This window comes from Carassius gibelio, chromosome A7 (assembly GCF_023724105.1).
Source record: "Carassius gibelio isolate Cgi1373 ecotype wild population from Czech Republic chromosome A7, carGib1.2-hapl.c, whole genome shotgun sequence".
Taxonomy (NCBI): domain Eukaryota; kingdom Metazoa; phylum Chordata; class Actinopteri; order Cypriniformes; family Cyprinidae; genus Carassius; species Carassius gibelio.
The window spans coordinates 18,457,525-18,601,703 of NC_068377.1; the positions used below are offsets into that span (position 1 = coordinate 18,457,525).

The following is a 144,179-nucleotide window of genomic DNA, read 5'->3' on the forward strand; positions in this document are numbered from 1 at the left end:
ACGGTCAGTCTGTCCTCAGGCTATCATCCCCAGAGCAATGGTCAGTCTGAGCGAGCCAATCAGTACCTTGAGAGAATGATGCGACGTCTGGTTGCCAAAAATCCATCCTCGTGGAGCCAACAGCTTTCTATGGTGGAGTATGCCCGCAATTCGTTGCCAGTGTCATCCACGGGCCTCTCGCCATTTAAGTGTAGTTTAGGTTACCAGCCACCAATTTTTCAAAGTCTGGAATCCGAAGTAGCGGTCCCCTCCGCTCACGCATTCATCCAGAGGTGACGCCGTACTTGGACTAGAGCCCATGAGACTCTACTCCAAGCAGGGGGGCGCATGAAGGCCAAGGCCGATCGCCACCGGTCAAAGCCTCCCGTTTACGTTGTGGGTCAAAAAAGTATGGCTTTCTACTAAGAATATTCCTCTCCACTCTGTGTCCAACAAGTTAGCTCCCAAATTCATTGGCCCATTTCCTGTCACCAAAATTATTAGTCCGGTGGCATTCTGACTCAAACTTCTTCCGGCGTACAGGAGAATTCACCCCGCCTTCCATGTGTCTAAAATCAAGCCCGTGTTTTATTCTCACATTAATCCGCATGCCCCGGGGTACTGTCACAGTTCATGAATCGGCTGTCTCACACTGAGGTGTCTGTGTGAGTGTAATTGTGTGGGTGTGGTTACTCGTTGTGTTGATTAGTGTCACCAGCTGTCATTGATTTCACCTCCCTTTTATATGTCAGTAATTTCCCTCTCATGTTGTCAGATTGTTGTGGTTGTTCCCTGGTGTGCGTCCTGTTCTCGTGTCTCGTCAAGCCCAGTTCTCTGTTTGGATTTCGTCAGTTCCTCGTGTCGTCAGGATGTTCCACGGTTCCTGGGTTTCTCTTCACTCTCTTCACCGCACCACCACCGGATCGCCATCTCCTCTCACCACCACCTGATTGTTTGCCCCCGGCCTGGGTCTTTACTCTGACTCTCATTTATTAAACTTGTTAACTTGCACCTTGCATCCTCTCGTTATTTCATCACAGATATGTGATCCTTCTGATGAAATTATAGATATAGATATATACAGGTGCATCTCATTAATTAGAATGTAGTGGAAAAGTTCATTTATTTCACTAATTCATCTCAAATTGTGAAACTCGTGTATTAAATAAATTCAGTGCACACAGACTATATATAGAATATAGTCTTTATTTATATATAGACTATATATATTTATATTCTTCAGGGTTCTTTAGTAAATAGAAAGGTCATCAGAACAACTTTTGAAATTGAAATATTTTGTAACAGTATAAAAGCCTTCTACTGTCACTATTGTTCAACTCCATGTATCCTTGCTGAAGAGTATTACAGATATTATTTCAGAAGGCAGATATTTTCACATGTCCTAGCCAGTTTACTGCTTCCCACAATGCAATACTCTCAAAGCTTTTAAAATATAAAGACCATAGGAAGAAAACAGTGGCTTGTAGTTCAAATGACAGTTTGGCTAATTTGATGCAAAATGTCTATGGGTATGTTAAAGGCAGAGAAGAGTCTAACATGAAGAGTCCACTGAGAGTAGACCGATGAGAAGAGAAAACATTTCTGATATCCAAAGTATGACTGCCGTGTGGACTGGCTCGCTTCTCCCTTACTGCAGATGTGCCTAACAACAGATCTCTAAATTTGGAAGAAGCTAAACAGACAAATAGATTTGTCTTATCTGCTCCCATCCAATCAAGTGCCATAGCTTTCACTTGTTGCCAAGGAAAGATTGAATTTATCCACTCGTGGCATATGAGAACACAAAGATTTCTGTGGTCTGAATGTAAATACTTATCTGCCATCCAAAGTTGTAGCAATGGTCCTCAGCACATCTCTTGACGTCTGATGCTGTTCATTTGCATAGATCTTAAGCACTTATGTTACACAATCAATGATTCTGGCTGGAAAATCTTCAGAGGACCCACAAAACATATCTGTAGCAGCCAACCAGTTGGCTTAGGACTAGATGGCTCCACATCACACAGACTGGAGGCTGCTAAACAAGAGCCCCCTGAATCACAGGCCATCAAACTCTCCCTTTCCTCAGCTTCTATATTCGCTCCTGGCATCAGATTATGTATAATCCATCTCTTTTAGAATGAAAGCAAAATGGCTATAATAACAGTGGCTAAAGCAGCGATGTGTTCAAGGATCACATCTGTGTTGCTCTTGGGTGGAAAATAAGCTTTTATGTTTGGACAGACTTCTTCAGCAGATTATTCTTGACATAAGCTCAGTGAATTAATTATTTTTCTGCTTTCACGGCTTGATCACTGCCTAGTTGAGAGCACATTTAGTTTTTCACTATTTCTTCAAGTGTGTCATCTGTGTATTCAGCATAGCGTTATACAACATGCTAGACGTGCATAGGTAACAGAACAGTGTAATGTAACAGTGCATATAAACACACGTGTGCTTCAGACTGCTGTTCAATGACTGTAAGGAGCACAATTATAGTTTATCGAGTTATATTGCATTTTTGCCCAGTGAGAATATTTACAACACTTATTCAATGGAGTCATAAACATTAGGACATTAAGGGAAAGTTAGGTATTCATTCATTCATGTATGTCAAATGTTTATATTATAAGTTGCGTACTACTCTTTTTTTTCTGTCCTCATATGTTTTAAACACTTTTTTTTTTTGCATTTGAATTCATTTGACAGCATACATCTTTAAAATTATCACTTTTGTCAACTGCTGCTGTATTTTATTTATTTATTTATTTATTTATTTATTTATTTTTATTTTTTAGTTTGTTGTATCTTAATTTAGTTTATTTCATTAATGTTTTAATACGTTCTCAAAACCGCTTATCTAATGTACGGTCAAACAGGGCGGGCACATGTAACCTGATGTAACGGTTCATTTTTTTTTCCTTTTTGCTTCTCCCAACCACCTTTATCTTAATGTTTTTTGCTTGCCATCATGAGTTGAAACTCTCCTTCAAGTAGGGTTGCCAGGTTTTCACAACAAAACCCACCCAATTACTCCTCAAAACTAGCCCAATCATGTTTCGAAGGTGTCCCCCATTACAAAATTGCCTAAAAAATACATGCTTATTTCCCTCTGGAAAATCTTATTCCTGGCACTAAATTTCACTTTATTGTGCTCGCTTCAACCCGCAGACATGAAAAACAACCTGCGGCAAAAGTTTTAAAGTAGCCCTATTTTGAAAGAAAACCACAGACTTGGCAACACTGCCTTCACATCAGTTTTAGTTTCTTATTAGCAAAAATAGATTGCATTAGTGTCCCCTTTTGGCTATCAATAGTTTTAATAATTAATCTGACACTTTTTCTTTGATGATAAACCAGCTGGCCGACAGCCGTTGGATGGATTTCTCCAGAATGTCCAGAAGTCCAGTCAGCCCCTGGTAGGGTGGATGGATGATTGATTAATTTTAGCTTAGTTTATTTATCTTCTGTATTTCTTCCTTGTCTAGAGGATATGGTCCATCTTGATGAAAATAATAATGAGCAAGCATGGCTGGATGGTCTACTGTATATGAATCTATATAGCTTAGTCATTGATAAGCATCGTGGCTCTGCATGAGCATCTCTTTGCTTGTTGACCCTTCACCCTTTACTCATCAGTCCCAGTAATGGGGAGACATTAAATGTATCCTCTCTATCAACAAGTTTTATGTTTGTGTGTAAGCACCATCTTCTTAAACACAACCATTTGTCATTCAACCTACCCAAAAAAGAAAGATAACGGGCGGCAGTGCAGTTTATGTGCTCCTTGTCCCTGCTTGCTCTTGAAAGAGGAAGATTAATTTTCCTTGCTACCCAGCTTTCAATGCAAGGATTCTAAACGAGGTGATAAATATCATGAGTAATCATACTCTGAGGAATAGAAACATCACATCCAATCCTGTAGTGGTGATTGACTGGTGGACGTAGATTCCACAGCAATTGTGTGAGATAGTATGTTCCTGCCCAACTTGCCTGTCTGAGTGGAAATGTTATGATGAATTCAGGAAAAGTAAAACATCAATACATAAAGCAAATGTTTAATGCTAGTTTCATGTGAGATGGAATTCTAAACATTTAAATAAAACATTTAAATTAAAACTAAGAAATAAAAGCAATGTTACTATATACTGTATGGTGGGGTTCCAATGAAGCATCTATTCAGAACAGAGATGAGCTTTAACTTTTCAGTGGAAAGCTGGCATTGCTCCGAACATAAGTATCTACTGAGTATGTGTTCAGTCTGAGCATGGTTTTCAGTCAGCAAGGCTGCTCGAGAGGTTTCTGAAAGTTCAGAAAAGAGAGCTTTGACAAACCTTTGACTAGAACTACCTTGAGTGCTTGAATAATCACTTCTGGATGAGAAATGTAAAGACAAGGTTGCTTTCATAAACCATAACCTGGAGTGTGTGTGGGCAAATGGGTGGCATCTCCAGCTGCAATCTGAAACAGCAATTTACAGTGAAATGTTTCAAATCATCAAAAACAATTGGAGCTTCCTAGAATCTCATTTGCAAAGGCATTGAATGCTGATATGACAATAGCAAAAAAAAAAAAAAAAACTTTATATAACAACAGGAGAGCAGTGGGTAAAAGAAAAGCTAAAAAGAAGCTTGATCTCTATGTGAACTATGTGGATGTGTACCATAATCTCACTAACAATAATAAATAATATATTATAGTACTACTGAAAGATTGTATAGTCCACCTCAATCTCATACACAAACCTTCAAACCTTTCTAGCTAACATAAAACCTTTCCTTTCCTCCCACACTCAGTAAAAGACTGAGGTTTTCCTTCACTTTACCTCCCTGTTTTCCTGGAGCGGTGCCCCTTCACAAAACTGTTGGGAAAACATAGTACGAGTGGTGTGTCAAGCAGAATAATCATGTAGTCTTCTGGGATTCCTGCACTTTGTTGTTTTATATGTTCCAAAAAAACTCTTTCAAGTTGAGGGAGCAATTCATCATTGTCTTCTGCGATGGAGGAGAGCCACCCTTCTCCGACAATCACACAGGGGACCGAGGGCTTCAGCTTGACAGAATCAGATCTGACTTTTTCAAGTCTCTTTCTGGATGTGCCTGACTGTCACTGTTTATTTTGCTCAAATTGATTACGAGCTGGAACAGTTTTTCCACAAGTATGCTCTGCCTCTCAGTTGCATGATAGCCCCATGTGAGTGGCAAGAGACTCTGACTCTTACTGGCACTGGGATGTTTGCTGGATCTTACTCTAAATACTCTTGAGACTAAGGGCTGTCACGATTATGAAATTTGGTGGACGATCAATGGTCTAAAAACAGTCACGGTTGTTGCAATTAATTTAGCGATTATGCAGATTATCACAATTAATTGTCAAGATTATATATATATTTTCTTTTTTTTTCTTTTTTTATAACTACAGAATATCAATACTGTAGGTGTTTCTCAATGTCAAGGAAGGATCCTCAGAAGCCAGTATTTCGAGGATGCTACATCATCGACATCCGTCGAAGGACTGTTCCAATGTCGAGGATCCTCGGAATTTCAACCAAGGACTGAGTCCTATGTTCGAAGAATATCCCATACACAGGAAAGGATGCATATGTGTATCCTTCACGGTCTCAAATCACCCACAATCCTATGCGCGCAGGTTTGCTATCTAAGGTAATTTCAAAAAAAAAAAAAATGTCGAACATTAACGTAGTCGGAGCGTTAACGTTTTTTATTTACGTTACCAAACATTTGTTATAACTGTAGTCAATATAAGTAAAGTTTGACGTTTAAATGCCAGTACAAATTACTACCGTATTGATATTGTAAATTATACAAATACAAATGGTTAACTGAACCGGACCTGTCATTTAACAATTGGTTGCATCAACGGCATTTATTTCATAAATAACTAGTTAAGTTGTCCAAAGTAATTTAATGACACCATTCACAGCGTTATTCAAACGGACCTTTTCACTGACGTAAGGACGCAATTACTTCCACTTGCTAGCCTGTTCCATTTACGTGTTCTCCGTATGCTAAAGAGGACTCTCACCTAGCCTCTGAAGGAAATGACTCGGAAGGATCAGTCCTACCAAGGAAGTATCCTTGACATTGAGAAACACCTTGTGTTTGTGGAACTAAAGGTCACTCTTTTTAAACCCTTTGTTAAACAAGATCCACTAAATACTCACTTCCTCATTACAGAGAAATTCTACATTTGAATAAAAATGTATAAGCTATGAAATCAAACTAGCTGACTGTATAATTTAGCAGCAAAACAATATCTATTAAGAAAAAATGCACATTTTACACTTTAAACATGTTTATTCTGTTAACAATTTGTATTCTTACAAAATACATTCATGACTATGAGATAGAAATCATAAAATAAATAAAAGCTTCTAAAAATATTTCTGTGTGGAAAACTTTTAGAATAGATACAGATGGTTCACGGTTGGTCTGGGAACACCATTGGGAACGCCCCGTCACGTGATGTGAATTTAGCCCGTGGGGGAAAACATTGCCTTGGCGCCAATTGAAATAAATGGGACAATCACGCCGAAGAGTTGCTGTGTCGTTTTCTGTACCTCCAATAAACTAACAAATTATGAATTTAACAAATGAATCGCGGAATCCAGTCAAAAATAGAACTTGCTGTATAAAGCAGAACGTCACTGGATTTGGCTATTTTTGAATGAATACATCTATATTAGGGCTGTAAAATGAATCAAATATCGATATGGACTACGTGTCTCTGGGAATGAGTGCTCAATATGTGCATTTTGCCATTCAGATACACACGATGCTCGCAGTGTTTTCCCCCACGCCGACACCTCCCTCGCCACGCCCCCAGCCATGACTAGATGCCGACTGTATCTATGTGAAACACTTCAAACAGAGTGGTGCAAAGCTCTTATGCACATTTAGGGTGCAGAATGGCACACTTGAAGCAACATGGAGTCGCAGCGCATAGGCACATCTAGGGTGCAGAATGATGTGCTTGAAGCAACATAAGTCGCAGCCCGCTACACTCCACACTCCACATACAAATAAAGATAAGAGAAATTAGAGAGATATGAACTCTAGCAAAATGTAATTTTATGCAAATCCCCAGACCTTTACCTACACATCAGTTAGTATAATTGGAATATATCATTATTGACATTACTTGCTGTTTGGATGCTGAGCGGAGAATAGCTGACAACTGCAGCTGGATGTAAATATAATTATGTTTCTCACATTAAGATATGTAATAGCTTCAGATGATAGGGCTATACACTACAGTGAATGAAAAACTGGTGCTCTTCTTTTTGTTTTGGTGTATGACTCTTGTGTGGTGTAAAAAGCACAATAATCGGTAAAATCAAATAATCGCAATTAGACAGTTATCGAGACTGGCGTGCCTGAGACAGTTGTGACCCTGGACCACAAAACCATGCAGTCTCTGGGGTATGTTTGTAGCAATAGCCAAAAATACACTAAATGGGGCAAAATTACAGATTTTTTTTTTTTTTTTTTTTTTTGCACCATCAGTTGCCAGATTTTCAAATGGTTTTATCTTGGCCAAATATTGTCAGATCCTAATAAACAATACATCATCGGATAGCTTTATTTATTCAGCTTTCAGAAAATCTAAAAATCTAAATTTTGAAAAATCGACACTTAACCCTTAAATGCATACCCCTGCTTATTTTTTTTTATTATTATTATTATTATTATTATTATTATTATTATTATTATTTATTTATTTATTTTTTCTTAAGTTAACGTCAGGTTTCGTTTTAGTCCTCAATCTATTAATTATAAACAATACAAGAAAAAAAGTAAAATATCAAAGAATACCTGTTATCAGTGTTGTTGTTTTAAAAATGTGTAAAGGGTCTCATTAATTAGAATGTAGTGGAAAAGTTAATTTATTTCATTAATTCAACTTTGAACAAAAAAAATGTGAAAGTGTGTATTAAATAAATTCAGAACACACAAACTGAAGTCGTTTTAATCTTTGGTTCTTTTAACAATAATTTTGGCTCAAAAACCCACCGATTCAATCTTAACAAATTAGAATATGGTGACATGCCAATCAGCTAATCAACTCAAAACACCTGCGAAGGTTTCCCGAGCCTTCAAAATGGTCTCTCAGTTTGGTTCACTAGGCTACAGAATCATGGGGAAGACTGCTGATCTGACAGATGTCCAGAAGAAATTTACACCCTTCACAAGGATCCTTCAAACATCCATTGCCAAAGAAGCAGGCTGCTCACAGAGTGCTGTATCCAAGCATGTTAACAGAAAGTTGAGTGGAAGGAAAAATTGTGGAAGAAAAAGATGCACACCCAACTGAGAGAACATTGCCTTATGAGGATTGTCAAGCAAAATTGATTCAAGAAATTGAGTGAACTTCACAAGGAATGGACTGAGGCAGGGGTCAAGGCATACAGACGTGTCAAGGTATTTGGCTACAGTTGTCATATTCCTCTTGTTAAGCCACTCCTGAACCACAGACAACATCAGAGGCGTCTTACCTGGGGTAAGGAGAAGAAGAACAGTGGTCCAAAGTCCTCTTTTCAGATGAGAGCGAGTTTGTATTTCATTTTAGAAACCAAGGTCCTAGAGTCTGGAAGGAAGGGTGGAGAAGCTCATAGCTCAAGTTGCTTGAAGTCCAGTGTTAAGATTCCACAGTCTGTGATGATTTTGGGTGCAATGTCTGCTGTTGTTGGTTCATTGTGTTTTATGAAAACCAAAATCACTGCACCCGTTTACCAAGAAATTGTGAAGCACTTTATGCTTCCTTCTGCTGACCAGCTTTTTGAAGGTGCTGACTTCAATTTCCAGCAGGATTTGGCACCTGCCCACACAGCCAAAAGCACCAAATGTTTGTTAAATGACCATGGTGTTAGTGTGCTTGACTGGCCAGCAAACTCACCAGACCTGAACCCCATAGAGAATCTATGGGGTGTTGTCTAAATGAAAATGAGAAACAAGAGACCAAAAAATGCCAATGAGCTGAAGGCCATAGTCAAAGAAAGCTGGGCTTCCATAACACCTCAGCAGTACCACAAACTGATCACCTGCATGCCACACTGAATTGATGCAGAAATTAAAGCAAAAGGAGCCCCTAACAAGTATTGAATACATGTACAGTAAATGAACATACTTTCCATACTTTCCTTTTTTTCTTTATGAAGCATTTCACTTTTCCTTATGAAGTATTTTAATTTGTTGAGATAGTGAATTGGTGGGTTTTTGTTAAATGTAAGCCAAAATTATCAAAATTAAAAGAACCAAATACTTAAACTATTTCATTTTGTGTGCATTGAATTTAATACAAGAGTTTCGCAGTTTGAGTTGAATTACTGAAATAAATGAACTTTTCCTCGACATCCTAATTTGAGATGCACCTGTATATAGATCAGGTGCATCTCAGATCCCATAGCCTGTGTGTTTCTAGATCCAAGAGCTGAAAATCAAAAGTGATTTAAAAAAAAAAAAAAACACTGACGAATGGACAGAATGAAGCTGTGAAAGAACTCCCAGTGGATGCGACGGGCTGGTGCCTGGTAGTGGGAGAGATGTTTCTTTTAACAACAAATGAAAAATATGAAACAAGGAAACTGTGAGATATTTGGTGACAGGTCGCAAAAAGCTTCCTGTTTTTTCTTGAAGGATGGGACCAGAAGCTCTCCATCCGAACTGCTAGCCTGCAGTCTCAGATGAGAGGGTACCACTCTCAGGCCCTTTCCACTCTGTTGCCTGCGAAAACTGAGAAAATGTTCTGGGTGGAGCTGTGAAATACACTGTCCATCACCACATCCTCCTACCACAGGCCATAGGCTGCTCTGAGACACCTGACAGTACCGAGCAGTGACACAGAGGTGCGGTCATGTGGTCCAAAATGACCTTCAGTCAGAATTCCACACAGGCATTCCAACTGCTTGATATTTTAAAGAAGAGTGTTTCTTAGAAAAGGAGTTATAGTTATTTTTCATTCGCCTTATTAGCAGCATGTTTACACAAATGCCCCATTAAGGGTGACTGTTGCTCTGAGCCTTGTTATGCACTTACTGTACGAGCTTCTGTAATGCCATCAGAGGATTCAGCCTAACATTTAGAGAACAGAGGAAGTCATGCAACAAAATCGACTAACACAGTCCCATCCTCTTAAATTTATTATGTCTGAATCACCACATATTCCCTCTTTACGTAGATAATGGTACATGATGAAATGTTTCCCTTTAACTCTGGCTGCATTCATATAGCCTGCATGGAAGAAATATCCATGAATTATGAATGCACTCATACATGCATAAGTATGCACACAAGTTTATGCCTCTTTCTAGCCTGTAATTGCTTTGAATTCACAAGATAAAATAAAAATTTGACTTTGTTTTTTTTTTTTTTTTTTTAAGCAAATCTCCCATCTCAAAAATGTTACTTTTTATTACGGTTTCGGTCAGAAAGGGAGATGCTGTGGAGGGCATTGTTGCAATGGCAGTGGAGGGTCACATGGTGAAATCTCAGACATTGAAATATATACTTTAAATTTAAATTAGTAAGGAAGGAAGATTTAAATGAATGAATGCACATTTAAACAAACAATCACACCTGATATAATGCACATTTGAAGGATTGGGTGAACTTTAAATAAGTGAGCTAACATGTTTGAACAATCACATTTAAAATGAAAAAAAAAAAAAAAAAAAAAAAAACATTTGACATGACTCATACCACACATTTGAAAGAACAAAGGAATGCACATTTGAAATAACACCTATCTGAACAAACAAATAAACACATAAGCACGCTTGAAATAACACATTTTAACAAACGGCAAACAAACATACTGCATGCATGCATAAGAAAAACAAACAAATGCACTTTTAAAATAACAAACATTTGATTGAACAAACAAAACATTTGAAACAACAAACACATTTGAATGAATAAACATTTGAAACAAACAAACAACGATTTGAATGTACAAATATTTGAATGAACAACCATACTTAAAATAAACAAACACATTTGTTCTGTTTTGGAAACTTTTAAATATTTGAGTTATACTTTGGCTTTCTATTGCCTCAACTCACCCAAACCAGCTGAAGGTAAAGGATGGGCCGTCCAGTTTTTCTCCTCTGTTCTTACCTTGGTGCCATTAAGAGCAGACAGTGAGTATGAGCGAGTGGTTGGGACCGAGTAAGCTCTCCCCTGCAGCTGCACACTCAGCGTGCTACTATACCATCTTTGGCTTCAGATGCAATTGAATAATTTAAGGCAATTAATGCTGGCAGGGGTTAGGGCCAGTGGCGTCCATCTTTTTCTGAATCTGTTGCTGTGTGCGTCACAGGGAAATCTTTGTTGCATCTGCTCTTGCAGCTGGCAGTGAGTGAGAGGACACTAACTATATCACATCACACTGGCAGGAAGCCCACAGTCCACAGTGTCAGCCCCACTGCCGGCAGGTCTCCAGTTTGTACCCATTGAGTTTAGCCCTTTTGGCTAATATATAGCTATCTGGCTGCTTTATATGTCTCTGATTTATGCTTCAGCCATGACAACTGTTTTTAAAACCAAAGAGGTCTACTTGGGGTCAACAGAACTGCAGTGGATTCCTAAAGCATCATGATCACCCATCTTATATTTATTTCTAATCTTCTTCATTAAATTGTGTCTTTTGAGCCAGTGTTATGGAGACATAAAATCCATCATGTTTATAGTGCTAAGTTCCATCTGTTGACACATCATCTTTTTTCATTCCATAGATGGCAGACTGCTGTTACTTGAGGTATCGGCAGTCTCATTTCTCTGGTTGCCTCACGTTGAGATCAAATGAGGATGAGTTTCAACTCAGGGAGTAAAGAAAAAAAAAGAGTGTGAAATTAATCGACGTTTGATGTACAGACCGACAGACTGGCGGATATTTAACAACCCCCATTTTACATCTGGTCCCCCTCTCAATTTCACTTGAGTTTAGAATGATGGCAGCCCTGAAAGGTCAAACCTTACCAGATTGTAAAACAACACTAATCATCCTGGCCAGCCCATTTCCCACACTGACATCCCCTAATTTGTTACCAGCCGTCCAGTGTTTCATCAACACTGTTGTCTCTGCTGCTAAAGAGAAGGACACTCTTTATGTAAAATTAATATGGTCTGTCTTGTAAATGTCCTTTGGATGTGACACTTTAGCTTGCCACCTGATACCAATCTGTAAGACTAGTGTCCTCCTGTCTAAAACAGGGCTCTGCTGTCTGTTCTTGAGTACAGATGAGACATGCCCACTTCTTAACCCCCAATTCCTCTCATAAATGGCAGACCAAGCCCATGTTTACGGGAACTTCATCTTCTTTGAGAGACAGCCGGCTTCGACTTGTGAATGTTGTGAATAATGGCATTATGACATTGATAAATAAGAAAAGGATATTAAACTTGCTGCACGAGTTCTGGACAGAGAACAGGAAAACAGACAAGGTGTGTTTACTGTGCATTGATACTAGAAGGGCTGCTTTCCCAGACACAGATTAAACCTAATAGAGAGCTAAATGGGACATTTGATGGAGAATCCACATCGACAATATCATTTTCTCAGGGACAGAGTTTAATCTGTCCCCATTAAGAGCGGAAAAAAAGATCTATTGACCGTGACAGAGGTAGCAAAATCAACAGCAGAATACCTTTAGGAAATAATACTATACTAAATAATGACATAGTGCTTTTGTCATGATGAAAATATTCCTTCTTACTACCACTTGCGACTCAATTCAATTTCCTCAATGGTATCTGCAATGACCCATCCTCCGATTCAATTTCCTCAAATAGTAAGTAGCCTTCTGTCCGGGCCTAGCTAACAAGATCCATATGATGTCGAGCTCAAGGCAGAGATAAAACACTGTAGAGAGGAGAGAGTTGAGATTATTATAGAAAATCCGCCCATTTAACAAGGCATTCATGAAAAGGAGAAAAATTCAAGATAATTAGACTTTGATTAAGACCAGGCTGAGGGAGGACAATAGATAATGAGGCTTCGCCAATGAGCGCTACATGAGTGTCCTCACTGAAGCATCTCCAAGAATGTGGTACTCACAATCAGATGAGCTTCTTTTGGCAAAACCTCTAGGCAATGTCCAGCATTCCCATTCAAACCAATCAGACATGCTCCCTCTCTGACCCAGATGGCTGGAATTATCATAGTGTATAGATGCTGTCTGCAGACTTTCAACAGAACAAGGCCATGATTCATTCATAGTCTTGTGTGTTGACTGGAAGTTACATCAGCACATTTGGATTACAAACAGTCCGGTGTTTTTGATGTACTATTCTAGAATAATATCAGCACATATATTACTACTTTCCACATGTGGACCAAATAAAACAATAATAATGCAATATATCTAATAAAGATATTTATATACTCTTTAATAACCCTGATGTTCAGTAAGCCACACCAATTGGAAAGTGAATGTGAACTATGTACTAGTGTATAAATATAAGTAAATTCAAAAGTCCTATTCTAATATACTTGCAGCACATTTACAGGTTAACTACATTAAGAATGAAATATTAAATAAATAAACACATTTTACCATGTATATTCAGTCTGAGCACTGACATTTCAAAAGAGGCTTCCTTTAAAGTTTAAAATTTGCCTAGTTTGTGGACACTGAGTGTCTGAGTGATAAATCCAGGTTTTTCTTTTTCTTTTTTCTCCTTACTCTGATCTCCTGCATCCTTTAATCCAGTGTCCTGCCTCCAAGCCAGTGACAGTGATGAAAATGAACAGGACTTCTAATCAAGCAGCTCCGCATTTTATATAGTGTGTGTGTTAAAATGCAATTTTGTAATTCATTATTGATATCATAATACAGCAGTGTGCATAAATAAACGGAGAAATTTTATATTTAGCAGAATATGAATTTTGATATGGCAGAATAAGTAAGAGATTGCACTGGACAAATCTGTGCACTGGAAGGTCAAATGTTGCAACTTCTCCATAGCTGGTATGAGTGTGGGTTATGAACAAAATCTTTATTAGATATATTGCATTATTAGTGTTATTTTGTTATTCTTACTGTAGGTAAATGTTGACCGAAGGGCGTTTGTGTTTTAAATAGTTTGACTGACTCGCTTGTGTTTTGGGCTGCAGTGTTTGCATATTAGTAAATATAGAGTGATGTAATAATATTCCCTAATTTGTAAATGTAAACATACTCTCTCTCTCTCTCTCTCTCTCTCTCTCTCTCTCTCTCTCTCTCTCTCTCTCTCTCTCTCTATCTATCTATCTTTATATATATATATATATATACAGTCAGGTCCATAAATATTGGGACATCGACACAATTCTAATTTTTTTGGCTCTATACACCACCACAATGGATTTGAAATGAAACGATCAAGATGTGCTTTAACTGCAGACTTTCAGCTTTAATTTGAGGGTATTTACATCCAGATCAGGTGAACAGTGTAGGAATTACAACAGTTTGTATATGTACATCCCACTTTTTAAGGGACCAAAAGTAATGGGACAGATTAACAATCATAAATCAAACTTTCATTTTTTAATACTTGGTTGCAAATCCTTTGCAGTCAATTACAGCCTGAAGTCTGGAGATGAATTAGACATCAGCGTACGCTGGGTTTCATCCCTGGTGATGCTCTGCCAGGCCTCTACTGCAACTGTCTTCAGTTCCTGCTTGTTCTTGGGGCATTTTCCCTTCAGTTTTGTCTTCAGCAAGTGAAATGCATGCTCAATCGGATTTAGGTCAGGTGATTGACTTGGCCATTGCATAACATTCCACTTCTTTCCCTTAAAAATCTCTTTGGTTGCTTTCGCAGTATGCTTCGGGTCATTGTCCATCTGCACTGTGAAGCGCTGACCAATGATTTCTGAAGCATTTGGCTGAATATGAGCAGATAATATTGCCCGAAACACTTCAGAATTCATCCTAATGCTTTTGTCAGCAGCCACATCATCAATAAATACAAGATAACCAGTTCCATTGGCAGCCATACATGCCCACGCCATGACACTACCACCACCATGCTTCACTGATGAGGTGGTATGCTTTGGATCATGAGCAGTTCCTTTCCTTCTCCATGCTCTCCTCTTTCCATCACTCTGGTACAAGTTGATCTTTGTCTCATCTGTCCATAGGATGTTGTTCCAGAACTGTGAAGGCTTATTTAGATGTTGTTTGGCAAACTCTAATCTGGCCTTCCTGTTTTAGAGACTCACCAATGGTTTACATCTTGTGGTGAACCCTCTGTATTCACTCTGGTGAAGTCTTCTCTTGATTGTTGACTTTGACACACACATACACCTACCTCTTGGAGAGTGTTCTTGATCTGGCCAACTGTTGTGAAGGGTTTCTTCACCAGGGAAAGAATTATTCGACCATCCACCACAGTTGTTTTCCATGGTCTTCCGGGTAGTTTGGTGTTTGGAAAGCAACCAAAGAGATTTTTAAGGGAAAGAAGTGGAATGTTATGCAATGGCCAAGTCAATCACCTGACCTAAATCCGATTGAGCATGCATTTCACTTGCTGAAGACAAAACTGAAGGGAAAATGCCCCAAGAACAAGCAGGAACTGAAGACAGTTGCAGTAGAGGCCTGGCAGAGCATCACCAGGGATGAAACCCAGCGTACGCTGATGTCTAATTCATCTCCAGACTTCAGGCTGTAATTGACTGCAAAGGATTTGCAACCAAGTATTAAAAAATGAAAGTTTGATTTATGATTGTTAATCTGTCCCATTACTTTTGGTCCCTTAAAAAGTGGGATGTACATATACAAACTGTTGTAATTCCTACACCGTTCACCTGATTTGGATGTAAATACCATCTAATTAAAGCTGAAAGTCTGCAGTTAAAGCACATCTTGTTCGTTTCATTTCAAATCCATTGTGGTGGTGTATAGAGCCAAGAAGATTAGAATTGTGTCGATGTCCCAATATTTATGGACCTGACTGTATATATATATATATATATATATATATATATATATATATATATATATATATATATATATATATATATATATATATACATATATATATATATATAAAGAGAGTATATTATATATACTTTAAACATTTGAGACATTGCCACAGTTCTTCTGGATTGAGTCTGTCTCAGTTTGTTCTGTTTCTTCATGTTATTTCAGGCAGACTGGATTATGGTGAGATCAGATCTCTGTGTGGTGCACTGGCTGCTGTCAGACTCCTTGTGCAAACAAAACCTCACTGGATTATTACATTTAATGGCAAAAATAATGTTTGGTAATGTAAACTGATATTTACTACTGACACAGTACAGCAAAACATATAAATAACTGACTTAATATATATTTTATATATATTTTTATATATATTTTTATATTTGCACATTATATTATATACAATGTGTTGAAAACATCTTTTAAGCTTTTTTTATTATTATTATTATTATTGTTGTTTATTCAAGTATCAGTCACCTGACATTTTCAAGAGGGTCTGGCTGCAGACTTGCACTTGCACTCTCAGACTTGCACTCACAGACACTTGCACTTCCGCTAGTGACATCACTTGCAGTCTTTATTTTTTATTTTGTTTAATATTTTATTATTTTTTGTTTGAATTTCCCAACATTTTATAACAGTAGCAAGGTGGCGAAGACAAGAAAAAATTAACTAAATGACAATGTCACTTGCAATCGCCACTTGCACTCTCTGCTACCTGCGACACTTGCGATCGACACAAATCGTGCTTGTTGCCAATGGAGACAAGATGCTATGGTGGTGATTAAACGATTAAACATAATTTAGTACTATAACATACAGGGTCCTGCAAGAAAAAGACAACACTGGCAAATCCGTGGCCAGAACACCAGAATATGAACACTTGCGCAAAGTCTCTCGCTAAGCGTTTTCCTCCTGTAGAAAAACAAACACTTAACATGGCTTAATGTATTAAGATGCTATTAAAATATCTAATTTAATATACAGTTCATTATTTTTATTAATATGCTTATTGGATTTTCCTCACATACCGCAAAATGTGGCATAACGGACTAAGATGATAAAGGCCGAACTCAATATGCTTCTCTGCATTATTAAAATACATAACTAATATGTACAGGCAAGCATGTGAGCCCAGAATAAACGCAACATGCAAAGTTTCACGTTAAGCATTTTTCCATATAGAATAAACTGTCTACAACTCGTTTATATCACTGTTTTTGTCCATTAAGCTACATTATGTTTTTTACTTATAATGATTTTCTATAGGACGAAAACATTTAATATACAATTTAACGCACTGCGTTCTGTACTCGTCTGCTTGCCTGTACGGAGTTGATCCTTTTAAAATCACTTAATGCATTTCATAATGCACGTTCATATTTGCTGATCTGTATATACGTTGAGTCAACAACAAGACGTATAGGCTAAACCTACATAATTGTCTTTATCATCTTAGTCTGTTATTAGGCCACATTAATCGTTGTGCTGTATGGGAGGTTAAAGTTTGCGCATTGTGTTCATAGTCATCTATTATCAATAAATAAAACAAAGGAAAAAAAAATAAAGACTGCAAGTGACGTCGCTAGCGGAAGCACAAGTGTCTGAGAGTGCAAGTCTGAGAATGCAAGTCTAGGAGTGCAAGTGCAAGTCTGCAGGCAGACCCTTCTCGACATTTTTCCATCAATCTTCAATTAAGTGATTGCTTTGTAAGTTGCAAATATTCACTGACAACCAAGAAATGGTTGTTTGTGCTCATGAGGGTAAAGATCAAATGTTAATTTATCTTAGCCATGTGTATTTCAAGTCAGCTGGTGTTATATCCAGACCGAATTAAACGCAGAGGCCACAAATAAGGTCTTGAGATCTTGACAGACTGAACTCATTTGTGTCCCTGAAAGTAATTAAATGATCCAATTATTTTGTTCTGGTTCCCTTTGAGAATACAGGCAAAAAATGTAGTCAGGCTGCCCAAAGCATTTGTGTCAAATATAGTATGTGGTCATTTCAGTCAAGTACAGTGCCCGTATAATACAACATGTACTTTTTAATGGCATCTAAAAGTCCAGATCTTTAGATTTTGTGTTATTTGCTACATTGTACCCTTGACTCCTATAATTTGGGGAGATGACCAGTTTAAGGTTTCTTATAAGAAGATCCATTAGACTAAAACCACATTCCAGACAAAAAAATAAAAATAAAAAACACATGAAAAAAAAAAAAAAAACATGGACATCTGTGGCCAATCTGGACCCAGACCTTTAACCTCGGTTGCCATTGACAAAATTAAAGCTGGTAACTTGGTTACTTAAATGGATCAGTTTCCATCTTACTTATGTGTCTCATATAGATGTTACATAGTAATTAACTAACAGTTTTGCTTGTGGCTTTTTTTTTTTACATAACAGAAATTGTAACAGAAACAGATAACCAAAACAGCAATGTCTTGTTGGATATCTCATAATAATTGTCTAGATTAATCTGTTTTGAGATGTTAACCTTATAAACAAAGATTACTGTATGTGTTTATCACAAAGACATAAAGACTCTTATAAGTCATTACATTTCACAGACTTACGTGTAAAATATACTTGCATTACATAGTGTTTTACTTTGATCCACTGTTACAAATCCAAATCACTATGGTGGATTTCCAATATGATTCGAGTCATCTTGCTGTGCTGCTGTGAGGCATTTATGTGAGGCATCTGGTTCAGATTCACCCTTATACGTTTTCCTCTGAGACACTCGCTGTATGTTTATTGGATAGTTTCACTCTGCTGCGGAAACTGAGAACATGACACAAGTGTTGACAAATGTTGCAAATATGCTGAAGGGGCATAAAACACAACTGAGAAAAAAAAAAAAAGATAGAACAAGGCTGGAAAGCTTAAAAGTCAGTTTTGTTTTCCCCCATTTCATGGAGGCATAGCATTTAAATATTGATATATACCATATATACACACAACACTCACCAGCCATTTTATCAGATACACCTGGTCAATTGCTTGGTAACACAAATAGCTAATCAGCCAATCACATGGCAGCAAATCAATGCATTTAGACATTTAGATGTGGTGAAGACGACTTGAAGTTCAAACTGAGCACGAGGATGGGGAAGAAAATGGATTTAAGTGACTTTTAACATGGAAAGGTTGTTGGTGCCAGACGGGCTGGTCTGAGTATTTTTAAAACTGCTGATCTACTGGGATTTTCACCCACAACCATTTCTAGGGTTTTACAGAGAATGGTCTGAAAAAGAGAAAATATCCAGTGAGTGGCAATAACTGTAGGATAAAGGCATCATGAACAGTAGATTAACACCAGTATAGTTTGCATAGCAGCCCTGTATATATATATATATATATATATATATATATATATATATATATATATATATATATATATATATATATATATATATACATACATACATACATACATACATACATACATATATATATATATATATATATATATATATATATATATATATATATATATATATATATATATATACTGACTTTTTGTATATACATGTATGTTGTTTTGCAGATTATTTGCATGTGTGTGTGTGTGTGTGTATATATCATAATAAATAACCATAGAGATTTTTTAAACATATGTAATTATACTGTGGAAATAACTTCATTTTACAGAGAAAATTTACATTTGTGAAAATTATAAATTAGATTTCATGTAGCATATTACAAAATCTCTCTTGATATAGGGCAATTTATATCACATTTCTAGTCCAATTAATATTCTTCACTCTGAAAATTTTATCCACAATTTTCACGTTAAAAAAATAAATACATCACATTATCTCAATCATGTTTATACACTAAAAAAAATCAGATTGGGTTTTATGCATCTGTGGCAAGCATCCGGAAAGGTGTTTTGACAGTTCAGAGCCACCGTACAAGTGAACCCCAAAATTCGGAATGGTGATTGTCATGTTTTTCCACTTCGTCTGGCAGCACAAAGCACTGTATATAGATCCTTGCACATTGAGCTCACAGAAAGTGGTGGTCCTCTTTTTAATATGTGGTTCTAGTATTGCTAGCAAAGCATCAAACTGAGCCACTGACACCCTGAAGTAAACTTTGAATTGCCTGTGATAATCCCACGGGGGGAGCTCTCCGATTTCTCTATATTTTAGAATTGGATGGACCCAATATTTCCTTTCTTTTGCTTTTTTTTTTTTTTTTTTTTTTTTTTTGAGAAGCAAGAGGACAACAAAAACATCCTCAATGCTTGAAGACTCCATTTATTAGGCCTACTGTTCTGCAATTTTTATTTTATTCTTTGCAAAGGATTGGAGTCTTTGCGGCTCTAAGGTTTCACATTTTTCAAATGGTGACACATTTTTATGATTTTGAATACCAAAAAACTCATACAATAGTTTTGTACTCTGTGTGCAGAGACCTTTAATGTTAAGTTTTGGGTGAGCTACCGCTTGAAGTAAATGGAGGGAAATTGTATGCTCATGTCACATGTATTACACATAAACCTCATCTGTCCACATATTTGATCTACAAACATTTTAAATAAAATTGAGAGGAAGCAAGGATGACATGCAGCTCTACAATCTGGGGTTGTCGTGTTCTCCCTTTCCTGCAAATAACATTCCAATTTTTATCCAAGCTGTCTAGTGATTAGCCACGGTGGTCCAGCTTTGTCACTAAGGAAATGCCCCATGCACTTCTTGGCATTGCAAATGAGCATTAGAGCACGCCAGCTGGCCCTGGATGCCTCGATCCTCTTCAGTCTGAAACAGGGATTACTGAATGCTGAAACCTGGAAGAACAAAAAAAACAATATTAATAAAAAAAAAATAAAGAAAATAAAGAATCATTCAGAAGCTTTTTGTGTTTAAATATGAATTAAATGGTAATAGTCCTTGATACGTAGCCTGCATTTTGGTTGTTTAATTGTCAGTTAATTGATATTTACCTACTTACAGGACCTTTAGCAATAGTTGTCACCGTGTTACAGACAATCTAATTGTAGCAGCACTAACCGACACATGAATTTCAGAGGATAACCTCGTCTTTGGCCCAGCACTGGGTCATGTCTCTGAACAGACTGATGGATGAGTTGGACTGAAGGGGCAACAGTTTGTGACAGTGTGGGCTCGATTGAGTGTCCCCTACTGGGTGAGGGGAAACTTAAGTGAAAAAAAAACAAGGCAAATGAGTGACAGGTATGGCCCAGACACCGTCTGAGGTTACTCTGGGATGGTGTTTGACAGGAAGTGCAAATCTCATCCACCTTGTTTAAGACAGTGTCAACTGTTAACTCCCTCAGCTCAGACTTTGAGAAAAGCGTGACATTGTTAAAAAAAACTGGAGACATGATAAAGCAAAACAGCAAAATTCCTGATGTATGAGATATATCTCATCACTCTTTTATAATAAAATCCTTATCCTACGACATAAAAGACAATGACTGTAACTGAGAAAAAAAAAACATATATAATAAATAAAAAAAGATAGTTACTATTTTAAGGAAAAGTATGTTGCTTATAGTGCATCGATATCCATGGTAACCATGAAAACAAGCATATGGCAGTGCATTTTACTGTTTCTGAAAGGCCCTTGAGCCTCAATGTGGCTGATTATGACTTAAAACCCAAGCAGTGTGAAAGCCAAAATAAATTAAAGGAATGAAATGGTATGGACAATATGTAAATATACATGAGGGGAGATGGATAGAGTGAGAAAGAAAGAAAGAGAGAGAGAAGGTGGGCGTGTAATAGATCAATGCTACTCAACCAATTCTCTGTGTGTCTCTTTTGGGTTTAACACTATACAGCTCTAAAATAACTTAATGTACAGGAAAAAAAAGAAAAAAAAAGAGAAGAAATCCCTAGTATTAACCATTGCACTTCCCAGTGTTTTGACAGAGTAAAGCTAAGACCAGCAACATTATACAGTGAGGACATTAGCTCAGATTTGATGGGTCTAGGAACTAGTTTGTGTTAAAGACAGAACAGAACATGATGTCTGGACAAGCTAAGATTAAAACTGAAGTGAATCTTCTCCAGTAATTTAGACTTCTTACAAGATAAATAATTAATAAATAAATCCATAAATTTGTGGATAATTCTAATAATAAATAAGGGGGAAAGTGCTATACTATAGTTGGTAGAGTTGAAAAAGAGAGCCCTCAATTTATGATGGACAGTGTCGGATAAACTACTTTTTTACTAAATTCTTGCTTGGGGCCTAGACCTAGTTTTCATCACAGTATGACCAACATCACCTAGAGCTTACAGGAACTAGTTTATACCTTATGTCATTTCAGGGCTATGCTCACGAGACTGAATTATAACAACCAAATTGCTGGAAACAATAAAAGAATACTATCCGGGGGCTATAAGTCAGAGCATGTGTGTGTGCTGGTCTGTGATAAACTTTCTAAATAATAAAATCAATACCAATGCCAATGCAATGCCAATAAATAACAATAGTAGCAGACCAACATTTCTCTCAATTATATATATATATATATATATATATATATATATATATATATATATAATTATTGTGAAAAAAGGTTGGTCTGCTACTATTTTTATTTATATAATCCTAAAGCACAGATCTAAAAGAATATAATAAGGCTTAGTTATCGCAATAGTGATCACTAATTTTAGGAAAATATAAAATATTAAAATGCATTCTAATTACTCTGAACTAACATTATATTTGTGTTGCCTAGTCAATCCCTTTGTTGGCACATGTTATCATTCTGCTTGTATACCCTCAGAAGTGGTCTCGGGATATCATTCTTCTTGTGATCAGATTAGTGGGTGACACATGGCCGTGGGGCTGGGGAGACTCCATGGCATCCAGTAGACAAACTCCACTGGGTTCAATCCTATTTACTGGATATCACCATAGCAGCAGGAGCCCTCCGTATGGTGGCAAAGATTCCCATTTGAGCCGAGCAGCCTGTTTCCTTTCCATTAGCTGCTGCAGCACAGCCCCATTCAATTATATCCGCTATACCTGCCAATGTCCTGCACTCATTGCCAACTGTCTAAAGCAGACCACAATTTTACCTATTTAAACTTAAGGACTCTAATAAGCAAATAGAGGCTAGTACTTAGCTTGAGTGGCAAAGTGAAAATAGATTAAAAGAATTAATTAATTAGTTAAATTCTGTCATCATTTACTTACCCCCATGTCTTTCCAACCTGTAAATTAAGTAATTTCAAAGGCTGTATGAGTGTTTTTTGAAGATAAAGTCAATAGGCTCCAAAAAACATTGGATTGGACCCCAGTGATTTTCAATAGATGCACTGCTTTATTCTGCAGAGGTTTGAAATTATATGAGGATGATTAAATGATAACAGAATGTTCATTTCTGGCTGAGCTATCCTTTTAATAAAAAAAATAAATAAAAAATTATATATATATATATATATATATATAATACTTCTTTTTTTTCTCTCAAAGTAAGACTGCGTTCACAGCATTTTGTAATTCATGTAGATACGAGATTTCAGCTTGTAAAAAAGAATTTACATCCTCGTATAACTCAAAATTACAACTTGTGAAATGGGAGATTTCTGAGAGCTACGACTTGTTCCACATAATCGCTGTACCACCTGAACACTGTTTAGACGCTGATATTGTTGCCATAGAAAAGCATAATTCCAAGTCAATAGATGGTAACAGCTCCGAGAACGTCACGTGTTGTCATCTTGAAATTACGGTTATTGTGAAATGGCGTGAACTTGACCGGGCCTGGTGCCAGAGACCCACAGACATCCCTGTGCACACCCCAATCCCCCCAACACCCTTCAGACCGAGGGGGACTGTCAGACTTGAGTTTAGTGTTTACTTCTACATCTGTCTACTGTTGCTTCTAATTGCTTTTATATGGAAAAGCGACCCAAGGGGTTTCTATAGAAGTTATTTGTGTTCTTACAAATAATTATCTGTTGCTTTAATGACACCTCTGAAATCTTTCTTTATTAACATATATTCCTAAAAATATATATTCCTGCCATCAACTGTTATCATAAAGATGGTAAAAAAAAAAAAAAAAAAAAAAAAAGATCATAATTTGCAGTAATTTCTATTTAGAATGACAAGGTTCATGATGACATTATGGCATATTTTTGTGTTACTCTTCTTATGAAGTCTTTTCTGATTTTCTGTAGAATCACACTCAATTTATGGACCACGAGTGAGAAAAGAGTGAGTAAAACTTCAGACTATACAAAGCAAGATTAAGAGGAAGAACGAGAAAAGCTTGACTGTTTGTTTGCTTGTTTACAGTCTGATGTGACATGACCTGATAAAGAGCAAAGACCCCATGTTTCCAGAATCACCTAAACTAGAAAGGCGGCTCCCCGCTCGCAACCATATCTGTGGAAAATCTCATGAAGAAAATAAAGCAAACTCGCTCTGATGAGCACCTCCGACTGATAAGGTGTCAGATGTACCACTCCATTACTGTGACTGAGGTTGTTCTGTTTTTCTTTCATTTGAACTCCCACCACAATAGAGTGAGTAATCAGCCTCTCTCCTTGCTCTGTGCGGAGACCCCCACCAGGTCTCTGATCCACCAACAGATATCAGTGTCTCGTAATGGATTAAAATAGGGTTAGACAAAATGGATATTATATCAAAGAGTGCATGTGTCTGGCTGCTCCTTCTGTTTCTGCAGCGAATGCATGATCAAAACAACAGAGACGGAGTAATAATAGTTCTGAAGTGTGTCGGAATCCAAGCCGTGGTGGAATGTGTCTGATTTTATTTACCCAACTGTGCTCCAGTAAGCCCGTGCAGTTGATATTGGCAGTCATTTGTTTGTGCAAATGAATGATAAAAACAATAAAAGACATGTTCATCTTTGGCTTTTTAGCATATTAAATGGTGGCTTTAGTCTAACAGGCCTTTTAATGTGTTACTTCAATACAACGCTGCCACTGTTGTAAAATCTCTGGTGGAAAGTTAATAAGACACACTGTATAAACCATGCCATGGAATCCTCCCGAGGAGCCTCGACAGGCTCTCCTCAGATGTAAAATTGTAAGTTGACAATCACAATTGTGATACGGAAAGGCAAAGCAAGACGTGTTGCTTACGAGATGGCTAATTTGTGCCTCCAAGGAACCTGATTAAAAACTGACATGGATCTGATTGCTCTGCCATCCTGAGGTGTTACTGCCAACGTTGTCGCTTTTTTTCTTCTTTTTGCTTTTTTCTATTCCATCCACACCTCCGCCCTCCTCCACTGATTCTCTCTCACACACTTCTTTAAACCAGCCTTGGCTAAAGCGACCATGTGAGTGAGCAGTGAATCCATTACCCGAGCGACAGCTCAATTCAATTATTAGACAGGCTAATAATCTGACTGAATTGATTGTTCACTATATCCCTAGCCAAACGCAACGACAAGAATAGAGCATATGCTGAATGTTACCAGGAACTGCTCTTAATGAACACAAAACAACGCTTCCTCAATCTACGATTGTGGGACCTGATGTCATAAAATGCCTAAGGAATTTTTTTTTTTTTTCCTTATTTTTTTTTTGCAAACAATCAGTATCGTCTTCCTTTATTACATTGGTGTTGCACAAACAACACCGAACAGAGAGAAGAAAAATATTTTCATCTCATTAAACTCTCTATCTAAATGGAGTGTTTTGCATTCATAGATTTCAAATGGGATTCTGACCAGCGGTTTTATTTTTTAGCATGATCCCAGAAAAATAAACTTTGCTGCCTCAACAAATGGAAAAGAAGTGGGTCAAACTGCAGTTTCAGTAGAATACCAATTTCCATCAACAAAGCACAATGGTAAGGGTAGACATACCAATTAGCAGAGCAGTAATGGACACCATAATTATAGACCTAACCTACAATTAAGCTCTGACATGATGACCGGAGTAATGGTCTTCCGACAAAATTACATATTTTTCAGAATTAGTTTATGTGAGCGTTGTGCTGTTCTCAGCTGTGAATTTATGTGCACAATAGCTACTGTATTTCATCTTAAAAAGTATAAAAAGATAAAGTCAACTTTGGGGGATAGCGGGGAGTTTTGTAACACAGCAGTAACTCACCTATACCTTTAAAATATAGGTAAATGCTTTGAGTACGTATTGCTTAAATAAAATTGTTACAGCATACTGAAAAAAAAGTAGTATTAAATGGTAACAGGTGTTAAAAGCACACACACACACACACACACACACACACACACACACACACACACAAACTAAATAAACTATAGACTGAAGACGTGTGAGATTAAAATAGTAATTGTGGATAAGCAAACTATCTTTATTTGTTTTATTAACTTGACATCTCAAAGAGAATTGTGAAACTATTTACCATTTTGATTTTATTTTCATTTTATTGAGACGCGCGGGTATTTCATTCCCCAGTGTGGGTTCAGCTTTCATTCGCCTGTTTTGATTGGAGGAGGATTTTAGAGGCCGGTTTAACAGTTGCGTTGGTCGCTCGCTTCAGATGGGACCGCGCGACAGGACAGATGAGAAACTGCTTCCATCTGGAAACGCAGGGAGAGAAGGAGGGTTGACTCGACACAGTCACCAGCGGTAGACACACACACATCCTGCTTGCGTTACATCGCACCGGTCATCATCATCATTCCGACTGCTGGAGCAGCAGAGCGAACGCGCGCGCAGAGCAGCTGCACCTGACTGATCGTGGACATAGCTCCGTTTTACTTCACCAGTCTCCATTTAACAGTTGCCCTCGGTACTTACTTGAAGAAGGAAGAAGAAGAAGAAAAAAAGTAAATCGAGCGGGTCTTTATGTTTTGCTTCAATCCAGGGAGAGGACTTTGGCACGGAGGACACTGCGTCTGGAGTGCTAACACACAGACTGCTCTTGTTGGATGTTGATTGTTGATCAGAGAGAAGAAGTGGCAGCGTTTAGCCGCTGCTGGGACCATCACTGGACAACTAGTGTCGTCTTTGAAAGTGTTCGAAGGTAGGAAGTGAGGCTGTTTACTACTGAAATGCGCATCATATCAACGCTGGACTGTCTTCTGAGGAATGGAGAGGACAGGTTCTCACCAAAGGTTTTCTCCAAGCCTCAGCAGACAGCTCTCTTGCAGTGACTGCACATCTATTGTAAACCATGCACACTTAGTCTGTAAATGTGAGAAGATGCCATTCAAAGGGGCGATTTGCTTTCGTGGACAGGTTTTTTTTTTTTTTTTTTGTTGCACCATGGAGCTATTGCTCATGGCTCAGTGAGTAGCTCAACTTTTACATTTTGAGTTTCTCTTCATGATCGTGCATTGCGTTCCACTGAGCCTGAGGAGGAGAGGGGAAAAAGGTCACGAAGTGGAGTTAAAAAAATAAAAATCTATCTATCTATCTATCTATCTATCTATCTATCTATCTATCTATAGGCCTCGAGTGTATAAAGTATGCCTACAGAAATGCGCTGCAGTTTTATTGTTAATGGTTATAGCACGTTATTATTACCTTATCAGATTATATGACTTATTTGTTTGTAACTTGTCGATCATCTAGTGTGTTGGGTTCAACTTTCCATGCTGCTTTATTATAGCATATGCATAATAAGGATTCCATTTAGTGCATAGTGCAGGAATGGTGTACTCTGTTCGTGTATTTATTAATTTATTCAACGAGAGGTTAATTATTTTTTTTTTTTATTAATATTATAATTGCTAATTTGATAGAAGTAATTGGGTTTCACCCCATCACGAGTTTCTGGTTTGTAGAAGGGAATGCGAGCCTCTGTCGCTGGAGTCAATCCACAAACGCTTCAGCATTCACGGCGGGGAATGAAGGAGTCGTGCGGGTGGTGAGAGAGCACAACCCCGGGCAGAAAAACAGGGATATGCCCCCCACTGCGAGAATCACACCATGACTCATTACACACATCTTTTATGAACAATATCAGCTCTGTATTTCCTCGGTAGGACGCGTACAAGTAGTCGAGAGAGTGAGTGAATCAGTGAAGCGAATTCGTGTGTTTGGTTCGGACTGTTAGTGTTAAGAAGAGGCCGTGAAGCTCGGATTTTACATTTGTAAAGTAGGATTTTTTATTTATTTGTTTGCTTGTTTGAAAATGACATTTTGGTCATAGTTACACTGTCTAGAATTTGTCTATTTTGACTTTTTTTTTTTTTTTTTTTTTTTTTTTTTTTTTTTAGAAATGTGTTGTTAGATTCAGTGCAATAGTTGAGGTGTCTGTTACTTTACGGCAGTTTTATCTCAGACATAGGCCTAAAAAGAGATATGAATAAATACTTAAATAAAATGCCTCATCAATCCAATAATGCATTCAAAATAAAATAAAATAAAGAAAAGAGGAAAAAAAAACACATTTGAAATGGAGCATCATAGAGATAAATATGTTAGTATTATTATTATTCTTAATAATAAGAAGAAGAATCATAATATTCATAGAACACCATGTACACTCACAAGTATTCAATAGAGGGTGCTGTTGTTCTTTTTAGTCATGGCCCAGTTTGCTTACCACAGTTTTGTCTCAGAGGACCACTCAAAAAGATTGAGCGCCACCGTCTGTGTTGCTCATGCTCCCCAGGGATGCAGAATTCAATATAGCAGAGGCTCTGGCTAATGCTGTGGCATTTTGTCAGGATTAACATCTTTCTAGTCAGTGGCTTCTGTTACCTTTGGTGTCACATTACCACCTTGGAGTTGTGTGCAGAAAAAAAAATAAATAAATAAAAAAAATATAAAATGAAGCCCCGGTATCTTGCCCTTGCATTGTGTTGGGTGCTGCGCTGCTCCGGTCCACATCACTGCGAGTCGATAGAGGAAGAGACTCGGTCATTTTCAACAAATAGAGGCATTTGTCATGGTGACTGGTAAAGCCTTTTTTTATATCAAGCCACATCCAAACAAGACAGGGAGATCTCTGTGCTGAGTTTACTTTTCAGTTAAAGTAATGAATACATCAACAGATTTTCAGAACTCTTTTCAGTCCATATTCCGCCAGGGAGCATTTCATTTGAGGTTTCATTAAAGCAAGTCTTTTGAAAGGCAAAGACGAAGTTACGGTCAGACATACAGTGCTTTTGCACATCATTTGGCTTTGCTGAAAAAAGTAAATTAATCCCCAGGCCTAGGTAAATGCAGTCATGTTGATGCATGAAGAAAGTCTGATTCTGATTCTGCCGGCAGCCTCCTCGACGGTATGGTCTCATTGTGGTGGTTTCTACTCAGGTGCAGAATAACGATGATTATAGCGGCACTTGGACAGGGCCAAGTTGTTTGTGCCAACTGTCTCCATTGCAGGAGTCTCAGTGACCTTGGAACACATGAATACGTTATCTGACTGGTAGCATTGTGCTATATGAGAACCATACACTTTCTAGTGTATAAAGCACTTTCCTGGTGATTGATTAATTGCTTCATTTGATCTGATGCTCAGCTTATACAATGGCCTGGATCTGTAAGTGTGCTTTTTTTATATAAAGAGTCATGAAGAGAGTCTACAATTACCACTCTGCAATAGGAGAATAATTTGGATGCATACATTTTTTTTTTAATTATTAATATTTCTTTTTAATTCTACTCAAATAATTATTAATAGAGTGTTTGACACAGTGGAGAATTATAGCTTCATTTATACAAAGCAGCCTTCATGCTGAACGTGGTTGTACTAATCACTGCGTGGGTGCATGGAATACATCCATTCACCCTTATGAAGAGCAATTAGCAAAGCAGAAAATCATACATCCTTTTATATGCTAACTTTTAGAGCAGGGGCTGATATTCTTTTCTTCCTTATATTCTTTCAATGGCTTACTTTACAAGGCGGTGCAATGACAAACATTACTCATCACTTAGGATCTCAGGGCTAATGCTGAACGGAGATGTTGAGATTGTGGAAAGGATGCCTAATGAAAAAAACACTTGAGGAGACCTTAGTGATACAGAGGTATATGAGGATGGCTTTATATGAACTGAGTATGATGATCAGCCGCAATGTGCCAGTTGCAGTTTGGTGTTTGTTGTTTTATGAGATTTGGTGTGATATGTGATCTCACATTGAAATGTTGGCAATCTGAAGCCTGCTGTTCTGAAAATGCAGTGGATTATGAATGAAAACACAGGAATGCATTGTGAATTTGCTGCCAACAGTATGGCATGCTGGTTTTATTCTTCACCGTTAATACTCTTCATTTACTCTGGATAGCTTGGAGTGTGACAGGCCAAGTAGATTTTGTCAAAGCAGTTTGGATATATATATATATATATATATATATATATATATATATATATATATATATATATATATATATATATATATATATATATATATATATATATAATTGTATTTTTTTTTTTTTTTGATGTCAAGACCCCTCTTTGATCTAACACTATATCATCATACTGTGTTTTTCTTTCTTTTTTTAACCTTTGGCTTTGAAGACTATGATGCAACTCCCCCCTTCTTTCACTGTTGTATCATATATTCCTTTATGCATAACTGTACATAGATAATTTAACACCACATATTTTAAAATTACTGACGTGTACTGGTGTTCTGCTGCTTGCTTTTATGTTACTCAGCAAAATGTCATGCTTTTGTAAAAATAAAATGTTATTATTTATATATATATATATATATATATATATATATATATATATATATATATATATATATATATATATATATATATATATATATTATTTTTTTTTTTATTTTTTTTTTGTAGCATTATCGAGCACAGATTTTATTTTATTTATATTTATGGTATTACCTCAAATAAATGGCATCTGGGAATATAAGCTAGTACATTAAATATTGGAATTATCTGTGAGGTTCGAATGTGTATTTTGTTATTTCTTTCATTTTAGATATTTTTCTGAACTTATTTAGTCTTATCCTTGCTATACAACTAGAATTTATGCAATAAAAATTCTGTTGACTAGCATTTAAACTTACTAATTTCGATGTATTGTTCTATAGGCCCAGTCATTAGTCATTTTTTTATTTATTTTTATTTTATTTTTTATTTTATCCAGAATACCAAATCTCGCCGTGTTCTCACAGAGCTGACCTTTAGAAAGAAAGCACTGGTCATAAGTGATGTGTCGTAGGTGTATAGCCAGTAATAGGCCTGATTCTACTCTCAGACTTGCTTGGCCGCAAAATAGCAGATAGCATTATCCTGAACCCATTTCCACACAGCACAATTAGACATGAGATGCATAACCTTTTCTTCAATAATGTATCCTACGACAGAAGTGCCACCCCTCCTTTCCCTCTCAGTTTAGTACCACTGATAAAACAGACGTGCTGGGTTAGAAACAGGAAGCACAGGAATAGTTTATCCCCCACATACCTTCCTGACACATTAGGACAACAACATGTGGTTGTGTGAATATGGTTTTCTATGCATTGGTTCATGCCGTTCCATGAATTCCTGTAAGTAAACAAGTAGCTTATTTGTGAGTCCCGATTCCAGCCATCTGGGTTAGTGTTGCTGAGGGTTTTCACAGGTTTGCAACTCTTCCTTTGGAGTTAGAAAGGGGTGGGAGGATGAACAGATCTGCAATGACACGCTCCATTACTCCTTCTTTGCATCTGCAATAAAACTAATTGTTGGGTTTCCCCTGTTTAAGCCTAGCGTAGTCACAGTGCAAAATAACACTAATATTCAAGACACCGAAGACAATGAGCATGGGCTGCGTTCCTCGTAGACCAATCAGAAAGAGCACCCCAGCACAAATGGATCACAAATACCCCCTCCCGTTCCCTCGGAAAGTGAACTAACATCTTTTAATTTACAGATCACCCATAGCCCGCAATCAGAGTGTTAAGTGCTCCGGGTTTATTATCTGGTGTCATATGGTGATGCATTTGCATAATACGCTAATACTTAATCCAACTCTCTTCCTTTTATCCTTCACTGTGCTATTGGCAATGTACAATTTGGGGCAATTAAACTCTTCCCTGAGATGCATCCTCATTGTTCTCTCGTCTAATTAAGTCTTAGAACGTAATGAAACAATAGGCAAGAACACACCTTGACTCACAACCTGATCGTTGTAATTTCGCTCGAAGTGTATTGGAGGGTTGTCTCTAAATTTGTGCCTTTAAATATTTATTTGCTGCTTCACCAGCCCAGAAATTACTAGAACAAAAGGAGAAAGACAGAGAATGCCAGTAATGATGACAGTGGCTAATGCTTGGTATTTGTCTCGATGCTAGTTGTCTCTTACTGTTTGCAAGAGCTACGCCATCATGCGGGTTTTTATAGAAACATTCAAGTAGCCTTTTGTTTCCTACTTAATAGCAATGAATATTGCTGCAGATTGTTGATATGCAGAAAAAAAGAAAAGAAAAGAAAACAGTGAAAGGGAAATCTCTTAAAATTAGCTCACTTTAAAACATGAGGCATGAAATTGGATTTTAAGTTTGCTGTAGAGAGAGAGAGAGAGAGAGAGAGAGAGAGGAAAAGTACATTGCTGTTCTCACAGTTCAATGCATCTCTCATTGCTTGCTGTCCTTTTACTCTGTTGTATTTCCTCAGAGCTGCTTCCTCACCTGTTCTCAATATTTAATGTGGTGGAGGGTCTTTTGGGCTTGTAATGAAGTGGAGGTCAAGAGCTTCCTCCAGCTTCTTTTCTCCAAACTGGCCCTGTAAATGTCAGACGCCTATGAGAAAAGAGTCTGAACTTCCCCCCATCTATCTCAGTCAGTCATCTCTTATTTCTCTTCATCACTGCCCACTCTTTTGCTCCCTCTATTTCTGTTTCAACCTTCGCCAGAATTCATCTCATAACCCTGGCCTCTACTCAGCCATAACCTGAGCTTTTTCCATGTTATAGCTATTACCAGCTCATCAGCCTTCTTTTCTGTCACTCATCTCCCCTTTACTACCATTTTTATTTTTCCCAGAGAAAGGCAGGCAGAGAAAATCCACCGCAACAAAGTGAATTTGACTTGTGTTGTGTCTGGTTATGGATGGCCGCACAGGATGTTTCTTTTCAACAGAGTTTTGTTGTTGTTGTTGTTGTGTTTGGCCCTCGGAGGATACGGTCATTTCTTTTGGCAGAGATGGAGGAAGACGTAACTCATCACCTCCCACACACTGATTCTGACCATTTTGGTGGCCTTGATAAAATATTCATCCCTTTTAATCCCTAAGCTGACAAAATGGTGTGTGAAGAATCAGGCAGTGTTCCATTCCACTGACCATCTGATGGGCAGCCTTCTCTAAAGACCTGGCCACAATGCTAGCGTTTGGCTGGTGCACTTAGAGAAACAAGAGGTCCAAATCTAGCAGCACTGGGGCTTTGTCAGCACTGAATAACAAGCAGGCCAATTACAACTCAGTTACCAAAAGAACAGGGGAAATGGTTGCGAGTAACAGCAACTCCCAGACGGTGAGAGGAAACTAGGTTTATGGAACAGATGACGTGGATGTAAAATAATTTGTTGAATAACCTGGTGGGCCAATATTTCAGGCAAGGGATATTGATAAAAGCTTCCAATTTTTGTTGTTATACATAACAAGTAGAATAAAGCTTGCTCTACCATGAATTAAACAAGTACGACAATGATAACCTTCTGTAGCCCTTGGCATTCATAGCCACGTGTCCGCAGTCTCCAAGGTCTCATATTAACTTTTGGATGGAAATCCGTCTCAATGAATTATGATTAAAAAATAATCCCAGGGGTTTGTAATCAGTAATTTTGTTTACTTTAGCCAATCGCAGGGCCTCAGATCCAGGTTGTGATATGGCCCCTTTCTCTGCCAGGTTCTGAGGATTTGAAAAGATATGTAAATGATATTATTTTCTCTATTATGCCTCTTAGTTTCTCGGGGAATTATAATAGGACAAGATGCATGATTGATTACATGTATTTAGCTAAATTTAACTATCTGAAGAGCTCATTTCCTCAGAGGGAAATTGCAACTAAATCAATAAGGATGAATCCTATTTTTTAATAAAAGAAAGGAAAGAAAGAAAGAAAGAAAGAAAGAAAGAAAGAAGGAAAGAAAGAAAGAAAGAAAGAAAGAAAGAAATGTGTTTGAACTCAGTTGGATTGGAACATCTGGTGTTCTATAATGTATAAATTCTTTTGACTTGATATGTTAATTGAATTTTTAGGTGAAAAAGCACTCAAAAGAGTAGCGGGACAATTCTCGGATTCTGGCTTTCCTTCCTATTGACATTTTAAAGAGAGGTGCATTCAGTCAGTCCATCTCTCCAAACGGTTTTTGTGTCATTTTCATTTTTAACCCTGAGATTAACAAAAATAGCATGGAACGAGTGAATAATTTGTTTAGTTCTGATTCGAGTGGCTGGGTTAATTGGAAGCGGTTTGGTCACAAAGGCATACATTTGCAAATGAGGCTGATAAACCTTTGGTTAGACAAGGAGGGTTTTGTTTGACACAGGAATTCTGTTGTTGGCTGTTTTGGTTGTCAAGTACTCTGGGAAGGCAGGATGTGTACTGGTCCTACAATGGGCCTTTCAGCTAAGCATCTCAGATGCACGGCGATGCTGTCCCGCCTCTTTTCACAGTGACCTAATCTCTTTATCAGGCAGCCACAATGGAGGATTCAGTGTTCAGGCTTGCCGACAAAAGCTTAGAGACCAGAAGGAAGACACTTCTAACTGACCACCGTATAACCTCAACCAGTGTTTTGAGTTTACACAAGTGGTCAAGGGTTATAGCAATTAAAAAAAAAAAAATCATAATAATAAAAAAAATACGTAATGTTAATAAATCAGTTTTAGGGTAAGGATTTGTTCTTTTTCTGTGCAGAGTCACTTTTTGTATCACTTTATATGCAAATCTTCAGTTTAAAAAAAAAAAAAAAAGAAAAAAAGAAAAAAAAAATCTTTTTTAATCATTTTTAAAAATTACTTTTTTTCTACATGACACCATGGGCCTGTTCTTCGTACGTCGCTTATTACATCCGAGATCAAATGACAAATCCAAGATGATATCATCGTGCTAATCATGATCCGGCTAATTGGGTTCTTCGAACACACCTGTTGTGTATGATTAGTATCGCTGGATTGAGTTATCTGAGATAATTGCGCGTTCATGTGTTGGTTTAAAAGGGGATATGTATCGATACTCGAAACCATGATCAGCAGTGCAGCGATTGGCTGGTGGCAATACGGCAATGTAATGACGTCATATAATTTAAAACGACACCTGACGAAAAACTTGACAAATTTCTGGACTTTTATAAGGAAACAGCCAAGCAAACAAAACTACATAAATGTTATCATAGATACATGAAACAGATAATAGATACATGTTTTTTTTTAATTAGAATTTTTTTCATGATTCCCAATTATTTAGATTCGCAATTTAGAATAGTTGTGCAGTCTTTACATTTTTATTTCAATGTAGAAATTTTCTATTTATTTCATTCTATATTTGGACAGATTTGTTACGTGACAGCATTAATGCAAGTTTCTTAAGGGTCAATATCATGTTATCTGCATCTCCATCAAGCCACTCTTATAATAGCAGTCATCACTCAAAATAATGCACTCTTTGTCCCGCGTCCCGCAAGTCATAAGCAGTGTCCCGCATTTTAATTTTGTCTTCATTTTATTTCATCGTCCTTTAAATTACAATTCTACAATATATATTTTTTTTAATAAGAAAACACTGTTCATGCGCAGCGAAGCCGTTATTATTGGTTCTAGCGGCTTGCCAGAGCTGGAAAATAAACACTGAGACAAAAAAAAAAAAAAAAGCATCCTGGTGAAAGTGAACTACAGCTACGCCTGACAGGAGTTCTACAGACACATAATGAATGAGAAGGCCCTACTCGAAGCTGCCAGATCAGACAAAAAAAAAAATATATAAATTCAAGATGCACTGAATCCGCTAAGAACACATTTAATCTTTCTAGTCTTTCCTAATGGAATTTATGTGCTTATTTGGAAATGTGCATTGTAGCGATTGGATTATTATTTTCACTTAATTATTTGGATTGAATAGACACGTGCTGTTAAAATATTTTTTTTACTGAAATTACTATTAAATATTATTAGTGACGTTCAGAGCGCCGGTCAGCACCATCATTAACATTTTTATAAACCCTTTTAGCAATTTAAAACATGTTTACACCACTGCAAAAATATATCTAATAAAAAAATCTATATTTATTCACCAAGTACAATAATAGTAATTTCTCTCCCTCGTGTCCCGCATTGTCCCGCAAAATCAGGTCTGCTGACCTGCAACAGAGCAATAGCCCGGTGGTCACCCTAATAGCATGTGTGTAAGACTCTAATACAATTATGAAGTATTAATTTTATGACATAAATATTTCAGTGAGTAAAACTGGCTGTATTTATAGTAGGCTGTTATCGACTACACAGCATTTTTATATTATTTTTAATTATTATTTTTTTTTATTATTATATATATTTATAATTATATATTATTATATATATTATTTTAAATTCTTGTCCCTGGATCAATGTGATACTCTTGTAATAAAGTAGCGGTGGTGGTAGACATATTTTGAGTATCAGTTCTGGTTGAAGAGAAGCGATCTAATCCTGTTTACATGAAATAAGCCTGCTCCCGAGCAGGTTTAAGCTAACGGACCTGTTGCTATGACAGCAGCTCCGGGATGAGCTTCGAAGAACCAAACGATCCAAGATCACGCCAAATCGTCAACAATCAAATCCAGCTAACTGAGTTAGCGACGTACGAAGAACGGCCCCCATGTATATATATGCTCAATAAACGAAACATAATCTAAGTTTGGATAAACATAAAGAAACTTTAAAGGTCCCGTTTTACATGCTTTTTTGAATCTTTGATTGTGTTTACAATGTGCAGTATAACATGTGTTCATGTTTCGCGTGTAAAAAAACACAGTATTTTTCACACAATTCACTTATCTGTATACCGCTGTTTTCACTGTCACAAAAACGGGCTGATGACTTCTTTGTTCTATGAAGCCTCTCCTTCAGAAATACGTAACGGGTTCTGATTGGGCCAGCGGTACCTGTGTTTTGATTCGACAGCAGCTGAGAGCAGGCTGCCCTCCTGGTAACGTGATTGGGCTAGAACGCATGTGCTGAAGATGTATTTATAATCACAGGAGCGTTTTTACAGACGAGATGCGCATGAAAACCGCATTCGTCTTTTTGCACAGCCCTAACATCTAGTTAACAAAGCTAAACAGTGTTGTCCTTTGTGTAATAAGTTACAGAAACTGTTAAATGCACCAACTTAAATAATAAAATACACTTACCGGTTGTGATCCATAAACAACGCCTTCTCCAGACAAAGAGGGAACTGCTCCATCTTTCAAGAATAATCTTTGTGCGAATCCGGCATTAAACTGATTGAGAAAGTTGTCCTCAGCAAGTCCTCAGCAAAATGAGCTGCACATAGTTTTACATGTGCATAATGTTCGGGAACCGAGTTAAACATAAATTGTAACCATTAATCTCAAAGTACAGCATTCCTGGGAAGCCCAAACAAAGATGATTGACTGACAAGATAAAAAAAAAAAAAAACAGCGTTTCAACGACAAAAACAAACAGCTCTTCCTTCTTCTCCGTCCGAGCGCAACAAGGCCACGCCCCCCTGTTTGTGAATTCATGTGGGCGGTGGTTAGTCAAAAAAACTGTTTTAGTGACGTCATTACTACAGGAACTAGAGGGCTGTCGTCCAAACGGGTCGCTTTTTGTAGGCAAATTCTGTTAAATCAAATATCTCGCTTGGCATTGAACTTTGAGCTTTAGAATTTTACAGATATTATTTATACTCTAACAACAACATTACACACTAACTAAAGTTTAAAACATGGAATCACGAAGAAGGGGACCTTTAATGAACATGAATTCTTAATATGCAAGAAAATGCATCCGTAAATCTGCAGACAGTTTCCAACGTTTTCGAATTCTTCAAATGTACAATATTAAATGAATTAAATATATTATACATTTTAAATTAAAGAGAAAAATTAAAAAAAAAAAAAAATTACAAAATGCAGCAGAAAAGGAGTTTTTTTTTTTTTTTTTTTTTTTGTCTAGCGGTCTATTTTTGTTTAGTGCTTGTCAATGAGGGTTTGCATCAGTAAACCCATTCAAACTCCTGGATCCAACACCCTCAGGAATCTGCCGGCGTTGCAGTGTTACCACTGTAGCACAGACGTTGTCATTCCATTTGTGGGGCTGTTTGTCTTTGATGCAACTGCTTTTCCATTGCTTATATCCTCTCTGAATCATTCTTCACACTCTCATTAAGAAGGTATTTTAGGTTTGGCTGGATCACTGTAATGCCAAATTGCACTTAATTTCACACCCCTGTAAATCCTGTTGTGTCAGGAAGGCTCGTTTTAGTCCTCTTTCTGTTACGGACAAGCTCAGTAGTAAATAGTTTGGGGCATCAAGGACTCATCCAGTCTGAGGTTTTAATAGTTATAATTTAATACAGGGGTGTCCACATCCTGTTGACCCCTGTTTGCTGGGCTTTGTAGTTTACAGTAAGGCAGAAATTATGTCCAGCTGCTTGACACTGTAGGTGGCCCGTGGGTGGACATTCATTTAAGAAAAGCAGCCGCTTCCCTTTCTAATTAGGCTGTTAAACATTAGCACTACAACTGTTGGAGGAGAAGGCTGTAATGGCCTTTCTTTGAGAACGGCAAAGGGCTGTTCACTGCTTGTCACTTCCACAAGGACACAGGGCTCGTGAAGGCCAGCAAGGCGTTCATTAACATGACAGTTATCCTGGCGTCGTAAAAACCGAACCGGCTTGTAATGGAGAAGCCCGCACCCTACTGAGAAACCGGGACAGTGCAGTGTATGGGTGGCCCTAAACTGAAGACCACCATCCATACAAATCAGTCCACCACTCCCACAAAGAGCAAACAAGCCATACTTCCATCAACTGTCATGTAAAACACTCTCTTTCATTTTATGCCAGACAGACCTGTTCACATCCACACAGTCCCTTTCTTCTTTTGCCAATTGCCCATTCACCTTCTGTGTGCACCTTTTACCCCACAACAAACCATCTTTTCTTTGATGCCCAGTCGTGTGATTGTTGACCTGACAGCTGTCTGCGTTTAAAATGGCTCTCCTTGGAAACAGTCGAGAATGTTTGTATGCACTGACTGTGCTGCCTAGAGAATATACAACCATCGCTTGACGTTATGTCACTTGTTACATACCATACAAATACGTATAAAAGTACTTTATTTCTTCATTCTCCTTCTCAAATCTGAGCTTTGAGCAGAACAGTTACTGCTGAAATTTAAGAGCTAGAGGTTTTGCTTTGCTTTCAGTGACAGACTCTTCTGTGTTTTATATGCGGACAGTTCAGGATGAGCCAGTGTGCATTGTTTTTTTTTTGTTTTTTTCAGAAGTGTCTTAACGCAGAGTAGAGGCATGCGGGGGATTTCAAAAGCACTGCTCCGAGCCGCATTTGAAGCAAAGGAAATGTGAGATTTTGAGTGGCATGGAAGCTGACAATTCTATAACTTCTTAACTTGGAGGTGTTTCTCTGCTTCTGATGGTTATTTGGGGCACAGCATATTGTCACTTGAAGCAGTAACTCTTTGTTGCAGACGTGGTTTGTTTCCATTGGCCTGACTTTGAGGTCATGTCAAGCATTATTTGTGTGGCGTTTGAAATAATGCGTGTGGTTTCAAAGCAACTTCAGAGAATGTGTTAAGAACTGGTTTTAGGATCAGTCAGAGATGATCAGAATTAAATGTGTAAATGATGAACACAGTTCAAAAGATTTTGTGATCCGATCCATTCTGAGACGTATGGACCACATCCCATTTGGAGTGTAAACACTAATCTTTCCTGGGGCGACCCGCATGGTTAACCGCTAAAATTAGGTTTTTAAATGCTGCTGTGTTTTTAATTTATTTCAATCTTATTTTAATACATTTTAAGGGTAGCTTTTATTTGAGATTAATCTATTATTAATATTATTATATAGTAAATCTCTAAAAGTTAGAATCAGCTATTAATTTTATTCTAGTTTATTTTATTTTTTAAAGATTTTAATACTTTAAAGACATTTATGAAATTATAACATTTATTTTACAAATATATATATATATTTCTATTCATGAAAGAATAATAACAAAAAAATGTTTGGTAACACTTTTTTTTGATAGTCCACTTTAGACATTCTACTAGCAGTATGTACCTTTGCAACTTCATGTCAACTAGCAGTTAGTAGAGTATTAGTAGACTGTCTGCTTAATATCTTCTAACACTTCCTTTTCAACTTATTGTCAACTTATACTAACCCTTAACCTACCCCTAACACTAACCCTAAACCTACCCTAACAGTCTACTCTGAGAGTTAGAAGACATTTAGTTGCACATTTCTGAGATTTAGTTGATATGTAGTTGACATGTAGTTACAAAGTTAGTTACAGTCAGTAGAATGTCTAAAGTTGACTATCGAAATAAAGTGTAACCAAATGTTTCACTGTTTTCACAAAAATATAAAGCTGAACAACACTTCAACATTGATTTAAAAATTCATCACAGCATATTAGAATGATTAATAACCATGTGACACTGATGAGTTATGGCTTCTGAAAATTCAGCTTTGCCATCATAGAAATAAATTACATTGTAAAATATATTCAAGCTATTATTTCACAATAACATATATTACAATATTAATGTTCTTTTTTTTTATCAAATAATTGAAGCCTTGGTGATTTCAAAAACATTAAAACATCTAAGACATAAAACATAATATCTTTATATATATATATATATATATATATATATATATATATATATATATATATATACATAAAACATAATATCTTTATATATATATATATATATATATATATATATATATATATATATTAGGGCCGGGACTTTAACGTGTTAATTGAGATTAATTAATTAAAAAAAAAATAACGCGTTAATTAAGATTAATTATTTACAGAAAAAAAATTGCCACATTTTTAATAACTTATTTTTGCACCACGGAACGTTTCTCACTGGATGAGTTTTGGTGGACCGATTATACTGAAGCACCAACTAGCGTTTGCATATCACGCAGCACATCGAGCCTGAAGTATCACCTCAACGCAAAACATATAGCAGCTAGCGTGGACTTTACACTTTATGTTGAACTATGTATTATTTTGTTGGTGCAACAGTTTATGTTAAACTCTTTATTGTTTTGGCCAAGGTTATTGAGAGTTGCACTTAGTATGTTATGGCCTCTGAAGCAACAGAGAGATGTTTTCTAATAGTCATGGTTTCCAATGTTCTGAATGTAATTGACAGTATTGTGTATTACTTAAAAAAAAAAACACTTTACAGAAGGTTCCAGCACCTATAAGCTTCCTGAATTTCTGAAATGTACTATTTCTAAATTGTTTCTAAATATGCTATTGCTACACTTAATGGCAAAAATTGCAATGGTCTGCTAGACTTGGCTGAACAAAAATAAACAATATTTTGTTGCTTAAGCTTATGTATTCAGTCATTATTCAATGGTATACTATAAATCCATATATATATATATATATATATATATATATATATATATATATATATATATATATATATATATATATATATATATATTATTATATATATATATTATTATATATATATATTATTAAGTGGACAATTTGAAGTTTATATGGTTTTACCAATCTATACAAAATATACTGGTTTTACTTTTTCTTGTTTATTTATTTTTTCTTCCGTGTGCATTGTGCATAGTGCCAACCTCTTTCCTCTGAGCACCTCTGTAAGGAATTTGTGAATGCAGGTGGTGAAGAAGGCAGGCAGATGCTATCATTTATCACAACCCTTCTGTATGCAAGCAAAGCAAATCCTGAGGCTAAGAACAGAGAGAGGGCCGGAAAAAGAGAGCAATTTCCATGCCTGTTGATGCCACGCTGACAGATATAGTCGCCTCTGAGATTAAATCAGATTCACAATGAACACATCTGATACTAACACAAAGCTCGGCGAGAGCTTCGTTATTAACATTGTCATTCATTCCGGCATCCAGTTACTCCACCTCCCGTCCAGCCTGAACAGAAAACATTATTGCTTGGACGGAGGGTGCCCGGTGGGTCATTATGGGTCAGTGCAGGTGTTCCTGGAAATCCTGTTGGGTAGCTATTCACGCTGAGGTGGTTAGACCCACTCGGACCATTTTCCCCTCGGTCTCTGTCGTCAGTATGCAGCGAACACCGTCGTTCAGTCCCTCCGTCGGAGGAGGCTTTTCAATTACTGAGCGAGGCTGCGGGGGAAAGGCACTTGACAAAAGCCATGACATAAACCATTTATAGTGCGGCTCCATCATGGCCCCAATGCCAAACCGGGCTGGACGGTTCATTTAAAAGAGAAATTAATCACACATGGTTTCAGGCACACAATAACAGATTATGACTGGCTAGTGGCACCTGACTGAGTCCAGGGATACAATTTTAAAAAGACACTTAAATCTGTGGAGAACTGCATGGGGTCTGTGCACCTCTTGAAAGACAATTGTGGGCCTATGATTTTAGCTTCTTTCAGAACTGCTGGTGAACACAGTCTTTGTATTAAAATGAGGTAGAGAAGAGAGTAATACTGCATAAATGTGTATTTTTCACCTCCTTTCAAAACACCGACAAGTAACTTTTTCCACTGGGTTACAAAAAACATAAAAAAAAAAAAAAAAAAAAAAACATATTATTCAGCATATTTTATTATGCCTACAGCTTTACAGATGAAAGAGCTGAGGTAATACTCAGACAAGCTCTGTCCCCTGTTGCGTGTGATGTTGAACAGATTCACTAGAATTACACTTCTATTTTTCAGTTCATTTTGAAGTATTGAAATCACTGGTCAAATAAATGATTTATTTTAACTACTACTTTCAAATGTTGTTTTATCACTATTTTTAAATCTACTATACAGTATATATTAGTTTATTCGTCTGCATTCATTTTAGTATATTTTTTGTGTAAAATTAAGTTTCAATTTTAATGCTATTACCCTTAATAAAATCGTAAGACATAATATACACTATTGTTCACAAGTTAGATTTTAGTACATTTCTTGATAGAAAATAATATATATATTTTTTTTTATTTCAGCAGTGATGCACTAAATATTTTTAATGTTAAACAAATATTTTATTTCTAATAAATGCTGATCTTTTCTGTTCATTAATGAATCCAGTTTCCTTTTTTCAACACAATACAAATAAGAAATGGTTTGTGGACAGTGTATCCTCTTAAAATCTTAAATGTTTTCAGCTATAGTTTGTTAATAAATTAAAGTTTTTTGTTTTTTTTTTCGTAATAAAAGGGTATCTACTTTAAATTACAACTTTGCAATCTACAATTTCAAAGGTGCTTCTCCAATAGTGTCTTATATTTAAAGTTACACACAATCAGTGTAATATATTCCCTCATTATCACTTCTTACTCTAATATGGAAGATTACTGTCTCTACAGCTATAGTTTGCGAGTCAAGGCTCACTTTTTATTAAACCACTGGAATAATTCATTTTCATGAATTATTCCATATTGTAGTCTGTTAAATAATTGGGCAAATGATTGTGAAAAGTACGAGACGTGGGAAAAGATTGTCAGGGAAAGCCACTGGAAGACCGAAATGAAAATGAGAGAAGCAGTGAGAGAAAGACAGATGGAGGGATTCTGGGCAAAATGACCAGGAAGCCGTTGAATCCAGCATACCACATCTAATCAAGCATGATGGAGATTGTGAGCATAAAAAACAGAAACCTTTATAATGGTGAAAATGACAGATTTAGCCATTAGCCACAGTATGGAGCACACATTGGGAGTTACATCTGCCTATCCCCCGTGAGTGAGGGGTGTGAGCGGGGATTGAGAGCCACTGCCTTGATGAATGAGGCTCAACTGCTGCCGATTAACGGAGCGTCCATGAGTGGCTGAGATACAGATGCCAGGCCGTCCTCTAAAAATCTCCCTCTCAGCAGCTCGGCCCGCATCCTTTCTTTATAGTGATTCTTTACTCTTTTGTTGCCTTTTAAAGCTGCGTTTATTGATAATTCAAGCTTGTTGATTCCATACTCTTTATTTATCACCGCACTCACTGAAGGCTGTGGAGGGATCCCGTCCTCTTCAGGACATCTGAGTGGATGAATCAGACCCACATTAGGCATTCCAGGATGCGTTTAGCATTCAAGAACACAGGCCAGAGCCTCTTTTAATTTGGCGGGCGATAGTGGGTGTATGTCAGCGGTCCTATACCTCACCTCTGGCTACTGCGCCCCGAGGTAATGGCTGTTTAAAAGGGGGCGGCGATTATAATATAAAGTATATATTACGTCACTTGGTATTCATTGGAGGCTGTCACAACGCATGCAGCTCAGGGCCTACTCTCTATCAAGATAACCATTCAGCTGCTCACAGCTTTTGAGCGCTGGAAGAAATAGAGCAAAATAAATAAATAACTCCTTAAATAAATAAAAAAGTGCATTCTATAGGTCACTTTCCAATGACAACAGCAAAGGAACGAAGAAAAATAGTATGTTCTTATAATAAGGAAAGGGGTGATGCCTTATCTCTATGAGATTATGTTTCTTTTATTTAGCTCCCGGCACCCATAATGCACCATAAGCATGAAAGTCAAAGTGCTAATTAATCACAAGGTTTATTCCGACTGCTAAATTGTGATCCCAAAATGTGCCAGACTACTGTACCTTCAGGCTTATCTCATTTCTAATGCTCATTTTGGCTTAAAGACAGACTTTTTTGAAGCGTCCTTTACTTATCTCTCAGCCTATCTAAATGTTGGTTTATCTCCCATGTATGACTAGGCTCGTTGCATGGCCGTCTTTTCTATTAATGGTGATTTTATCAGAATGCACCTCGGCAATGCAAACAGGGCATCAGTGTTGTGCAGGCACAAAGCCCCATTTAATAGCAATTTACAGTTTTCACAGCTTGTTCTTCAGCTCTCTTCATTTCTAAAGATTTCTGTAAATAGATTACTACAATCAAATATGCTGCTGCACAAATCCTATTAGAAAGCAATAGAGTGGAGAAAATCATTTGCAGTTTGATGTGAAGAACTATAGACAAATAATAAAAACCTAACGATTTACAAAATTAGGGTCAGATAGGTGGAACTGCAATAATTCGATGAGCATACCAGGAGAATCATTGTTTTGTTTTTTTGTGTGTTTTTTTTTTTAATCAGATATACACAATAACAAATCTGACACTGCAGAGGCTAAATGCATGTTGAAAGCATATTGAATTCCCCTCAATTGTGGGTTTTCACACAGGTAATATGATGCACTAGGAGCCTCTTCTTCAAAATAAATGGCAGTCAAGGAGGGAAAGTGGAGTGATTTAATTTGGCCTGAACTCAGGTGTCCGCCAGCAGTGGAGGGTCAGTGACCTTTTTCAGGGGAAATAAAGGACAGTCATTCTGAGGTACATCTCATAAACTGTGAAATACATATTCAAGAGCTTATCCATAAACATCACCCTTGAGAGAGAAGTGGTGTCAGGAATATCAGCGTTCCATTGACCCATGCTTTCCTTAAGCTTCTGCGGCCCTCCACTTTTACATATATTACCAATGCAATCACAGGTTTTAGTTTTTATTTTTTTGACCGCTTGTTGTTGAAGTCACACACACTGACACACACAGACATATAAATCCCGATTCATATGTTTGTGCCAGACATGCTTCTGTAATCTCTTCCTCACCGAGAGGAAAATGCCGGGTGCTTTTGATGCTGGTTGTGATGATGCTTCGAGTTGGAAGCATCAGGGACAAAGTCATTACTTGGACTGCACCCTCACTTGAAGTTCCTCTTTGGAAGGAAACAAATGGCCTGGAAAAGAAATGAAAAAAAAAAAAAAAACTGAATAGAAGACTAGCTGTGAAAAGAGGATAGCCATTTATCAGCCACTCATTTCATGCCACTCTTGTCTCCCATACATGAAGCAGAAAAGCACAGTTGCTAGAATGCAGCTTGACTTTGAAAATGCCTTCTTAGCAACAGTTCAATGAATATGTATAGTTCGAGGTGAATAGAGGCAGGTCACACAGTTAGACAAGGTGACCTCGCTGTCTGACGCTTTTTCTCTCTGCTATTGAAACTCTGATGTTTTCATCTCCCGAGATTTTAATAAAACAATGTCCTTTGATTGCTAAATGCATTGTGTCCATTGTCCCAACAGAAAAGCAGAGGAAAGCTAATTTTCTTTCTTCTATCTCTCTCTCTCTCTCACACACGTTCACCTTCGGCCTGTCAGAAGCACTGGCCGTGTTCACGTCTAAGAAGCTTTTGACTGTTGTTCGCGTCTGTAGAAGATTGGTGGCAGTTATTGGTTTTTTCGTGGTGTTTGAGGATGCTTATTTATGCAGTTTGTTCCCCCGTCTGGTTTGAAGTGCTGGAAATCAGGCCCAGATGGTGTTGTTTAGGATACTAAAACTATAGATGAGTGTTCTGTCTGTTGACAAATCCTTTAAAGTGGCTTTGGTTGTATTTTGACTTGTATATGCTCTTTCTCTGCCGTACAATATGTCCACTTGTTGGTGATGTGGTCCCAGGGACATTTTCTGGTCATTGCTGTTTTTCAAACGGTTGCAATTGGACAGCGATAATAAATTAGAAAAACAAGTATGTAATATTCACAAAGATATAGAATTCAAAGGGAGAAGGGGGAGGGGGAGTGACATTAGGCTCATCTCGGATGTATTCACCATTTCCCTCATGATTCCTGGAAACACACAGCTTTGAAAAGGAGTAATTTAGTTTTGTCTAACATTTCACAGTAGTGTCTGACAGGATGCTCCGTCACGTGTGGCAAAGACACAGCTGTGACCTGCATATTTACCCTGTAAATAAGTCTAATTTGTCCACCCGTGCTCCATGTTTGCCCAAACCCAATTTCATCCTTTGCCCTGATTCGCTGATGTTGGAATGTACCACACAAGATGTATTACATAAAAGATGCAGCACATTCATGTAAAACAAAACAGAGCCATCAAATGCACTCACGCCGTCTTTGCATAGTTAAAGAGATACCTCTATTTGAAATGTGTATGTGGCAAGTCTTCATGTTTATGTAAAGTAGCACTGGAGCATTTTCTTTTTTAAGCAGACGGCTGATCGGAGGTCCTACTCACTGTAATTATGAGGATAACTTGCTCTGCCAGGCTTCACGACTAGACTGTTAATTACCCTTCTCATGCCTTAAGATTTGCATTCTTGCAGCTGGGGAACAGCGAAACTCAATGGGCTGTGATTGGATATATGTGCTGGCAGATTTCTTTCTATTTGCATTTGCAAGTCTAGACAAACGTCTGTATCAAAGCTTTAGAGATCTGAGTCCAGATTTGACTCTTTTCTTTTTATTTTATTTTATTGAGTTTAGCATTGACTAATAAAAACAACATTTCCTTTCAGCTCTACATGTGGTCACATGGAGAGATTTAAAAACACAAAAATAAATTTGTGGTCTAGTCTGGGGTTTTTTAATGTTTGGAATCACAAGTGGGTGAAAGTGTATCCAGGAAATATTGAACAATGTATTAAAAGAATGTGCTTTCAGAAAAGACTGGTCAGAAATCACAAAGAGATCAATTTCACATATTTAATTAAATTGACAGCTGTAATATTCTGTACAATTTACAACATCACAAAGTATTTTTCCGCCATACTATTTGACAAATATTTAAAATATTATTATTTTATTGCATAAATGGCTATTTGTACACATCCATATATGGCTGCTTTTATATTTCAAGAAGGGGGTCCCTCGCAAAAGGATCATAAATGAGGTGTTTGTGGCATCTGGGGGAAATTTTTCGGTTCATATTCTGGTACCAGTTCCGGTTCCACCTAACGGTTCCGGTTCCGGTTCCAATGAAATGAAATGAAATGAAATGAAATTAAATTAAATTAAATTAAATTAAATTAAATTAAATTAAATTTATGCATTTAGCAGACGCTTTTATCCAAAGCGACTTACAGTGCATTCAGGCCATCAATTTTTACATATCATGTGTTCCCGGGGAATCGAACCCTCAACCTTGCACTTGTTTGCTTGCTAGCGCAGTGCTTTACCAGTTGAGCTACAGGAACACTAAAATGAACTATAACATTAAACATTGATAACATTAAAATGAACTATTAAAAAATAGTGGCAAGGAAAACTGCACAATACTCAAGTACTCAATGCTCAATACTGTTAATACAATACTATAACTTACTGTCAACCTAATTTAAAGGTTGGCAATGTCGAAATTCAACATACTGTATATCACAGTATACGAATATTCATAGTTTGGGTATTGTTAGAAATTTTCCGGTTCTGGTTCTATTTAAATTTACTGTTATTATGTTTTATACTTATAACCATGTATAAACACTCTCCATAAAGCCCCAATTTTACAAATAATAATGCAGTCAGGAGATGGTGTGATGCAAAGACTGGTTTCCACATTTCAAACACTTAAAATGTATGAAACTTCCACTTTGTGTATCACTCTTGAAATGACCTGTACAATAAATAATCTATCCCTCATACTTACATACAATAGCAGTCTTTCATTTCTGTTATTTGGTTTGTGAAATCCGTTATGGGAAACGACGAATCTTCAGAACACCGTGTCGCACCAGAACAGTTTTCAGAACAGAAACTTGCTCACAGATCCGGTTCTGAATAAGATTCATGGCAGCTTTCATTGGCCAAGGCCTGCCCATGAGGCCGTTTGGCCGACATGTCAATCAACCAATCACAGTTTGTTTCGTTCATAGTCACATTTTGAGGCTTGGAAATCTCGCCACAATAACGGACCGGTGTGTAAAACTCTTGGACATATTTCAAAGATTCTATGCCACAAACATTAAGTATTTGACATACTTTTGAAAATCCAGTGTTTAGTTGATCCTGATAAGCACTCGCTGTCACCTTTGTAAACACTAGGCTTTCTTCTTTCGTGAGGGGTGTTTGGCGCCATGGTATCTTTGATTCCAGGCGGAACGTTAAAGACCACAACACACACATCTCGTGGAAATCCTGTAGAATTCAACCAATCCAATGATGACTTCAACAATCTTGAAGTTTTTCCACTTTATTGTGTGCCATATGCATCAGACGTTCAGCCAACGGTCCGTGGGCGTGACGTCTGAAGCTGAGATTAAGTCTACAACCAATTAGTTGAACGGTTTTCTTTTTCTTTAATTAATTTGTTGACAGTCTTCTTGTAAAAGTGTAAGCCTTTAAATGCATCCCCTTACCACTTCAGCCGTACACATTCAGGAATCATGCCAATTAAAAAAAAAAAAAAAACACATTCTGCTGCGCTCCATCTAGCTGTTTTTGAACACATCTTATGTAAAATAAATGCATCCATTTGGGGTCAAGTGAACATGAAACCAGCCTAATTATTTAGTCGATTAGTCGTTTATTCATCAGGCAACCCACCAACAAGTCAATTTGGAAAATAAGTAGTTTTGCACATCCCTTGAATATAATTTTTTCAGATTGTCTGCTTATAGTATAGTTAGGCCAGTCATATTTCTTAACAGTTACTGATATGTTTGTTAATTCAAGCTCCCATGAGCCCTTCCTCCAATCCTCCCTGCTGAGAGACCGTTTCTCATACTCTCTCATTACTGTACAGAATCATTGATATTCAGAGAGTTCAAAGAAGTGACTGTGAGTCTGCCTTCTAGTTCCCGAAGTTGATTAGATGCTAGTGCGGCACTAAATGAAATTCAATATGTCACCAGGAGTCATTTGTGGCCCATAGCATACAGCATTTAATAGTTTAACCTTTCTTCAACCACTGTTCTAGTGTGTGGAGATGTGTAAGGATGAAGGCTATAGTGAGTTTCTCTCAATGCTTTGTCATAAAAAGCACTTAGTGTGTGATGTATTTGTCAGAAAGGTTGTCCAGAACAAACTCAGCTGTAATATGTAGTAGCACCTGAATGTACAGCTCTATGAGAGAGTATTATTAATATTTATGAATGAAAACATGCCTGTGATTATGACATTGCTTCTGACATGTTTTGTGACTCTTTCAAAGTAAAATGTCCAATGAGTGGCACTAACAGAGAGTTGTCATAACATTGGATTGTTCAAGTAACATAGCATAAAACAAGTCTTTATTAATCAGTGATCTGCGTCTGCAATCATAGAATTGGTGTTTTACCGTTACTGGTGTTCATTTCAGCTGGAAACAGGAGTGAATTGCATGAATAAGTAACAAGTGAAAAGGAAACCTTAAACAAGAGATCTAGTAATATGATCCTAAATTGCACATATTTAGCAACCTGGCCCACACCACAATGTTTCCCTTAGTTCTGTTAGGCTCAGCACTTACGTATATATGACTTTCTCTTTTATAGGCTTGAAGGCAAACCTGTCCATTTAACTATAGTAAATGATTTTTCTGCATGAGGTGCCAGGATAGAATTATATATATATATATATATATATATATATAAAATAAAAAAAAAATCACAGCATGACCTTTGTGAATCAAACAGCCACTGTGGAACCTTCACCAAAAAAAAAAAAAAAAATTCGCAAAAAGGATTCACACACATGCAGACTGTGGAATTCATGGGAGAACTGCTGCCATTATGTGACTGACATTTTCCTTGAGGCTCTCTCACTCTCAAATTGTTGAGTTCTTTTCATAGACTGGATTTTTATAACTGCCATTTTGAGACATCGAAGATGACTAATCTAACTTGAGAATAAGCAAGGAAGAATTCCTTGTTTTGGCTGCTTTGAGGAATGCTTTTGTACATGATATTGCATTTGGTGTCTTATTGTTTGCTGATATGAAAGCTAGGATATGAATTTCAAATGGTCCATAAAAAAAATGTTATGCATAACAATGTATTGTTAGACATTTGATGTCAACGTGTAATAAATTTTGATTCAGTTTCCCCCATGAATCTTGAAGAGTGTGGTTGTTGATGGAATTATTTTGACTGAATGATGTGTGATGCATGTAAATGTCAGGTGGTTAAAGAATGTACATCCTCAAACCGGCATTCTGAAAATGACTCCTGTGGGTAAACATGCGTTCCCCACCCATTATTTTCTTTCATCAAGATGTGACAGTTCTCATCACACTTGAGATATGCGCTCACACAAAGCAGCTTGCATTAATGAGCACTGACTTCTAGTTGTTTTAGCAACCTTGCATTTTTATGAAACACTTTTTGCTAGAGCATGAACTAGAAATAATACATGGTGTGATTTTGATCTTGGCTTGTAGCCTGGCTTTGCCATATGTCATGACTGTCAGGAGCCACTAATCCTGTCCCGTCTACAACACGAGAAAAAAAGGAAAGAGCAGAAATACCAAATTTAAGCAAATGTCCTGGAAATGTAATGCTAATGTCAACATTTGCAGCAGTTAGCCCCTCTCTGAGCCTTAACCCCTGCCCCCTGCACCAATGTAGGCTAAATCAGTATGCTGGTAACATTTATGGATGAACGCATCTCTTCCTGTGCATATCACAATGATTCTGTTGTCTTTAACCATCGACTAAAGGATCAGGCATTAGCTTGACATACATGCTAGGCATCGAAACAAAACTCTTAGCCTTCTGGGTTTTAAACAGATTTAATTCTAGCCATGTAGATTGAACGACTAGATTTTTCGTCTTGTTGCCATAGTAGAAGACAGACTTTCTCCCAACTAGTTTGCAGTTTTTTGCTATAAACAGATAAGCAGCCTCCCATCCATCCAATTTGTTCACTCTAGAAGGTTCCTCCTGGATTCTCGATGTGCCACGGATGCTTTTCAGACCCACTGGAATTATTGATTGTTAGAAAGAGTTTTGATTAACCGAGATACAAAAATGACAAATCAATAGTAGTGCTTCAGTTCAAAGCAGTTGCTGATATTTGTACCAATTTGATCAAATTTGTACAATCAAATTTAAAATATACCAGTTAGTCTACAAAAAAACTGATGCTCTGGCAGAATATAGGCTATTATGGAAACTTCAGAATTTTCTTCCAAATATTTAAAAAAGTGGTTCAAGTATTGTACTTAAAAAAATAAAATAAAATAAGATAATGAAAAATAGGGCAGTTTCTGAATAACAATAGCCACACACACACACAAAATAAAAAAATAAACCTGAATATACTACATGTACTCAATAAATAAACAATAAAAATACAATAAATACAAAGCCCATATAAATAAATAAAGTAGATAAACTCCTGTGTCGTGGGATTATAGTGATTCATAAATCCCAGAGGAGTCAAATTTAGAAACACAAAACAAATGCAAACCCCAGAGGATTAACAATCTCATTTTCCAACTGGAATAAAGAGTGGATTGTCTTGCTTCCTTTGATACTTGCTAAATTACTCAATTTATTTCTTTATTATTTTTTTTATTATTATATTTTTTTTTTGCTGTACAGTCAGTGTGATGGTGTGCACTGGGGCCTTGGAGTTCTAGTCAGATTCAACCAGGCAGACTTTTGTGCTGCTCTTGAAATGGTGGATTGAAAGTCTCATGAGCCTTATACACGTGTGTCTGGATGTGTGTGTAAAGGTCATTATGTAAAGGTGAAATAGCACTGGGTAAGATTTACAGGTAGTAATGCTCAATTCAGTGAAGGATTGGTTGGGAAAGATACTCCTCAACAGAAGAGACCTGATGATAAGGCGATGTCCTCTGCCTTGCAGCGATTTGAAGATTATTCTGCTACAAAAGATGTGTGTCATGAATTATGGTGGATTTGATATTGTTAGGACTGCTTATGGTATTGAAGAATAGTGATAATCTCATTCAACAGTCTTTCAAAGCTTTTAAATTACACCAGAGTAGTTTATTTGTAACTGCAGTCCCTTTATTGAAATTCCCATAGAATAATTATGTGGAGTTGAAGGAGATCTGACCTTTTGGTGCTTCACAAACAGTGGCTGACAGACACACAGTGGAGAGGAGATTGGGGGAGGGGTGTTACATTAACTTTCATTGAACCAAACTGTCACTTTGTTGACATATAGTGTTGCTTTATTCATAAAATTGCATACTGCTGAAACAGCTAGATACATTTTTGTGCTACTTACCATTAAGGCCTGGAGCAGAGATCAAGGTCCCATAATGCAACACTCCTATGAACTGATTTCTATGGAATTTCTGTTAAAATATACAGTCATACAGATGTTGCTTACAGTTTTACAAAATATTTTTTCTAGCTCCTATAATAATTTTAAAGATGAAACATTAAATAATAATAATAATAATAATAATAATAACAACAAAGGTTTTATGATGTTTCTGTATTTAATAATTATAAAATAATTTATCTGTTAATTATATATAATAATTAACAGAGCCACAGTTTAAAGATCAAATTAATCTTAAGACTTCTAAATAATTGAGTGAGAAAAGGTCTATTAGTCAATACTAAAGTGTTTCTTTTCTTTACTGTGTTTCTTATTTTTTTATTTTTTTTATTTTTTTTAGAAACAACTAAATTAGTTTTACTTTAAAGTTCAACATTTTTAGTGTACGTTGTTAGTGTATAGCTGAGTTCAATGTGTAAATAACTTTTTCCAAAATAAATAAAGAAATTACCTAGATCTTTACGGTATACATTTTTAACACTGATGAGATTTTAAAGATTTTTGTAGATTACTCAAAAGTGTCTTTAACTGAAGAGTAACCCACATATAGACACATACAGATTTGAATTGTCTTGACATTGGTGATGGGTCATTTCCTTAATAGTGGCCCTGACAGACAAGATTTTTCTAAAGTGATTTAGGAATATGACTCTTTTACTTGAAGCTGTGCAGTTTCAGGTGTATGAGGATGATGTTATTTAATTATATATATATATATATATATATATATATATATATATATATATATATATATATATATATATATATATATATATATATATATATATATATATATATATATAGACAGAGAGAAAGAGAGAGAGAGAGAGAGAGAGAGAGAGAGAGAGAGTTTCATTTTCAACAAAGAAAGGTCCTAAGAAGATTGATAACAAGTGTGATTGTGTTCCCCTGACTACATTTTCCTTTGTTTACTCCCTGCTGATCTACAGGTCCGAGGTTCTGTGTTATTATATCACTGCCTTTTCCCATTTTGGATCATTTACACCTAATCTGTGGCTTGAGGCCGTCTCAAATGGGTCCTGCTGGTAGGTAGTTGTCACCAGATGTTTTAAGGAAGACAGAGTATCTTTGTTGAGTCAGCGGTGCATGGCAGGGGTGGACTGGTTCGGAGGATTGAGGACAGGCATCTCCTTGTTTTAACCACCTCTCAAGGTCTCTAAGCCGTAGTAAAAGGGGAGCTTCAGAGTCGAATTGCTTGTGTGGAGAGACAGATGCATTCTCTCTAATGCCTTTATAAAATGGTCCAAAAGCAGCTTAATACATATATATATATATATATATTGTGTTTTTTTTTTCGAGGTCAAAAATTCAGACTCTGCTCCCGCTATTATAGTTTTGTTTGTTAGTTGGTTTGCTTTCTTTTTCCTGGTATTAGGACTTTAAAATGTTTGCTTGGTCTAGAAACAGGCTGTGAAAATGCCATCAGTTTTGTTTTTTTGCAGTCCCTGCCCTCCACAATACCCCTCTCTGTGGAGGGATTAGGAATATAGGTTCAATGTCACAGTCTTCTGTTCAAATGAGTCTATGTCTTCATCATTGATAAGAGGAAATTGGACGCAGTGAAGTGCTCTCTGACAATGCTTTATGTTCCCTGCTTTTGATTTCCCTTTGCTCATGTTGTTTGTCCTCAACCCTCCCTTCCCCTTCGCTTCGTCTTGCTCATCACCTTGACATCTTCTGTGTTTGTTTAACAACCATAGAGACAGTTTCTGTTCTGCTGCCCGCACCCCAGAATGAGATCTGTTCAGTAGCTATGAAATTGTGAGTTTAACATATTGCTTTGTATTTTTGCTATTTTTGATAGCCTCAATCCTCCTTCAAAGTCATTCTGGCTGAGAAAACAGTCTACAATTGTGTGTGTGTGTGTGTGTGTGTGTGTGTGTGTGTGTGTGCGTGTGTGTGTGTGTGTGTGTGTGTGCGTGTGCGTGTATACACACATACAAAATATATTGTGGGATTGGATCATTTTTAACCCAGCCTTACACTATTATATAGTTTTTGACTTAATGTGACAGACATGCCTCCATTTCATTCTCAGTTGTGAGCCGTTCTGTGCCAGAGCAGCTGGGTAATCATTTTCAGTTTCTCTTCTTTTCAGTTGAGCAGACTATTGAAATGGCTCTGAGTTTTAATTTCTCTGTTTACCAATTCACTGAATTAACCTCTCCTCAGAGGAGATGCTTGGCGAAAAGGTATTAAAAATCGGGTGATGTTTATCAATGCACCATTTGCTTTTCAATCATCTTTGAAAAAGTCAAACAATAAAGCTGTCAGTCAAGTCGCTTTGGCAAGGAAGCAGCTTGCAGATGTTAGCAGTAAAGAGAGTGTTTTTGATAAAATAAACAACCTACATGGAAATTCAGAAGAGGGAATATTATTGAAATATGCCTGGTGATTTTAAATATCAGAGGTTGCGTTATCCAATAAGTTGTCTGGGCTCCTGGACGTGAAATGGCTCCCTATAAACACCCAAGTTAGCCGCAGTAGCATAATAGTCTCATTTCTCACCGTCTCCAGTGTCTCCCTACATAGCATTGATGGGATCCATGACTTTTTTGCCTGCTGTCCCACCAAACCTCAGGAATCCCGAGTGTTTTATTTTCCCTTTGCCTCAAATCAATTCCAGACACCGCAGTTCCCTGCTCCCTGGATCCTCCGGGACGGGGCTTCTGAAAACCCTGACTAGTCCTCTATTTTCCAGGAAATGAAAAGGTTTGGGAATGAGAGGCTTTGGCAGCGCCCCACCATTCACCTCAAAGCTGCTTAAAGAAAAATATGCAAGCACGTCTTCACGCTGACAGAGATATTCTGGGCCTTGTGCGTGAGACAAAAGAGAAGACACGGGGCCTTTATTAGTCTTGTACATTTTAATAATGGATTTAGTGTCTTGTGGGTGATTGAAGCTCTGAGTGGATGCAGCTGTCGTTAGTCAGTGTTTTTATAACCTAGTCATTAGTATTCTTGGGTATACAGTGAAGCTATGAAGTGCTTACTGGAATTGCATAATAACTGAAGACATAATTAGGATGTTATTGATGTGTAAAGAGGGGAAAAGAAGAAAGGAACAATTATCTTAAATTATTAGAAACCATGTTAAATTACTTTGAAGAAGTCAACTGAGAGGCTATAGAACTCCGGAATCATCATTCATGGCTGACTATTTTAAAGTCAGTCATGCTTACGTTTTTCCATAGACCCCAATGACTCCATTTAATACTGTCATGTACGTCTCCTTGAACTGATTATCTGTGAGCTTTTGTTTTCGTTCTCAATTTCCTTAATAATTGCCCAAGTATTATTCTTGTATTGCTTTCAGTTTCAATGCCATCGTCTTAAATATGTGCAGGGCTTGAAATGAATGATATTTCAGCACATTTAAACATCTATTCATGAAAATCAACACAGCTTTAATTGCTGTATTCAATTTTGTTATTATTTAATTTTATTTAGGGCTGTTTTTGGGGGGGGGCATGGCAAGAAAAGCACAGACTGGGTGGGATGATTTACTGATTGTTATTAATACATCCATATTTGTGCTTGCATGAATAGACAGAAGGATGATTTGTTGGCGGAGATGAATAATGAGAAGAAATATCATTACCAGGCATGTGCAAAAGCTGATTCTAGTGGTTAATAATTATGGCTAAAGCTGTAATGAGTTTTGATAGTTTGGTTGAGTGGCTCAAACACACGCCACACCAAATGTAGGCCCACCTGCGTATCTGTACACATCAGTGACTCTTACACTCTAATGAATGTTAGAAGTAGAAGCCGAATACATTCTTAGAGTTTGTTATCAGGACATTCTGCTGTTTCACTTGTCTGACGGAAGTTGATGTTCCATTGGAAACAAATACGCCTCGTAGAGTGGATAATCAAGGTATGCAGGGAATACAAGCACACACTGTTGCCTTTAGGCGTCTAACCTTCATGTTGTTCTAGGTAATATAAGAAGAGTGCTGAGCCTTGTTTGCCCTAGTAAGGTGATACTCACTTCTCTTTTCCAAGGGCACGTGCTGGAGAACAGACAGTGGCGGAGCCTTGGGCTCTTCTGAAATAACATCTTGAGAAAGTGTTAGGGTGTTCATCTCCGTAGTTCGACTTACAAGACTCCACCAGAGAGATCCAAGCAGCTCACTGGTTGTTAATAGCTCTGATTTTCCACTAACATGCAGCGGTGACAGCAACAGAAGCATCAAGCATCAACATCTCAAACAGCGGCAAAAACAAAGGCTTTCCCTCACATCCATAACTAAGAACCCTGGCCACAACTGTTCGCATATTCATAATCCAGACCTCTCAGAGGAAGTGCGGGAGGCAGGGAAGGAGAAAGAGGCATGAGCATTAGTCACCTTTTTAGAATACAAATCAGCTCTTTAGCCATGCACTGCAGCGAGCCAGGCTGAGGGATTTTTGTTTGCGAAACACCTCCACCGATTAGTCTCTGTAATTGAACGACAATTAAGAGTCAGGTTTCGCCCTGTGAGCACAACCGCTGACCAGGGGAAGTACTGCTGGGTAATGAGAAACCAAAAAGCTCTTTTATCCATGACAGCGTCAGGAAAGGCTTTGATGGCGGAACTTTGAAGTGAATAGATACGCATCTCAATTCCCAGGTCCATCACGAGCACGTGTAGTGTTTAAAGGTTATGACTTCCTGTTACATCGCCGCGTTGTAAAAGCCTTCTCGTTTTCATGCCTCAAACAGCAATTAGTCATTTGAAAGCAATTCTTTTTATTTCTGACTTTTGGCCATGGAATTATGGTAGAAAGTACAAAAGGTTTTAGCCTTCATCACACTTTTGTTTAGGGTGAGTCCACCACTGTTATGTGAATGTTTTAATGACACTCAGATCCTTAAAATTGCACGTTGACAGAGCTAAACACTTGAACAGCTTGGCTTATACTAGCACTCTCTATGATGTAGTGGCATTCAGATCGTTGGGTCTTGAGAGTTGGTCTTTAAGTGCCTAAGGAGAATGTGAAGATGAAGGAGCCGAATGAGAGGGGAGCAACCTTCACAGAAGTTCAAAAGTCTCAGTGGCTTTGAAAATACAGAGCTAGAGGGAAACTCACACTGTCTGGGTGAAACAAGTCTACTTAACGATGAAATGTGTAATTGTTTCTGTGTTTCTACAAAATTGTATCCACTCCCAGCTAAATGTCAAGAGGCAACTACAAAGACACAGCACATTAGCAAGTGTTGCTGGCAGAATAGTCCATTGTCTATTAGGGTCGGCCGATGTCTACACATTTATCATCGGACGTTGTCTACAGTGAAACATCTGTGTCTACAATCGGATGAGAGTGGCGTGGCACAACAAAATACTATAGAACCACTGATCTATAATAGAGATTCATTATATATAGATCAGTCAATAGAACTCAGTATAATCAGTGATGGTGTCTACACAAAAATTTCGAATGATTTTCAATGGTCACTTTGTTGCGTCTTTAGTCTTTAGCTGATGTGGCGTGGAACAACACGGAATCGCATCCGGTGTAGACACAGTGTAAAGCCTGTGTTATACTTTCTGCATGAGCAATCCGGACACGTACACGGACAGCGCGGACATGGACTACTTGTATTTATACTACCGAAAGCGTACGCTGATGGTACGCACCGCAGCAAACATGTGAACAAACAATTGCCCAGAATTATTGCACAACTGGCAGTCTTTATATTGTTTTATTGACAGATTGTACAGGTTTGAGTATCAACAGGCTTCTTCACGCAGCCTGCGCATGTGCAATGGTGCTTTTGAAGCCTATGAAAAATAGGAGGCATACAGTCATCTGCTCAGAGCCTCCACACACTCTGTGATGATGATTTTTACATCACGCCTACCATAGTGGAGCCTAGTGAACTAATGTAACACAGCCTTACGGAGAGATGACTGAGAGTGATGGCGAATGATTTGCAGTTCCTCAGACAAACATATAATCTTGTAAAATGTGTACTGCCGCTCCACAGTATAAATAGATTGCGTGCGATCGGGAATATCGAAAGTCATAATGAAACTAAACAGTGATCGTTGAGGGGGGGGTCTTGATTCCAGTGTGATGTGATGTCTATCAGCCATCGGTGATGGATGATGGCATTATCTATCAGCCCAACCCTATTGTCTATATAGTCAATATAATGATGTATGAAGTAAAGCTGACACAGAAGTAACTTCAAGCAGCTTTCTGTTGGTAAATGTGGCAAATTTATGTGACCAACTACAAATCTGTGTAAGGGAAACTTTTGCCGTCATTCAGAATTCTCAATTGCATGGATTCCCATTGAAATGACTGTGTTTTGCCTGCAAATATTCTCCAGGTGCACCTGAAGTCAGACATTTGTACATTGAGCAGTGGTATGAGACTAGGGCAGGACAATCTGTATATCCTTTCATTATTTCCTTATAGTACTGTTAGTGGTGCTATAACCTTTAAGCATTCTTGGTTTTTCGATCAAACCTATAATGTACTAATATGAATGCTGTGATTAATTACATTCAGTGGAGCATATTCTGCAAAGGCTTTATTTTGATGGTGCCCCATTGGACATTATTCTGATTAAGTAACTTTGCAAGTACATGGCAGCATATTCTACTCTCCATAACCCATAACCCTCCATAACCCTAACCATGATGTAAGTTACTCATAGAGCACCTACAAATGTGAACTATCGAAATAAAAAGTAACTACTTATGTGCTGTTGATATGCATTCCCTCAATATACACCAGGGTAGAAGGCACCCAAGTTTCTTCTACACATCTGTAAAAGCTTCAAAGCCAGCAACCAAACCAGCAGGCAGTACTTGAGATTTCTTTTAAACTCTTGAAAATATAGAAAGGGAGAATATTGAGATTATTTGAATGTACAGTCTAACATGGTTTAAAATACCACCCTTAACAGACCATCAAAAACCAGTGACAGAAACTGGAGTTGGATAGCAAATCAAAAGGCACTGCTGGATATGAAACACCATGTAAGTGTATACTTCAAAAAAAATAAATAAATAAATAAATAAACGGTGTAGAGGCTAAATGAGTGTGAGAGTGAGTATTCTGTTAGGTTTACGAAAAAAAAAATGGCAGCTGTGCTTGACAGAAAATCACTGTAAAAAAACAAAAAACAAAATGGTGACATTGTTTCATGTATTACAGGATGGCATAATGGTGCCTGTATTTTTAACAGCTTACAATTCAAAGAATAATGCTAATATATAGTCCACTTGAACTACCAAATTGGCTTTACCTTAAATGTACCAATAACCACCATAATAATATGGGTAGTATAACAAAAACCCACATGCTGAATCAGAGTAATCATGAGTGGCCAAGAAGAAACAATTATTTATATAAAATGCGATGAGTGGCAGAGTCATTTCTGGGAATGACTATTTACAGTTTTGCATTGTTACAGCAACATTTCTATTTATGTCTGTTTTCAAGCAGCTAATTTGCAGTAGTAAACAGAATTGGGTGAACTCTTCTTCCATTAAGCCTAAATGAATGCATCATGTATTGTTACAATTGAGAGGGTGAATTTAAATATGTATCCTTTATTACAAAAATTACAAAAATCTAACTTTTCATTGGAAAATAAGAATTTAAAATGCGAGATAAATTGTATGATTTTTTTTTTTTTTTTTTTTCATACACATTGGTTCACAATTAATCATTCATCAATACTTTTTGGAGCCTCCTTTTGCCAAGAGAACAGCTCAGAGACTTAATTTATAATGCCTGATAAGTTTGGAGAAAACCTGACAAGAGATCAGAGACAATTCTTTCATCCAGGATCACTCCAGACTCTTCAGATTCACAGTTCCATGTTAATGCTTCTCCTCTTCAGTTCTCCACACTCATTTGCTATATAGGTTCAGCTCTGTGTTGGTATTAAATTGAATCCATGATGTCATGTATCTAAATAAGATATCCAGGATCTCCGGCAGAAAAATAGGCCCACAACATTGTACACATGGGATACCTTTTTATCCATGTATGCACAAAACCCATCTTGAGTGTTTGCTGCTTTAAAAATCTGACCATAGAAGCCAGTCGTATCTGACAACTGAATATGCTGGATGCTGTTTTAGGATGAGTTAAGACGGGGTTCTTGAAACCCATGTGCTGATGCAGGGGCTGTTTGATTTTTTTTTTTTTTAGGCTTTCTGACCCCAAAAAGACTCTATTAATCTCTGCTGTTCTCCAGCTGTGATCCTTGGAGAGTCTTTGGCCACTCAAACTCTCCTTCTCACCATGCATTAGAATGATAGACACACTTCATATCCAGACATATTTGTTTAATCTTTAGTTGACTGGAACCTCTTAAATTATTGCCCTGATGGTGGAAATGGGGATTTTTAATGCTTTAGCTCTTTCCTAACGGCCACTTTCTAAATTCATGAAGTTCAAAAAAATATATTCTATTAATTTTACTATATAATACATATGTAACTCCCCTTTCCATAATTATTTATTTTTTTATCAAAGGTCATGTCCCATGAATATATTTTGTAAATTTCCTAACATACATGTTTAATTTTTGATTAGTGATATTGCTAAGAACTTACTTTAGACAACTTTAAAGGATTTATAGTTTTAAATGTGATTATTTTGTGTATTTGGTGTAACAGAATATGTTGACATGCTTTAATGTTCAAAAAACACATTATTTTTCAAATAGCGCAGTCTTCTCTGATTGGCCATCTGACCCAATGCATTGTGATTGGCCGAATGATGCAAAAGCCACTTTAGTGTAATATCTAATGTATACATGTGCACATACTGAAGATACAAATACAATTTTAGAGAGTCATGTGAAAGCAACAAGTGTAGTTGCTGAAGATCCAAGCATCCAGTAGCATATATCACATATACATGGATATGAATCATCTTTATGGATTTACAACACTTTTACCCTGGTTTGCTTTTGCCTAATCCCACAACAGAGAATGTTACTGAGAGTAAAAAAAGAAAAAAAAAAAAAAAAAAGAAAGAAAGATAGAGGGTGGAAATGAGTGAAAAATGAAGTAGAGCTGACCACACCATTTTCACATTAGTTTGCTCTCAAGCCACCTTTCATTAGATACCAAGCTTGTGGATGGAGATCCAGAGATTCAGAGTGTGCTTGCAGCTGAATTGCTGTAATTTTCTTCTTTTGTTTAGCGATAGCTACTAAAATTCAGAAACCAACAGGGTAAGTGGCTGTTAACTGAAAATACTGTGCACAGAACAGAATAAATGTCTTTCACTCAGGTCTCAGTCTTCCACAGAAATAGCTTCACTTCTGATTTCAAGTGTCATTCCATAACCCTTCTTCTCCTTCGCTCTCCATTTCCTTTTCTCCTTTTCCTTCCGCTGTGGGAAAATATGATAGGAAATTAGATTCTTCTCAGACTTCTGAATGCTTGCAATGGGCCATGACAGAGCTTCTGGATCTGGTTTGACATGTCTCCTAAGGATTCAGAAATCTATTCATCCACCCATTCATCCGTTTATTTGTTTTATATCTTTATACTAGTTCAGCCAGAGGATCACTTCCAGTGCCTTTCAGATTTTTGCAGTTTCTTCATTTCATCCCAAGGCTCTTGCAGTGGCAACTGAATCTGTAACTCTGATTAAGGTCTTGGCATTTTATAGTCCAGAATTCAATATTTAGTTTAAGGCATGTGTAATATATTCCACTGAATATATCCCACTAAACTAGTAATTATAGGCTTTAAGGAAGGGTGATCATTTGTGGTTCCAAAACATTGAGGCGTTTTCTTCTCTTGTCCTCCATTAGGCGTAACAGTACACGCTAGCAGTTTCTTTGTTGAAGAGACAAACAAATGCAGCTGCTCTTAAAATACATTATTTGCCTTTTATTTCCTCCCTCAAATATGTTTTAAGATGCTAGAGCTTGAGTCGTTTCAGCAGAGACACACTTTGACGTCCTGCCGATTAAAGGTCATGATAAATAACGATATCCCTTTTACAGATGTTCCAGACATTGCAGGGTTGGTGAATCATTTACCATCTCTGAGTGACTCTACAACTGGTTTGTTATACAAATGTTTCAGTAAAAACAAGAATAGCTCTGGGGTTAGAACATTTACTGTAATTTCTCAATGTTTTTATAAATCATCAAGTGGTTTGGTTTTTGAGACAAAGAGCATGTACCCCTAATGACTACAAAAACACTGAGTACTATTCTGAGAAGAATGGTGTGGGTTGCATGACGGGGTCTTCAACCTTTTTTTTTTTTTAGATCCCTTGGTGGAGAGAGGGAAAATGGCCAATAACAGCACGCATATATTGCCATATCAATTTATTTTCATACTCTGTTATGCTTACTGTACATTGCAAAGCCATTGAAATCATATCTGTCAAATGTACAGTCATATTCTTGTAATTTTCTAAATGTTAATGAGTGAAAGACAATGAATGTTTAGCATAACATGGACCTCTTAATTTCAATTTCACTGAATAGCATGCTTTTGGGTATGCATATATTAATTTTGTTTTTACAAAAAGCTTGTTTGAGATCTAACAGTAATGTGCAGACTCCATTCAGTGCCACCACAGACCCCAACGAGGTCACACATCTCCTGATAGTTTGAAACATGATAGTTTTACCTGAAATTAAGAGACAGAATACTTTTACTGAAAGGTGAGACACAATTATCAAGTGTTTCTGAATACAGTATTCAGTTCTGTACATCTCAACTTCAAACAAGGATATTTTTTGTACTTTTTTTATTTATTTAAGAAATTTATATTTTAAAGGACATATTAAACTGATCACAAGTAATAATAAACTAAATTCAGCTGTGCCATCATGGGAATAAATTAAATACTACTACTACACTACAACTAATAAAAATGATTAAAAAAAAAAAGTTATTTTAATTTGCAAAGTTATTTTACAATATTAGATTTTTTTTTATCAAATAAATGCAGCCTTTGTGAGAATAAGATACTTATGTAATAAATAAGTATAATAATAATAAAATATATATTGTTCAGTGTAAATGCTCTGGATTCCTAGTGCTTGTAAGAAGCACTCTTGAGAGGAAGAGTTTAGATGCTTTACAACCATAGAATTGTTTTGAGAACTGATCAGTATCGGCCGATACTGATACCGATACAGATCCAATACAAACTTTTTTTTTGTCAATATAGAATTTCTATACCTGTGTGTTGATCTGATTATCACTCCTTTATGTGTAAAACACAATCTACTATTCTATTATATTCAATCTGCTATATTACAATTTCATTTGAAAGAAAAATTAAAAAATGAAAAACAAATATATATTCATAATCTATGACATGAATAATATTATAAACTAGGTTAGTGGATAATTCAGCAGCAAAAGCTATGGGAGCACAGTCATTTTATAAAATCAAAACTTTTATCAAAAACATTATTTAGTGGGGAATAAATAAATGTGTTGAACAAAATCTGGTAAAATGTCACCCATTGCTATTTGTATTGCAATTCATTTGTATTGATGAATGAAATAACTGTGATTGGTTGTTTGACATGTTGGTCAAACAGCCTCAAATGCGGTTCCTGGCCAATGAAAGCTGCCATGAATTCCAGACCTTCAGGCTATGCAAGACTAACCTAATTCTGACATTTTGGTGGCTGGTCAATAATGAAAGGAAGGGGTAGAATGTCTTCTTTCTCTTGCTCCGATGCCAATTTACAGAGAAGAGCAAAGCAATATAATGTGATCAGGGCCTGACAGTATGGAGGTCTGCCTCAGTTAGGGCACCCACTTTCCTAGTTCTCTGCTGGTTGCACTTTATTTTGGGAAATATTTACGGGCTTTGCTTTGCAGACTGGCAATTGGTTAGGATTTGTTTTCTGTCTTGCTTATCCACCCCTCTGGTGCCTTTCACACTCTAACAGACCCCTCCTCCATATGTGTGTAAAGTGAGGATTTGACTTACTATGATTAGGGTAAGGATGGCGGAGCGTGTGTGTGTGCGTGGGTGCAGCGGCCCACCGTAGCTGTTGTCAGAGCTAAAGGTTGTTAGCGGCTCAGTGGATGAGAAAATACCCAGCAGGCTGCACTCCCATACCACATCCGCCTACACCCAGACAGAGAGCGATGGACGGACTTTATGGGATTTCACCCAACACCTCAAGTGGTTAATTACTGGATGTATAACATGACATGTGTTTACACACAATAAAGATCTGGAAAAGTATGGTATTGACAGTTGTTAAAGAGCAGGTATTGTGTGACTTTTATATTAGGAATTTGATGAGATGTATATTCATTAATATTATTTAATATTAATAGTTGAGTTAATTGTATTATACACCTCTGTGGTCAGTAAGATTTGAAATGCTTTCGAAAGATTTTTTATGCTCACCCAGACTGCATTTATTTCTATTAAAATTATTAAAATATATTTTAAAATGCAATTTATTTCCATGATGACAAAGCTTAAAATTCAGCAGCCATTACTGGTGATTTGAGGCTCAAGAAACGTTCTTATTATTTATGTCTGCTTAATATATTTTTTTTTTAAACCATGACATGTTTTTTCAGGATTGTTTTATATATATATATATATATATATATATATATATATATATGTATGTATGTATGTATGTATGTATGTATGTATGTATATATATATATATATATATATATATATATATATATATATATATATATATATATATATAAACTGCATGTATTTGAAATAGAAATATTTTATAAGTTATATTGTAAGCTTAATAATTTTCACTAAAAGTTGAATAGAAATACATACAATTTCACAATGTATTTGTCTTTGACTTGTCCCGCTTTTGCTTTAATGAGATCTGCACTCAAGCTGCACGAACTCCCCAGGTGTGTTTGTAAAACCTGATGATCAAGGTTTCCAGCTTGATTTGAGCCAAAGAACATCTTGTGCTTCAGTGGAAACAAGAACATATGACTTTTCTAAGAACAGCAAGAACATCTGAAAAGGATTTCACCTGATCAATGACACAAATTCTCTTTGTGACCTAGTAATAGTGCAGAACGTTTTGCCTCAAAGTCTCATTAAATGTTTTATTATCCTGACATTTTCAGTGTACTGTTTAGGCTTTATGTAGACAGTTTAGACCTGTGTACCCTACTTATTCTTTCTCATATGACTAATGGCTTTTTCTCCATTTTTGTTTCAGAATCGGAGCAGAAGAACGAGTGGAAAAGCATGACTTTGTGATGGATCTCAGAAGTCAAGTCCAGTGAGGTCTCCTTCTGTCCCCCTCGACCCCTTTAGAGACCACACCTTCCAGTGGACCCCATTTCAAGGATTCTCTCTGGATTTTGATACCCACAGGGGGAAGGCCCAGAGGAAGTGGACAGTGTGGGCAGGATGTGGGAGGGACTGAGGCAGCAGGTGTTCTTCTTGTGTTTGGGGGCCGCACTATGGAGCGCTGTAGCAGCAGCGACATACAGGGTCTCAGGGCCACGGGAGCGTGGCCACCGCCGCCATCTCTCTTTACACAGACACAGGGAGAGAGGCAAAGAAGGCCAGGTGCTTCACCGCTCCAAACGGGGCTGGGTCTGGAACCAGTTCTTTGTCATTGAGGAGTACACAGGCCCCGATCCCGTCTTAGTAGGTCGGGTAAGTAGAAACAAGGAACATCTACGTCCATCTCATGTCGTCCTACTCCTCGTTCTCCATCTCTCTCCCTCTCTTTTTTTTTCTCTTAAGGTTATGTTGTGAATGAAAGTCATTGGGGTTTTCATTACAGACAGAGTCCTTGCAATATCCTCCATTTGTTCCACAAAGGCAATCAGTGGCCCACTTGATTAAAGGTTATAAATTGGATTTCCTTTTTAATAACAGTGCAGTCCCCGATGGTTCTTGCATAAGGGAAATGGACGATTTATGGGCCTGTCGGATAGTTACATAGCAAACCCGCAGCACTTTGGCCTTTAAACTCCCACCTGAACCCAAGTAGAGGTTTAGACTTATTGAGTGGGCATATTCTGTGTCAGGAGTTTAATTTCATTTTAACCTGCATAATCAACATCCCTTGATTCGCATCAGCTCTATACAGTTTATGTGTGTGCAACATATAAACAGTCATACATTACAAAAATGAGGTTTGTTCTCATTTTCGAATGAAATTAATGTAGACTTGCATTCACTAGAGGAATGTTTCCCTGTTGAATTCACCATCACTACAGTCAGCCGTCAGGGTGGATATTACTGTAAGATACCACTGTGTTAATGTGATACTCTAGAGGAGATGCTATCGCTGAAAACCAGCCAAAAAGCTTTCTACTTCAAGGCAGCGTTCTTGTTTGACCTGCCCGCTGTTGATGGAAACCTCTCACTCGCATGCCCTTTCTCTTCTTCCAGCTTCATTCGGATGTAGATTCAGGAGATGGGAACATTAAATACATCCTTTCAGGGGAGGGAGCAGGCACTATTTTTGTCATTGATGACAAAACGGGCAACATTCATGCCACAAAGACACTGGACAGAGAAGAGCAGGCCCAGTACACCCTGACCGCCCAGGCAGTGGCTCGAGACACCAACAAACCCCTCGAACCTCCCTCAGAATTCATTGTCAAGGTGCAGGACATCAACGACAATCCGCCGGAGTTCCTTCACGCCCCTTACTATGCACGAGTGGCTGAGATGTCCAATGTTGGTGAGTGCGAGCCTCTGGAAAAGCGTATTTGTCAGCTTCTTTCTCTTTCTCTGTGAGCCCACACCTGACAGCTTGTTCCTCATGCATTATTCAAAAGAGCTGAAATCTGACTCTCAGAAAGTGAGTCGGTGCTCTTGTTGCAACTCTTGTTTTGCGACTGCTGGCTTGTCTGGGTGTGTGTGCGTGTGTGCACGCATTTGTTTGTGTGCATGTATTTGTTTTTACTGCATTTTCACTGTGCAATACATCATCAGTAATGCTCTCCTGTCACAGGGTAACGATCTGTTACCCCCAAATGCTCACCTAATACTACTGGGAACTTCCAAAGGCTAGTTTTGCCCAGGTCAATTCCTTATATTTTTAGACAAGTTGGTAAACATGCTAGGTAAATTGATTTGAGTGTGTAAACGGAATTAGATTTCATGGAAATGAGCCCTGCTGAATGCAAAACATTGCATGCACAAAGCAGAGGCAACGGTTTGTATCGTCTAGCTTTAGACTCTAAAATATTCATGTTGCCTTAAAAAAAAAAAAGGTTATTCAAGATCAACTTTATAACCTGAGAAATATCCAAGTTGCTAGTCGCTCTCTTATATCTGTTGTGAACTCCGGTGAGAGGTGTATCTTAGACTGTGAGATCTGTGCAATACCCAAAAGCTATCCCTATCGTGGTTGATGTGTGCTGTACTTTCTCTTCAGGTACTTCAGTGATAAAGGTCACAGCTACAGACGCAGATGACCCTACATACGGCAACAGCGCCAGGCTGGTCTACAGCATCCTGCAGGGCCAGCCTTATTTTTCTGTGGAGCCACAAACAGGTACAGTCATCAGTAATGATATTTTCACTGGTTCGATGTTAGTTCTGTGGAGCCAGCCATGCATTCCGATATGCATCATGAGCAATTTCAAATCATGTTTGGCTTCTATTCATTTGTCACGGTATGAGAAGTGGGAATGAAGAGGGTAGTCCTTTCATGCTTTGCAAGAGCACCTTGCGTTCTCTGAGCTAAATGAACCCGTGGTCACATTAGTACAGTGTCCCGGTGGCAGTGGAATCCCCTACAGCAGTCAGAGGAGATGGAGCAGATGCTGCTAATAAACTGAAGCTCGGCGTTTTGCTCGATCATATTCAGTGCTGCTCATCTGTGTCGTACTAACAAAACCATCCTATAACTATTAATAGTGCATTTGTGGTAAATGCTTCAAGGACCTCAAGAATGAGCAAAATAGCCACATATTTTCCTGGTCTGAAAGCTGATGTGAAGAGTATAGTGCCAGCTGAAAGCTAGAATTTAATTTGACAGCACTATCCTGAAGTGTAGGACCAAGGCCAGTTGCCCTACTGGATAAAAGCTGTCTGTCTATGACACGTGCATGGTAGGATGTGTAGAAGATGGTACATTATGGCCTAAGAGCAGTATGCATTTATTATAGTTTGTAAATGTACTTCTGTAAATAGTAACATATATACAGTAGAAATTGAAGATTAAAAATATACAGTAGAAATTGAAGATTAAAATTATCCAGTATTAAAGACAATACATTTTGCTAAGTAAGCTCGCACAATATATGTAACATATTTAATAAGGAGTCATTGATTTTAAATACTAAATCAGTTATTCTATGCAAATGCATGCATTTTGACAGATTAGTTGAATGAATAATGACAGTCAAATCAAATAACAGAATACAGTTGTACAACTGAATTTAACTTGTAATTTAACAGATTGTTGTAATAGCAATAATGTGTACATTTCGACTAATTGAGTTAGCCTATAGGTCATAATGAGCAATGGAAATGTTTGAATAGTGCATGTAATATTTGCTATGACAAAAAAAAAAAATCAATTCTAACTGTTCAGATGGAATAAATCTCATAAAAGTTGATGAAACGTCATATCAATTAATAAGAGCTTAAGCGTTCAAGAAATCAATGACTGGATAGTCAATGGTCTTGGGTCCATCTTATGTTTTATGTGTTTTATGTGTCTATAGGAATCATTCGAACTGCTCTCCCCAACATGGACAGGGAGGCCAGGCAAGAATACGATGTTGTAATCCAGGCCAAGGACATGGGTGGACACATGGGTGGTCTGTCAGGAACCACTCAGGTTAAAATCACCCTGACTGATGTCAATGACAATCCTCCAAAGTTCGCTCAGGGTGAGAGAATGTATTCTTCCAGCTGTGAATGTTCCCTTCTTTCTATGTATTTCTCTCTTCCCTTATCTCCATCTCTCTTCCATCCATCATTTTTTGTCCCCCTCTATCCTTGTCAGATTGTATTATAGTCACTGTGACCATGCCTTGCTCTTTGGCTGGCTACACACAACATTACTATGACCTCTGCTATGCATGCACCAAGGGAGGAGAGTTTTCTTTTAGCCAATGGACAGCTCTTTCTTCTCCACTCTTCAATCCTCAAACCACATATCAACATTGACAAGCCCTCAGGGACCAAGTCAGAATCTGCTAATATGAGCTACAGATGTTAACATGAAAATATCACAACTTAATTATTCAATTGTTCTTTAAACATTTAGCACGAGCACGATGACATCAAGTTTCTCGAGCATGAAAGGCTGGATGAAATATTTACTGTGTTGTTGTATACAGATGAGTGCAGGAACGGGCTAGTGTGAGTTAGTGCTCACGTGTTTCCAGTGTGACATCAAACTGCACACTAAGCACATCGATTTTATCTGTCTTTTGTTAAAGAAATCGTCCCTATAAATCTCCACCGAGCTTTTGCTTTTTTGTGCACTCGGACCCTCAGGCTCAATAGCAAAGGGCCTTCAAGCTTTTCCCTGACTTAAGCAGAATGCGGCATAGTCCCAGCGCTCCGGCTCCTACACGAGCCCCGTTTTTGGTGTTGGTAGAAACTGTGATTCATGGACCAAAATAAACTGTACATTGCAAGGTTATTGCCCACAATGAGTAGCTTAGGCAAGCATATCCTTAAATCCAGCTTGCTGGTTTTGAGCCGACTGCATGATGGAACATTTCAGGAGCAAGCTAGATTTTTTCATGTGGACACCAGCTTGGCTCAGAGCACAGGTGAGAATGTAAGCTTCAGATTCTTTTATGTGGCTCTGCTCACGCCGAAAAATGCAGCTTTTAGGCTCGATATCGATTCCCAGAGTTGTTTGCACTGTCCAAAACGGACTTTGACACGCGTCAAACTTAGCTCCCCCCCAAAAAAAAGTGTAGATGAAAATTCTCCTTTTCTTTTTTGGTCTGTCGAAGGTCTGATTGAAAAAGCAGACCTCTTTGCACGCCCTGGCCTTTCTCCGCGAGGACTTCCTCCCCATGTGGGAGTTATTTTTGTAGAGGCAGCTGAAGCCTTTGGCTCTCAGCAGACAGGGAGTGGAGCCATATGGTCCTTCTGCGAGCTCCAGCCTCAGGCAGGTGTCTGTTATAGTATTCATACACCCACCCACATACCCATACAGGCTCACTCGAGCCCACAAATATACATTTCACACATGCGCTCCTGATCTCACCAGCTAAGAGCTCACAGGTGTCAGGCAGCTAGCTGAAGGTAGCACCGGCATCATGCAGCGAACCGGCTTTCCATTCCCGAGTGGGGAGTGTGATCATGATTTTTCTTGCCTGTGACTCAGAGATATTATAAACCATATTACCCGCCCACCCCCTTTTTGTTTTTCTTGAGAGCTCCCGGGACTCATTACTCTTCTTCACAGGTGTTTACGCCATGGCGGTTTCAGAGGACAAGGTTCCTGGCGAGGAGGTGGGTCGACTGAAGGCCAAAGATCCCGATCTGGCAGAGAACGGACTGGTGGATTATCGAATCTTAGAGGGAGATGGCATGAACCTTTTCGAGATCACCAAGGACTCGGAGACCCAGGAGGCAGTCATCAAACTAAAGAAGGTGGAGTGTGTGAGAGTGCCAAATATGTATGTGTGAATGCAACTTCTAGTTACATATGCGCAATTGTCAAAAGGGGAGGGGTGTTTCGAATATTGAATTTCTCTGTCCACCTCTTAGTATCTTGATTTCTCTTTTTGAGGAATTGTTTGCATTTTAGCTTATTTGCTTGGTCATTTGTGTTCCTATTTGCATGGACGCTCAAATATGCAGTCTAAGTGCAAGACTGCTGGGCAGTTGGGGTGATTTTTCACCGTTTTCACTCTGTAATTGCAGTGACATTGCCCATCCCTTTCCTATTATATCTGAGATGAGCATTGACTTTCATGGCTGATTCTCTCTGTCCATGTGAGGGAAGCTCATCTGGGCCGTGCTGCCCGGGTTATTCCTCCCCTGCTCTGAGGGCCTGGATTATGCAGACAATTACACAGCCATTCGAGTTAGGCTGCCGCCCATCCGTACCCCCACCTTCCGTGGCCGAGAGAAAACTCACATCGCACCGAGAAGCCTTCTAGCCACTAACCAACTTTAGCCTGAGAGCCAAAGAGACCCAGTCTGCAGCCGTAACACTGCCACCTGCTGGTGATACTTTACCCTTCACCCTCACAGCTCAAGATGTCAAATGATCATCCGCAGAATGATTATTAGAAAGGAAGCATACTGCAGAAAAGAAAACGTAAGAATTATTGCTGCTTGAGCTGTGTAATCCGGTGAAGCATCATCATATTGTGAATGCTGTTTGTGTAAAGGAGGTGTGTATGATGCAGGAAACGATTGAAGGGGGATTTTGTCAGCCTCGTTTCTTTTTTTTTTCTTTCTTTTTTTTTTATGCTGTGGCCACAGCAGTGCTTTTTCAGCCGAGAAGGTTATAAGGAGGGGATGAATCATGCAGAATGGTGAGAGAACAGACAATACGGCATGCCAACAACAATCAGCTTGACGCAATACTGCTTCACTCAATAACACAATGCCTCGCTGATACACCTCTTGGGAAATCATCACCTTTTGCTCTTCAAAGCATGTTGAAAATTAAAGTCGAAATTACTGACGGAATTGCCAGGGTTTTAATCAAGTATTCTGTTTCAACTGCAGGCTGGCGACGCAGGCTGAATATTAAGAGGAGACGTAGCATTATTGTGAATATTATCTGCTCCTGATTAGGTTGGAGTCGGGAGTTATTAGGTGCCAAATAAAGGATTGTTGTAGGAGAGAGAGAGAGGGGGACTGCTGTTGTCAGGATAAACAGAATAGTTTTCGACCTGCTGGAGGAAACAGCTGGGTCATACTTGATTCCAGCGTCGGCAGCTCCATTAAAAAGATCCAAAGAAAATAAAAGCAAGAAAAACAACTTTCAACCAATCAACACACAACTACCTGGCATGTGTAGGTGTGAGTGTGTGTTTGAGTTGATATGTACCCTTTATGTGTAATTCTCACTTGGTAATTTGTGACCGAGAGGTGTGACGGGTGAGACAGGCTAATCAGAAAACAGTCGGATGTGTGAAAACTGGTAATGCAGGAGGACACGAGCGGACCCAATGACTGGCCGCTTGAGCACCATTTTCTTTCCTTTTTTTCATTGTTTTGCTTGCACCTAAATTGCATGAGAATTGTGCCTTTTGAGAATTGTAAAGAATTGGATTCTGTAACGGAATGATGTCTGCATATTCGAATGCTTTCTCATTTCAGCTTCTTTGTAGATTTGGTCTCCTTCCAAAATGTATAACAACAGTGCCCTCTAGTCTGCTTCTTTTACACTTTTCCCTCATTATTATTATTTTTTTATTATTATTATTATTTTAGATGTATTCCAGTGTTTATTTTTCTGTTTCATTTCAGTTGATTTATTGGTAATCTATTTTTTCTTTTTTCTTTTTTTAAATTTGTTTCGCTCAGACTCATTTATTTATTTTATTCACCTTTGGTTCTCCATGCAGTCCAGAAACAATTTACAAAAGGGGTCATTGTCATATTAAAACATGTTGAGTGATTTCTGAAAGTAACGATATATTTTTTTTTTCCTATTGACAGCTTCCATCAAATTGAATCACTAATTAGTTTTCTGACCTCTTGTTTTCAGACTGTGGACTTTGAGACCAAGCGATCATACACACTGAAGGTAGAAGCCTCCAACCCACACGTGGACTCCCGTTTCATTGCCTGGGGTCCATACAGAGATACTACCATTGTGAAAATATCAGTAGAAGATGCAGACGAGCCCCCGACATTTATGGCTCCCGGCTATAACTTTGAGGTGGAGGAAAACGCCCCAGCAGGCACTCTGGTCGGCCGCGTGCATGCCAAAGACACCGACATCATGAACAACCCAATCAGGTACCAAACCACTTCCCGTAAAAAGAATCAGATTACTTTTGCTTTGGCCGTTTTTTTTTTTTTTTTTGTCTGATGACAGTCATTAAAATGTTCAGGGAAATTTGATTTATTAGATATGATTCAAAGAGAGCCTGAGAAAGAAATTATTTATAATTTATTTTTTATTTTTTTATTTTTTAATATATCATCCCAGATATATGATCCCACGCTACACAGACTTGGAAGAGTTTTTCATCATTAATCCTGAAGACGGCATTATTAAGACCACAAGGCCTTTAGATCGGGAAACACAAGCTTGGCACAACATCTCCGTCAGTGCTACAGAGATTGGTAGGTCACTCATCTCTTTCTTTGGGCTTTTAAATAACAGAGCAGCCTTGCATGTTGTATTTTTTTTCCCTCACCGAGCTCTTCAGCTCTCTCTGCACCCTGCTCTTATGTGGTTGTAGTGTCGCCAGGCCTCCTGCATGATTTCAGAAGAGACAACCACAGATTACCTCTTCAACCTTCAAATGATAGCCTCAGTTCAGTGATCAGTGCGTAACTGGCCTTAAAATGTTATATATTTATTTTTGTGTGTATGTGATTTCCTTGAGGGGCAGTCAGTGTTTGTTTCTGGTTGTAGCTAAAGTTTCTGTGTGATAAATGTGACACAGAAAAATGTCTGTGATTATTTCAACCATCAAAAAGTCATATCTAAAGACTGCATCAAAAATATTCTTTGGTTATGTGGAAGACACTGCTTGTGTCTGGAAGCAAAAAAACAAGGCATTCAGTAAACCTGATCATTTCAGATTGGACTCCGGGCTTTTTCAGGGCTGCTTTGACCATTCTGGTTGTGTCTTGTCACTCACGTCCTTCCACTAAGGGCTACCTAATTTTTTTATTTTTTATTATTTTTTTAATTTTTAAAACACATTGTATTAATGATAAATCTAAGTCTCTTTTTAAATGCTGTTGTTGTCCCAGGTGGCCATCACCAAGATGCAAAAGTACGAGTCAATATCAAAGTCAAAGATGTGAATGACAATGCTCCAGAATTCGCAGCTCAAAATGAAGTGCTCGTCTGTGAGAATGCCAGCCCTGGAAAGGTAAGTCAACCAAGGTTTTTATTTATTTCATTTATTTTTATTACTTATCAAGGGTGATTCTATGATTTTTTCAACTGGTGGGCACAAGAGGGGCCACAGTTACTGCAAAGGGGCGATCTTATTTTGTGCATTTGGTCACACTATATGTTAAGGTCCGATTCTAGGACTAGGAAACTAGTTAAAAGTAAAAACTTATTAAATATACATTTCTAATAATAATATGCAAATGCATTATAATATGTATAAATGACTGCAATTCTATTGATTCTATATGGTTTTTAACATTATTTTTTAAAGATTAATCACATACATTGTATGATTTGATTCGCCATTTTGCTTGCAATTTCAGTTGTGTGTCATCAGAAAAATAAAAACACCAAACAAACAAAAGACACATACACACACACACACACAATTTTTTTTTTTTAGGAAAACCTTGCTTGTGTTTGTACATTCAGCCTCAGAGCATTGTTATTAGCATTATCTTGGTTTAGGAGCTAACATTGAACATAGTCTGTCCTAACACTGAAAGACAGCATTGAAATCGAGCACTGCAACTCGCTAGTAAAAAAAAAAAAAAAAAAAAAAAAATACACCGGCTCCTATTTGCACTAAAAAAAGTTTCAATAGTGATAGATGATGTTTACACTAAGAGAAAATAACATATTTGTAAACTATAGTGCAAATAGCAGCATCTTTTTTTATGTGATATGCTTTTTAAACTAAATGCAAATAGCTATTTACACTATATTAAAACTATATTTATACTACGTATTGCAAAAAGTGGCAATAAATGCACCTCAGTATTGTAGTGCATTATAAAACAGTTACAATAATAACTTTTTGTGAAAATTTTAATTTTAATTCAAAATTTTATTGAATGGATGCCACCAAATACATGTATTTGGAATACAAAATACTATTTTGTATTTTGTATTTAAATACATTTCATCTTATTATTTTAGTAGTTTCAATCCATAAATCCATCAAATACTTTTTTGCCAATCAACCTTTTTATTAGACCGCTGATTTCCTATATCAACAAGTATACAAAAATACTAAAAACAAAACACTAAGATTAAAGGTATTTAAATACAAATTACATTAGACTTTTTTCAAAGGTATTTAAAATACAAAATAGTATTTCAAATACATGTATTTGAAATACAGCCCATCCCTGCAGGAAATAATCTAATGAGGAGCGTGATACCTTATGTATTTTGAAAATACTAAATTACTCAGATTAAATTATTAAATGTAAAATACATTCGATTTTTTTCGAAGGTATTTAAATACAAAATAGTATTTTGTATTTTAAATACATGTATACAAATACATGTAATTTTGACTAGCTCACATGTTAGTGTAATTAGCTCGCTATCCTCAGTCCTGGTTGTTGAGAAGATTTGCAAAATTGTTAATTATTCAAATGCAAGCTGAAAGATATGATTTTATGTTAATTATTTTTTTGAGTGACGGACACATAAAAGGTTAGGCCAATCAGTTTTTGGGGGGCCAGTGCCCCCACAGCCCCTCCCCTGTCTATGCCACTGGCACTTGTTAAATAATTATCAACACTTTACAGTAAGGTTCATTAATATTTCTTAACGTGAATGAAACTTATACATATATAAGTATTGTAATGGGTTTATGTTATCAGTGCATATGTACATAAACTGCTATTCAGAATCTGGGATAAGTAAGAATGTATTAATTACTTTAATCCAGCAAAGGTGCATCAAAAGTTACAATAAAGCTGTTTACAATATTACCAAATATTGCTATTTCAAATAAATGTTGTTCTTTTGAACTTTCTATTCATCAAATAATCCAGAAGAAAAATTTGCTTGGAAATTTATTATCACTTAGTTACCTTAATTGTCACTTAATTGATTCCTGTGTCTGAGAAATGTTTGACTTTAAATAAGCACAAGAAACTGTTAATGAATTAGCTATTTCTTAAAAGAGGTCACAACTTCCATCAAATCATCATCATATTGATGTCTAAATTTAATCAATGCAATGTTCACTTTCCATTTTTTGGGCAGTTGCAAGTTTGAATGAGTAACAGAAAAAAAGAGAAAAAGAGAGAAAAAGAGATGAAAGAGGAATACATTTATTTAGAGGCATGCCCTGGTGATCTTAACCAGTTTAATATGACCTGATTTGAACTCTCTGCTCCACAGCTCATTGAGACAGTTAGTGCTACGGATAAGGATGAAATGGCCCACCGCCAGCACTTCCACTTCAGACTGGCCCCTGAGGTCGCTAACAACCACAGTTTCTCCGTCAAGGACAACAGAGGTGTGTGACACACAAAACACTCCGTAATAGAATCATTTGCACCGAAGAACTGCTTATTTCAAGCCAAGGAAACTGCCTAAGGGAACGCGGCCAATTGAAAACACAAAATATTTTAGTCTCTTTCCAAACCAAATTAGTTTATCCATGTGTAGGAGTGAGTGTCTGCAGTGTTGATAATTAGGTCATGATGAGGTGGGCAAACTCAAATCAGCCTTCTCTCTTATTAATTATGGAGGCGTCACTCTCGTTTGAGCTTCTCCATCTGTGGATTCGAAACGTGGGTGAGGCCCAGCTGGTAGGCAGCCCTGTTTCTATCTGTTTCTCAAGCATCCTGCTTGGTGTGCCCAGAAAACCTTCAGCAACATACTTTAGTCCAATAGTCTTTCCTCAAACAGGTAGATACAGGTCTGAAGACCATGTAGGAGAGCCCCTCCTACTGTAATGTGAGAGTCAATCAATGGAAAACAAGTAGTCTCAATTTAGAGGCAATTGAAGAGCCTCTCTAAAGAGTGTTGTGACTGGGTGCTGATTTTGCTGCTTTTATATGAACTTATTATGTGGTGGCTCTTGGTATATTACAAGCCAAAATATGTATGCTTCAAAGAAACTGTGAAACCGTGTTTACATTGCTTACAAGGAGCTTTGGTGTTATTTTAGAATGCTTAGTGTGACTGTTAATATAATGATAGTAGTCTAACATATGCCAACAAACTAATCTATGTTCTACCTATGGAGCTGTTGAATTTTTTTCTCGTAAAACCTGGAAAATAATCAGCATTTCAAAGCCATCAGATCAGAAATGTTTGATTGTTTTTTTGTTTTTGTTTTTTACTTCAGATTTTCCCATTTCGTTTACATAAATAACAACCAGCCATACCTTAAATAGTTTTCCATTGCTACATAAGCACTACAACTCAAGGTTGTGGGTTCACATGTGCTTAAAGAATCAGACAACTGTAGCTCCATGTAACATAACCATATTTTACCATGGACCTATTTTACTCGAAAATCGAAAACCTTTTCTATTCTAAACACCCGAAGGGACCCCATGGCAAAATAGCTTTCCAGCTTGGCTTACAAATTGACATCATTGACTGAGCTGCTGTTTTCCATTGGCTTATTTATGATTGTGCTGTATTTCTCTTTGACCACCAATAGATTGGAAATATCATGAAATCCAATAAAGGCATCTGTAGCTGATTCCAGTAACTCCACATAATTGTTGCCTGACTGAGTAAACCATGTTAATTGTTTTTTTAAAGGGTGAATGTTTACCATCACAGTTCTGTTTAGGCTTTTTTCTTGGTTAATAGAGCGGACTGATGTGAACAATGAAGTTGACGGAGTGAAAGAGAGAGAGAAATGAGTGTCTTTCCCATTTGGTCTGCTTTAATGAGAAAGGAGATGAGCACTTTTTAGCAGGCCATTTCAAAAGCCAACAATATTAGGGAGAGAGATTAGGCTACTAAGATTGACTGGCTTTATCAGGATCCGGAGACTTTCAAATGGATACAGTTTTCAACAGCTTTGCCCACCCATTTATCTGAAGCGCCATTATGCACAACTCTCCACACAGAGGCTCTGACAGCGCTCCTCTTATAAGACATACGTAATGAAGGCCTGCTGATTATACATGTGCATGAACTCTAAATATTAAGTTTATGGAATATTATGTGTTTAGTAATATTTAATTTAAAAATGCATCAGATCTGGTTATGAGCTTCAAGGTTTCAGAGTGCCAACTGAATTTAATGGCAGGGATTATTTATTATCCAGCAATTTCATTATTTATTTTAATTATCAATTATAATATGCTGATTGGGTGCTCAAGAAACATCTATTATTATCAGTGTTAAAAACAGTTGTGCTTCTTAGTTATTTTATGAAAACCAAGATTTCTTCAGGATTATTGGAAGTGTATCATGTGATCATGGCCAACCCACTCATGCTCCCCCACTCATGCTCATGGTCCCCCAAAAGCACAACATCATGAACAAGGACCCAGAGAAGCTCTTTCGGGTTCAAATGTTGCAAATCCAGGCTTCACACAGCCCATGATAATCTCACTGACAGAATATGAATTATAATGGATGACGTTATATTGATTGATCCTGTCCATGGTGTCAGGCTATATGAGCGTTGTAGCCAAATCATTAGTGGCCTTCCCTGACAGAGTCACTGAAGGTTGAAGAAAGTGGTGCCAGTGGGAGTGAAAATGACTAAACCCCAGGCCCCTAAATGAACTCACTCCATCTACGCCTTCAGCGTGACCTTGCGCTGAGTCAAAATGCGCTGGCACTGATCCATCTCTCCCAGTTGCAAATAAAACCAATACCGCTCCCTCCACTCTAACTATGATTACACTTCCAAAAGCTGATAAATGTTCTCAATATTAAACATGAATTTAATATTGGTTGATTCACACCTCATTGACTCTCACCGGTGGCTGTGGGTAGTTCTCATGGCACCTGAACTCCAGGGAATGGAAAACTTTCCCGTAATTCTATTCAGCACATTAACCACTCTGTTGTGTTTTTACTAAAATCCTCATCAGCTGAAGTAAACATTCCATCAATGTTCCTCTGTTGTTTCCACAGATAGCACCGCTAGCATCATTGTGATCCGGAAGGGCTTCAGCAGAATGACCCAGGATGTGTATCACCTTCCCATTGAGATCAATGACAATGGTGTACCCCCGATGAGCAGCACCAATACTCTTATAATCCGTGTGTGCAGCTGCGACAGTAAAGACACCATCCTCTCCTGCAATGTCGAACCTTTCATCCTCTCTGCAGGGCTCAGCACCGGAGCTCTGATTGCCATCTTGGCCTGTATTGTTATTCTACTAGGTAAACCTAATTATATTTGTATATGAATATACAAGCAAAGCAACCATGTGTAAATGATAGAGGTCCTGGTTGGTTGGTTCAAACATGTCATAGGAACCTGATGCATGTCGATATTTGCAAATTTTATAGAACAGGTGCTCTACAGAGAATGTCCCAAGGTTACGAATGTAACCCTAGTTCCTCGAAGGAACGAGACGCTGCGTCGAATGCTTTGGGGGAACGCCTTTGACAAGACCGACACAGAGCTGCCCTGTGGAGAAAATCTGACCAATTGCTTGTTTGCTACGCTCCTCCTAAAAAGGGTTTTCCTGCCTCTAAGCAGACCCTAAATCGTTGGATAGTCGAGGCTATCAACGTATCCTATGAGTCCTCTTGTCTTCCCACACCTTTGGGAGTCAAGGCTCACTCTAAGGCTTTCTCAGCAGGTGTCTCCCTCTTGGACATCTGCAACGCTGTGGGATGGTTCTCGCCCTCTACATTTGTCAGATTCCACAGGCTAAATATGCGAGCTAATCCTGGCTCTTCTGTTCTCTCGCCTTAGCTGTGCTCTTCGGATACACACTAGGCAGGGGTTTGGAAGTCTGGCAGAGTGGGCACATCATTCCCCAAAGCGTTCGACGCAGCTCAAGTTCCTGAAGAAGAAAATCCCAAGGTTACAAATGTAACCCTAGTTCCTCGAAGGACGAAATGCTGCGTCGTATCGCCATACTACCGGCACCCCAATAATGTTCAAATGATTGAATTAAATACATGCATAAATGCTTTGACTGTATAAAGTGAACATAGAAGATCACATGAATAGATTATATTTATGTTGGAATTTAGGTTGAAGAGTTGTTACTGTATGTTTCGATAAAAAAAGTAAAAAAGAAATAATAATAATAATAATAGGATCAATTTTTGAACAGACAGCAACATATACATATTTGGGAAACCATACAAATTTAGTAACCTTACGAGGGATTTCTAATTTTGTCTAATGTGTAAAGCTTGTCAAGTCATATGGAAGAGCTGTAATATAACAGTTCATCATTTCCCAAAATATATTAGCTGTCTCAAGACTTCTCAAAGAGCCGTATTAAAACATTGCGTTTAATGGGAACACTTTATCTTCACAGTCAAATCTTTCCAGCAACTACATTTAAGAAAACAGTTTCTGATGTGATTACTTGTAGGGAAGCAGCATAGCGATTCCAACATAAGTGACAGATGCTATTAGCATTGGCTTAACATTTGTTTTCATGTCTACAGCGATCGTGGTGCTGTTTGTGGCCCTGCGACGCCAGAAAAAGGAGCCTTTGATTGTATTTGAGGAGGAAGACATTCGGGAGAACATCATCACCTATGATGACGAGGGAGGGGGCGAGGAGGACACAGAGGCATTTGACATCGCCACCTTACAGAATCCAGACGGTGCCAATGGCTTCCTGCCCCGTAAGGACATCAAGCCCGAGCTTCAATATCCGATGTGCACTAGGCCCATTGGCAACAGTGTAGACGTGAATGATTTCATCAAAACGCGGATTTCTGACGCGGATAATGACCCCACAGCACCCCCGTATGACTCCATTCAGATCTACGGTTATGAAGGTAGAGGCTCTGTCGCCGGCTCTCTGAGTTCCTTGGAGTCGGTGACCACAGATTCAGACCTGGACTACGACTACCTTCAAACCTGGGGGCCGCGCTTCAAGAAACTTGCCGATCTTTACGGCACCAAAGACTCGGCTGATGACAACTCTTAACATTTGCTCAAATAAGTCCTTTCATCAATTCATCTCCTTCCACCCAGCCCTCATCCACTAACTGTGTGTTTTGTGAAGTTTACTATAAGTATTCCATGAGTTTTTAACTTTATAGTAAACTTTAGTTTTTTTGTAAGTATACGCGCAGTATACTATATGCTGGGAGTGTCATTGGTATATTCACAATGTGCTGGGGGGAGTCAGAAGTTTAGATATTATTATTATTATTATTATTATTATTATTTTTTTTTTTTTTTTCAAAAACAACAACAAAAAAGATTAAAACACATCTGTGGTGGACGTGTCACTGTAGTGTGTATGAAATAAGGAAACGTGGCAAAGTTGTTTAAGAACTGAAGAACATTACGTTTCACTTTTGATGTTTGTAGGTTCTTACAGGTTTGAGGTTATGGATGTGGATCACAGAGAGTCATGGATTTGCTGATACTGTGAACGAGCTCACGAAGAAATAAAAACAAAAACAGTTGCCTTATTAATAATCTGGAGTGAACGTCAGCAAATTAAGTCTTCTGTAACTTCTGTAGCGCCTCCATATTGTCTTTGGAGATATTGTCCAAACAGGTCCTTTTATTTATTTTATTTTGTTTTGTTTTATATATATATATATATATATATATATATATATATATATATATATATATATATATATATATATATACACACATTTGGAAGCAGATGGATCCCGCAAAAAATGGTGTTTCTGTCATCTAGAATAAAAGGAAAAGAAAAAAAGCCCAGTTCCATCTACGAACAATCACAAAGAAAGACCTGTGATCTCAAAAATCGCCTTAACTAATGGACACTCTTGCAACGCAGTGCATTTTTTTTTTTTTTTTTTTTTTTTTTTTGTAACTTGAAAGCTATATCCTAAAGCAAGCTAAAGTCCTTATAACGTATGTACAGTACAATGTGCAAAATATGTCTCTTGAGGATCAATCTTACACCGAACAGGTTATGTAAATCTTTCTTTTTTTTTTCTTTCTTTTTATATATATATATATATATATATATATATATATATATATATATATATATATAATTGTATTATGACCGTTATTGTTATTATTTTTTTATTATTTTCTTCAGTTTTCTTAATTTCTCATTCTCTTTAATGGCTTATGTTATCCTCCTTGGTGAGAAATTAGCAGTCTGTCTTGTTGCAGTGAGAAATGGCTAATTTCTATGTCGATTTTATGGTAACTATTTGTAAAATTTTAAAAGTTCTTATTTTAGTATACATACAAAAATATCAGTATTTCAACATGTAAGGAAAATATTACAGCATCACACTTATATTTTATCAACATTGTACTGTTGCTTTATTATGTGCTTCAATCTAAGAAGCAAAAACTTTGAAATAAATGCTTTTTTTATTAAAATGATCAATGGCGGTAAGGTATTTGTGGGAACACTATGTATCAGTGCTTTGCACAACATAATAGCAATAGCACAACTCATGACAGAAACACAAAGGTTGAATATGAATGCAGTGCAGTGCATGAGTTGCATTAGCACTCGCAGAGACATGCAGAGCTTTTCACCGGCCGCTTCTGTGCTTTCCAGTGGTAGGTCTCTCCCTTGTCTCCCAGCAGAGAGGCTTGCATTCTTTCCTCTCCCAGGGTGCCGCACACTGAAAGGTCAATGTGCACTTTGTTAAAAAAAAAGAAGAAAAGAAGTCTTACATAAAACCGAACTTCAGCCCACCTGAACGAGATTGGACATTTCCCTGAAGGGCCTTGAAAATAAACAGATGAGCTCTGCTGCAGGCTCTTCTCGCCCATGCAGGGAGACTACATTAGCTGTAACTTTGAATGAAGTGAAGCACAGGAAAAATCCTCTGATGACAAACCCTTCCCTTTGGAACCATAGCCCTTTGCTATCCTTCATGGAATCCTGCTGGGTGTCCTTAACAAGCAGCTAAAATGCATGCCCTTTAAAAATAGTGGTTTGGGTTTATTCCACTGGTGTTATTGTCAGAGAGGATATGGCTGAGTAGGAAAAATTATCACTCTTCATGAGTTTTCTTGTCATGTATCTAGACGTGTTCTGTCGGAGACACACTAGCATTGGGTGGCATTCGCTTGTTAGCTGATTACTGATTTTGAACCAGTGGTCTACAGATGCATGCCAATCGCAATCGCCAGATTTCAACAAACACGGCTGATCGTTTTGGAATGTGGTTTACTATTCCTGAAAAATGTTCTGTGTGGATTGTATAAAATTTAGTATGAAACTTTTTATTGAGTCAAATTGAGTGCAACAGCCAAATTCCCACTCCGATGAGGCATGGCAAATGATTGAACCTAATGTTGATTTCCTTTCAAAACACTGTAATATATTGTAATAGTCTAATATTTTAACAGTTTTAAAAGTTCTTATTTTAGTATATATAGAGAAAATATTATATATATATATATATATATATATATATATATATATATATATATATATATATATATAGTTTTTATATACTGTATACAATCAACAACTTTAATTAGATAATTTTAGATTTCTCTCATTAAAGGGGTCATATGATGTTGCTAAAATAACATTATTTGTTGTATATGGTGTACTGAAATGTGCTTTTGTGGTTTAAGGTTCAGAAAACACCTTATTTTCCACATACTGTCAATTATTTTTTTCTCCTCTATGCCCCGCCTTTCTGAAACGCATATTTTCTTTACAAAGCTCATCGGTCTGAAAAGCAAGGTGTGCTCTGATTGGCCAGCTATCTAGTGCATTGTGATTGACCGAATGCCTCAAGCGTGTGACAGAAAAGTTACGCCCTTCACCATACTGTGATGGCATGTCCTTGTCAGAATACTGGTGACAAGGACAGGACAAAAACAATAAAACGCATAATAAACGAGGCAGCTGTTGCATCCAGTGGGGACATAATTAATGATTATAATGACTTGTACTGTCTTTTTATGCATTGAGTTGTGTAAACAAAACCATTTCTGCAGCGGCTGCCTGTGGCTAGAGTGAGGAACGGCAATGGTCCACTGAGTGAATTTGATGTATTTTCTCAACAACGAGCAACGAATCAGCTCTAGGCATTATAAAGTGGATATCATTCTCTTTCAGAAGGCCAAACAAAGTAGTTTCGCTCTCAAAATTAAGCACAATGCGTATCCACGATGGTGATAACAGCAATAATTAAAGGTGCACCTTCTTTCTTTGTATGAACATTTGGGCGGCATTATGTAAATCTTCCCCCACAGTGACAGACATGTGGGGGCGTGTTAAAATGAGCTGTTTTAGGCGGCATGGAGTAGTCTTAACTTTTATAAAGATGATCTCTTTGCAATTGTGACTTTAATCTTTGCAACTTTACAGATCTTCTTTATGCAGCGGTAGCTTGTAACACTCCAAAGAGAAAGAAAAAAAAATTGAAATCACATTATACGACACCTTTAAAGCCGTTAAGAACACAGTCTTTTACCTTTGTCTTTTTGTCAGATTTTCAATAACATTTTGCTTCAAATTCTACTTTGTACTGTTGCTCACCTTGTAGCTGGTTGCTTGGTTAATGTCTTATAGCCTTTTTCAAAATCCCTATGGGGAAAATAAATGGATAAAATACTTCTGGAACCAACAACGCTGAGAAAAGGGGGTTGCACTCTTGATAAACAGAAAATGCACAAGAGGTAACTTTTGCATTTACACACAAATGACTGTGAGTAGTTTTTTTTATTATTATTATTTATTATTATTATTATCACGTGTCCTTTCTTTTTTTTTTTTTTTTTTTTTTTTTGATGAATGAAGATCAATATAAATAGGCCTCTTTTTATCTTCTGGTTAACCGGTTCTCTCAACCAAACCCACATGTTATTAGTCTGAATGTTCTGGTCATTATCCTGCCACCCTCTGGGACCTCTGGGTCCTACTAACAGGGCTTGGGTGATTCCTATAACCTCTGTCTCTCCTCAGTGTCTAGGGAGTGGATAGGGAGGGGCAGATTGCAGCTCTAACTCGTATCTCAAGGATCTATACCAAAAGTGTCAGATTCTTCCCAGGGAACAATGAATCAATAGTTCCTTCCTGACACTGGCGCTGAAAGCATTAAGCGTGGTTGGGTGCACTGCGATGTATCTGGGATAGAGAAAAGGGTGAAGGAAGCTGATTCAGACCTACACAAACAAAAAAAGAAAAGAAAGTCCTAGAAACCAAGAAAATCCTATACAAATATTTGCATATGACAGTATCAAGCACAACATAGGGGTAAACTCTCTGTGTAAAAGTCAGAAACACTGCAGGTAATCAGATAAAAACAACAATGCAATGCATACTTACCAAAATCAATTCCAGTGACAATAAGGGTTCAAGATCAAAATAATTTTGTAAGGGGGTCACATTGTCTCATAGCAGCTGTGTATCTGTATTCTATAGCTAAGGGACAGTTTGCAAAAAACAAAAAAACAAAAAAAAATCTATAAACATTTGTGTATGTGGGTGTTTGGGTGTGAAGCATATAGCACCTCCACTATCTTCTTTATAGTGCTTAGCAGTGCTAAAGTGAGCAAATATTAGCCAATTAGTAGTATTATTACATACACATTTTATAATAATTACAATTTATATATATTTTTTTTTATGAATTATAATTATTAAATATATGTATATGTTACTAAAATAATAAAATAATATTTACAGTGCACACATATTTTATTATGTATTACAATCAAGATTTATTACATTAGCAGCAGTAAGCCATTATTCCCTTTGTGTTGTCTTTAAGCACTAAGCCCTCAATTAAGGATTGTAACTGCTCTGACTGATTTTGTCTTGTTTGCTTTATAGGATTGCTTTCAACAGGAATACAAGAAGATTTGCTGTTGTTTGACTGTTACAAGCTGATTGTTAAGCTTGTAAGCCTAAAATACAGAGAGACTATTAAAGCAAAGTCATTGGGCTCAAATGTTTGTGAAGAAAGAAAGAAAGAAAAAAAGAAAAGGACGACTGGAGAACATCTCGTGTTTGACCTTGAATGGAAGTTAGAAGAACTAAAGGCTTCTGGAATTTTCCATGATGACTTTTGTGCAGATAACATGTTGAAAAGAAAAAAAGGTGTAGAAAACAAAAAAACAAAAAAGTTCAAACATGTTATATGATTTATGGTGTGTCATAGGAAACTAGCAATAGCTTAGCTTCCATAACTCACTGCAAGATCCTTGCAAAGCTTCAGGGCCGTATTGCTTTTCTTCTCTGTTACCCTCACCCACAGGGATGCATGGATACATTTTTCTTTGTGCCCCAACAACTTTGCACAGTTTTTGTTGTTCTTCACAAAATAAACACAGAACACCTGGGACAGTCATACAGGACCAACATTTACCTCAAAGCATGGTAAACACGATAAGTAAAACAACAACAGCAGCAGCAACAGCAACAACTGTGAGTTATCCAAACTAATACCAAGGCAAACTGCAGTAAGTGAAGTTACCTGTTGTCTGCCTTGGTTTCCTGTGGTAAATGATGGCTGAAATCGCCAATTTGCCTTTTTTTTATTTTCTGAATCCCACATGTTAACTGAATACAGACCAAAGATTACCTGTTAGATTTACCCAAAATGAATTATATTTTATGTTTAACCACTAAAGAGACATCAGAGCCAGCGGCACATATCAGAAGGTCTAACCGAGCTGAAGCTGCTCTCGGAGGATACACGATCACTGAGCTCCCGCTGATCGTGTGGAGCTCACCGTCTCAGAAAACGGCAAAACACATTTTTTAAATAGGGGCTGCCTTTATTAAAAAAAAATAAAAATAAAAAAATTGAGTTTTAAACAACTACATTCTCGCCTGAAATACTTTTACATTTACATTTCATGACATATTAACAGTAATATTTTGAAAATGATCCGAATAAATGGTGGTTGAAATCACAGTGCTGTGTGAACTCAACCAATCAGCATGTTTAGCGCCCAAGTCCCGCCCCCGAATATTCTGGAACTTCAAAAAGGTACTTCCTCGGCAGCAGGGCATTTTTTTACCCAGAACTTTACTTAGTTCCTGCTTCCAGCGGTGGAAACACACCGAGTACCGGCCCGAAGTCTCAAGTTCCTGGATAAAGTTCCTGCGGTGGAAATGCGGCTATTGTTAGGAAAAGCTAAAATTGTGTGGATTTCAACTACTTGGTCTGTAATTAATTACTTTTTAAATAAAATGAGCAAAACTCTTTGTGGTGAAAGGAGCATTGTGATAAGATGATCTTGAAGCTTAATACGGAGTAATTTTAACATTCACAACATCCAAACACCAATAAAACTATTTAAGTTATTAAAAACATGTAGCTAGAAACACAAAAAGAAAGCTGGATGAACAATTATTATTATTATTATTTTTTAGTTTGTAGATACTGCACTTTGCTTTTGCAATAGTGATTTAGTTGTATAGAGTCATACAAAGTCAGAGTGCAGTATCTGCATTTTAGTGGTCAAAGGTCACGGTTTCTATCTGTAAAAAAAAAAAAAAAAAATCATGCTAAAAAGTCTTTAAATTAATGCATTGCCACTAATTTCCCCACAACATGTTTGACTGGCTGATGTAAAATCTTTAAATGTATTTTTCTCAGTGTCAGTGTTTGCGTAGTTGCTGCACTTTGCCTTTGTAGGTCAGTATATGTCAGATAGGAATTAGAAACACTAACAAAACACTACCACAACATACTATAGTTCTCTGATAATAACATGTTTTGAGTTTTATTTTAAACGTATTCATTGGTACACCGATGGTAGTATGTTGGAGTACTACATTTTGATGTAACCTGAATTCGGTCATCTTCCTTTGATTGATTACACTTTATTCTCTCCATGAATATAGCCTTAGAAGCTGGTATGGTGTTTACAAGAAAAGTAGTCATGCCACAGTACATTTTTGTAAGGAAAACAACATCTGTAGCGATGTATAAACTATACGATCCCTCATTGCTGCTTAATAATGACCTTTTTGTAGCTTTCCACTGTGTTCCAGTCCTTTAGTATGAATGTCCTAACATTCTTTGTGTGCTCATATAAGAACAGGTAGTGTCACGTGTGACAACAGCCATTATGACATGGGAGTTAGCATATTTAGGCCAGCGTATTCTGGATTGGGGAAAAGCTTCTGAGAATTATTTCTGGACTCACAGAGGACCAGCAGTGTGAAAACAATTAAGATTTTTTTTTTTTTTTTTTTTTTTTTTCGTTTCCTTTTTTTTTTTTTTTTACTTTAATTAACATTTTTGTTAATATAATTGTCTCCAAGGAGTTAATCACTAGAGGTGTGGCTAATTAAAACATATATCCTTCAAACTCTTAATAAGAAGGCACAATGATGCATAATGATGTGATAGATGTAATCTGGCTTGTCTATTCCACAATCAGCACTTCTGGAAATGTTCTGAATTGTCAAATGGGTTGTCAAGATCCCTTGTCAACCCCTTCACAAGACATAACCTAATATGCGATATCAGGGACTGAATGATCAGTGAAAAAATATAATAATCAAGTAGGCTATATAATATAAGGTAGCCAATACAAGCTGGAATCTCATTTATATCTAATTATGCAATTTTTGTACCTAATTGTATTTGCATTAAAAAAAAAAAAAAACGCCAAGATGCTCATAAATTCTAAATATACGCATTCAAAAAAAAAAACGTATGTGCAAAACTGAGTTAAATAAACTTTTATTCTCCTAACACACAATGTCATCAAACCAAGGACTGATGAGGTCAAAGCCGACTGTAGTGCCACTTTCATTCCCCTTCAGTCACAAATTACCACTTATGCTTCAATAATCATGCAATGTTGAGATGTGTGTTTATGTGTGTGCATGTGATACTGATGTACTTATGAGAATGTAAGAGCTCTGATTGTTCTACTTGACAACAAGCATTATCTGCAGTCCCCAGTCAAATGTTTCATCACAATAGAATAAAACATTCTGTAGTAGAATGATGCAGTGAGCACAAACACTGATTTTAATTTGATACACAAAAAGACTCAATATGTTTTGAATGTGTTGTAATCTAAATCAGCTCAGTTTTTATCCATTAGCATATTGCAATAAAATCTTAGATTTATTCAATTATTCATATTTGTTTAAGCTAAGTCTGCTTGTGGGCTCAGGGGAGATGGTTGGTGCCAGCATGATGAGTGTGCATTTGGGTCTGACAATCGCATCAGAGAGCCAAGGTAGGGGACAGATTGTAGAGATTTTACTTGTGCCCGGCTGTCATGGCAATGACAAGTCATTACTAAACTGGCTTCACAATCGAATCCCTGGGCACCAGCAACTGATGCACCTCAGATGTTTATCCAGCAAAGCCTAAATCTGCAACTTGATTACAATGCCCACCAAATAATAATCTTTTCATGTAATGACTGCTATCTTTGTATTTCTAATAAGGCTTTCTTGCCCAGAAAAAAAAAAAAAAAAAAAAAAAAAAAAACTTTTATATAAGGCAAAAATAAAATCTTAAACATCTTAGTGAAGTACTGTATACAGTATGTAAGGTGTCCATTGTGACCCTTTTTTTAATTTGTATTTGTATTTTTCTTTCACGTTGAATGATATTATGAATTATGAATTAGTATATTTATATTTATATTATTATAAATATTGAAATCAGTTGCGCTGTGTAATATTTTTGTGATTACTTTTTCCCAGAAATCTTTAATGGATAGAAAGTTCAGAACAACAGTATTGTTTTTTTCTTGTTTTATTGATGTAAAATATTTTACTGAACCCACACTTGCAGTGTAATACTATTTAGTGATAACCGTAATGTATTTACACATACAGTCATGGCCAAAAATATTGGCACCCTTGGTAAATATGATCAAAAAAGGCTGTGAAAATTAATCTGCATTGTTAATCCTTTTGATTTTTAATTTGAAAAATTCACAAACATGTAACCTTTCATTGGATAACAAGATTTTAAAACGGAGGGGAAATATCGTTATGAAATGAATGTTGTTTTTTTTTCTCAAATACTCGTTGGACACAATTTTTGGTACCCCTAGAAATTCTTATGAGTAAAATATCTCTGAAGTATATTCCCATTCATATTCACAATGTTGAGCACTCCAGCATGATTATAAACATGAAATAATCCAGGTCTGGCTTCCTGTTTCACAGAAATATAAAGACGAAGGAAAACAAAGCCCAAATTCCCTTAATCATCAATCACAACGAGAAAAACCAAAGAATATATTTCTGATGTGCAGCAAAAGATGATTGAGCTTCACAAATTGGTGAAGTGGCTTTAAGAAAAGAGCTAGAGCAGTGACAATTCCCATTTCCACCATCAGGGCAATCATTAAAGGGTTAGTTCACCCAAAAATGAAAATTATGTCATTAATAACTCACCCTTATGCTGTTCCAAACATGTAAGACCTCCTTTTATCTTCTGAACACAGTTTAAGATATTTTAGATTTAGTCCAAGAGCTCTCAGTCCCTCCATTGAAGCTCTGTGTACAGTATACTGTCCATGTCCAGAAAGGTAAGAAAAACATCATCAAAGTAGTCCATCAGAGGGTCCGTTGGAATTTTTTGAAGCATCAAAAATACATTTTGGTCCAAAAATAGCAAAAACGACGACTTTATTCAGCATTGTCTTCTCTTCCATGTCTGTTGTGAGAGAGAGAGTTCAAATCAAAGCAGTCTGGATATCCGGTTCGCGAACGAATCATTCAGTTCACCAAATCGAACTGAATTGTTTAAACGATTTGCATCTCTAATACGCATTAATCCACAAATGACTTAAGCTGTTCACTTTCTTAATGTGGCTGACACTCCCTCTGAGTTCAAACAAACCAATATCCCGGAGTAATGCATGCACTCAAACAGTACATTAACTGAACTGATGTGAAGAGAGAACTGAAGATGAACACCGAGTCGAGCCAGATAACGAACAATAGACTAACTCGTTCACGTTTTTGCCATTTTTGGATTAAAATGTATTTTCGATGCTTCAAAAAATTCCAACGGACACTCTTATGTCACATGGACTACTTTGATGATGTTTTTCTTACCTTTCTGGACATGGACAGTATACCGTACACACAGCTTCAATGGAGGGACTGAGAGCTCTCAGACTAAATCTAAAATATCTTAAACTGTGTTCCGAAGGTAAAAGGAGGTCTTACATGTTTGGAACAGCATAAGGGTGAGTTATTAATGACATCATTTTCATTTTTGGGTGAACCAACCCTTTAAGAATTTCCAACCAACAGAAAATATTACGAAACTGCCTGGAAGAGTATGTGTGTCTATATCGTCCTAATGCACTGTGAGGAGGTAAGTTTGAGTGGCTAAAGACTCTCCAAGGGTCACAGCTGGAGAATTGTAGAAAATAGTTGAGTCTCTGGTTCAGAAAACCTTTAAACAATTGTCAAACAGAACCTACATCAACACATTTTGTTTGGGAGGGTTCTCCTAGCGCATTTAAAAACAAACTCCAGCATATTTAGTTATCAGCCATGACTGGAACATTAAATGGGAATGGCTTCTATGATCAGATGAAACAAAAAAAAAGAGCTTTTTAGCAGCAAACACTCAAGATGGGTTTGGTGAACAAAGAGGAAAAAAGAACACCATGTGGACAATGAAATATACTGCCGTATCTTTGATGTTGTGGGCCTATATTTCTGCTGGAGGTCCCGGACATCTTGTTTAGATGCAACATGGAGATGGGAATCTAAAGGGTCTGGAGTGACGTCATCAGTCATTATAGGAGAAAATTTTGACCTGTTAAACTGGCAAATGGAGGTTTCAAAAAGTATTGAATAAAAGGTTTAATTGTGGCCAATGTGTATTAGAGAAAAACATTTATTTCATGACATTTCCCCCCATTTTAAATTCTTATTATCCAATGAAAGGATACATTTTTGTGATTAAAAAAAAAAAAAAATACCAAAAGGATTAAGAATGCAGATTAATTTTCACAGCCCTTTTTGATCATATTATTTACCAAGGGTGCCAATATTTTTGGCCATAACTCTATATAAATATGACTCATAACAGACAGTGAAAATAGATCATTAATGTCCAATCTAGACCTGTTATAGCAATGGCAAAAGCAGTTTTATTTTGTGGATGAAGGAACTGTAAAGTAAAGAGATGCTTTAAAGCCACCTCAGACACTGAATGCAATTGAGTAATATCTACAGTTTAGAAGTGCTGCAGCTGACCCTCTCAGCAAATCAAGAAATTCCCTGTTTAATCAGATGTGTTCCCCATGTAAACTCAAGATTAGACCACGTCCTTCATGAAAATATAAGATAAGCAAATGGTCATTTCTCTCTCTCTCTCTCTCTCTCTCTCTCTCTAAGGATTGTGGGTAGTGGCGAGTGTGTTTGCAGCAGAGCACGTTGTTTTCCTGTTGTTCCCTGTTGGCGGTGTTCCCTGTTGTTTTTTTTTTTTTTTCTATTCCTATTTCTATTTAAGGACTTGTTGTAAACAATACTTTTTTACCGTTACTGCCTCTGTCAAATCCTTCTTAAGAAAGTTGTACTTTCAAACGTACCACCGTTCATAAAAGTCAAGTGTGATATTCTTGCAAAAAAAAACAGGCAGAATTGCTAAGTGAATGGAAATGACAGGGTTTTCTTAGACATGGTTCCAGTGTAAGTGCTGGAGTAGCTGTTGTCATATCGGAAAGTGTTCAGGGTAATGCTTCCAATATGATATAAATTATTCCTGGAAGAATGCAGCAGGTGGATATTACTTTGCAAGGTCTGTCTTTTTCATTTATTAATGTTTTTGCTCCTAATTTTGGTTATGAACGAGGTTTATTTTTTTAAGAAATTACAGGACGCAATGATTAATATTCCTTGTGATACTGCAATTTCTGACCATTTCTATTTCTCTGTTATAGTTACAACATCAAGAAATACCTTCAAATTGTATTGGCATTTTAATAACGCTCTGTTGCGAGATCGTACGTTTTTACATCTATTTGATTTATTTGGAGAGCTTGGAGAGAGAGAAAGACAGAGTTTAAATCCTTAAGTCAGTGGTGGGACATTGGGAAAATCAATATTCAGTCTTTTTGCAGAGAGTATGTAAAAAATAATACAAAAGAAATTCAGAAGAAAATTGAAGAGTTGGAACAAGGAATTATGAGATTGAATAGCTCCGTGAGTGAAAGCGGTGGAACAAGTGTGGATTTGCTTGAACAGTATAATTTTCTCCTGAAAAATTTGCATGAAGAAAGAGATCAAGGAAAAATAGTAAAAAAAAAAATTTACTCAGCTTAACAACATGGGTTATTCAACATAATTATTTTTTGCTTTAGAGAAAAAGGTTTGAGACAAGAATTCAATCAGTCATCTCAAATTATCTAATGGAAGAGAGACAACAGATAAGAGGGAAATTACTTCACAATTTTGACCTTTTATGAAGAACTGTATAGTGTTGAACCTTGTGATTCTGAAGTGACAGATTTCTTTCTTACTGGAACACCAAAATTGAAGGAAGATGGGAAGACGCTATTAGAAAAGCCACTTTCACTTGAAGAGTTGAGCAAGGCTGCTAAACACAGTCTGTGGGACGATCTCCAGGACGGGATGGACTGACTTCCGAGTTTTACAAGGCTTTGTGGTAATTGATTGGACCAGATCTGCACTCCATGTTTCTTGAATGTGAAAAATCAAGACTTCTTCTTCTCAGTTGCAGAAGAGTAATAATTACGTTATTATATACTGAATTTGCCTGTGTTTGAGGGTGGTCAGGATCTCATTGATCTAACAGCTAAATGGAGAGCTATGAGATTACAGTCAGCTCAAAAACTGCTGTATAACACTGATCCACAACCATGGATAATGAATGGGTTAGCTGTATTACGAGCAGTTAGTAAAATGGGACTTGATAGACATTTATTCCTTATTTCTAATGATGCAATCAAAGGTTTGGGTATACATGGATTCTACCAGTCTGTATTAAGAGCATGAAGTATTTTTAAAATGGAAAGAGATAATCATTTTGGTCTTGAAGAACCACTTTTTCATAACTCATGGCTATGTCATCCATCTAACTTGCCAATTATTGAAATTAACACTTTTATTTCATCTGGGGTTTTAAAAGTGCCAGATTTAGTTGACACGGAACATAGTACATGGATTCCTGTACAATAAATAACTAAACAAATGGATAAGAAGTCAGAAAGGATAGTGAAGAATGTTTTAAGCAAGCTAAAAATCATCATTTCCTATAACATTTAACAAGTTTCTTGAAGATTATTTTGTTAATGGTTCAAATCAAAGTTTTTTTTTTTTTTTTTTTTTTTTTTTTTTTTTTGAATTATTTGTAACACCATATAATTGACAGGATAATGGATATATGAGACAACTTCTTTCCTTAAAATAACTTCAACATATGTCTTTTTCAGAAAGCAGTAGGCGACTTTTGTAGCCTGTAAGTCAAGATTTTTTGAACAACTTAAAAATAAGACAGATACAAAATAGAGTTATTTATCTGTCCCTGATGTTCAATTACCTTCATGGCATTTGTTTTATAAAAGTCCGTTCACAAAATGATCAGGGGATTTACAGTGGCCTATCTTGCACTGTGCATTAGCAACAAAAACATTTTTGTTCCAGTGCAACTTTAGTACATCTTCAGTTTGTACATTTTATTATGTATCGGCAGGGCCGGCGCTCCGCACACGCACATCACACACTGCGTGCAGGGCACCAAGTGCTTGGGGGGGCACCAAAAATTCTGGGTCGTGAAAAAATCATCACAATAGGCTACTAGTATAAATAACAAATAAAGTATTTCTAAAAGCATGATAATATGGTGATAATATGGTGATCATCTCTGTGCCAGTCTCCCTCTGGTGCCCCTCCTTCCCCACCTCCCATTGGTCTGTTCGATTATGCCTCAATCAATGTCAAATTTGGCAGACACCGACCTCAGACATGGCCTCGAAAAGGCAACAAGAATCGGGACTCGGGGGTGGAAAAAAGAAAAAAGAAGAGACAGCGGAATGATGCTCGCAAGTCGCTTGCAGGTAAGACAATGTTTTAAATAAAAATGTTAGTTTTAAAAGAACGGCGTTAGGTACCGACGTTATTTTTTCAGTAACGCGGTAATCTAACTAATTACTTTTCCCATCGTTACAACGCCGTTAACGTTACTGAACGTTAAATGCGGTGCGTTACTATGCATTGATTTAATAAACTATGAAATCCGAACGCACCCCTGGCTCACACAGCGAGTGAGCAGGTTGGTTAATGACGAGATAAGCGGTTGTGATTGGCTAAGGCAGAGTCATGTGTTTCATGGTAGCCAATCAGAGCCAGTGTTTTTACACACATGCCGGCACACGCATCTACAAAGCTAGTGGCCAAAAACACCCTTTCTGACAAAGATAATACTTGAAGTGCAGGATAAAACTCTTGCTGTCTGTTGACGTGCAATAAATATTGAAAGTTATGTACCTGTCTGTTCTACTCATTTCAACTGACTTGTGAAAACTGCAAAAAAAAAAAAAAAAAAAAAAAAAAAGTACAAACTCTGACATGTAGCAACTTTTTTTTTTCTTTTTTCTTTCTTTCTTTTTTTTTTTACAGTAACGCAAATAGTTACTTTCCCTGGTAACGAGTTACTTTTATTATAGAGTAATTCAGTTACTAACTCAGTTACTTTTTGGAACAAGTAGTGAGTAACTATAACTAATTACTTTTTTAAAGTAACGTTCCCAACACTGCTGATAGCTGATTTTGCAGCTAGGAAATGTAGGCGTGTGCCTCTGTAGGGCCTCTTACAACTGATGGTAGTGAAATTTTTAATATAGTTCTATATGCTTAGGGCACCCAAATGGCTAGCGCCGGCCCTGTGTATCGGATACAGTTTTTCACAATTTTTCCGACTGCTATAGAATTTTTCCTCTTCTGAATCTCTTAGAAAATATATTTAGAGGTTTTGGTTGGGATTTTTCAAAAACAGTATTTATTTTTGGGTTTAAATATATGAAGTCTCAAAGTGAGTCCTGCAGCTTTTCCAATGTTTTAAGTGGTCAAGCCATTTGGAAAGCATATGAAATTGAAAATGAAGACAAAATAATTAATATAGTAGGATTGTTCAAAGCTTTGGTAGAATCCAGAGTTAAAATAGAGTATGAATTGTATAAAATGAACAATGATATTTTATTTTTTTGTAAAAAGTGGTGTATAAATGCAAATTTTATTTTTGTGAATGATGATGAAAAATTGGTGTTTCAGTGGTACTGCTGAAATTTGAAGGAATTAATATTGAATTTAAAGTGTTATTTATTACTAATTGTTATTAAATATTGTTATGAATTATGGAAATGTGATGATCATTGTATAATATGATAGAAAAATAAAAGTGGATAAAGTCAAAGTCTCTCTCTCTCTCTCTCTCTCTCTCTCTCTCTCTCTCTCTCTATATGACTTGTAACCTGAAGCAGCTGTGTATGTATCTTAAAGCCAAGATGAATAAATATTTGATCTGTGATTTGGGATACCCTTTGTGCTACATTTCTTTCTGTCAAATGTTTCCTTTGTTCCAGTCTATCCAATCATTTTGCTAAGCTTTCCCTTATAGATAAGACTAAAGCTTTTCGATTTAGAGGGACTGGGACTTTGGAGATTTGACAGTCACTGCATGGGGACATAGGCGTAGGGCTTTGCTGAATCCTCGACCCCCCCCACCCCCCACCCCCCACTGTTTACCCGCATCAAACACTGATGAAAGAGACACATGACACAAAAAGAGTACTTGAGGACATTAGATCTTTTTGCTAAAGGTAAATCAAAGTAAGTTTGTTTTAAGCAGATGGACCAGAGTCAGCTAGACCCATAAAGTCTTCCTCTTTTAGTCAAATATCTGTGGGTCATGTGGGGGGTTAATATGATGCATGGACACTGTTCAGGCTTCAAAATGTTGATTCCCATTCACTGCCATTATAAAGCTTGGAAGAGCCATGACATTTATATATATATTAATATATCTCCAATTGTATTAATCTCAAAGAAGAATGTCATATACTCCTAGGATGGCTTGGGTGTAAATCATGGGATAATTTTCATTTTTGGGTGAACTATCCCTTCGCAACAGTCATATATTCAAATGCATTGTTTTTATGTGCTTTGGACAGTTATGGTAACACAGCATGTCGTATTAACAGCAGTTTCAATAAAAAAATAAAAATAAAAAAAAGTCAAATGACAGAATTTGTGTCAATTGGAAAGAAGAAAGAGACCATTTTATTCTTACCCTTATAGTCTGAATAGTTCATAAAGAAAAAAAAAAGATAATACATTTGGGACAAAATACAGAAGCACAGTGCTAGTGCCTTTATGTAAGCAGGTCATCTGTTTGTCCAATCAATGACACCAATGCCACAAATATGCAAATAAGAATGTTAACCAGGGTAGATTTAGAATGAATTTTTATGAATGCCCAGGACTGATTGTTAACCTTAAGTAAATTATGAGCAGGAGACAAGATAACCTAGAATTCAGTTTACCCAGGGTTCACTATTTCCACGTGTGAAAATCCCTATTGTTATATCACTCTTAAATGTGGCCCAGTCATTCAAGCGCCAAGCTTTCTAAACCGTCACAGCTCATAGCAAATATTCCCGTTACCTCACTTCATTTTTCATCTGAAAAAAGAGACCAAATTAAATTACTCATATGTTGCTCTTTTATTCGCTATATGATTATGTCTTAACCCTATAGCACCCGAGGAGAATACAGCATTGGATAAGTAGGTTTTGCAAACACCTCCAGATTGCACTGTTCTTATGGCTGATGTGGAAGACATGATAGAGATGAAGCAATTTCTTTTCTGAAGAGCTGGAGGGTGAGTGTCACTGTCATTCGTCTTCCTGCAGCATTTAATGACTACTACAACAATAATGAGGATATTTTATGGACTTCTCTCTCCACGGCTCATCTGCTACATGAGAATTAGCACAGAATATAGGTTACAAACAATCCCAGTGATGACGGATGAAGTCTGTAAGTGTTCGCCATATATAATTGGTTGTCCAGTCATAACAATCCTTATGAGAGAAAATGTATGCTATTAGTCAAAGAATTTCACTGTATCCCACAACAGATTCATCATGACAACAGCGATTACAGAAAAACAGGCTTCTTTGCCGTATATATGTAGTTTGAGGATAATCAAGAAATGAAAAGCACCAAAATTACTCTGATTAATGTAGAGGCAAAAGCATTACAAAATAGAGAGTCTAACAGGAGAAAATAGAGAGAAATTATCTTACGTATGCTATCCCTCTGATGCTCAGTGTACAGTTGACTCTTGTATATCATTTATAACCATATGATTCAAAGACAGCTCCTTTAAATTAGCTTGTAAAAAAGCCCCTGGAAAGCTGTGGCACCTTGCATCCTAACGCTTCTGAAGGCTGCCATTTGCAAAATATTATTTAATTTGTTATTAACATTGCTATTTCAAAGTTCAAGGGCAATTTTAAATGATAAATTTCAAGTTTAACACCCCAGGTAAAAGAATGAGTGGCATAATTTATTTGCAGTATCCTTTTGTCTGGCTACCCTTAAAGGTCTTACAGATTTTTAATTTTTCTTTTTTTTTTTTTTTTTTTTTTTTTTTTTTTTCTCAACAAGCTTAAGACACAAAGGAATGAATGGCAGGCTACTTTTGTCAGATATGATTGAAATTGTGTATACTCACATGGATGGACCGGGAGAAAAAAACGCCCTGGATTTTCTCCCAAATAGGCCCATCACAACTGCGAACAGTCACTACTATCTCAAGTTATTACAGCAATCTTGTCACATTTATGGCAAATAACATCACAAAACCCATGTTGACCTTGCTGACAAAAACAATAGAAGCCATCACAGAAATTCAAATTATTACTACAAATACCATCAAAAAAATAAAAAACAATCAAGTTTGAACCATTAAATCCAATAAATAATGGTTACCTTTAGTGTGTTTTGGGACATATTACATAAGGATTAAGTGGCTTTAACAAAAGCCATGAATAGAAAGTGAGCAACTACCAGTAGAGACCAAAAGGCACCATTACAGTCAGCGCTGCCGCTCCCACCACGCGCATCACGCACTGTGCATAGGGCACCAAGTGCTGAGGGGGCACCAAAAATAGCCTAATGATTTTTTTTTTTTTAAATGCCGGTATTATTTCATTAGCCTATATAAATATTAGCCACATTTTAGCCATGCATATGTAACAAAAAAGGGGGAACAAGAAATATATTTAATAATTGCTATAGTCTAGTCTAGAAAGGAACATAAGATCTAAAATACTTGAAATCTACATAAAAAAAGAGAAGAATGCATATGACAATGATAAACATAAACCTAGAATCTAGAAACCTAAAACCACAGAATTATTCAATTTGAATATTAATGTGTGTGTGTGTGTGTGTGTGTGTGATGTTAATCAGACTAATCACCTTATAGGCTACTTCATTTGCCTTATTTTCTAACTCAGTAGCTTTCAAATGTTTCTGTCGTATGATCGCTGCTGTCTCTTTATGAATGAATTCAATTCAATTCAATTCAAGTTTATTTGTATAGCGCTTTTTACAAAACAAATCGTTACAAAGCAACTTTACAGAAAATTATGTTTCTACAATATTTAGTAGTAGCTAGTAGTTTGTGCACTGAATGAAATATTCATGTCAGACAATGCGGAGTGATAAATAGCAGTGGACGCTCAGACTAGGGTTTTCCTGGGATTTTACTAGTGCTATAGGCTACTTGTTGTGTATAGTGAGAGAGGCGGGCAAAGGTAACCTGATGTATCCTTTTGCTTTTTTGTTTCTTCCCCCAACCGTCTTTATCTTCACTTCTTTGCCTGCTTTTGCTAGGCTATCTATTTTGCCTCAGTCTAAGTTTCTTATGAGCAAAAATAGATTGCATTAAGTGCCACCATCAATGTCACTTAATCTGACACTTTTCTTTGATGATGAACCAGCCAAGCCAACCACCGATGCATGGATGGCCATTTTGGAATTCTCCAGATCATCCTGATGGACAGTCTGCCCTTGCTCACATGTAAAAGCAAAAGTAACAAATCCAGACATAATCACAGGTTTAGCCTATATAAATGGAGAATTAGTTTCCAATTTGACCAATTTACTATAACTTATTTGAGGTGAGTACATATATATTCAGTACCATTCAAAGTTTGGGCTGAGTAGTATTTCTTTTGTTTTCTTTCTTCTTTCTTTCCTTTTTTAAAATAAATGTTTACTTTTATTCAACAAGGAGTAAGGACACAATACATTTAATCAAAAGTGGCAGTATACTCTACACATTATGCAGTAAAAGTATAAAGTAAAAGATGTCCATTTAAAATAAATTATTGGTGACAATTTACAAAAAGGTTCATTAGTTAACATAAGTTAACCATTTTAGTTAACATGAACTGAACATGAACAATACTTCTACAGCATGTATTAAAGCTGCGGTAGGTGACTTTTGATGCTCTAGCGGTTAATAAACAGAACTGCTTGCGTCTTGCGGAAGAACATCGAACTACTTCTCTCTGTTTATGTCTATGAAGAATCACAAAGGTACTGGGTTACTCCGCCGCGGTACCCCCGAAGCAATCTAAAATAGTCCGAATATAAACACTTATTATAGGTGCACCCTAGTGATTCAGGACAAGCTAAAAACACGGTTCGGAAAATGGATTCATGGTGTACTCGCTTATTATATACATTTTGAACACATTTTGAACACAAACAAAGTTACGGACCGCAGCTCTGATTGGTTGTTTCTTAACGGGAGCGATGTATTCCTGCAAATGGCAATAAGACCACTGGGAGGAGCCAGAGGAGCTTGATTTGCTTGATTTACTTGTCTCATATTCTACTGTCAGGACATAATGACAGGTTTAACAAATATATAAAAAATATATTTTTACAAAAGTTACCTACTGCAACTTTAATTTATGTCCATTTTAACATTTACTAATACATTATTAAAATCAAAAGCTGTACTTGTTAACATTTGCACTGTGAATTAACATGAAGTAAAAATAAACAACTGTAATTGAAGAGTTCAGATGCAAAAGCCTCTAAATGCCATCTGAAATTTTCATCTAAAATTGGGATTTTTATCAGGCTCCTATATTTATGTTCAGTTATTTCACTTTAATAGTCTGGCAAAGGACCTGCACATTGCCATTAAAGTAAAATGACACAACCTAAGCATAGGCGCTTGATAAAAATCCTAATTTTAGATGCAAATTTCAAATGGCATTTAGAGGCTTTTGCATCTGAACTCTTCATTTCCATTAACCATTATTAACAAAGATGAATAAATACTGTAACAAATGTATTGTTCATATATTAACTAACATTAACATTATCGCACAGTGTTTTCTTTCATCAATCTTTAAGAAAAATGAAAAATACTACTACTACTACTACTACTACTACTACTAATAATAATAATATATAATAATATAATATATAATAATATATAATATATAACAACAAACAAATATATAATATTAAGAAATGTATCTTGAGCACCAAATAAGCATATTATGATGATTTATAAAGTATGCTGAAAATGCAGAATTGGCATGACAGGAATATATATATATATATATATATATATATATATATATATATATATATATATATATATATATATATATATATATATATATAACTTGAAAGCAGTTCATTTTATTTCTAATAATATAAAAAATGATATAATGTTTAAGTATACTGTATTTCATGAAATAAATGCAGCCTTGCCGAGCATAAAATACCTTCAAAGACACATATTAACAACCCCAGACTTTTGAACGGTACTGTGTATATGTTCCAAATGAAATGGGATGGTTGACGAAATACCACAAACTATTGTGGCACAGCTGAATTCACCCCTACGTCTTAACCTGCGCTCTTAATTCTGCTTCATCGTTCTTCATTGCTCCAGCACTCCACAGATGAAAAAGCATCACATTTATAGACTGAACGGTCATGCTCCAAAAGTTCAATTAAGGAAAAACATTCCACTCAACCTTTATGTGATAGGATTACCAGATACATTTCAAAAGAATGAGGAATTCTATCAAGTCCTCTCGTAACACCCTCATCAAAAATCTCCATCCTCTTGCAACAGCTGAAAAGAAGAGTTACAACATGACAATGAAAATTCAATGCTTTCAGATTGTTTTAAAAATATCTGTTTTCCAATACCCTTTCATTGCTTAACTGAGAATATAAACAACAATTGCTGCAAAGCCATTAAGATGTTTGTTGCAGAAATGTGAATATAATATTAGCTGGAATTATCTATCTATCTATCTATCTATCTATCTATCTATCTATCTATCTATCTATCTATCTATCTATCTATCTATCTATCTATCTATCTATCTATCTATCTATCTATCTATCTATCTGGCACATTTGTCTTGATTATTTTCACAATACTCAGAATCATCCAATTTTCACAAAATTATCCCAATTTGGTTTCGAATTGCGAGAGGGGAAGAGAGCTCATGTGACACACCCTCAATCATGGAGGCACAGAGAGGGAGCCTGGAGCCTGGAGCCTGCCTCAGGTACTCATCCCATCATTCTTTCTCTAAACCCAACTAATGTAATTATCACCATGGCACCACACCGAGCACAGTGATGACCAAATTAGTGCAACACGAACAAGAGGCAGAAGGTTAACTGCCGTGTGATGCCAGCTTGTTTTGATCCGAAGTTCTTCTGCAGCGCTGAAGTTACGTGGGGACTCTTGCTTGCCTATCCTGTCAGATTCCTGGGGCGAAACGAGACACTTTCTACCCCCACACAACCATCTTAGCTGCTTCATCATTTGTAAATGACACATTATTATTCTGTCTCCCCACTCCCTGATTCTCTCTTCTCATTAGGGATTTGATTTATTTATTTATTTATTTTCCCCCAAGCACTTTGAGCCCCTGGAGCTGTTTGACAAGTGCAAAGAATGTCGGTGGCAAAATGAGAACAACAAAAGAAAGGCACAGCTATACTGTTGAGATTTTCCCCCTAGTCACTTGAACTTCTCAAATAAACCCATCATTTAGATGGATGAAATTGTTACCAAAATACAGAATTACACACCAAAGAAATATGACCGAATTCAGCAGTAAAGCAACACAAGGCAAGATGCTGGTGTAATTTATCCACCCTTTCTTCAGTTGTTTTCATCTTATTTATTAAATAATTGGTGATTTATTTGACAATAGATTGTATGTGGTCATATCATTATTTTAAAAACACACATTTATTGGGGTGCTAGGTATTATTTTGCTTGTCTATTCCCGAAAATTATAGCCTACTACAAAAATCTAATTTACACTTAACTAGATATGTGATTCTTTGCATTCAAGCCACATGTTTTAAGACATGAGAGAGTTCTCATATCTTAAAGCCCAACTCCAAGAAAACAAAATCATACTAAACTATCATTACGGAGATGCTGTATTAATATGCTGTGTAATATTGATTTAATTGTGTGCATTTGGCATGAATTGGTTCAAATGAACATGATGGATTGCATCTCTGGCTTTTAAAATGTCAGCTTAGCTGTGAGAGATTTGTTTGAATAAATCAAATCAGAAATAAAGACAATGAAGGCAAAATAAATCACAAAAAAATGTACTAGTTGCTGTGGGCCTCTGTCAGCAGACAAAGAATGGTGTGATGACAGCAGGTTTGGAACAACAATGAGACAGATGTGAGGGAGAGAGACAAAGATCACATCTGCTCGCAGACATGTACACACCACAACAACTGTGGGTGTGACTCATGCTTTGATACAAAGCAAGTTTATTATTATTATTATTATTATTATTATTATTATTATTATTATTATTATTATTATTATTATTATAAAATAATACAAATTGTAAGAAAAAATACCAACTTTAATCTAAACCATTAACCATTACTTTTGTATTTTTCGTCTCGTCTAAATTATATACTGTACATCTATTATGGCATGTACTGTATGCATGTATTTTTATTTATCTGCTTGTTAATTTTGTGATAAGCAGGTTTTGGAGTAAGCAGTGTCTTCATGTAACAGATTTTTGTGCACAGATTGAATTTTACCAAGCTGCTATATTTTTTTACTGGCAAAAATAAATATGAAATAAGTTTATTTATGTATTCAAGAACTGTTATGTACTAATGGTTTCTTTCTTTCTTTTTTTTTTTGAATTGTTAATTAAGAGACCATTATCTCTTAACTGTAAAAATATGTATATATATGTATATACATATATGTTTATGTATATATATATATATATATATATATATATATATATATATATATATATATATATATATATATATATATATATATATATATATATATACGCACACACACACTGAATAAAACACAACACTTTTGTTTTTGCCCCCCATTTTTAATGAGCCAAACTCAAAGATCTAAGACTTTTTCTATGTACACAAAAGGCTTATTTCTCTCAGATATTGTTCACAAATATGTCTAAATCTGTGTTAATGATCACTTCTTTGCAGAGATAATCCATCCACCTCACAGGTGTGGCATATCAAGATGCTGATTAGACAGCATGATTATTGCACAGGTGTGACTTAGGCTGGCCACAATAAAAGACCACTCTAAAATGTGCAGTTTATCACACAGCACAATGCCACAGATTTTGAGGGAGCGTGCAATTGGTGAACAGACTGTCAGAAAGCGTCTCAGAGAAGCTCATTTGACCTGACTGCAGTTTGTTGTCTTAACTGACGTGAATGGGCAAATGTTCACATTTGAAGGTGTCTGGCACTTTGGAGAGTTGTTCTCTTTACAGATGAATCCCTCTTTTCACTGTACGGGGCAGATGGCAGACAGCGTGTATGGTTTTGTGTGGGTGAGCGGTTTGCTGATGTCAACATTGTGGATCGAGTGGCCCATGGTGACGGTGGGGTTATGGTATGGGCAGGCATATGATATGGACAACGAACAGAGGTGCATTTTATTGATAGCATTTTGAATGCACAAATATACTGTGACGAGATCCCGAGGCCCATTGTTGTGCCATTCATCCACGACTATCACCTCATTTTGCAGCTTGATAATGCACGGACCCATCATGCTGTCTCATAAGCACCTGTGAGGTGGATGGGTTATCTCGTCAAAGGAGAAGTGCTCACTAACACCGATTTAGACAGATTTGTCAATATTATTTGAGAGAAATAGGCCTTTTGTGTACATAGAAAAAGTATTGGATCATTGAGTTCAGCTCATGAAAAATGGGGGCAGAAACAAAAGTGTTGCATTTATTATATATCTTTATTTGCTTTTCCATTGTACAAAACAAAGCACAAAAAAAATCCTCCATTGAAATGCAATGACACTTATCAATGTTTTAAAATGGGCACTGACACAAAGTCACATACAAACATAGACGCACATATAGAAGAAAGACAGCCCTGCAAATGACCTTAAGTCCTCCCCATTTCTGATGAGTTGTCCTTGTTTGGATTTCCATCACTGACATGAGTAAATACCGACAGGTTAATCCACTGCTATCCAAAGCCCCAGCGATTAATCAGCCACAGTCAAGCCATATTTGTCCTTGTTTACCTTTGGATGAAAAGATTTAAAAAATATATATAATAATTACAGTTAAGGTCCCACAATGAGCTTAGGTGGAATTACAGGTACAAACCAAAAATTTGACTGAGCAATGATTTACAGTAAGGGCCCAAAACTGTGCATGCATCTAATATTTAGAAAGATTAAATCTTATCAGAGAGGGTTACATGAAATATCAGGACCGATCAGTAAATGGCCCTAGTACTTCAAAATAAGCCTCACAAAGCACACCAGAGCTGTAAAATAATCCAGCTCACAAGGGCCTACGATAGGTCTAGCTACATATAATGACTATGAGATGTGAGACTATGAGTCACAAATTACTTTGTTGAACAGCATCTAGAGTTCATTTCTCTTGCTTCTAAATGAAGTAGAACACAGTGGCTGCCCTTTTCACTCTGATTCATAACATCTAGTAGAGGAAGCAAGAGTTTCTGGCTGATTAGAGCTAGTAATAGATTTATTAGCATTTGCAGGACTAAGTCAATCCATCATAGATAATATATTCAGGATAAAACAGAAGAGTGATTGATTTTGGCTTAACTCAGCTGATTCAAACAATGAATCAAAGATTCCATTTGGTACGATAAAATAACTGAGACACAGTCTACCCTATGACCAATAATGTTTCAAAAAACAATGTGTGCATACATATTCTTTCTTTCAAATGAGGTGCACTCAAATATTCTAAAATGCAGATTCTGAGAAAAAAAATATATGATCTTGTTGTTGAACAACTTGTCTTTTAGATTTCATATCATCAAAATTGTCACACAGCTGCTTTCCATTAGGGTGTCAGTGCAACCTTACAGACTCACAGATTGTATTCCATTACTTGCTATAGATTACATAATATAAAAATAAAAAAATTGCTAGTAAAAAAATCTAGTTTATGAATGTTTAGGTAATGTTCTCTGTCTATGTTTTAGATTACTTTAACATGTATGTGTGTGTGTGTGTGTGTGTGTGTGTGTGTGTATATATATATATATATATATTCAAAAAAAAACAAAAAAAAAAGTTGAATTCTAAAAATATTAATATTTAATCTGTTTACCTGAATGTCTGTGTGACCATTAACCAACATCAGAAAATTGTGAATTGGGGTGTCGCAATATACTGGTATTGACGATAATTTATATTCAAATAAACAATTATCGATATCATGTTAATTTAGTGTGTGACAATATACCGGTATTAACGATAACGGAATATTTAAAATAAACAGTTCTCTTATGAAAACACCACATGTAAATATCCTAGTGCCAGTACATGGTTGAGCTCCCATTTCATAGGAGCTTCAAAGAAGATGGAGAAATCCAGAGTCTTGTGCCCTGCTTTATCAGTATCCTTATGTTTATTTGGTGAAAAAGAAAAACTCGAAGTAAACAAAGTAAAAAATAATATGACTGATATCTTTTCCCCCAAGTTTGCTAGCTATCACAATATATCAATATAGTGAATTCATATGGCCACAATAACCAAATAAAAAATCTAATATTGTGACAGCCCTAATGTGCATATGTATTTTTTATTGAAATATTAACTTCCTCAATGACATTTCATCTACATATGTCAGTGTTAGGTTGGGAGAAAGATTTACTGCATTACTGATCAAACATTAATAAACATAAAAACAGCAATGAGGTTACATACATTCATACATCAGGGCTCTTAGAAAGTAAACTTTAAGAGAAAGATAGAGAGAGAGAATACAGGAAATCAGACTACCAGACTATCATTATACTACATTCCTTCACCTGAACTGTATGGATTGCTAGTTGTAAATGTATGCACCTCCCCAGGCATTCTGTGTTTTCTGATAACATTACTATTTGAATGCTCATTCCTGCCAAACTACAAAATTAAATTGTGACTAGTGGGGCAGGCCGAGAGCTGTGGGAATGGTGGAGGCTGGTGGAGGAAGTGATAATGCATGACACCTGTCCCACTCACCGCTTCGAGTCCCAAGGTGTAGCTCCGGAAGGATAAGACAAGAGAGGACCGGGCTTGCACTTTATTTTGTTTTGGTTCTGTTTGTGCACTGCACACTGTGAGGGGCTGTCGTGCTATTTTAAATTTTGTGTTTATTTTATTGTTAAAAGTTTGTTTAAATGTTCGCCGGTTCCTGCCTCCTTCTTCCCGATCAATGAACTGTGTTACAACTACATAATCATATTGCCCTGCACAGAGATTACATATTTTATCATTAAAATGGCTTTGTATTGATAACCCATACAACATGCATATTATCTTACAAGAGGGATTAATTTTACTTTATGTCATGCTGCAATGACGTATCCACATTTTTTTTTTTATAAATGGCTTTTGAATTCTGAGTTGGACTTGTAAAATTCTGTGAGAAGAGAAGCACACATAGACTTCTCAAGATTCTGGACAATTACCAATTTTTGTCCCTGTGGTGAATAAAATGGAAAGCGTGGAACCTTCAAAGAGACATCTAAAGTACTAGCACACTGTATTAGAGCTAGCTCAAAATTTTAGAGATGAGTTTGCCCATGCAACAAAGACCAAACCATGCACCAGTGTGCTGCAAGCTTTGCATAATATTTCAAGAAATTATTCCAAACAGAGGGCTTGCTCCAAGCAAAAGGTATGAAGTGACAGACTTTACTGTTAGTGTGCAATGGATTTTAGGCATCTACTTTAGTCATTGTAAAAGAGAATAGTTCCCACACTTGCTTCCCAACAATTTGTTATGCTTGTCAAATGTCTGAATACATGTCAGATGTCTTAATGAGATCTGGAAAAAGTTGCAACCATGTCCTTTTTTTTTTTTTTAGATCCTTCAACCAGATATACAGCCAGTAGTGTGGATAACATACAGCATTACATAAGTGTACCTCTTATGGAAGCGTGGGTTTCTTTATATGGTTCAGGTGCCCTTCTTTTGTCAAAGAAAAACAATTTAAAGGAGAGACGTGGGACCTTAAAACCCACTTTTAGCTCAGTGAAGGTCAGGACAAAGTGGCTGTGTTCCTTCCCATTAGACTATCAATAATTTATACATTTGTTGTCACCTTTATTTATATAGCGCTTTAAACAAAATACATTGCGTCAAAGCAACTAAACCACATTCATTAGGAAAACAGTGTGTCAATAATGCAAAATGACCGTTAAAGGCAGTTCATCATTGAATTCAGTTATGTCTTCTCTGTTCAGTTAAATAGTGTCTGTGCATTTATTTGCAATCAAGTCAACGATATCGCTGTAGATGAAGTGACCCCAACTAAGCAAGCCAGAGGCGACAGCGGCAAGGAAGCGAAACTCCATCGGTGACAGAATGGAGAAAAAAACCTTGGTTCAATTCCAGGCTGCAGCAAAGTCAGATTGTGCAGAAGAATCATCTGTTTCCTGTGGTCTTGTCCTGGTGGTCCTCTGAGACAAGGTCTTTACAGGGGATCTGTATCTGGGGCTCTAGTTGTCCTGGTCTCTGCTGTCTTTCTGGGCAGTAGAGGTCCTTTCTAGGTGCTGATCCACCATCTGGTCTGGATACGTACTGGATCCGGGTGACTGCAGTGACCCTCTGATCTGGACACAGACTGGATCTGGTGGCCACGGTGACCTCGGAACAAGAGAGAAACAGACAAATATTAGCGTAGATGCCATTCTTCTAATGATGTAGCAAGTACATAGGGTGTTATGTGAAGTGTTTCCGGTTCCGGTTTACCTAATTAATGCAGCCTAAAAATCCTTTAACGGATTTGGATATTAAAAGCATATTAGTATGTTCTGTGTATGCCAGGTTAAAGAGATGGGTCTTTAATCTAGATTTAAACTGCAAGAGTGTGTCTGCCTCCCGAACAATGTTAGGTAGGTTATTCCAGAGTTTAGTTGCCAAACAGGAGAAGGATATGTCTCATGTCACCAAATATCTCTCAGTGTTAATACCCTAAACAATTTAGAGCTGGATCTATTCAAAATGAGACCTGCGGATACTGTACATCCAGTCTTGAGGGATGCATGGATTCAACCATTGGCTTGATGAGAAAGAAGATTCTACACGCAAGAAACAGTCACTTACACATTTGAAATATTTATATTATTGTTCCATTACATGATATACAAAATGAGCAAACAAGTGTCATGTTAAAATATTAATAGTGAAATATTAAAGGGTTAGTTCACCCAAAAATTATGTCATTAATGACTCACCCTCATGTTGTTCCAAACCCGTAAGACCTCCATTCATCTTCGGAACACAGTTTAAGAACAAAATATAAGCGCAACACTTTTTTTTTTTTGTATTTACCTCCAGTTTTCATGAGCTGAACTCAAAGATCTAAGACTATTTCTCTGAAATACTGTTCGCAAATCTGTCTATATCTGTGTTAGTGATCACTTCTCCTTTGCAGAGATAATCCATCCATCTCACAGGTGTGGCATATCAAGATGCTGATTAGACAGCATGATTATTGCACAGGTGTGCCTTAGGCTGGCCACAATAAAAGGCCACTCTTAAATCTGCATTTTTATCACACAGCACAATGCCACAGATGTCTGAAATTTTTTAGGGAGCGTGCAATTGCTGACTGTAGGAATGTCAAACAGAGCTGTTGCCTGTGAACTGAATATTCATTTCTCTACCATAAGCCGTCTCCAAAGGCGTTTCAGGGAATTTGTCAGTACATCCAACCGGCCTCACAACCGCAGACCACATGTAACCACACCAGCCCAGGACATCCACATCCAGCATCTTCACCTCTAAGATCGTCCGAACAGCTGCTGCAACAATCGGTTTGCTTAACCAAAAAATCTCTGCACAAACTGTCAGAAACCTTCAGAGACAGAGGGAGGACCCAGGATGGAGGCAGAAGGAACCAGTAATAACATCCAATTGACAGTCCAGGTAATTTCAGTCCAGTCTGACATTCCAGTCTGCAGTGCTGATATGTTAAGTCGCATCCTCATTCTGCACTTTTTTAGTTGTAAGGCTATTAGGAATATTCATTTTCTGAGTATCTCTTCTTTAGCGTTCCAATTGCTCTCCTCAGCTAACAATTGGATTATTGTCAGCAACTTAAAAATAGAATTATCTAGTCATCTCCGGCAACAAAGTAATTAATTTATGTTGCTGTCAAAGGGGTTACAGATGAGGTTAGGATGGAGGTATGGGTTGGAGTCACCTTCTTCTTCTTCTTCTTCCTTTATTATTATTATTATTTTTTTTTTAAGAAACAAAGAAACAAACTTATCCACTTTTTTTTCAACCCTCAAAATTTTCTTTATACAACATAGCACATGCAAAGCAGATTTTAAAAACATGCTTACAAATCTTTATGTACTTATTTGTTATACATATACTGTGTGTATAATTGTGAAAATAAATAAATTAGTTACCTTTTTGATGACAGAAGCACTATAAAATTAAATATCTCCACTTAATCTCCGAGCTTGTACTGACGGATATTCTCACACTAAACACTTTTTCTTTTTTTTTTTTTCTACATAGACTACTCCGAATTATTATGAAGTTCTATTGAAATGTCTGATAAAACAACCACTCTTCCTCAATGGAGCTTCAGAGGGCTTTTGATACAGGTCATTAGACTTCAGCTAGTAGGGATCAGACAAAGTGACCATAAGCCATCAGACTAATCTGCTGATGGCGATGTGACAGGGTAGCCATTATGACATTCCTTTTCTCACTTCCATTCCACTGAAGATGAATATATCACCAGTGTCTCCCATTAGAAGAGGCCATGAGCTTATTTCTGTATTAACGCTGTCATTCACCCTTTTCTTTATTTCCGAGGTTAAAACAATTTGTACTTTCCCTCAGAACAGCTGAAGGCTCCTTTTCAAGCATATATTCAAGCACACACACACGTTTATTATTTGTTTTTTTATATGTTCATAAAACTGAATTCTTTGCGGGTGGTTTCTGGTTTAGTAAAAGCTAGAAAAGGTTGTGGATATTTGCAGACATTCTCCATAATACATTGTCCTTTATTGGCAATGATTCTATTCAAATCCTAATTGGATAATTGGAGAGAAAAGGCTTCAAAACAAAGCGAGAGTGGGAGAGATGGGATGGAATGGGATGGGAGAGAGAGCAATGGAACCAAAGAAAAAAAAAAGAAAAAAAAAAAGAAAGAGAACATTTTATGGTCCGATTGCTTTGATCATACAGAGCTATGCATTGGTGGCAGTAGAGACAAATGATTAATTCAAGCTTATTCTTTTGAATTTAAGCTCTGCACCTGCTATGAAGATCACATCATATTTTGATTTCAAAAACATGGGAGCCAACGGGACGTGTTCTTGCTGGCAAAAACAGCTAGACACAGTGGAATGGAACCGATTCAGGGGTCTAAAGTTGCATTTTTAAAAGTTAGACTTCGCAAGTTGTCATAAGGTGTCTTAAAAATGCAGCACTGAAATGCAGAAAAAAAGAGGTGTTTCACAGCAGCCAAAGATGCTGCAGAAATACCACTTATAATTCATTTTTGAGATACAATTATTTGAGAATCTGGTATCTGAGGATAAACAAAAGAAATCAAATAATAATCAAATTATTTAGAAAATTGTTTTAAAGTTGTCCAAATGAAGTTCTTAGCAATACCTATTACTAATAATTATATATATATATATATATATATATATATATATATATATATATATATATATATATATATATATATATATATATATATATATATATATATATATATATATATATATAATTAAAAAAAGAAAAATCTATAAAAGAAAAAATATCTAATTTTGACCCATACAATGTATTTTTTGCTAATGCTACAAATATAATCCAGCAACTCTATTTTATTTTATTTATTTTTTCGTATAATTTCAAAGATGTTTAGCACACTGTGTGAACTCTGAGTGAGGTCAAGCAAAGACCCTCAGCTCTGGACTCCATTTAACCAAGTTCAAGTGTAAAGCAGTCTGGAAATGATTTTTTAACGGGCCATTTCCTTAAGCTTTCTAAACATTTAATCATGACTGATTGTGTCCTCTGCTTTGCCTGCAGACAATAACAGACATTTATCTTCTTGGAGGTTTGACAGCTTCTCAGATTTGTGTGTATTGTGGTTGGTGGGGCGATGGGGGACGGAGATTGGATAGGGGGTCTGTTTTTTGTGTTCTTTGTTTTCTGCTTTGCTTTGATTTCTGATTCTTTGGTTTAAAAGAACCCCTGCATGAGCACAAATGGTCACACTATTTAATATGATGACAAAAGAGGAATGACTTTATTCAAACATTAAATACAAACAACTGAGATGCTTTTCACCTATAAAGAAAAAAAAAAGAATGATCGATAGCAGACAGCCCATCTTGAATCAGTTGCTATGTATTTGATCTGACTCCAGTGATCATTAACCAGTCCCTTCCAGGTGTCCAGTTTACACATATACTTTTGTAGAGTAGTGATCCATATTGCTTGGTTCTCCTAGCAAAAAAAGAAAAAAAAAAGTGAACTTTTTAACTGTCATACTTTGTGCCATTCCATGTACTTCTAAAATATATCTCTTGGATCTTGGATATTTTGAAAATGCTTCACCTCTGGAAAGTCTTTGTGTTCTTACTCGCAAAAGCTTGGCATTAACACATGGGAGGTCTCGCACCCTGGTTTTTCAATTCAAAAATAGATTTCTTTAGAAACTATTTTGATGAATTACACAAAAGCCCAAAACCCCTGGCCACAGAATTTCTTTTCAGTTCAAGATGTGACCTATTATGGACAGAGAAAAAATGTAAAGAGAACCCACATGCAGACTGACATACATATGTTGAGATACATCACTGACAAAGATAAATTGCCTTGGACATTTATCCATGTAGGTTTAAGACCCACTACATTAGAGCTGTAGCTTCATACAGAGCATTAAAACAAGCTATGTCCTCAGGAAGTGACCTGTCAGACAGAATAATGGCTGCCCGCAGCCTCTCCAGCAGAGATACTTGTTATTTGTCACCTGGATGTGCTTCCTTGGCTCCTTTCCAACTCACACATTAACTTAACCAAGTCGCTTTATTCCTGTCATGTTTTGACTTCAAACAAAGCAATAACTGGCTCCAATTGTCCCTTGCTCTATACACTTTATGTACTGTCTAACAGTTTCATTGTTTCCCTGCCCACTTCTGTGTTTAACAAACCATCTCTGAACAAGTCATCAGATCTATAGCCTGGCAAATCCTGCAGACACTGTGCTCACTGCATTCTGTACATCAGTAAAGAATTGGCTCTTTTTGTAATGATAATAGTTCATTTGGGTAATCAGAAGTGGCTTGTCTAGTTTTAAGATGATAATGGAAGGGGTGTGGATGGCAGTGTTGTGAGCTGTCAGCTCTGATGAATGGCAAGGTTTGCTGTCAATATTTTCATATGGCTAAAGATGAATGATGCATTTACCTGTATAAACTATGAGTCTGTGATGACAGCAGGGCCAATTTGATACCTGAAATAAGTTACGGAGGATAAAATGAAGCCTCTGGGGGCCAGTGGATCCAGGTTGGGGGTATTACACTACTTCATTAAATATACGGCATCTGTACTTGATGAACAGAACAAATCAAAAGAAAGGGATCTTTATCCGGTCCAAAAGTAATCATCTGAGTATTCATGAACAGCCTGTACTTAGACCACACAATGCTGAGCTTTTATTATTATTATTATTATTATTATTATTATTAATAATAATAATAATAATAATAATAATAATAATAATAATAATAATCTCTACATGTATACAACTTCAGCTTATATGCATTATTCAGTAGGAATAGACTACACTGTCCCATTTATCAGTTGGCTAGCTCCATTAAATTCTCCAAACAAGTCAGACCTCATGGCCAATAGAATCATATTGTGCAGAATTTGGCAAACAACCAGCATAATGAATTTCAAATAAAGTGCTTAAACATTGGTCATTTCAGGACACGCAAAACACATCAGTTATGAGTGGAGTGGCTGGCTAGATTTGGACAATGCTACAGGCATCTTTTTAGCTTTAAATGGAGACAGATGGGCTTTAGCACATGATCAAGCAATTCCCTTTCTTACTGCACTGAAAGTACAAGCTTTCTCAAACCACCAGAACCAGACTATGAGCATATTACACAAAAAACAATAGAAAATAAATAATAATAATAATAATAATAATAATAATAATAATAATAATAATAATAATAATAATAATATATAAAACTGTATTAACTAAGATTATTTTAGAGGTCATCATAATTATAAATCCTTTCACAATCCTTTCCACAATCATCATTTTTCTCTGGTTTTGAAAGGAAGGCTATGCATATTATAAGCTGATAACCCCTACTTGATCATGCATTGAAACTGAAATTCTTTGTAGCTGTGGCATTTAGAGAAGAAATTTTCGCACTGCGGAGCCTTTCAGTTCTCTTCAGTGCTGATTTACGGTGACGAATAATGTGAACAGAGTCACTGAACGCAGCAATTCCCAATTGCCCTTTAGTATAGAAAGATAACCTTCCCTTATGTGTGACCCTAAATTCTGGTCACAACTGCAAAAGCAAACATGTTCTGTGTGTTGTCACATCATATTTAATTATTAATTGTAATAAAAATATCAGAAATTAAATCTGATTTTTACTAATAAATTTGTTTGGAAATATTTCAATCATCAAGTATCATTCAAAGTTTCATCAACAAGAAAACACGATTGCATCAACATCCTTCCACACTCCAGAGTTATATATCCCTCAACACTGCACCTCTTTTTGATCGACAGATTTGGTGTGGAGGGACCCATGGTGCAATAACAGCAACATAATGCATGCACCATGTTCCAGCAGCTCAAGGCACCAGCCATATGCCAGCCTTTACCTCGGGAGTGAGGCAGAAAGAGTGTGATCGATAGGGCATCCCTCACTCAGGGGAAATAAGTGGCTTTGGTTTCCTGCTGGAGCCACCATGCATTGAAAATCATGCTGAAGTCCACAAATTCCATCCCATCCTCCAATAAAAGAACCATGTTGAGACATTCAGAATTCCCCAGATCACTCATAATTGCCATCCTGACCTAATTACTTGAAATGAGTAGTCCATCTCGTGGATGCCTTTAATTATGCAATTACAGGAAAAGGCCTTAAAGTGCACCTCCCACCACCCCCAAACCAAGTTTTTTTTTTTTTTTTTTTTTTTTTGATAAATCAATAAATACATAAGAAAATTATTTCTATGTTGTCTTTATGTGTATGTATGTATATATATATATATATATATATATATATATATATATATATATATATATATATATATATTATATTATTATTATTATATTATTATTATTATATTATTGTGCTGTCAAAAGCAACAAGTCTTTAAATAGGTCAAAACATTAAAGTGAGAAAGGTGACTAGTGTTGAACCTGTCCAACTTGACACAACATTTGTGTTAAACGTGCAAATGAAGCATTTGCCCAGAGAACACAGGTATGACCCCGCAGAACTATCAGAAACTCAGGCAGCACAATGCCTATTTTGCATTACAAGGACGCATCTCCCTCAAGGTCAGAAAGATGGCAGAGTTGTGCTCCACACCCAGACTCTTCGGATGAATAAATAATATGTATCCACCTCACATCTGAGTGATCAGAGTGTAAGTTCTTCAGGACGTAAATAGACACGTAATGGAGCAACACATTTTACAGTAAGTATTTCTCTGCAATTGGAAGAAGGTTGGGTCAGGTTGATAACAATAGTGGGAGGTTTGGGAAATCAGCGGAAGGGATCCTTAAGGTTCCCCCCTCGAATCTTCACTGAAAGTGAGACATGTCTCTTGAGTGTTAAATAAAATTATGTGTATCAAAATGTAAAGTAAATGGTGGAGGTGAGAATAATGAGTTTGTTTAACTTCTAAGCATTGTGAAAAAAAGAAATTAACATCTAAATTTGTCAATATTAAGGTCTCATGTGAGTTCATGCATTTTTGCATTATACAGTATTTTTACACTTAAAAATAGGGTCATTAAAATTGTTTTGCTTACTAATGAGTTAGTTTTTCTAGACATTAATTTCAAGTTCATTTAGACATAGACATGTCTGAAAATGGTAATGTATGCGTGGGTGAATAATATCTCCATAAATGGCTGCATACAGGTGCATCTCAAAATAATTTAAATATCATGGACAAGTTTTTTTTTTATAATAACAACACACAAAAAAAATCGTTCTTATATTCTAGATTCATTGCACACAAACTGAAATATTTCAAGTGTTTTTTGTTTTAACTCTGATGGTTATGACTTATAACAACAAAAACAAACAATCATGAAATATTTCAGTTTGTGTGCAATGAATCTAGAACATAAGTTTTCATTTTTATTTTACATTTTTTTATTAGGGCCCGAGCACCGAGGTGCGAGGACCCTCTTGTATCTGCTTTGTTTTTTATTAGGGCTCAAGCCCGAAGGGGCGAAGAGCCCTATTGTTCTTCTAAGGATTATTCTTCTTCTTATTAGGGCTCAAGCCCGAAGGGGCAAAGAGCCCTATTGTTCTTCTAAGGATTATTCTTGTTATTATTAGGGCTCAAGCCTGGAGGGCGAGAGCCCTATTGTTTTCCTTAGGATTATTTGTTATTATTATTATTATTATTATTATTATTATTATTTATTATTATTATTTTTCTTCAAGGTTTCGGGGGCTTTTGGGGCCCTTAACATGCTTAAAAAGTCTTGAAAATTGGCACACACATTGGAACCTGCGGCCATTAGGGCCGGGCAGAGACTGATACACGGGCGTGGCACAGGGGCTCTACAGCGCCCCCTGGAATATGGAGGGCCATATATCATACATACTTGCACATAGACATACGAAACTCGGTACACATATAGAACTCATCAATACAAACAACTTTCGTATTGCATATCATAGGCTCCGCCCAACAGGAAGTTGGCTATTTGGGGTTTATTATTCATATTTGTCGTCAAAGTTGTGGGGGCTTTTGGGGTCCTTAACATACTCAAAAACTCTTGAAAATTTGCGCACACTTTGGAATCTGTGGCCTGAAGGAGCCTGCAGAGGCTGAGACCTGGGCGTGGCACAGGGGCTCTACGGCGCCCCCTGGATCACAGTTATAAATGTTGATGTATAGCTCACACATACTTGCACGTATTAATATGAAACTCAGTACACATATAGATCTCATCGTGCCGAACAACTTTCGTATTGCATATCATAGGCTCCGCCCAACAGGAAGTCAGCTATTTAGAGTTATGTAAAAAGTGCATGCTCTGGAATTTGAAATACTTGTCATAGGTTTTTTACTCGATTGCCGCCAAACTCGGTCAACATGATCTCAAGACATTGGGGATGAAAAATTGCCAGGGGATTTTTGATATCTCAAACGGTTTGCTCGTGGCGAGGCTTTGAAATTATGGCGAGAAATGAGAAACAGGAAGTGTCTAATACCATCCACATACATTTCCTAATTTTAATCAAACTTCATCAGATTATTCATTGTATGATGTCGATCGCATATATGTGACTATTAGGAGTCAAAGTTATAGCGCCACCAAGTGGCAGCAGGAAGTGTGTCATTTTCAAAATGCTTTGAATTCAGCATCTTATTTTTACTCGATTTGCTTCAAACTTCATCAGAATAATGTTAAAACACAGTCGATATAAATCTGCTGGGGGGATATTGATATCTAAAAATATTGTTGCCGTGGCAACATGTCAAACTGGAATACTTCTCAGGTGATTTTGAGGCATATAACATACTTAGAATTTCATCAAACTCAGAACACATATCAGTATTAGTGACAGCTAGACACTGGCAAAATTTCATAAGAGGGCGTGGAAGAGGCACTCTATAGCGCCACCTTTTGTCAAAAGTGGGGGGGTTAGTTTTAGCTACAGACACCAAACTCAGTACAAAAATTGTTCTTATCAAGACGGACAACTTTCTAATTCACAGTCATCAGCTACGACCAACAGGAAGTCGGCTATTTTGATTTGAATGTGGATTGTTTTTTACATTTAGCTGTGAATTAATGCATACTGCTCAGAGGAGAGTAACACTATACACACCAAACTTGGTGTACATGTTGAAAAAACATTGAGGAACTTAAATTGTGAATGGGTTTTGGATAGCTTGGATGGTTTTGTCGTGGGGATTTTTTAAAATGACAATAAAGATGGAATTATTAATTTTCCTGCATTTTTAAATTCCAAACACTTCAAAACCTTTTTTTCATAAAGAAAAAAAGTTATTCTGAGTAAATATGCATAGTTTCATGACTTTACAACACTGTATGGATAACAGAAAATTAAAAAACTGTCAGACATCTCATATCACTCTGTCCCTCTGTTTGAGTGTGTGTGCTTAGACTTCCATTGTCTGAGAGAAATAGCGCCCCTACAGGTGCAGTTACCGGAATAAAAAAGGGAGGAGACTGTCTTTTGGTTTCGATTTTAAATCGGTTAAAATACAAATAAATACTTGGATTTAATTCACACTGACAAGCTAAACCAACATATATGATTATTATAAGGTCAGGGCTCATTAATAATTGATGTGTGGTCAGTGATACGTGAGAAACACGAGAGATGAATCACCGCTCTGAGCAGGAGCGTGTGGAATGATGAGCTCAGAAAAAAACGAGTTTATTCTTGTTTTATAGCTATTAAAAATAAAGTATTGCAGCGATATCACACAATTCACCAATTAGAGCACACCAAGAGCTAAATTAAGATGTTTTTGAACTGTTTGTGTGAAAATGAAATATTCGCGGCTGCCTATATGAAATCACTGCCTCCGATCAGCGCGCACAGTGTCACAAGTTCAAAACAAACGAATTTATTCTTGTTTAAGAGCTTTTCAAAATAAATTATTGCCATAAATGCACACAATACATCCATTATAACACTACACGAGCTAAATGCAGGTGTTTGTGACCCGTTTAAGTGCGCAAGACTATTTGAAAGCGCGACTGGCAGAATAACATATATCTCTCGAGCTGCAGGATTCTGCCTTTCGTCGTAAGAACGAACACATCACGGACAAGATTATTTCAAAATACATAATAGCTTGGCTAATATAAACGAAAACAGCCACGTGAACATAAACTGTTGAGAAATAAGTCTGAAGTGGATCTAATGGATTTTAATATTAAGAGATCCGCATATACCAGCTGCTTCTGTCTTCAATTTTAATCTATATAAAAAATTAAACTCATTCATCTTGGCTGCTTTTTTAATGTGTGTACGTATTTATTTATTATTTTGCTCTAACAAGACTTAATCTATATTTAATTAAATCAATTACATTTGATTTTACATTTGATTTGTCCATTTCTGCATCTAAACGCCTAAAAACCTAAAACATGCTCTATTATACTATTGTTAGCAATTTCTTTATCGTCCAATTTATCTGGTGTACACACTTTATTTTCATAATAAACTCGTTTGTTAGATTATACACAGTTATAGTGGTCTATAATAAATATTGACAGGTTTTATTCAAGCTGTTTAGAATGATTGCCATAGGCTAATTTTTAAAAATGTAAATCCCAAAAAAAAAAAAAAAAAAAAAAATGTAAATAAATAAAAAACATTGGAAAAGAATAACTTGTACTTTTTTATACATTTTGTATAGTTTCATAGTTTATGCATTATAGTTATAAAAACAAACAAATTTAGCCACTCACATAGAAATCTTAGGCCTTATCCTTTTCTGACAGTTTTAGGGATTTTTAAAAATCCTAAAAAACCTTATTTGTGCTGCAAATAATAATTTCAAACTAATTTGATACTGACCTCTGACATCCTGTGACATGATATTTATTTGAATTTACATAATCTCATGGATGTAACAGTAAATCTGTTCAGCTCACAGATCAAGACTAAGCTGTAATGTAAGCAGAACTTTCACAAATGCTTTTAGGTCAATAAAATCATTACAAAACATATACAAATCATTTAAGGGATTTGATAACACTGTAAAATAATGTCTAATTTGTTAACATTAGCAAATGCATTGATAACACTTTATAATAACTGCACTCATTAGTAAATAGTCAGTTCATGCTTCATAAAGCCTTGTCCCAATATTAATAGTCAGTAGTAAGCAGTTTATAAATACAGCTATAAATAGCTCATTTATTAAAAAGGAGAGTAAAGGGTCAGTTATCTTCCTATGAAAAATAAAAAAATTAAAATAAACAAACAACAACACTGATTGATACAGAACTCAGAAATGTTATTGTGGATTTATGATAAACTCAGCCTGTAAATGAATTCATTCTCCTCCAAGAAGACACAAGTAGTTCACACCAAACTTTTTTAACATGAAGCCATATACTGAAGATGTTAAATTGCGAATGGGTTTAGGATACCTTAAATGGTGTGGCCATAGAGATTTATTAAAGTAACATAAAAAAATACCATAGTTATTTTACTATATCTTTAAAATTTTTAATTCCAACTCTTCATAATTTTTTATATACCTAGAAGTCATCATTTGAAGGAAGCACAGTAAGTTCCATAGCTTTATCATTTTCAAGAGCCAGCATAAAATTAAAACTATCATAACATATAAATCAAGCTGGCAATTCTTAGTACCAATAATGGCCACCAGATGGAGCTATAGGATCACTTTTAAATAATTATTGTAGAAACAAGTATGATTTAAATCATTTATAGAAATCTTTCAAAGAAAAATAATATGAATTTTATGTATTTTACTGATAAAATGACCCTCACTTAATTAGAACAACATGCTGAAGTATTGTGAACTGTATATTAAGAATAATTCTTTATAGGCTTTATGGACAGATAAGTTTTGAGTGACTCTTGAAGGATCAGCACCACATCCTCTTTTACCACTGTTTAAAGAATGTATCTAACAGTACAGGTGCGGATGAATTTTGAATAGCTTGAATGGTTTTGTCGTGGTGATTTTTTGAAATAACAGTAAAAAAGTAACCAGTAAATGTCTTTTATTTTTTTAAGTGCAGCTTCTAAACACTTCAAAAAAATGTACACATAGAAGACAAGTCATTCTGAGGAAATATGCATAGTTTCATGACTATACAACACTATATGGATGATAGAAAATTAAAAAACTATCATACATCTGATGTCACTCTGTCCCTCTGTCACTGTGGGTAATGTGTGTGTGTGTGTGTGTGTGTGTGTGTGTGTGTGTGTGTATGTGCGTGTGTGTGTGTGTGTTAAGTGAATTAGGTGTGAAACTATCAGGGAGCATTTAGTCTCCAGCGCCAACATTTTACAGAACTGCCACTTTCCTGGAGTCTCAGAATTACTCGGTGTCAGGTTCTGAGAGATCTAAGATTCCAAAAAATGATTTGATTAGAATACCATGAAGTATTGTGAAATACTATATATTAAGACTTTATATATAGGCTTTATGAACAGATTAGAGTGACTCATGAAGGACCAGCACCACCTCCTCTTGTCCGATGGTTTGAGGAATATATCTTCCAGAATCCGGGATTAAGATTTAGGAGCTCATTTTTATTCCACCTCCTTTCCTGAAAGTCTGTCTTGCAGAATTGACTAAAAATTAATCTTCACATTAATTCCTAATTATTTTGCAATTATTTTTGTCAGTTCTTCTTGACCTGTTTTTTTTTTTTCTTCTCTTCTTCTTTTCTGACCTCATGACCCAGTCAGCATTTTTGTACAATGGTCAAGTCTTAACTTATCCATTTCTGTATTGCATTTGTGTTTGATATTTCTCATGGGTATTTCATAATTTTCGACTTTGAGTTAAAACAGTTTGAGTTAAAACTCTTTTTTAGCGCATTTCATCTGTAAAAGAAAACAGCCTAATAATTCTGCACATGAATATAAGGAGTTTTTCTCTTACAGCTTTCCTGGACTATTGTATAGCACTCATAAATGATTAAATAAAAAATAATGGTAGTTATTAAGATTGATATGGTTTGGAATTGGTAAAATGTGCTTGGAAAAAAATCACAATAAAACAATGTTTTAATGTTTAAGTTTGGAATATTAACTGACATAAATTAATGCTATATAAATATTGTTCATGTTAACATAATGTTTATAAATGAAATCTTATTGTAAAGTGTTACTAAATATATATATATATGTTTGGGGAATATATATATATATTGTTCTGTGAATGTGATTTTAAAGTCTAGATGATTCGGATTAACCCTTTAACCGCCATATCCTTTAAAACGTCACTGCCAGAGGGATATTGTGAATGCATGTGCCCGCTGGGCACAGTTTACCTGATGCCACCGAGGTGGCGATGGCATTGGTGGCTTGAGCCCGCCATCGCTGCTTGCAGCTATATTTATTATTATTATTTTTATTTTTTATTAAACCTTCCGGGGTGTTTTGGGGGCCTTAACATGCTCAAAAACTCTTGAAAATTGGCACACACATTGGAATCTGCGGCCATCAGGACGCCGCAGAGGCTGGGACCCGGGCGTGGCACAGGGGCTCTACAGCGCCCCCTGGAAGACAGTCAGAATTCTTGAACCATAGCTCACACACACTTGCATGTATTTATATCAAACTCGGTACACTTATAGATCTCATTGAGCCAAACAACTTTCACACTTTATGTCATAGGCTCCGCCCAACAGGAAGTCAGCTATTCAGGGCTGTTTAAAAAAAGCATGCTCTGGAATTTGAAATACTCCTCTGAGGTTTTCAACCCGTTCGCCACGAAACTCGGTGAACATGATCTCAAGACATTGAGGATGAAAAATTGCGAGGGGATTTTTGATATCTCGAACGGTTTGCCCGTGGCGAGGCATGGAACTTATGGCGAGAAATGAGAAACAGGAAATGTCTAATAACATCCACATACATTTCCTGAATTTGATCAAACTTCATGGGTTTGTTCGTTGTATGATACCGATTGTATATATGTGGCTATTAAGAGTCAACGTTATAGCGCCACCAACTGGCAGCAGGAAGTGTGTCATTTTCCAAATGCTTTGAATTCAGCATCTTATTTTTACTCGATTTACTTAAAACTTCATCAGAATAATGACAAAACACGGCCGATGTAAATCTGTTGTGGGGATATTGATATCTGATATAGTGTTGCCATGGCAACGTGTCAAACTTGAATGTTCTGTTATGGTGAGTTTGAGGCAGACAACAAGCTCAGATTTACATGAAACTCAAAACACATATCAGTATTAGTGATAGCTAGACAATGGCAAAAGCTTTTAAAAGGGCGTGAAGGAGGCACTCTATAGCGCCACCTTTTGTCAAAAGTGGGGGGGTTAGTTTTAGCTACAGACACCAAACTTGGTACATAAATTGTTCTTTTCAAGACGGACAACTTTCTAATTCACAGTCATCAGCTACGATCAACAGGAAGTCGGCTATTTTGATTTGAATGTGTATTTTTGAGATTTTACAGTTGTGAATTAATGAATACTCCTCACAGGGGAAGTACACTATACACACCAAACGTTGTCTACATGAAGAAAAAACATCGAGGAACTTAAATTGCGAACAGATTTTGGTTAGCTTGAACGGTTTTGTCGTGGTGATTTTTTGAAATGACAGTGAAAAGTGTAATCGTCTTGTATTTTTAAATTGCAGCTTCCAAACCTTTAAAAAACATTTTTAATTTAGAAAACCAGTGATTCTGAGGAAATATGCATAGTTTCATGACTTTACAGCACTGTATGATTAAAAGAAAATTAAAAAACTGTCAGACATCTGATCTCACTCTGTCACTCTGTGTGCTGACTCTGTGTGTGTGTGTGTGAGTGTGAGTGGGGGAGGGGCGTGAGCTGAGTGGCAGACAGACAGAGAGAGAGAGAGAGAGAGAGAGAGACTTAAACATCTCTTTAATCACCAGAAAAAAACTGTATTTTAAATAGTTATTTTTTTGTTGTTGTTGCTAATTGTGCTGTTATGATTACATCTTAAGAAATATCTTAGGCCTTATCCTTTTCTGACAGTTTCAGGGATTAAAAAAAATCCTAAAAAACCTTATTTGTGCTGCAAATAATAATTTCAAACTCATTTGATACTGACCTCTGTCACCCTGTGACATGACATTTATTTGAATTTACATAATCTCAAGGATGTAACAGTAAAACTGTTCAGCTCACAGATGAAGACTAAGCTTTAATGCAAGCAGAACTATTTCACAAATGCTTATAGGTTAATGAAATCATAACAAAACACTTTTAAATTATTTAAGGATTTGGTAACACTTTAAAATAATGTCTCAATTGTTAACATTAGTAAATGCATTGGTAACACTTCATAATAGCTGCAATTCTTAGCTAAGCATTAGTAAATAGTCAGTTCATGCTTTATATAGCCTTCTCCCAAAATTAATATTTTAGTAAGCATTTTATAAATACAGCTATAATTAAATTGTTCATGGTTTATATGCACATTTATTTTGAGGAGATTAAAGGCTGTAATCTCCCTAAAAAAAATGTAAAATAAAAAATAAAATAAATAAAATAAACAAACACAGAACTCATAAATATTTATTTCAAGATGCAATAAAAGAAAACTGTACACTTGAATTTATTTATATATTTATATATATATATATATATATATATATATATATATATATATATATATATATATATATACACACACAATTGCATAAGTTTATATTTAAAAATGTTTAGCAAGTGTACAGCTAATAATAATAATAATGCATTTTATTTAGTTTTAGCTACAGACACCAAACTCGGTACTTAAATTGTTCTTATCAAGACGGACAACTTTCTAATTCACAGTCATAAGCTACGATCAACAGGAAGTCAGCTATTTTGATTTGAATGTGTATTTTTGAGATTTTACAGTTGTGAATTAATGCATACTCCTCACATGGGAAGTACACTATACACACCAAACTTTGACTACATGAAGAAACAACATCGAGGAACTTAAATTGCGAACGGATTTTGGTTAGCTTGAACGGTTTTGACGTGGTGATTTTTTGAAATGACAGTAAGAAGGGGAAACATTAATTGTATTGTATGTCTAAATTGCAGCTTCCAAACACTTCAAGGCATGTTTTCATACAGAGATCAAATCATTATGAGGAAATATGCATAGTTTCATGACTTTACAACACTGTATGGATAAAAGAAAAGAAAAAACTGTCAGACTTCTCAACTGACATGATCTCACTCTGGCCACTCCGTCTGTGTGAGGAAAGGGAGGGGGAGAGGGAGGGGGAGTGTGAGTGTGAGGGGGTTGGTGACTGTGAATCTTTGGTGACTGACAGTGTGTGTGGATTGTAGGGAGGGGCTGTCTGGCAGAGAGAGAGAGAGAGAGAGAGAGAGAGAGACCTAATCATTCCTTTAATAATCAGGAAAAAAAAATCTATATTTTAAATTGTTATTGTTTTTGTTGTTGCTAATGGTGGTGTTTTTTTCCTTTCATTACAGGTTAAGAAATCTCTTAGGCCTTATCCTTTTCTGACAGTTTTTGGGATTTAAAAACATCCTAAGAAGCCTTATTTGTGCTGCAAATTATAATTTCAAACTCATTTGATACTGACCTATGACAACCTGTGACGTGACATGACATTTATTAATCTCATGGATGTAACAGTAAAACTCTTCAACTGACAGATTAAGCTGCAATGCAAGCAAAACTATTTCACAAATGCTTATAGGTCATTAAAATCATTACAAAACACTAATAAATTATTAAAGGGTTTGGTAACACTGTATAATAATGTCTAATTTGTTAACATTAGTAAATGCATTGGTAACACTTTATAATAACTGCACTCATTAGCTAAGCATTAGTAAATAGTTCATGATTATAAAGCCTTTTCCCTTAATAATAGTCATTATTAAGCAGGAATACATCTCTAATTACATTGTTCTTGGTTTAAAAGCACATATATTACAAAGGAGATTAAAGTTTCAGTTGTCTTATAAAATAAATCAATAAACACAACCCAGTTTGATTCAGAATTCAGAAATATTTATTTCAAGATGCAATAAAAGGAAACTGTACACTTGAAAAGGTTTTGAGCGATTCTTGAAGGACTAGCATCACCTTCACTTGTACGATGGTTTGAGGAATATATCTTCCAGATAGTACCGCCGCTCCCTATATGCAGAGTATGCAGTCTTCGTAGAGCACCAACTCCCAGAGGGGGCACCAGTTGCTCAAAAAAAACAAAACAAATATGCGCCATTCTCCCATCCGCGTTCGCGACCACTCAATAGCATTTGAGAAGAAAGACTTGTAGTCACAAAACAATTGTAATGTGTTCATATAGGTGTCAGCTACAATGCACACCTTATACATTTTTTATACATTTTAAAATAAAGTGTTACTAAAGTTATATATATTGTTCTGTGTATGTGATTTCAAAGTCTAGATTGGTCGGATTAACCCTTTAACTGCCACATCCCTTAAAACTTGATTGTCAGAGGGTTACTGTAAATGCTTATGCCCGCTGGGCACAGTTTTCCCGATGCCACCAGGGTGGCGTTGCACTGATGGCTTGAGCCCGACATCGCTGCTTGCAGCTATATTTAGGGCTCAAGCCCAAAGGGCGAGAGGCCTATTGTTTTCCTTAGGATTATTTTTTATTATTATTATTATTATTATTATTATTATTATTATTATTATTTTTTTTTTTTTTTTTTTTTTTTTTTTTCCAACGTCTCGGGGGCTTTTGGGGCCCTTAACGTGCTTAAAAAGTCTTGAAAATTGGCACACAGATTGGAACCTGCGGCCATTAGGGCCGGGCAGAGACTGATACACGGGCGTGGCACAGGGGCTCTACAGCGCCCCCTGGAATATGGAGGGCCATATATCATACATTCTTGCTCGTAGACGTATGAAACTCGGTACACATATAAATCTCATCAATCCAAACAACTTTTGTATTGCATATCATAGGCTCCGCCCAACAGGAAGTTGGCTATTTAGGGTTTAGTATTCAAATTTTTCGTCAAAGTTGTGGGGGCTTTTGGGGTCCTTAACATACTCAAAAACTCTTGAAAATTGGCGCACACTTTGGAATCTGTGGCCTTTAGGAGCCTGCAGAGGCTGGGACCCGGGCGTGGCACAGGGGCTCTACGGCGCCCCCTGGAACACAGTCAGAAATGTTGATGTATAGCTCACACATACTTGCACATTTTCATATGAAACTCAGTACACATATAGATCTCATCGTGCCGAACAACTTTCGTATTGCATGTCATAGGCTCCGCCCATCAGGAAGTCAGCTATTTAGAGTTATGTAAAAAGCGCATGCTCTGGAATTTGAAATACTTGTCATAGGTTTTTTTCTCGATTGCCGCCAAACTTGGTCAACATGATCTCAAGACACTGGGGATGAAAAATTGCCAGGGGATTTTTGATATCTCGAACGGTTTGCTCGTGGCGAGGCGTTGAAATTATGGCGAGAAATTAGAAACAGGAAGTGTCTAATACCGTCCACATACATTTCCTGATTTTAATCAAACTTCATCAGATTATTCGTTGTATGATGTCGATCGCATATATGTGACTATTAGGAGTCAAAGTTATAGCGCCACCAACTGGCAGAAGGAAGTGTGTCATTTTCAAAATGATTTGAATTCAGCATCTTATTATTACTCGATTTGCTTCAAACTTCATCAGAATAATGTTAAAACACAGCTGATATAAATCTGCAAGGGGGATATTGATATCTAAAAAATTGTTGGCGTGGCAACATGTCAAACTGGAATACTTCTCAGGTGATTTTGAGGCAAATAACATACTTAGAATTTCACAAAACTCTGAACACACATCAGTATTTCTGATAGGAACTTAAATTGTGAATGGATTTTGGATAGCTTGAATGGTTTTGCCGTGGTGATTTTTTTAAATGACCTTACAAAGGGAATCATTATTGTATTTTTAAATTGCAGCTTCCAAACACGTCAAAGAATTTTTTCATACAGATGAAAAAGTCATTCTGAGGAAATATGCATAGTTTCACGACTTTACAACACTGTATGGATAACAGAAAATTAAAAAACTGTCAGACATCTCATCTCACTCTGTCCCTCTGTTTGAGTATATGTGCTTCAGACTTCCATTGTCTGAGAGAAATAGCGCCCCTACAGGTTCAATTCCCGGACTTTTACTTTCACTTTTAAATCGGTTAAAAATACAAATAAATACTTAGATTTAATTCACACTGACAAGCTAAACCAACATATCTGATTATTACCGGTTCAGGGCTCATGGATAAATTATTTCTGGCCAGAGATACGTGAGAAATAGGAGAGATGAATCACCGCTGTGATCACGAGCGTCTGGAGTAAAGAGCTCAGAAAAAACGAATTTATTCCTGTTTTAAAGCTTTTAAAAATAAATTATTACAGCGATATCACACAATCAACCAATTAGAACACACCAAGAGCTAAATTCAGATGTTTTTGAACTGTTTGTGTGAAAATGAATTATTTGCGGCTGCCTATCTGAAATCACCGCCTCCGATCAGCGCGTACAGTGTCGAGCTCAAAACAAACGAATTTATTCTTGTTTAAGAGCTTTTTTAAATAAAATATTACCACAAATGCACACAATAAACCCATTGTAACACTACAAGAGCTAAATGCAGGTGTTTGTGACCCATTTAAGTGTGCAAGACTATTTGAAAGCACGACTGGCAGAATAACATATATCTCTCGAGCTGCAGGATTCTGCCTTTCGTCGTACGAACGAACACATCACGGACAAGATTATTTCAAAACACATAATAGCTTGGCGACTATAAACGAAAACAGCCACGTGAACATAAACTGTTGAGAAATAAATCTGAAATGGATCTACTGGATTTTAATATTAAGTGACCGCATATACCAGCTGCTTCTGTCTTCAATTTTGATCCATATAAAAAATGAAACTCATTCATCTTGGCTGCTTTTTTTAATGTGTGTACGTATTTATTTATTTATTTATTTATTTATTTATTATTTTGCTCTAACAAGAATTAATCTATATTTAATTAAATCAATTACATTTTATTTTACATTTGATTTGTCCATTTCTGCATCTAAACGCCTAAAAACCTAAAACATGCTCTATTATACTATTGTTAGCAATTTCTTTATCGTCCAATTTATCTGGTGTACACTTTTATTTTCATAATAAACTTGTTTGTTAGATTATACACAGTTACAGTGGTCTATAATAAATATTAACAGGTTTTATTCAAGCTGTTTAGAATGATTGCAGTAGGCAAATTTTTTGAAATGTAAATAAAATAAAAAAAAATTTAAATAAATAAATAAATAAAAAACATTGGAAAAGAATAACTGTTGTACATTTTTATACATTTTGTATAATTTCATAGTTTATGCATTATAGTTATAAAAACAAATAAATTTAGCCACTCACATAAAATCTTATAGGCCTTATCCTTTTCTGACAGTTTTAGGGATTTTTAAAAATCCTAAAAAACCTTATTTGTGCTGCAAATAATAATTTCAAACTCAAACAGTAAATATTCAGTTCATGCTTTATAAAGCCTTGTCCCAATATTAATAGTCAGTAGTAAGCAGTTTATAAATACAGCTATAAAAAGCTTGTTCTTGGGTTATAAGCACATTTATTAAAAAGGAGAGTAAAGGGTCAGTTATCTTCCTATGAAAATTAATAAAAAAAACAAAAACAAACAACAACACAGATTGATACAGAACTCAGAAATTTTATTGTGGATTTATGATAAAATCAGCCTGTAAATGAATTCATACTCCTCCAAGAAGACACAAGTTCACAGCAAACTTTTTTAACATGAAGCTAATATACTGAAGATGTTAAATTGTGAATGGGTTTAGGATAGCTTAAATGGTGTGGCCATAGCGATTTATTAAAGTAACATAAAAAAATACAATCGTTATTTTACTATATCTTTAAAATTTTTCATTCCAACTCTTCATAATTTTTTATATACGTAGAAGTCATCATTTGAAGGAAGCACAGTAAGTTTCATAGCTTTATCATTTTCAAGAGCCAGCATAAAATTAAAACTATCATAACTTATAAATCAAGCTTGCAATTCTTAGTTCCAATAATGACCACCAGATGGAGCTATAGGATTACTTTTAAATAATTATTGTAAAACAAGTATGATTTAAATCATTTATAGAAATCTTTCAAAGAAAAATAATATGTATTTTATGTATTTTACTGATAAAATGACCCTCACTTAATTAGAATAACAAGCTGAAGTATTGTGAACTATATATTAAGAATAATTCTTTATAAGCTTTATGGACAGATACGTTTTGAATGACTCTTGAAGGATCAGCACCACATCCTCTTTTACCACTGTTTAAAGAATTTATCTTACAGAACAGGTGCGAATTAATTTTGGATAGCTTGAATGGTTTTGTCGTGGTGATTTTTTGAAATAACAGTAAAAAAGTAACCAGTAAATGTGTTTTATTTTTTTAAAGTGCAGCTTCTAAACACTTCAAAAAAATGTACACATAGAATACAAGTCATTCTGAGGAAATATGCATAGTTTCATGACTATACAACATTATATGGATGATAGAAAATTAAAAAAACTATCATACATCTGATGTCACTCTGTCCCTCTGTCACTGTGGTTAATGTGTGTGTGTGTGTGTGTGTGTGTGTGTTTGTGTGTGTGTTAAGTGAATTAGGTGTGAAACTATCATGGAGCATTTAGTCTCCAGCGCCAACATTTTACAGAACTGCCACTTTCCTGGAGTCTCAGAATTATAATGTGTCAGGTTTTGAGAGATCTAAGATTCCAAAAAATGATTTAATTAGAATACCATGAAGTATTGTGAAATACTATATATTAAGTCTTTATATATAGGCTTTATGAACAGATTAGAGTGACTCGTGAAGGACCAGCGCCACCTCCTCTTGTCCGATGGTTTGAGGAATATATCTTCCAGAATCTGGGATTAAGATTTAGGAGCTCATTTTTATTCCACCTCCTTTCCTGAAAGTCTGTCTTGCAGAATTGACTAAAAATTAATCTTCACATTAATTCCTAATTATTTTGCAATTCTTTTGTCAGTTCTTCTTGACCTGTTTTTCTCTTCCAGCTTTCCTGGACTATTGTATAGCACTCATAAATGATTAAATAAAAAATAATGGTAGTTATTAAGATTGATATGGTTTGGAATTGGTAAAATGTGCTTGGAAAAAAATCACAAAACAATGTTTTGATGTTTAAGTTTGGAATATTAACTGACATGAATGAATGCTATATAAATATTGTTCATGTTAACATAATGTTTATAAATGAAATCTTATTGTAAAGTGTTACTAAAGTTATATATATATATATATATTGTTCTGTGAATGTGATTTTGAAGTCTAGATGATTCGGATTAACCCTTTAACTGCCATATCATTTAAAACCTCACTGCCAGAAGGATATTGTGAATGCATGTGCCCGCTGGGCACAGTTTACCTGATGCCACCGGGGTGGCGATGGCATTGGTGGCTTGAGCCCGCCATCGCTGCTTGCAGCTATATTTTTTTATTATTATTATTATTATTATTATTTTTTTCTAACGTTACGGGGGCTTTTGGGGTCCTTAACATGCTCGAAAACTCTTGAAAATTGGCACACAGATTGGAACCTGCGGCCATTAGGGTCGGGCAGAGACTGATACACGGGCGTGGCACAAGGGCTCTACAGCGCCCCCTGGAATACTGAGGGCCATATATCATACATACTTGCACGTAGACACACGAAACTCGGTACACATGTAGATCTCATTAAACCAAACAACTTTCGTACTGCATGTCATAGGCTCCGCCCAACAGGAAGTTGGCTATTTAGGGTTTATTATTCATATTTTTGGTCAAAGTTGTGGGGGCTTTTGGGGTCCCTAACATACTCAAAAACTCTTGAAAATTTGCACACACTTTGGAATCTGTGCCCTTTAGGAGCCTGCAGAGGCTGGGACCCGGGCGTGGCACAGGGGCTCTACGGCGCCCCCTGGAACACAGTCATAAATGTTGATGTATAGCTCACACATACTTGCACATATTCATATGAAACTCAGTACACATATAGATCTCATTGTGCCGAACAATTTTCGTATTGCATGTCATAGGCTCCGCCCAACAGGAAGTCAGCTATTTAGAGTTATGTAAAAAGCGCATGCTCTGGAATTTGATATACTTGTCATAGGTTTTTTACTGGTTTACCACCAAACTCGGTCAACATGATATCAAGACATTGGGGATGAAAAATTGCCAGGGGATTTTTGATATCTCGAACGGTTTGCTCGTGGCGAGGCGTTGAAATTATGGCGAGAATTGAGAAACAGGAAGTGTCTAATACCATCCACATACATTTCCTGATTTCAATCAAACTTCATCAGATTATTCATTGTATGATGTCGATCACATATATGTGACTATTAGGAGTCAGAGTTATAGCGCCACCAACTGGCAGCAGGAAGTGTGTCATTTTCAAAATGATTTGAATTCAGCATCTTATTTTTATTCGATTTGCTTCAAACTTCATCAGAATAATGTTAAAACACAGCCGATATGAATCTGCAAGGGGGATATTGATATCTAAAAAATTGTTGGCGTGGCAACATGTCAAACTGGAATACTTCTCAGGTGATTTTGAGGCAAATAACATGCTTAGAATTTCATCAAACTCAGAACACATATCAGTATTAGTGACAGCTAGACACTGGCAAAAGTTCATAAGAGGGCGTGGAAGAGGCACTCTATAGCGCCACCTTTTGTCAAAAGTGGGGGGGTTAGTTTTAGCTACAGACACCAAACTCAGTACAAAAATTTTTCTTATCAAGACGGACAACTTTCTAATTCACAGTCATCAGCTACGACCAACAGGAAGTCGGCTATTTTGATTTGAATGTGGATTGTTTTTTACATTTAGCTGTGAATTAATGCATACTGCTCAGAGGAGAGTAACACTATACACACCAAACTTTGTCTACATGTTGAAAAAACATTGAGGAACTTAAATTGTGAATGGATTTTGGATAGCTTGGATGGTTTTGTCGTGGTTATTTTTTTAAATGACAGTAAAGATGGAATTATTAATTTTCCTGCATTTTTAAATTCCAAACACTTCAAAACCTTTTTTCATACAGAAAAAAAAGTTATTCTGAGTAAATATGCATAGTTTCATGACTTTACAACACTGTATGAATAACAGAAAATTAAAAAACTGTCAGACATCTCATATCACTCTGTCCATCTGTTTGAGTGTGTGTGCTTAGACTTCCATTGTCTGAGAGAAAATGCGCCCCTACAGGTGCAGTTACCGGACTTAAAAAGGGAGGAGACTGTCTTATGGTTTCACTTTTAAATCGGTTAAAATACAAATAAATACTTGGATTTAATTCACACTGACAAGCTAAACCAACATATATGATTATTATTAGGTCAGGGCTTAATAATTGATGTGTGGTCAGTGATACGTGAGAAACACGAGAGATGAATCACCGCTCTGAGCAGGAGCGTGTGGAATGATGAGCTCAGAAAACACGAGTTTATTCTTGTTTTATAGCTATTAAAAATAAAGTATTGCAGCGATATCACACAATTCACCAATTAGAACACACCAAGAGCTAAATTAAGATGTTTTTGAACTGTTTGTGTGAAAATGAAATATTCGCGGCTGCCTATATGAAATCACTGTCTCCGATCAGCGCGTACAGTGTCACAAGTTCAAAACTAACGAATTTATTCTTGTTTAAGAGCTTTTTAAAATAAATTATTACCACAAATGCACACAATAAACCCATTGTAGCACTACAAGAGCTAAATGCAGGTGTTTGTGACCCGTTTAAGTGTGCAAGACTATTTGAAAGCGCGACTGGCAGAATAACATATATCTCTCGAGCTGCAGGATTCTGCCTTTCGTCGTAAGAACGAACACATCACGGACAAGATTATTTCAAAATACATAATAGCTTGGCTAATATAAACGAAAACAGCCACGTGAACATAAACTGTTGAGAAATAAGTCTGAAGTGGATCTACTGGATTTTAATATTAAGTGACCGCATATACCTGCTTCTGTCTTCAATTTTAATCTATATAAAAAATTAAACTCATTAATCTTGGCTGCTTTTTTAATGTGTGTAGGTATTTATTTATTATTTTGCTCTAACAAGACTTAATCTATATTTAATTAAATCAATTACATTTTATTTTACATTTGATTTGTCCATTTCTGCATCTAAACGCCTAAAAACCTAAAACATGCTCTATTATACTATTGTTAGCAATTTCTTTATCGTCCAATTTATCTGGTGTACACGCTTTTATTTTCATAATAAACTCGTTTGTTAGATTATACACAGTTATAGTGGTCTATAATAAATATTAACAGGTTTTATTCAAGCTGTTTAGAATGATTGCGTAGGCTAATTTTTTTTAAATGTAAATAAAAAAATAAAAATAAAAAAATAAAAAACATTGGAAAAGAATAACTGTTGTACATTTTTATACATTTTGTATAATTTCATAGTTTATGCATTATAGTTATAAAAACAAACAAATTTAGCCACTCACATAGACATCTTAGGCCTCATACTTTTCTGACAGTTTTAGGGATTTTTTAAAATCCTAAAAAACCTTATTTGTGCTGCAAATAATAATTTCAAATTAATTTGATACTGACCTCTGACATCCTGTGACATGATATTTATTTGAATTTACATAATCTCATGGATGTTACAGTAAATCTGTTCAGCTCACAGATCAAGAAGCTGTAATGCAAGCAGAACTTTCACAAATACTTGTAGGTCAATAAAATCATTACAAAACACTTACAAATCATTGAAAGGATTTAATGACACTGTAAAATAATGTCTAATTTGTTAACATTAGCAAATGCATTGATAACACTTTATAATAACTGCACTCATTAGTAAATAGTCAGTTCATGCTTCATAAAGCCTTGTCCCAATATTAATAGTCAGTAGTAAGCAGTTTATAAATACAGCTATAAATAGCTTGTTCTTGGTTTATAAGCACATTTATTAAAAAGGAGAGTAAAGGGTCAGTTATCTTCCTATGAAAAATAAAAATAAACAAACAACAACACAGATTGATACAGAACTCAGAAATGTTACTGTGGATTTATGATAAAATCAGCCTGTAAATGAATTAATTCTCCTCTAAGAAGACATAAGTAGTTCACACCAAACTGTTTTAACATGAAACCATATACTGAAGATGTTAAATTTCGAAAGGGTTTAGGATACCTTAAATGGTGTGGCCATAGCGCTTTATTAAAGTAACATAAAAAAAATACAATAGTTATTTTACTATATCTTTAACATTTTTAATTCCAACTCTTCATAATTTTTTATATACGTAGAAGTCATCATTTGAAGGAAGCACAGTAAGTTTCATAGCTTTATCATTTTCAAGAGCCAGCATAAAATTAAAACTATCATAACATATAAATCAAGCTTGCAATTCTTAGTACCAATAATGGCCACCAGATGGAGCTATAGGATTACTTTTAAATAATTATTGTAGAAACAAGTATAATGATTTAAATCATTTATAGAAATCTTTCAAAGAAAAATAATATGAATTTTATGTATTTTACTGATAAAATGACCCTCACTTAATTAGAATATCAAGCTGAAGTATTGTGAACTTTATATTAAGAATAATTCTTTATAGGCTTAGGGACAGATATGTTTTGAGTGACTCTTGAAGGATCAGCACCACATCCTCTTTTACCACTGTTTAAAGAATGTATCTTACAGTACAGGTGCGGATGAATTTTGAATGGCTTGAATGGTTTTGTCGTGGTGATTTTTTGAAATAACAGTAAAAAAGTAACCAGTAAATGTCTTTTATTGTTTTAAAGTGCAGCTTCTAAACACTTAAAAAAATTGTACACATAGAAGACAAGTCATTCTGAGGAAATATGCATAGTTTCATGACTATACAACACTATATGGATGATAGAAAATTAAAAAAAGTATCATACATCTGATGTCACTCTGTCCCTCTGTCACTGTGGGTAATGTGTGTATGTGTGTGTGTGTGTGTGTGTGTTAAGTGAATTAGGTGTGAAACTACCAGCGCCAACATTTTACAGAACTGCCACTTTCCTGGAGTCTCAGAATTACAATGTGTCAGGTTCTGAGAGATCTAAGATTCCAAAAAATTATTTAATTAGAATACCATGAAGTATTGTGAAATACTATATATTAAGACTTATATATATAAGACTATATATAGGCTTTCTGAACCGATTAGAGTGACTCGTGAAGGACCAGCACCACCTCCTCTTGTCCGATGGTTTGAGGAATATATCTTCCAGAATCCGGGATTAAGATTTAGGAGCTCATTTTTATTCCACCTCCTTTCCTGAAAAGTCTGTCTTGCAGAATTGACTAAAAATTAATCTTCACATTAATTCCTAATTATTTTGCAATTCTTTTTGTCAGTTCTTCTTGACCTGTTTTTTTTTTTCTTCTTCTTTTCTGACCTCATGACCCAGTCAGCATTTTTGTACAATGGTCAAGTCTTAACTTATCCATTTCTGTATTGCATTTGTGTTTGATATTTCTCATGGGTATTTCATAATTTTCGACTTTGAGTTAAAATAGTTTGAGTTAAATCTCTTTTTTAGTGCATTTCATCTGTAAAAGAAAACATGCCTAATAATTCTGCACATGAAAATAAGGAGTTTTTCTCTTCCAGCTTTCCTGGACTATTGTATAACACTCATAAATGATTAAATAAAAAATAATGGTAGTTATTAAGATTGATATGGTTTGGAATTGGTAAAATGTGCTTGGAAAAAAATCACAAAACAATGTTTTAATGTTTAAGTTTGGAATATTAACTGACATGAATGAATGCTATATAAATATTGTTCATGTTAACATAATGTTTAGAAATGAAATATTATTGTAAAGTGTCACTAAAAATATATATATATATATATATATATATATATATATATATATATATATATATATATATTGTTCTGTGAATGTGATTTTAAAGTCTAGATGATTCGGATTAACCCTTTAACTGTCATATCCTTTAAAACCTCACTGCCAGAGGGATATTGTGAATGCATGTGCCCGCTGGGCACAGTTTGCCTGATGCCACCGGGGTGGCGATGGCATTGGTGGCTTGAGCCCGCCATCGCTGCTTGCAGCTATATTTATTATTATTTTTTTTATTTTTTATTAAACCTTCCGGGGGTTTTTGGAGGCCTTAACATGCTCAAAAACTCTTGAAAATTGGCACACACATTGGAATCTGCGGCCATCAGGACGCCACAGAGACTGGGCCCCGGGCGTGGCACAGGGACTCTACAGCGCCCCCTGGAACACAGTCAGAAATCTTGAACCATAGCTCACACACACTTTCATGTATTTATATGAAACTCAGTACACTTATAGATCTCATTGAGCCGAGCAACTTTCGCACTCTATGTCATAGGCTCCGCCCAACAGGAAGTCAGCTATTTAGGGCTGTTTATAAAAAGCATGCTCTGGAATTTGATATACTTGTCATAGGTCTTTTACTTGATTGCCACCAAACTCGGTCAACATGATCTCAAGACATTGGGGATGGAAAATTGCGAGGGGATTTTTGATATCTCGAACGGTTTGCCCGTGGCGAGGCGTTGAAATTATGGCGAGATATGAGAAACAGGAAATGTCTAATAACATCCACATACATTTCCTGAATTTGATCAAACTTCATTGGTTTGTTCGTTGTATGATACTGATCGTATATATGTGACTATTAAGAGTCAACATTATAGCGCCACCAACTGGCAGCAGGAAGTGTGCCATTTTCCAAATGCTTTGAATTCAGCATCTTATTTTTACTCTATTTACTTAAAACTTCATCAGAATAATGACAAAACACGGCCGATGTAAATCTGTTGTGGGGATATTGATATCTGATATAGTGTTGCCATGGCAACGTGTCAAACTTGAATGTTCTGTTATGGTGAGTTTGAGGCAGACAACAAGCTCAGATTTACATAAAACTCAAAACACATATCAGTATTAGTGATAGCTAGACAATGGCAAAAGCTTTTAAAAGGGCGTGAAGGAGGCACTCTATAGCGCCACCTTTTGTCAAAAGTGGGGGGGTTAGTTTTAGCTACAGACACCAAACTTGGTACATAAATTGTTCTTTTCAAGACGGACAACTTTCTAATTCACAGTCATCAGCTACGACCAACAGGAAGTCGGCTATTTTGATTTGAATATTTAAATTGAGCTCTGATTTAATGCATACTCCTCACAGGGGAAGTACACTATACACACCAAACTTTGTCTACATGAAGAAAAACCATTGAGGAACTTAAATTGCGAACGGATTTTGGTTAGCTTGAACGGTTTTGTCGTGGTGAATTTTTGAAATGACAGTAAAAAGGGAAACATTAATTGCCTTGTATGTTTAAATTGCAGCTTCCAAACACTTCAAAGCATTTTTTTATACAAAGATCAAATCATTTTGAGGAAATATGCATAGTTTCACGACTTTACAACACTGTATGGATAAAAGAAAATTAAAAAACTGTCAGACTTCTCAACTGACATGATCTCACTCTGGCCACCCTGTCTGTGTGAGGGAAGGGAGGGGGAGAGGGAGGGGGAGTGTGAGGGGGTTGGTGACTGTGACAGTGTGTGTGGACTGTAGGGAGGGGCTGTCTGGCAGAGAGAGAGACAGAGAGACCTAATCATCCCTTTAATAATCAGGAAAAAAAAAATCTGTATTTTAAATTGTTATTGTTTTTGTTGTTGCTAATGGTGGTGTTTTTTCCTTTCATTACAGGTTAAGAAATCTCTTAGGCCTTATCCTTTTCTGACAGTTTTAGGGATTTAAAAACATCCTAAGAACCCTAATTTGTGCTGCAAATAATAATTTCAAACTCATTTGATACTGACCTATGACAACCTGTGACGTGACATGACATTTATTAATCTCATGGATGTAACAGTAAAACTCTTCAACTGACAGATAAAGCTGTAATGCAAGCAAAACTATTTCACAAATGCTTATAGGTCATTAAAATCATTACAAAACACTAATACATTATTTAAGGATTTGGTAACACTGTAAAATAATGTCTAATTTGTTAACATTATGCAGTATAACATAGTATGCAGTCTTCGTAGGGCACCAACTCCCAGAGGGGGCACCATCCCAGTTGCTCAAAAAAAAAAAAAAAAAAAAAAAAAACATGCGTCATTCTCCCATCCGCGCTCGCGACCGCTCACACCTCATGTTTGCGGCTGAATGTTCGTAATTGATGGATGGACATCTATGCCTGGGTATAGGACATCAGCAATCCGGCACAGAGAAAAGAAAACTAAAGAAAATAAAACAGGCATAAAGTTGTCTTGACATTGGACTTTCTAGAGTCTCAAATTTAGGGAAGGTCTCTAAAGTTACATGTGATATTGTTATACACTTTTCTAACGTCAGTAGCATTTGAAGAGAATGACTTACAGTCATAAAAACAACTGTAATTGTTCATCTAGGTGACAGCTATAATGCACAATTAAATTGAATGTTTGATATTTATTACAACAAACTGTAAGTCATATGTAAATTATGCAACTTTTTCACATGGGCTCAAATGCAAATTTGAAGCTCAATAGCATTTGAGAAGAAAGACTTGCAGTCACAAAGCAATTGTAATGTGTTCATATAGGTGTCAGCTACAATGCACACCTTATACATTTTTTATAAATATTAAAATAAAGTGTTACTAAAGTTATATATATTGTTCTGTGTATGTGATTTCAAAGTCTAGATTGGTCGGATTAACCCTTTAACTGCCGCATCCCTTAAAACTGATTGTCAGAGGGTTACTGTAAATGCTTATGCCCGCTGGGCACAGTTATCCTGATGCCACCGGGGTGGCGTTGCACTGATGGCTTGAGCCCGACATCGCTGCTTGCAGCTATATTTAGGGCTCAAGCCCGAAGGGGCGAAGAGCCCTATTGTTCTTCTAAGGATTATTCTTATTATTTTTTTTATTTTTTATTTAACCTTCCGGGGGTTTTTAGGGGCCTTAACATGCTCAAAAACTCTTGAAAATTGGCACACACATTGGAATCTGCGGCCATCAGGATGCCGCAGAGGCTGGGACCCGGGCGTGGCACAGGGACTCTACAGCGCCCCCTGGAACACCTTCAGAAATCTTGAACCATAGCTCACACAGACTTGCATGTATTTATATGAAACTCGGTACACTTATAGATCTCATTGAGCCGAACAACTTTCACACTTTATGTCATAGGCTCCGCCCAACAGGAAGTCAGCTATTCAGGGCTGTTTAAAAAAAGCATGCTCTGGAATTTGAAATACTCCTCTGAGGTTTTCAACCCGTTCGCCACGAAACTCGGTGAACATGATCTCAAGACATTGGGGACGAAAAATTGCGAGGGGATTTTTGATATCTTGAACGGTTTGCCCGTAGCGAGGCGTGGAAATTATGGCGAGAAATGAGAAACAGGAAATGTCTAATAACATCCACATACATTTCCTGAATTTGATCAAACTTCATTGGTTTGTTCGTTGTATGATACCGATCGTATATATGTGACTATTAAGAGTCAACGTTATAGCGCCACCAACTGGCAGCAGGAAGTGAGTCATTTTCAAAATGTTTTGAATTCAGCATCTTATTTTTACTCGATTTACTTAAAACTTCATCAGAATAATGACAAAACACGGCCGATGTAAATCTGTTGTGGGGATATTGATATCTGATATGGCGTTGCCATGGCAACGTGTCAAACTTGAATGTTCTGTTATGATGAGTTTGAGGCAGACACCAACCTCAGATTTACATGAAACTAAAAACACATATCAGTATTAGTGATAGCTAGACAATGGGAAAAGCTTTTAAAAGGGCGTGAAGGAGGCATGCTATAGCGCCACCTTTTGTCAAAAGTGGGGGGTTTAATTTTAGCTACAGACACCAAACTTGGTACATAAATTGTTCTTATCAAGACGGACAACTTTCTAATTCACAGTCATCAGCTACGACCAACAGGAAGTCGGCTATTTTGATTTGAATATTTAAATTGAGCTCTGATTTAATGCATTCTCCTCAGAGGAAATGTTCACTATACTCACCAAACTTTGTCTACATGTTGAAAAAACATTGAGGAACTTAAATTGCGAACGGATTTTGGTTAGCTTGAACCGTTTTGTCGTGGTGATTTTTTGAAATGACAGTAAAAAGGGAATCATTAATTGTCTTGTATTTTTAAATTGCAGCTTCCAAACACTTAAAAAAAATACATCTTCATACAGAGATCAAATCATTCTGAGGACATATGCATAGTTTCATGACCTTACAACACTGTATGATTAAAAGAAAATTAAAAAAAACTGTCAGACATCTCAACTCACTCTGTCCCTCTGTTTGAGCAATGTATGTGTGCTGACTGAGTGCATGTGTGTGTGTGTGAGTGGGGGATGGGCATGAGCTGAGTGGCAGACACAATGAGAGAGAGAGAGAGAGACTTAATCATCTGTTTAATCACCAGAAAAAAAATGTATTTTAAATTGTTATTTTTTGTTGCTGTTGCTAACATTGCTGTTTTCATTACAGCTTAAGAAATCTCTTAGGCCTTATCCTTTTCTGACAGTTTCAGGAATTAAAAACAAAATTCTAAAAATACTTATTTGTGCTGCAAATAATAATTTCAACTCATTTGATACTGACCTATTCCATCCTGTGACATGACATGTATCTACATTTTTAAAATCTCATGGATGTAACAGTAAAACTGTTCAGTTCACAGATCAAGACTAAGCTTCTTTCACAAATGCTTATAAGTCATTAAAGGATTTATTAACACTGTAAAATAATGTCTAATTTGTTAACATTAGTAAATGCATTGGTAACACTTTATAATAACTGCACTCATTAGTAAATAGTCAGTTTATGCTTTATAAAGCCTTGTCCCAATATTAATAGTCAGTAGTAAGCAGTTTATAAATACAGCTATAAATAGCTTGTTCTTGGTTTATAAGCACATTTATTAAAAAGGAGAGTAATCTTTTCAGTTATCTTCCTATGAAAAATAAAAAAAATAAAAATAAACAAACAACAACACAGATTGATACAGAACTCAGAAATTTTATTGTGGATTTATGATAAAATCAGCATGTAAAAATGAATTCATACTCCTCCGAGAAGACATAAGTAGTTCACACCAAACTTTTTCAACATGATGCTAATATACTGAAGATGTTTAAAGCGATTTATTAAAGTAACATAAAAAAATACAATAGTTATTTTACGATATCTTTAAAATTTTTCATTTCAACTCTTCATAATTTTTTTATATATGTAGAAGTCATCATTTGAAGGAAGCACAGTAAGTTTCATAGCTTTATCATTTTCAAGAGCCAGCATAAAATTAAAACTATCATAACTTATAAATCAAGCTTGCAATTCTTAGTACCAATAATGGCCACCAGATGGAGCTATATGATTACTTTTAAATAATTATTGTAGAAACGAGTATGATTTAAATCATTTATAGAAATCTTTCAAAGAAAAATAATATGAATTTTATGTATTTA

At 36.4% G+C, this 144,179-nt stretch overlaps 1 protein-coding gene across 1 annotated transcript; it reads left to right on the forward strand.

Annotated features, from left to right (window-relative positions):
* Positions 1–26,438: 26,438 nt before the first annotated feature.
* On the forward strand, positions 26,439–83,387 carry LOC128016718 (cadherin-11-like). Its single transcript, XM_052601426.1, has 12 exons — positions 26,439–26,940; positions 66,294–66,739; positions 67,484–67,778; positions 68,478–68,597; positions 69,775–69,942; positions 71,484–71,671; positions 73,749–74,002; positions 74,196–74,332; positions 74,972–75,093; positions 77,280–77,397; positions 79,995–80,246; positions 81,498–83,387. Exons 2-12 carry the CDS (start codon positions 66,488–66,490, stop codon positions 81,986–81,988), a joined length of 2,397 nt encoding a protein of 798 aa, XP_052457386.1. The 5' UTR covers positions 26,439–26,940; positions 66,294–66,487; the 3' UTR covers positions 81,989–83,387.
* Positions 83,388–144,179: the final 60,792 nt, after the last annotated feature.

Excerpts from the sequence above, each read along its gene's own strand:
- LOC128016718 (XM_052601426.1), top strand. The coding sequence starts at position 66,488 with ATGTGGGAGGGACTGAGGCAGCAGGTGTTCTTCTTGTGTTTGGGGGCC. Across the intron at positions 77,398-79,994 it reads CTCCGTCAAGGACAACAGAG|ATAGCACCGCTAGCATCATT; the intron begins GTGTGTGACACA and ends TTGTTTCCACAG. Across the intron at positions 80,247-81,497 it reads CTGTATTGTTATTCTACTAG|CGATCGTGGTGCTGTTTGTG; the intron begins GTAAACCTAATT and ends TCATGTCTACAG.